Source organism: Plectropomus leopardus, chromosome 13, assembly GCF_026936395.1.
Source record: "Plectropomus leopardus strain MGB_pleo_1.0 chromosome 13, ASM2693639v1, whole genome shotgun sequence".
Lineage (NCBI taxonomy): Eukaryota > Metazoa > Chordata > Actinopteri > Perciformes > Serranidae > Plectropomus > Plectropomus leopardus.
In genome coordinates this window covers 26,932,699-27,036,584 of record NC_142188.1, presented here as the reverse complement: position 1 = coordinate 27,036,584, position 103,886 = coordinate 26,932,699, and the positions used below count along the sequence as shown (strand labels likewise).

Here is a 103,886-nt window from a genome sequence, read left to right as displayed (position 1 = left end):
TTTTGTGCCGTTTTTGACCGTCTATGCAGTTTTCGTCACCATGGCATGTTTCGGCACGCTATTTTAGGTGGATTCCAAGTGTTTTTAAGACATTTTAAATTTGGACATTTTTCAACAAAAGTGCAATACTATAGTATGGCTTTTTCAGCCATTTTTTCAACATGCAATTTTATGCATTTTTTGACCGTTTTTGCAACTTTCTTTGCCATGGCATGTGTTAACATGCTATTTTAGGTGGATTCCAAGTGTTTTGAAGACATTTTAAATTTGGACATTTTTCAACAAAAGTGCAATACTATAGTATGGCTTTTTCGGTCATTTTTTCAATATGCAATTTTACGCTATTTTTGACCGCCTATGCAGTTTTCTTTGCCATGGCATGTTTCGGCACGCTATTTTAGGTATATTCCAAATGTTTTTAAAACATTTGAAATTTGGACATTTTTCACCAAAAATGCAATACTATAGTATGGCTTTTTCGGCCATTTTTCAACATGCAATTTTGTGCTGTTTTTGACCATCTATGCAGTTTTCGTCACCATGGCATGTTTCAGCACGCTATTTTAGGTGGGTTCCAAGTGCTTTGAAGACATTTTAAATTTGGACATTTTTCAACAAAAGTGCAATACTATAGTATGGCTTTTTCGGCCACTTTTTCAACATGCAATTTTATGCTGTTTTTGACCGTCTATGCAGTTTTCGTCACCATGGCATGTTTCGGCACGCTATTTTAGGTGGATTCCAAGTGTTTTGAAGACATTTTAAATTTGGACATTTTTCACCAAAAATGCAATACTATAGTATGGCTTTTTCGGCCATTTTTTCAACATGCAATTTTGTGCTGTTTTTGACCATCTATGCAGTTTTCGTCACCATGGCATGTTTCAGCACGCTATTTTAGGTGGGTTCCAAGTGCTTTGAAGACATTTTAAATTTGGACATTTTTCAACAAAAGTGCAATACTATAGTATGGCTTTTTCGGCCATTTTTTCAATATGCAATTTTATGCTGTTTTTGACCGTTGTTGCAACTTTCTTTGCCATGGCATGTTTCGACACACTATTTAAAGTGGATTCCAAGTGTTTTGAAGACATTTTAAATTTGGACATTTTTCAACAAAAGTGCAATACTATAGTATGGCTTTTTCGGTCATTTTTTCAATATGCAATTTTATGCATTTTTTGACCGTTTTTGCAACTTTCTTTGCCATGGCATGTGTTAACATGCTATTTTAGGTGGATTCCAAGTGTTTTTAAGACATTTTAAATTTGGACATTTTTCAACAAAAGTGCAATACTATAGTATGGCTTTTTCGGTCATTTTTTCAATATGCAATTTTACGCTATTTTTGACCGTCTATGCAGTTTTCTTTGCCATGGCATGTTTCGGCACGCTATTTTAGGTATATTCCAAATGTTTTTAACACATTTGAAATTTGGACATTTTTCACCAAAAATGCAATACTATAGTATGGCTTTTTCGGCCATTTTTTCAACATGCAATTTTGTGCTGTTTTTGACCATCTATGCAGTTTTCTTCACCATGGCATGTTTCAGCACGCTATTTTAGGTGGGTTCCAAGTGCTTTGAAGACATTTTAAATTTGGACATTTTTCAACAAAAGTGCAATACTATAGTATGGCTTTTTCGGCCACTTTTTCAACATGCAATTTTATGCTGTTTTTGACCGTCTATGCAGTTTTCTTCACCATGGCATGTTTCGGCACGCTATTTTAGGTGGATTCCAAGTGTTTTGAAGACATTTTAAATTTGGACATTTTTCAACAAAAGTGCAATACTATAGTATGACTTTTCGGTCATTTTTTCAACATGCAATTTTATGCATTTTTTGACTAGTTTTTGCAACTTTCTTTGCCATGGCATGTGTTAACATGCTATTTTAGGTGGATTCCAATTGTTTTTAAGACATTTGAAATTTGGACATTTTTCAACAAAAGTGCAATACTATAGTATGACTTTTTCGGCCACTTTTTCAACATGCAATTTTATGCTGTTTTTGACCGTCTATGCAGTTTTCTTCACCATGGCATGTTTCGGCACGCTATTTAAAGTGGATTCCAAGTGTTTTGAAGACATTTTAAATTTGGACATTTTTCAACAAAAGTGCAATACTATAGTATGGCTTTTTCTGCCATTTTTTCAATATGCAATTTTATGCTGTTTTTGACCGTTGTTGCGACTTTCTTTGCCATGGCATGTTTCGACACACTATTTAAGGTGGATTCCAAGTGTTTTGAAGACATTTTAAATTTGGACATTTTTCAACAAAAGTGCAATACTATAGTATGGCTTTTTCGGTCATTTTTTCAATATGCAATTTTATGCATTTTTTGACCGTTTTTGCAACTTTCTTTGCCATGGCATGTGTTAACATGCTATTTTAGGTGGATTCCAAGTGTTTTTAAGACATTTTAAATTTGGACATTTTTCAACAAAAGTGCAATACTATAGTATGGCTTTTTCGGTCATTTTTTCAATATGCAATTTTACGCTATTTTTGACCGTCTATGCAGTTTTCTTCACCATGGCATGTTTCGGCACGCTATTTTAGGTGGATTCCAAGTGTTTTGAAGACATTTTAAATTTGGACATTTTTCACCAAAAATGCAATACTATAGTATGGCTTTTTCGGCCATTTTTTCAACATGCAATTTTGTGCTGTTTTTGACCATCTATGCAGTTTTCGTCACCATGGCATGTTTCAGCACGCTATTTTAGGTGGGTTCCAAGTGCTTTGAAGACATTTTAAATTTGGACATTTTTCAACAAAAGTGCAATACTATAGTATGGCTTTTTCGGTCATTTTTTCAATATGCAATTTTACGCTATTTTTGACCGTCTATGCAGTTTTCTTTGCCATGGCATGTTTCGGCACGCTATTTTAGGTATATTCCAAATGTTTTTAACACATTTGAAATTTGGACATTTTTCACCAAAAATGCAATACTATAGTATGGCTTTTTCTGCCATTTTTTCAATATGCAATTTTATGCTGTTTTTGACCGTTGTTGCAACTTTCTTTGCCATGGCATGTTTCGACACACTATTTAAAGTGGATTCCAAGTGTTTTGAAGACATTTTAAATTTGGACATTTTTCAACAAAAGTGCAATACTATAGTATGGCTTTTTCGGTCATTTTTTCAATATGCAATTTTACGCTATTTTTGACCGTCTATGCAGTTTTCTTTGCCATGGCATGTTTCGGCACGCTATTTTAGGTATATTCCAAGTGTTTTTAACACATTTGAAATTTGGACATTTTTCACGAAATATGCAATACTATAGTATGGCTTTTTCGGCCATTTTTTCAATATGCAATTTTACGCTATTTTTGACCGTCTATGCAGTTTTCTTTGCCATGGCATGTTTCGGCACGCTATTTTAGGTGTATTCCAAGTGTTTTGAAGACATTTTAAATTTGGACATTTTTCAACAAAAGTGCAATACTATAGTATGGCTTTTTCGGTCATTTTTTCAATATGCAATTTTATGCATTTTTTGACCGTTTTTGCAACTTTCTTTGCCATGGCATGTGTTAACATGCTATTTTAGGTGGATTCCAAGTGTTTTTAAGACATTTTAAATTTGGACATTTTTCAACAAAAGTGCAATACTATAGTATGGCTTTTTCGGCCATTTTTTCAACATGCAATTTTGTGCTGTTTTTGACCATCTATGCAGTTTTCGTCACCATGGCATGTTTCGGCACGCTATTTTAGGTGGGTTCCAAGTGTTTTGAAGACATTTTAAATTTGGACATTTTTCAACAAAAGTGCAATACTATAGTATGGCTTTTTCGGTCATTTTTTCAATATGCAATTTTACGCTATTTTTGACCGTCTATGCAGTTTTCTTTGCCATGGCATGTTTCGGCACGCTATTTTAGGTATATTCCAAATGTTTTTAACACATTTGAAATTTGGACATTTTTCACCAAAAATGCAATACTATAGTATGGCTTTTTCGGCCATTTTTTCAACATGCAATTTTGTGCTGTTTTTGACCATCTATGCAGTTTTCGTCACCATGGCATGTTTCAGCACGCTATTTTAGGTGGGTTCCAAGTGCTTTGAAGACATTTTAAATTTGGACATTTTTCAACAAAAGTGCAATACTATAGTATGGCTTTTTCGGCCATTTTTTCAACATGCAATTTTATGCTGTTTTTGACCGTCTATGCAGTTTTCTTCACCATGGCATGTTTCGGCACGCTATTTTAGGTGGATTCCAAGTGTTTTGAAGACATTTTAAATTTGGACATTTTTCAACAAAAGTGCAATACTATAGTATGGCTTTTTCTGCCATTTTTTCAATATGCAATTTTATGCTGTTTTTGACCGTTGTTGCAACTTTCTTTGCCATGGCATGTTTCGACACACTATTTAAAGTGGATTCCAAGTGTTTTGAAGACATTTTAAATTTGGACATTTTTCAACAAAAGTGCAATACTATAGTATGGCTTTTTCGGTCATTTTTTCAATATGCAATTTTACGCTATTTTTGACCGTCTATGCAGTTTTCTTTGCCATGGCATGTTTCGGCACGCTATTTTAGGTATATTCCAAGTGTTTTTAACACATTTGAAATTTGGACATTTTTCACGAAATATGCAATACTATAGTATGGCTTTTTCGGCCATTTTTTCAATATGCAATTTTACGCTATTTTTGACCGTCTATGCAGTTTTCTTTGCCATGGCATGTTTCGGCACGCTATTTTAGGTGTATTCCAAGTGTTTTGAAGACATTTGAAATTTGGACATTTTTCAACAAAAGTGCAATACTATAGTATGACTTTTTCGGCCATTTTTTCAATATGCAATTTTATGCTGTTTTTGACCGTTGTTGCAACTTTCTTTGCCATGACATGTTTTAACATGCTATTTTTGGTGGTTTCCAATTGTTTTTAAGACATTTTAAATTTGGACATTTTTCACCAAAAGTGCAATACTATAGTATGGCTTTTTTGGCCATTTTTTCAATATGCAATTTTATGCTGTTTTTGACCGTTGTTGCGACTGTCTTTGCCATGGCATGTTTCGACACACTATTTTAGGTGGATTCCAAGTGTTTTGAAGACATTTTAAATTTGGACATTTTTCAACAAAAGTGCAATACTATAGTATGGCTTTTTCGGTCATTTTTTCAATATGCAATTTTACGCTATTTTTGACCGTCTATGCAGTTTTCTTTGCCATGGCATGTTTCGGCACGCTATTTTAGGTGTATTCCAAGTGTTTTTAAGACATTTGAAATTTGGACATTTTTCAACAAAAGTGCAATACTATAGTATGACTTTTTCTGCCATTTTTTCAACATGCAATTTTATGCATTTTTTGACTAGTTTTTGCAACTTTCTTTGCCATGGCATGTGTTAACATGCTATTTTAGGTGGATTCCAATTGTTTTTAAGACATTTGAAATTTGGACATTTTTCAACAAAAGTGCAATACTATAGTATGGCTTTTTCTGCCATTTTTTCAATATGCAATTTTATGCTGTTTTTGACCGTTGTTGCAACTTTCTTTGCCATGGCATGTTTCGACACACTATTTAAAGTGGATTCCAAGTGTTTTGAAGACATTTTAAATTTGGACATTTTTCAACAAAAGTGCAATACTATAGTATGGCTTTTTCTGCCATTTTTTCAATATGCAATTTTATGCTGTTTTTGACCGTTGTTGCAACTTTCTTTGCCATGGCATGTTTCGACACACTATTTAAAGTGGATTCCAAGTGTTTTGAAGACATTTTAAATTTGGACATTTTTCAACAAAAGTGCAATACTATAGTATGGCTTTTTCGGTCATTTTTTCAATATGCAATTTTACGCTATTTTTGACCGTCTATGCAGTTTTCTTTGCCATGGCATGTTTCGGCACGCTATTTTAGGTATATTCCAAGTGTTTTGAAGACATTTTAAATTTGGACATTTTTCAACAAAAGTGCAATACTATAGTATGACTTTTTCGGCCATTTTTTCAATATGCAATTTTATGCTGTTTTTGACCGTTGTTGCAACTTTCTTTGCCATGGCATGTTTTAACATGCTATTTTTGGTGGATTCCAATTGTTTTTAAGACATTTGAAATTTGGACATTTTTCAACAAAAGTGCAATACTATAGTATGACTTTTTCGGCCACTTTTTCAACATGCAATTTTATGCTGTTTTTGACCGTCTATGCAGTTTTCATCACCATGGCATGTGTTAACATGCTATTTTAGGTGGATTCCAAGTGTTTTGAAGACATTTTAAATTTGGACATTTTTCAACAAAAGTGCAATACTATAGTATGGCTTTTTCGGTCATTTTTTCAATATGCAATTTTACGCTATTTTTGACCGCCTATGCAGTTTTCTTTGCCATGGCATGTTTCGGCACGCTATTTAAAGTGGATTCCAAGTGTTTTGAAGACATTTTAAATTTGGACATTTTTCAACAAAAGTGCAATACTATAGTATGGCTTTTTCGGTCATTTTTTCAATATGCAATTTTACGCTATTTTTGACCGCCTATGCAGTTTTCTTTGCCATGGCATGTTTCGGCACGCTATTTTAGGTATATTCCAAGTGTTTTTAACACATTTGAAATTTGGACATTTTTCAACAAAAGTGCAATACTATAGTATGGCTTTTTCGGCCATTTTTTCAATATGCAATTTTATGCTGTTTTTGACCGTTGTTGCAACTTTCTTTGCCATGGCATGTTTCGGCACGCTATTTAAAGTGGATTCCAAGTGTTTTGAAGACATTTTAAATTTGGACATTTTTCAACAAAAGTGCAATACTATAGTATGGCTTTTTCTGCCATTTTTTCAGTATGCAATTTTATGCTGTTTTTGACCGTCTATGCAGTTTCTTCACCATGGCATGTTTCGGCACGCTATTTAAAGTGGATTCCAAGTGTTTTGAAGACATTTTAAATTTGGACATTTTTCAACAAAAGTGCAATACTATAGTATGGCTTTTTCAGCCATTTTTTCAATATGCAATTTTATGCTGTTTTTGACCGTCTATGCAGTTTTCTTTGCCATGGCATGTTTCGACACACTATTTTAGGTGGATTCCAAGTGTTTTTACCACATTTGAAATTTGGACATTTTTCACGAAATATGCAATACTATAGTATGGCTTTTTCGGCCATTTTTTCAATATGCAATTTTGTGCTGTTTTTGACCATCTATGCAGTTTTCGTCACCATGGCATGTTTCAGCACGCTATTTTAGGTGGATTCCATGTGTTTTTAAGACATTTTAAATTTGGACATTTTTCAACAAAAGTGCAATACCATAGTATGGCTTTTTCGGCCACTTTTTCAACATGCAATTTTATGCTGTTTTTGACCATCTATGCAGTTTTCTTCACCATGGCATGTTTCGGCACGCTATTTTAGGTGGATTCCATGTGTTTTGAAGACATTTTAAATTTGGACATTTTTCACCAAAACTGCAATACTATAGTATGGCTTTTTCGGCCATTTTTTCAATATGCAATTTTATGCTGTTTTTGACCGTTGTTGCGACTTTCTTTGCCATGGCATGTTTCGACACACTATTTAAAGTGGATTCCAAGTGTTTTGAAGACATTTTAAATTTGGACATTTTTCAACAAAAGTGCAATACTATAGTATGGCTTTTTCGGCCATTTTTTCAATATGCAATTTTATGCTGTTTTTGACCGTTGTTGCGACTTTCTTTGCCATGGCATGTTTCGACACACTATTTAAGGAGGATTCCAAGTGTTTTGAAGACATTTTAAATTTGGACATTTTTCACGAAATATGCAATACTATAGTATGACTTTTTCGGCCATTTTTTCAATATGCAATTTTATGCTGTTTTTGACCGTCTATGCAGTTTTCTTTGCCATGGCATGTTTTAACATGCTATTTTAGGTGGATTCTAAGTGTTTTTAAGACATTTTAAATTTGGACATTTTTCACCAAACATGCAATACTATAGTATGACTTTTTCGGTCATTTTTTCAATATGCAATTTTATGCTGTTTTTGACTGTTTTTGAGACATTCTTTGCCATGGCATGTTTCGGCACACTATTTTAGGTGGATTCCAAGTGTTTTGAAGACATTTTAAATTTGGACATTTTTCAACAAAAGTGCAATACTATAGTATGACTTTTTCGGCCATTTTTTCAATATGCAATTTTATGCTATTTTTGGCCGTTTTTGCGACTTTCTTTGCCATGGCATGTTTCGGCACGCTATTTTAGGTAGATTACCAGTGTTTTTAAGACATTTAAAATTTGAAAATTTTTAAACAAAGATGCAATACCATACTATGGCTTTTTCAGTCATTTTTTCAATATGCAATTTTATGCTGTTTTTGACCGTTTTTTAGACTCTCGTTGCAATGGCATGTTTTGGCACACTGTTTTAGATGGATTCCAAGTGTTTTTATGACATTTAAAATTTGGACATTTTTCAAAAAAAATGCAATACTATAGTATGGCTTTTTTGGTCATTTTTTCAATATGTAATTTTATGCTGTTTATGACCGTTTTTGCGACTTTCTTTACCATTGCATGTTTTAACATGCTATTTTAGGTGGATTCCAAGTGTTTTTAAGACATTTGAAAGTTGGACATTTTTCAACAAAAATGCAATACTATAGTATGGCTTTTTTGGCCATTTTTTCAATATGCAATTTTATGCTATTTTTGGCCGTTTTTGCGACTTTCTTTGCCATGGCATGTTTCGGCACGCAATTTTAGGTGGATTCCAAGTGTTTTGAAGACATTTAAAATTTGGACATTTTTCACCAAACATGCAATACTGTAGTATGGCTTTTTCGGTCATTTTTTCAATATGCAATTTTATGCCTTTTTTTGGCCGTTTTTGAGACTTTCTTTACCATGACATGTTTTAACATGCTATTTTAGGTAGATTGCCAGTGTTTTTAAGACATTTAAAATTTGGACATTTTTCAACAAAAATGCAATACTATAGTATGGCTTTTTCTGTCATTTTTTCAATATGCAATTTTATGCTCTTTTTGGCCGTTTTTGAGACTTTGTTTACCATGGCATGTTTCGGCACGCTATTTTAGGTAGATTCCAAGTGTTCTGAAGACATTTAAAATTTGGACATTTTTCACCAAACATGCAATACTATAGTATGGCTTTTTCTGTCATTTTTTCAATAGGTAATTTCATGCTGTTTTTGACCGTTTTTGCGACATCCATGCCATGGCATGTTTCGGCACGCTATTTTAGGTGGATTCCAAGTGTTTTTAAGACGTTTAAAATTTGGACATTTTTCAACAAAAAAAATGCAATTTTATACTGTCTTTGGCCGTTTTTGCAAGTTTCTTTGTCGTGGCATGTTTCAAAACGCTATTTTGGGTGGATTCCACGTGTTTTCAAAACATTTAAAATTTGGACTTTTTTCGCCAAAAATGCAATACTATCGTATAGCTTTTTCTGTCATTTTTTCAGTCCGCAATTTTATGCTTTTTTTGGCCGTTTTTGAGACTTTCTTTGCCATGGCATGTTTCGGCGCACTATTTTAGGTGGATTCCAAATGTCTTTAAGACATTTAAAATTTGGACATTTTTCACCAAAAATGCAATACTATAGTATGGCTTTTTTGGTCATTTTTTCCGAACATGCAATTTGAAGGTGTTTTCGGCCATTTGTGCAACATTCTATGCTATGGCGTACCTCTCCATGCTATTTGAAGTGGTTTCTGCCGTTTTTGGACGGGTCAACTTTTCACGTTTTTTGCGATGTTTTCGTGTGGCTTTTTCTGTCATTTTTTCAACATTCTATGCTATGACGTTTCTGAACATGCCATTTTATTTTGTTTTGTGCTGTTTGTAGCCTTTTCTGGACATGTTAAATTTTGACATTTTTGACCATACTTTAATATGACTATGGTAATTTTTTCAACATGCTATTTCAAGGTGTTTTAGTCCGTTTTTGCAACTTTCTGTGCTATGGCGTGTCTCAGCATGCTGTTTTACATGGTTTTCAGCTGTTTTTAGCTATTGTTTTGATATGTCAAATTTTGACATTTTCGCCATACCATAGTATGGCTTTGTTGCTAATTTTTTCAACATGCTATGTCAAGGAGTTTGGGGCCGTTTTTGCAACATTTCATGCTATGATGTGTCTCGGCATGCTGTTTTATGTAGTTTTCAGCTGTTTTTAGCCTTTTTTTGGACATTGGTCAAAATTTTACATTTTTCACCATACTATAGTATGGTACTATTGCATTTTAAGAACAACAACATTTAAATGACATTTTTATAGAATCTGTCACCTCAATTATAATTTCTAGACCCTGTATTCCCTTTACTGGATAAGTTTAAATAGAAAAGAAAAACACCACAAGTTGACTAAAATGTTGTGAGTTTTCTTCCACTAAAATAGACTATGAAGGATAACAATGACTAAATTATGACTAAAACTCAAAAGCATTTTCGTCACAAGACTGAAACTAAAACTTAATCTAAAAAAGTAGCCAAAGTTACCAAAAAAAACAGCTGAAAACCACATAGAATAGTAGTCGAAACACATCTTAGCGACAAAACGTCCAAACACATCATAACATAGCATGTCGAAAAATCTAACCGAAAATGACATAGTATAGTATTTCGTTAAACGTGACCCAAAATGCTACAAAAACGTCAAAGTATAGTGTTGACATGTTATATATATATATATATACATATATATATATACATATATATATATATATACCACTATAATATTATTAGTACTTAAGTGATTTATTTATTTTTGAAATGTTTTATTATTTTTTGTAATTTTTGTAATGTAGCAGTACTTAAGAAAAAGATCTGAATTCTTGGTACAATGGTACAGCATCATTTTTATTCAGTGCTCAGAGTTACTGTACAAAAAGACATTTGGGTCGTTTGTTTTACAAATTAATTCCATCATAATCTGCTACTCTGTCATTTTGCCAAAGTCTTCGTGGATAAAACACTTGTGCTAAAAGAACACGTCGTACGGAGCTGATTCTTCTGACAGACACCATAGCTTGAGGGTTTGTTGTTTTATATTTGGGATGGTTAATTGTAGCAGCTTTAAAGGAGATAAAGGCCAATTTTTAATCAAACAAGCCGTTTCATAATAGACACTTTTTTCCGATTTGTCACATTTAAGGCATGTGTCTTTACTGGCTGTCCAGCAAAATTCACTTAACATCTAACTTGACTTTGATGTTCATCGCTGCAAGCTCGGCAACAAAGTAGCGAAAAACGTACGGAACGGACACAGAGTCAATCGAGTCACTTTTACCACACAGAGTGCAGACAGTCTTTCGGTGGCGCATGGCCGACCAGTGGGGTGGCGGTTTCTCCAACAGAGGAGAGAGCAGGCTGCCGCAGTCAACACACACTTGAGCCACAGATCGGTCCGAGCAGTTGAAGAGCCGATCATGAAGTAGGAATGAAGAGCCGTGGGCCAGCAGGGCGTCTCGCTCCATCTCCCCGAAACGGATACCTCCCTGGATGTTCCTCCCTCCCACCGGCTGATTGGTCACCTTGTCACGCGCTCCTGTGGTCCTCACCTGGAATTTGTCAGACACCATGTGACGTAGCCGCTGGTAGTAGACCACTCCAATGAATATGTCAGCCTCTAGCTCCTGACCGCTCACTCCACTGTAGAGCCGCTCTGTGCCGTAGTAATTGTATCCACCTGCCCGGAGCATTTCGCCAAAGTACTCAAGTGCAGAGTTCTTCTCTGAGAAGGTGAAGGGTGTGGCGTCGTGGCTCAGGCCGTGCAGGGCGCCAGACTTGCCGGCCATGCTTTCAATCAGCATCCCGATGGTCATGCGGGAGGGGAAGCCGTGAGGGTTGAACAAGATGTCGGGAGCCATGCCACTCTCTGTGAACGGCATGTCTTCAGCTGGCCACAGCCGGCTCAGGATGCCCTTCTGACCGTGGCGACTGGCAAATTTGTCACCAATGGTGGGGTTTCGTGGCACTCGCATTGTGATGCAGACACGTTTGAAACGGCCTAAGCCATTGTCATTACTGCAGATCTTTATATTGTCCACAACACAGGCCTCTTGGCTCCTTGGGGAGAAAAATCACAATATTTATTTAATTGAAAAAATGAATATACTGAAGAATAAAGGTAACATTGGTAATAAAGAATTTGTTTGTCTATGTAGATAATATTGTCGAAACACTTACTTGTAGAAGTTGACAAAGGTCTGGCCAGTGTTTAAGTTCATGTAGCTGTAGAAGGGGTCTCCATACTTAAGCGTTGATCCAATGAATGGTAGTCCATCAGAGTCCAATTTGGCATTTACTTTCGGGTCACCAGGTTTGGTTCCAAACACCACGCTGTCTTCTCCCTTCACTTTGTCTGCCAGGTCCACCAGCTCAGTCTTATAGATACTTCCGTGGGCAAAGCCTCTCTCCCATGACGACTTGTTCACAATCTAATAATTTTTTTCAAAGTTTCAGTCATGTTGCAGTTACAATTTAAATCCATGTCTAAACTCATGCAGCCATGGCTGGGCCTGTCACGATAACGGATTTTGTTGGACGATATATTTTCCCAGAAAATATCGCGATAAACAATGTTATCGTCAATGTCATTTTAAGACAACTTTATGTCACTGACATAATGATAATATGGCATACTAATGCAATGAACGTCTTTTCAAAGGGAACTTATAATCCTCGGGAATACTCAACCTTGGAAATGAAATCTGAAAAAATGTTATTTATCCAATAAAAATCAAATATACACAAAATAAACAACACACGACCAGAAAAGTAACTAAAACAGACTCTTAGCCTCAGTTAACAAAAAATTGCACTTAAATAAATATTGACTTTTTTTGCACAGGAGCCACTGTTCTCAAACAAAGTCAAAATACCGGCTCATTAACATTAATGGGCTCTCCTCATTCATTCCGCTTAAATCCAAAATATACCGACACCGGAGCTGTAGAGTTTGGCTTTGGGACTGCACTGCACTGCTGTGGTCAGGGCTGCAGCACAACATATTTTAACCATCCAAAAAATCAATACCATTTTAAGCTGACACTATATTTAAATAAGGATGGGTATCGTTGGGATTTTATTAATACTGATGCAGATGCCAATACTATTTATCGATTTATCTATGCTGATACTTATCAGTACTCTAATCGATACTATTCTATAATTTGGTGCAGAAAATAAAGACATGACATGTAATTCTCATGTGACACTGACTATTTAAATTTCCAGTGACAAACTATTTCCACACACTGACATGACTTGCAAGGTTTCTCCCCTGTCCTGTGTGACTTATCATGGAGCTTTTTTCTTTGACCTCCACTAATTGAGTGAACTGCAAGGTTTCTCTACAATCGAACCTCCCATGTCAAACTTCACAGTTTCCTTTTAGTAAAAAAGAAAAACATAACTACAATCCTTGTTAAGTGACATTTATTGTTATTAGGGCAGCTTATACTTTATTCTCAGCATACCTATCGGCAATTATCTATCTGTACCTAAACCATCTTCACTCCACTGAAGTGAAGGGCTGTCTTTCATGATGTCTGTGACATTCTGATGTTTTTTCCTGTGTCATCTCTCCTTGTTTTCTGATGATAAATGTGTTGGACTTGAGTGTCTGACTTCCATCTACTGAAAGCCATTGGTAGATGGGGTAAAATTATTGTTTTTTTCAATGATATAACAGCTTCAAATCCCCGTCAGTAAGGGCTGTCTTACAATGGGGTAAAGCTGTGAAAATATTCTAAATAAAGCATAGGCTACACTTAAACTGGTATTGATTTTTTCAGGTGGCATTAAACTAATCAATGAGGTTGAGTTTGCTTAGTGTCATGTGATTATGACATGTGTGCATGACGCAGCAGTTTTCCACCCCAAAGTAGTTGTAAATAAACAGTTATGATTGTGATTCTACATCATAGACTGTATAAATGATGTAGGTTTATAGCAACTCGCTGAAAGAGGCATATCTCCACCATCAGCGGCAGAGTAAGACATACTTCTATCAGTAAAGTGATTTTCCCACTGTGCCTGTATACTGGGACAGGGACAGTAGTCCAGTTAAATAATCGAGCTATAACCGTAAACTGTACATGGCAGCGTAGTGATTGTTGCATGCTGCCCACGCTGTGTGTGTATGAGTCTCGCCTCTCACAGAGAGCAGACTGACTCAGACCAGAGGGTCAGTAACAGCACGACCGGCTAAAACACTGGTCACATCCTTATGTAAACACGCAGGTAAACGGCAATATCAAGGTCAGAAAAGTTATCGAGTTCATTTTTATATATCGTGCAACAAGTCGATGTAGCGATTATCTCGACAGGCCTAGCCATGACAGACAGACAATTGACCTATGGCTAAGCCCCGCCCCTTGAGCTCACCTCAGAAAAACAATCAGCGCGCTGTCCAAACAAACTATAGCTGTCAATGTCGGACATTTCTAAAGATGCTACAGGGAAGTTTTGGGGACAGAAGCTTCTTATTTCACACAGAAGCCATCAAAAGACTCTTGACTTGATTGCTCGTGTTTTTACCCTTACGTGCAAAAGAGTTTTTGCATTTGTTTTTGTTTTTGCAATGAGCAGTATTGGTATCAACTCTTGAGAACTGTAACCAGACTTTGGGGTGTGTCATTGTGTGTGTGCGCAGGCTGCAGGTTTCGACACACACAGTTCTCCTCTGGATTGAAGAGCGAAAACGGACCACAGACAAAGTTTGAATCTTGTTGCTATTTCAAAATACAGTTAGTGAGATAAAAAACTGTAAAACAAAACATTGGGTAACCTAAATAAGCAAGAGATATGTTTTCTCAAAATCTCCTATATTGATAGCAGAATCCTTTACGTCAGAACTTATTGATCCTACGATCTTTAATAATACAGCAGCAGGGCCCGTTTACTACCAGTGTTAACAGCCAAAAATATACCCCTTGGCTAGACTATACCCGCGTATAGTCTGGCGAGGGGTTAATCTGGCCTGTTACACGCGGGTTTCAGTACCCATCCCTTTACGATGTTGCAGACATAATGTATGAGATTATATATACTTGTGACTTGCTTTACCTTAGAAAACATAGAAATCCTTTTTTAATCTTTTTTACATTGAGCTGACCGACTGGCTCAAATCAAACTTTGCTCTGTTCATGTGAGGTTTTGGGAACAGGATAAAACAGACATTCTCTAGCCTTTCAGGATACCCTGTATCCCCACACACATCATTTGATCTTTTTACATTACAACTGCATCAATTTAAATAAAACTGCAGGAAAATTTAAATTTCTGATGCTTTTCTATGGAGGTCTATGAGCAGCTAGTCTGAGCGCATTGTGTAGCTGCACAAAATGTGATTGGCTCGTGGCGTTCGAGGGCGGGGCTTAGCCATAGGTCAATTCTTCAAATATAGATGGATGCAAAGAAGCTGCACATACTAAAACATAGACGCTCCAAACGCATCTTCAAACCAGCAGCACAGAAGATCTACACAATCAGCATAGTTTCAAGACGGGCACCCAAAGTTAATGTCACCAATACAGTATCTGACCAAACGTCTCTGGTGTTCAGTAATGACAGAAAAGAGTTTTTGCAGAACATTATGATATGGCAGTGAAGTTGACCTTTGACCTTTTGGATATAAAATGTCACAACTTCCTCATTTTATCTCATTAGACAAGTGTGTAAAATTCTGCCATGACTACTGTATGAATTGTTGAGTAATGTCCCAAAAACATATTTTGCGAGGTCACAGTGACCTTTGACCACCAACGTCTAATCAGTTCATTGTTGGGTCCAAATGGATGTTTGTGCTAAATTTTAAAAAATTTCCTCAAGGCTTTTTTTCACGTTCACAAGAATGAGACCTTCCAGGTCGCACTGACCTTGAACTTTGACCTATGATCACCAAAATCTGATGAGTTCATCTTGGAGTCCAAGTGGACATTTATGCTAAATTTGAAGAAATTCCCATAAGATGTTCTTTATGAGGACTTAAACTGACAAAATCAAAAATAAATAAATAATGTGTCAATAAATAAATGAAAATGCCAAAAATGACAATATTTATTTAATTTTCCATTTTATTTATCAGTTTATTCATTTTCATATTTATCTGCTTATTTATTGGTGAATTATTAATATGTATGTATTACGTATAACACACAAATTAATACATAAATAGTTACACAAATAAAATAAATTTAAAAATCAATAAATAAATATGACAAATGGAAATTAAGATGGAAAATTTAAATAAATAGAGAAAATGTATACATAAAGCGGAAAATAATACAAAAATAAATAAGCAAATAAAAAATACTAAAATAAATAAATTGATAAATTCAATGGAAAATTAAATGGGAAATAAATAAATCTTGTCATTTTGTGAATTTTCATGTATTTATTGACACATTTATTTATTTATTTTTGATTTTGTCAGTTTCAGTCCTCCATAGTTCTTGAGATGTCCCGTTCATGAGAATAAGATGAATGGACAGACGACCAGAGAACATTATAATTCTGGCCATAGCTATCGCCGGCGCGGAGGCATTAAAAAAACTACAATAGCTATTGTGTTTTACTCACCATGGCATCTTCCATGTCGTAGCCCGTGTAGGATATGACCGCCACAATGGCGTTTGTGCCGCTGGGGTAGTTGTCCAGGTTGTAGTGGTCGTACATGTAGGGCCTGACCAGCGGGCTCTGTGGGGTCTGGAGCCGGTACAGCTTATTATCTGAGCGATCCATGAATGCGTGAAGGGGGAAACCCATCGTCTGCTTACCTGAGAAGAGAACACGGACACGATGCTTGATGACTCTACAAATCGATAAAAAAGGACTGAAACATTTGAATCGTATCCGGCTGCGCATCTGCGTGGGTCTGAGACTCACCCATCTGACACTGGTACATGTTCCTTGGACTCTGGTTGTGGTCTGAGTATGGGATGAAGCTGGCCACCACACTGAGCATACTGTGCGGGAAGAGCTCCTGGTGTGTGGTCACTCCGGGCTCGATCTCATCCTCCAAGATGCCCACATTAATGTAAAGCTGGAGCAAGACAGAAAAAAGATTCAATTAAAAAAAAGAAAAACTACTACATGATTGTTTACCGATAGGAGTTTACACATACTTGCTCAAAGGTGCCAATTAACTCTTGCTTGCCAAGGGCTAAGTTGCATACGGGCCGCATCATCCGGCAGGGTGTGGTGAAGAGGAACAGGCCCGGGTACAAGCTGGCCTTGCCTGTTTTTGGAACCAGAACTATTTCAGTCCAGGGAGGGATCCTCTTCTCTTTCAGCACCTGGAGGTATTAGTTTTAAACGTCAGTTTTCTGCACACACAGTGTGGGTGGTACAGATGGTTGACATTGTATACATGACACAGTTGATATACCTTGAACCTGCGTAGTGAGTCGACCACAACCGGGGCTAGTTCAGTCTCCACCCAGCCTACGACAGCCCCGTCCAGGACCACAGGGTAGCAGTCTGAAAAGGCCTGGCCAGGAGATCCATCCACTGGAGTAACACCTTAGGCACCAGAGACAGAAAAATATTTTTATTATGTGTTTCAGCCAACAGAAATGTACCTAAAAATTTGTGGGTTTCTTTTAAGCTGGGCTCAGACTACAGGAGCTTGAAAGTCCTAACTGATTTTGGATTCTGGCTGCATCATACACATGAGGAGAAATTTAACAGATGCTTTTTTCTCTCTTACCTCAAACATGCACACATTACAAGATTTGAAAATAATGGCGTATCACCCACTACAGGATATTATTAAGACTGTGCCAGAGGGAGCATGAACGCATCACCTTACATGAGCTCATGGGGAAGCAGATTGAAACTAAACGGAGACTGACCCGGAGTGACAACTTGCTGTAATGTAAATAATGCTCTGCAGTGAGAGAAAACAAGGCTCCATGAGTCTGGATGAGAAAGTGGCTGGGTCGACGTGGTCGACATGGCTCGTCCAACATTATTCTTTTAACCATCAGTTTTAATATCTGCAGGTATGTGTCTACAGGTATGAACAAGTTAAATTTAAGACTTTTTATGACCTTTTTAATACAGTTTTAAATGTAATTTAAGAACTATACACCAAATGTGAAAACATACTCTTTCTAAGTAGGGCTGGGCATTATAAAGATATTATATCATAATGAGGTATGAGACTATACATCGTCTTAGATATTGGATATTGTTATATTGTGATGAGGAATAAGTGTTTTTTTCCTGATTTTAAAGGTTGCACTGCAGTAAAGTGAAATGCCTTTCTCAACATATCAAAAAGTTCTCCTTGTTTTAATACTTGCCTTTCAGTCATAACGATTATTGACCAAAAATGGAATTGTGTTCATATTTTTTTTCACCACTAGTCATTCCTACATAATTGTCACATCAAAGAGGGAGTTTGGTAAAAAAAAAAAAAAAAATCTGTCTCCCAATTCTAGCATTAACCATGTGCTTTTAAGGAGATGTAAAAATATCAAGATATATATCATGTTTCAAGATGCAGCCTCAAAATATCGCAATATAATTTTCAGCCCATATTGTCCAGCCCTGTTTTCAAGTACTGATGATTGCTGTAATGAACTGTAAGATAAAATGACACTTAAGTATCATCAGTCCTATGATACTCTATGTGCTTCCACTGAAAAACTAAACTAATGAGCAGGCTGGCCTTAGTTTAACAATGCAGACTCATCACGTGATCAAAATGCATAGAGGGGATGAAAATAGGGGAACTGTGCATATACAGGTGCTGTAACAAAGTCTGTTTCCCTCCACATCTAATCACAATTCAAGACAATTTTATACATTTAAAGGGGTATAACTAGTAAATATGTATTCAAGACTTTTTAAGAACCGCCTGCAACAAGTGTGCTTGCTACCGTTAGCCTTGAGGTGTTGAATATTTACCACTGCTTGCAACACTGTCAGTAACTCCACGCTGACATAATGAGCAGGCTGTGCAGAAGTTTGAAGACTGGAGTTACACGGTTGACTGCTTTTTCACCATTTTCCTGTTTTAAGATTTTTTGGGCGGGGCCTAAAACCATAGCTCGATGATGCAGTGGAGCTATACTCAGCATAACCCCGCCCCTGACAATGCAGCAGTATAAAAGTGAGACGCATCATTAGCATAGCCACGTGAATGGGCGTGGCCTCCACTCCTCCAGCAGACACTCCCCCAGTTTCAGATCAGAGAATACTGTGCATTTTTTCATCATTTTGAGACCTTCTTTTACATTGCCATTTTTTTGATCGTTTAAATTCGGTCAGGTGTTTAATAACACATCTTTCTGTGATGTGACAAACTCAGAACACATTTTAATTATCACTTTACACGGACTTAAAGGACAGAATCACATCTGATCCATATGTTTTGCCACGTGGCTTCATTTCGGGGAATTGACTAAATTCACTCACCGAGGGAGCAGAGCAGAGCAGGCAGGGATATCGTGGGCAAAGTTGATGTCACAATCTCACAGATGGCCGTCATGTGGTTCATGAGCCCGCACGGCTCTCCGTCTGGAGTGTGGACGGGGCACAGGAAGCCCCAGGACTCCGGCAGAAGCTTACGAACAGAGGTGGTCCTCATCTTGGCGAAAGCTGCGCCTCTGTGCACGCAGCGGAAGTGGGACAGGTAGCGGATGAAGTTGAGCTTGTCGGCTACCACACACAGGCCCGTGTTCTGCAGCATACCGAGACCTGAGCGCAAGAAACAAACGTTTATTTCAGAAACTAACCATATTTTAATAACGTCATCTGTACTCAGAGTGAACTCATACCAGTCTTGGAGCTGAGGTTCCCAGTAGCGAGCAGATATTCGAAGGGTTTGGTCAGGTCCGTGGCCATGTTAAATATCTTCATCACGTTTTCAGGGTTCCAGCTTACACTCTGTCTGCTGCCTCTCTTTTCAAAGGACAGCTTCACGGACGTCAACCAGGCGGACATTCTCTCCTGTTGAAAACATTGTAGGGGTGAAAATCCAAAACTCAAGATATCAAAGAGAAAAAAAACATTTTTCTTTGGTTTAGTGTCATCGCTTGTTGCTCTTTCAAATGTCTTTGTGAGCTTACCTTCATAAACATGAGGTAGAGCTGACCGGGAGTGAGCACTTCCTGACACATGATGCTGTCGGGGTTTTCCTCCATGCACTCCTGCTTGGCGAACGTGAAGAGCTTCCTTGTCATTAGACACAGCAGGTAGAACTTCTCCAAGTCTGACTTCAGGTGGATGCAGATGCACTCGCTGGTCAGAAAAGTGAACACCACTAATTTTACTAAACATACAAAAAAAAATAAACTGTGTTGTTTCCGTCAGGCTGCTGCTTTAAAAACGTACTCTAGCAGGAAGTTGGCACACTGCTCGTTTGTGTACCACTCAGGGAGGTTCATCTTCACCCTGAAGCGCTCTCCGAGGTAATTCAGCACCTTGCTGCGGGTGATGCAGCCCTCCTCCATGACGATGCGCAGCATCTCGGACACGCAGCTCTTATAGAAGGAGTTGTCCTCACGGCCTTTGATCAGCTCCTGGTAGATCTGAAAGTCAGTGAAGTCCACCAGAGCCTGGAGGACGGCACGGAGCAGACGAGCTGCATCAGCATATCATACGGCACCCAAAGATTTTAGACCCTAAACTTAGTTGTGAGTCATTGCTTTGTGCTGCGTGCGTGGGTATTTTGTGCTATAATGTTATATGTTGTGCTATTGTTTTGTTCTGTTGTTTCTTGTTGTTTTTGTTCTGTCTTGAGAGTTCCTGTTTGTAGCAGCTGTTGCTGTCTTCATGGTGTCCTGCTGCTGTTGCTGTGTGAACTTTATCATTTTACAGGTTTCAAAACATATTGCCAAAGGTCTACAGCTGAAAATGAGCCCCCTCTGTAACACTGGCACATTTACAGAAATGTTGATGAATGTGTTGTCCTTATAAATTAAATAAATGAAACTGTACAGTGGACACAGCTTGTACTAATGTCGTTCACAGTGATCAACCACTTCTGTAGATCAAAAAGATTTGGACTTCTTATTCAAATGCAGTTTAAATAATTCATCAAGCCGTCTGTTTTACAGCTTCATTCTACGTTATTTTATGGTGGCATGGCAACATAAGGGAAAACTAAATTATGGAAATTCTACTTTTTCTTTGAGTGCATTAATAATGCCAGTAATGAAACCACCAAACTGTATTCTAAAACAGTCAAAACAATTCTTTATATTCATTTAATAAATATGTAAACGTCAATTATTTGCATAAGAAATAAAAGTGATCATTTTGATCTTGACGGACGTGATCGCGATGAGCAGTTTCCACTGTCATTTTCTAAAAGATTGTTATTGTTGTTTATTGTTATGTATTTCAAATCTCTCTTTTCACTTCAAGGAATACTTCCCCTTATTATTTAAAAATGAACTGAAAGAGACACTTATTTATGCTTTATGTTTCAACAAAAACACGTGCTTGGAAATATCTGAGACTGATAAATAAGGTTGAGATTATATTGCGTGAGTTGTGTGAGAGTTTGTAAACTAGTGTCTGGATATGGATATGGTCCCCAATCAATCAATAAATCAACATGTTTGACGTTTCCCTTGGAGGCATGGAAAAAAAAACACTTTTCTTTCAAATTAAAAGGAACACAGCATTACTTATTGATATACATTTTGTGGGTGCAGTATTCCTTTATTAATGAATGCAGCAGACTTGTTCATTTAAAAAAATAAATAAATAAAATGTTATTACTACCTTAAGTGCAAAGCCGAGTGGGAGGAAGAAGAGCTCCTTCTGGTAAATGAAGTTCAGCATCACCGTGCCGTTTTCCAGATAGTGCAGGTTCATGTTGACGGCTGTGTGCTCCTCCTTCACACAGCGCATGGTAATACCTGCGAGAAGGATTTTTTCCCATGAGATCTATTTTAAAACATATGCAGCTGTATTTGTTTTAAAATTATTAATACACTTCTACTTTGTATACTATTGGAAACGTATATTTACCATACTGAGTGTACCCCTGGCCTCTGCTCTTCCACTTTGGTCTTGACATGGCAATGGGATAATTCCTCCTCGGCATTATCAGCATGCGGATAACCTTTTCGTTTCCATTCACAATAAAATAACCTCCCATTTCCTGTTAACGTTAAAGAGGGGGGTGCACTTTAATGATAAATACGGATGCATGCAACACATTTTGGCTCATCTTGCAAAGATTTAAAAATGTTTGTCTCACCTCTGCTTCCTCGTGGTGCTCTACAAGCTCTTTGGGCGACATGCCGTGCAGGTTGCACAGCTTGGACTTCACCATGATTGGCACCTGACCCATGGACTGCTTGATGATGCCTTTGGGAACTCCGTTGATTGACCAGCTGACATCTGCCTAAGATGATAGAAACCAAATGAAAAAAATGACGAAAGTTCAATTTGGATCCATCACTGGACAATCCTTTCATTGGGCCCGTTCTTGTGTGCACACATATCCTCACACTTACCACCAGCTTTCCTTTATACGTTGATTTTCTTCCCCTGCACTCTGCTGGAAACACCTTCATTTCCTTGCAGATGCTCCCTTTGGGGACCACTGGGCTAAGCACTGTGGCTTCAGCAAACGAAAGGCTGATCCTGTCATTTTTGAATGTGAACTCCAGAGGGGGGATGGCCTGAGAAAGACACCAGGAGACAATTAGAAACTTCACAGGAAAGAATAAAGATAAAAGGTTACCCACACTGAGTGTGAGGACATCAAATCAGGTCATTGAAACAGACAACAAACAAGGAAACATTTGGGGGCAAAAAAAAAACTTATTGAGTATTGACGCTAATAACCTGGCAAACCAAATTACAGCTCACTCATTTTCATACGACATTAAAAGTCTATTTAAGATACAAAGTTTAGCATTTTGAGAATCACAGATAATAACCATTAGTTGTTATTATGTACAAGCACAAGTCATAAATACACAATTAGAGAACAACTCAAACTAAAGTTATCTTACACAGCTGAAAACGGTTCTTTCACATATTACATGCTATAAAAAGCTAAAATTTATTTGACTTAGGGACCGTTAGTTAATCATCAGATGGGGAGGGTTTTGTTAATCGTTATCAAACCTACAAATATTTTTCCTTGAGTCTACCTAAATGACTGGTGGAAAATGCATGAGCCTCTCTCTCTCCATAAAATGTAGTTTTTAAAAACGTAACCTTTTAGGTTTGAAAGTTAATAGTTAAAAGCTGAAGATTAAATCCTGGAGTTGACAAAAAGTCTTGGTTTTTCACTCTTGTCATGGGTGCTGCTTAGTAAGTGCAAACAGATTATTTTTTTTAATTTTATTTTTTTTAAGTGATATTGATGAAGCATCACTATTCTAAGCTGAGATCTGGATGTGTTTTTTTCTGACAGAAGCCTTTATCCCACAAAGTGTGTTCCAGGATCTTCACAATTTTGAAAATCCAATGATAATTTCTGCTTCTATTAGTTTGCGGGGCAGTTTTTCTTTACACATCATCTGTGACTAAATACAAAATACAGCTATATAAAGTTGTATGCACTTCACCTAATAAAAATGTTAATTTTAAAAAAAAACTTACATTTCACACACATTTTCATTGGCAAAAGTCAAAAACTTTTATATTACTTTTTAATTGTCCCTTTTTTTCCTTGCTCCATTTGCCTGGTGTCAGTTTCAAACTCTATTCAAACATAATTTCACCTTTCGGGTGTACATGAAGGGAGAACATAGGAAGAAATGTATATAAGGATATAGATAGATATATGTGATGGTAAAGCGGTGTCATGCACCGACACATTTAGAGCTGCACCTCTTCAGCTACAGAAAATAAACTTGACGTTATGTTACATTATGTGAAAGGTTATCCTTGGAAGATTACTGTAACTCTTTCATTACAAACAACACATGTCCATGACTTTTTAAAAACTTTCCATGAATTTCACTTAATCCATGACTTTTCCAGGCCCTGGAAAGTGTGACTGTGAAATTTCATTACTTTTCCAGGATTTCCATGAGCGTGGAAACTCCACCAAGTGCTTAAAAATCATTGGACATGTCTTTCAACTTCCCCTCTCCACTCTCATAGATAGCGAACAGTCCCTTAGCTGTGTGTCATTTCAGCTGGCGTTAACTTTAAAGACGAGCCGTGTACTAACACGTTTTCACCTGATACAAAAACCCGACTGACATTTGTTTATAGTATGTCTCAAAGTAGTAATACGTGGTTTATAACTTGGTTTCGAGGTTACCTGCACGACTCGGCAGAGTCCCTCAGTGATCGCCTGGTCAAAAGACTCGATGTGCGCTCTGGTCAGATCCTGAACAGCAGCATGCTGGGACTCCTTCAGGACGCCAAACCGTCCCTCTGTCAGGTTCTTCAGACTCGGAGCTTTGGGTAAATTATTCCACTTTTCTGAAGAGTCCATGCTTGCAATCACACGGATGCATATGCTTGTTTACCACATGTGCATGCCGACACAGGAAGTACATCCTCCAGGCACAGGAAGTCCTCTTCTTTTTCACCGATATTTTTTGTAGGTTTTATCTTTGTTGTAGGATTACCGCCGCCCTGTGGTGTAAAATATCTCCTTCAATGTCTTGCTCTACCGAAGGTTTTTAATTTAATCGTGTTTTATCTCTGCCACAAACTGTTCAAAATTTTTACCAAATTAATACCATTATTACCACGTTCTTCTTTTTTATGAACACCTTTGAAAACAGTACTTTTAGTGGTCAATACATAAAAATAAAAATGAAATAATGAGGCAGCAAGTTACAGGATAATAAAATAGAATAGAATAGAACAAAATAGAATAGAATAGACACAAATGAGCACGCAAATTTATAGTTTTTGCTAATTTTCTATTAAATATCTTTAAGATTGGTATTGTTTTAAGATATGTATCTAGAACCGATTTTTTTTGTGGAGTGGTATAGTGGTGTATTCTGTTATTTTATTTCATGAATATAAGTTTCAGCTAAAATATTGGGGAAATTAATTGGATGATGTTTATTGTTGGAGAATTTTTTATTAAAAATATATATATATATACATATTATTAACAAATCGGGTTTTTTGAGTGGAATGTTCTTGCCAAAATGTCATTAGGGATCCAACTGAAAATCAGGCGAAAAGATTGTCACGCGTACACACTGTTGGGAAAAAGTGCTCTAATGTTGTAAATTGTTTCTTTCCACCAAATCCAGTGACTTGTTGAAATTAAAACCTGTTGTCTGGCTGTGGCCTGTCTGTGCTGCTGCATGGACTCTGGTGTGATTGATGGTCGTTGCGCCTCTCCTCCAGGTGGAGGCGCTGCCGGACAAACAAACAGAGCTGCTTTCTGAGGGTTTCCAAAAGAATAAGGAAATAAAGAGTCAATGATTAAACTGCTGTAACACATAAAAACACTGCTGTTGATCGTATATGTTGTCTCAGCTGTGTGTTTAACAGTAGAAAGACAATAAAAAGACTGGGTCCCGCTGTCTTACTCAGGCTGAACTACAGCGTCTATTCACAGGCGCGATCCCACTACTGAGCGGCACGGGGGCTTTGACCTGCTCCGTTTCCGACCTGGGCCGGTGCACCCCTCCTTAGACGACCTGGCGATCCCGGGCTCCCCCAGGAGCACCATATCGATACCGAACTTAGTGCGGACACCCGATCGGCATAGTCCGCTGCAGCTCAGAGCTCCTGAGCTCAAACGGTCCGCCAGCCTCAGCCTCCCGGTGACTTGGATTACAGGCGCGCGCCACCGCACCCGGCGAGGAAACACTGCATTTACAGAGACTTTGGCCTTTAATAAACATGACGTCATTAAAATACACAGCGGCATCTGGCGGCATAAACAGCTGCAGGCCGACTGCTCAGTATTTTAACCACCTGATGAAGTTTATTCACTGAAAGACAAAATGATCTCAGTGGCTGCTTTACACAAACAAAAAGCTGCTTAAATTCAGGTCAAATGGGATATTGCGTAACGTTAGTCAGCTAAATTCCTGTTTGTTTATTCCCTGTTTTATTGAAATCTAGTTGACAGGACTTTTACTATAGGTTCAGCATGGATGTCACAAATATGACTGAGAATGTGGGACTTCACGCTTTGGGAAAAATGAGACCATCGTTTAACTCCCTCAGACGGGGAAAACATATATTCAGGGAGCCATTCAAGGTTTAAAAGTCTAATGCCAAAGGACAACAGACAGAGTATTTTGTAGTTGTTCATGGTGTAGGACATCAAATGTGGGAGACGTTAGTCAGCTAAAATATGATGAATATCCATGGCTGATGGTTAACTGAATAAAATGTGTTATAGACTATAATGGCACCACACTGTCAGGAAAAGAGAGGGTGAGACTGTGGAAGAAAGGGAAAATATGAGCCAATGTGGACTGTTTGCAAGCTTATAGTTTAAATCCGACTACTAGGTCTAATTTTAAAAAGGTTTTACAATAAAGAATGATATTGATTTAATTTATTATTAAAACTCTATTATGCACAAGCATTTTTTTAAAGACTATCTTAAGTGTCCCAGATTACAAAGTGATCTTTACCCGGATTATCAATTTCAGGCAAATTATTATTTTACTTTATTTTTTTTGTTGTTTATTAATTTATTTATCTTGCTCAAAGAACACTAATAGATATGTCACATCCGCTCTGCATATGATAATTTTTTGTTTTTTTCTTTTGGTGTGGTTTGAAAACATCTAACGGATTTCAAAAAGTTCTCATGCAGCTGGATACATATTGGAGTAGGTCACGAAAGTCAAAATTGCAAAAAAAAAGTCTAATTTTACAGCATGTAATATAATAGTTTGTGTTCGTATTAAAGTGAATTCTGTAGATCAGGGGTGGAAAGTAACTAAGCACATTTATTTAAGCACTATACTTGGGCAGCATTTCAGTACTTGTGCTTTACTTTAAAAATACTTCAAATTCTACTCAACAATCATTTAGAGAGGAATATTGTTGTCTTCACTTTAAACCTGGCCGATTAAAGCTGTAGCAACAATTAAGTCATAACAATGATGGGGTATAAAACTGTCCCGCAGCAACAGGTATGGCAAAATTAACAGAGGGGAGAAGAGGTCTCAATAGGAAACAAGTGAAGATGTGTGGGTGGACTATGATTGTGAAGTGCCTTTACATAAAATATAAGATGCAGATACTGCAAAGTAATTACTTACTTCAACCTTGCAGAATGTAGATAAGCTCGGTAAGGTGAGAAAACATATCAGTTGTCCTCGATCATTAACCAGATCTAATCTACTTTTTAATTAACATCTGTTTTTTGTGCATATTTTGTTCTTGTTTGCCATCTTCTTTATTGTTTACAGCCTTTGATCCAGTTTTTGCGTTATCTCACCTGATCTCATTCACTTACTTTTTTCTAATTAACATTTGAAGATGGTTAACGATAAGAGACTGAGTGACATTTTAAGTATGGAGCCAACCTTTAAATAATACACAAATAATACATGCAAGACAAACAATATGGGATGCTTCAATTTTATGGTCCCACCATGATGAACTTGACAGTGACACAAAAATACGGCTACAGCATCAAAGGTACTCCAGTATCAGGCATGATCACATCTCAGCAAACTTATAACAAAATAAAATTATTCATATAATCTCATATGCAACATTTTGATTTTTGTTTGACAAAGTATTTGTCACTTACAATGGACATATTTAAAGCTAACAATTTCCATTTTATGGAACGAGTTAAGTGACGGCGAGGCGAGGCTATAGTAACAGAAACTGACTCCACAAGTAACAGGGTCACAGCTGAACAAGGACAACAAGACAAAACACAAACATTTAAACATAATTGAGCTGCTGATACATTTATATTTCATAATTTCTAAACTTTTGAAGCAGACTGGATGGGGAGTCAGCCGCCCAACGGAAACGTCGATGGCAGTAATCACCTGCACAATGATGACAAAAGTCAGTTAGTTTTAAAGGATTTAGCCCCTGTGAAAACAATACATGCTCCTCTTAGGTACATAGGTTATAATGAAGGGCATAGAAACAGTTCAGACCCGCTGATGGAATACAGTAAGCATAACATTTTATAATGTAATACACACATGATCATTGTTTCATTTCCTACAGAAAAGATGTGTCATTTAACAGTAACAATACACATATGAAAAAGTATCTTGTTACAATAGACTTCAAATTTTGGACAATTTTCTACGAGTTCATAACTTATTTTGCATTAAAAAAGGGAGCTGGTTGGATACAGAGTTACTATGGAAATGCAGTATTTTATTGCTATTTGTGCACATGGTTTTTGATTGGTGTTTCCAGCAGGCAGGGGCTGGTTTTTTAGTGGGTACACCCAGGGTGCTTGGGGAGTGATGCTGAACACTAGATGAAATTCATAAAAAATGAACACTGTCCCACAAACCAAGCTGATAAAAGCTGTTCATACATTCCTGTTTTGTTTTTTTTGTTTTTTTTTGTCCAACTTTAAGACTGAAGTGCATTAATGTGGTTGCCTTGAAGGGCACAAAAAGGGGGTTGCAGCCCTGTTTAATGAGTACCAATGTTTATTTGTTTTTTAATATTCAATGGCCATTATTTCACATCAGAGAGGCAATTAAGTAGCCAAAAGTTTTCATTTTAAGTCACCCACAGTGCTCCTCTGAGTATCATCAGGGTATCTGCAGGCCCTTAAAAAGTCTAAAAATGTCTTCAATTAAATTTGGTAGTATTATGCCTTAAAACTGTCAAATTCTCTTAAATTTGAATTTCGGAGGTATTAATTGTCACAACATATTATCTAATTTCATCTTTTTATCTTTCAATTTCTTTTAATATCTTCCTGTCAAAATAAGTCAAGCTCTTTGACGTGAAAGTCCACATTTCAGATGCTACAAACCTGATTTGCCTGTCAAAATTTAGATTAACCTACTCACTCTAATAACCACATTTCCTTTCACGCAAGAAGAGCTTGACCTGAACCTAATGCTTGAACAAAAAAAAAAGATTTGTGCAAAAAATCTGTCTAAAATTGTGTTAAAAATCAACATTAAATTGTCTTTAAAAGCATCAAATTTAAGCACCTGATACCTGTAGACACCCTGATTATGTGCCTCTCTGGTGTAACTTTTAGGTCAAAACATAATGTAACTATGTGAATGGAAGAGGTACCAATTCTGAAAAGCCAGTGTGAACTGTTACCCATGCTACAAAAACAGAGATGCTAGAGGCACAGGTGAAAACCGCGATTTAACTGGCAACCGTGTTTGTTCTTTGGAGTTTTTTTGTTGTTGTTGAGATTTTATGTTTTGCACTTCAGATGCAACATGCAACAAAATAAATCGTGTTTCTATTTTGTACATTTTGTAATCCACTTACTTGAGGATGGCATGGCGTCACATGACGACATCCTCTGTGTTTCCTGCTCAGCGTGATGGTCCTCTGCTTGGGAAGTGACAGGAGTTTCTGCATTTGAGGCCTCCAGCATTGGCTCCTTCTTATTTCTCACAGCCCAGTGCATTGACTGCAAACAGACGACCAAACGTATCACCAGGCTTTCTCCGTTAAAGAGACTATTTTTTTTTTCATTTTATTTTTTTTTAATATAACAAAGTCGAGACATTACATACAGTTTTTACAGAGTCATTCAAGGCTTGCCAGTCATGAAATGGAATATTAACTCCACTTCTTTTCCAGTGGTCGTAGTTTTTTCTTTTGGTTTCATTGCATAAAACCTCTTTGGCTTCCTGCAGCTTTTGGAAATCTGCCACTGTCAGACAGAAAGAATATATCAGGGACTAAGAAATAATTATCCCCTTCTTTGCATATTTTTAAACAGCTCTACATTACCATAATTTGCTTTGAAGTCAAGACATCAGAGAGAGGCATTAAATGTTTGCAGAATAAGAAAGTAAGAAATCATTAAACAGGTGATAAAAATAAAAAAAAAAGTTACATATTTACCTGCTCTTGGATTATCTAGGTGTTTGTCAGGGTGACATGCCAAGGCTCGGATCTTGTATTCGTTAAGAATCTGCTCAGTCTGCCAAGAATCAAAACAAAAGGTTAAATAAATAAAGTATTTTCGCCAATCTCAACATTTCAGATTCGGTAATCAGTCACTTATTTTAGATCTACTCAATTTGTGTGGCCACAGGACAATTTAAATCTCATGAATATATGAAGGAAGTATACCAAGCGATTTTCTGAACTTGGTCTATTTTATGTCTTGTATGAAAATAATATTTATCAGTCTATTGTGAGGCCTCACTGCTCATGTCGTGTGTCACAAGTGTTGATCTTAGTTCTGCTACAGGCAATGAAGATTTTGACGTCCTCATTATGTTTTCATGCTATTAATTATCTAGTACAATTACTGTGACACAGACTACACAGACGCTGGATGACGCACGACTCGTTGCTCTGACATCTTTTGCTGAAGCATCAACAGGTCTCTGGTTCAGTCTAAACACTGGAGCATACGCAGAATAATTCATCTGTCTTTTGGTTGAACCACTTACAGGTGGGACAGATCGGCTGTCGTTAATCACGTATTCTACATTATCTTTCACTTCTGAACTCTTAAAGCAGCATGTTTTTGGTTTGTAGATCCACATAACCATTATTTCACCCAGCAAATAGGCTGATCCTTAAACCCAGTGGCTTGAACTCACCGATGACAATTCATCACATCCTAATAACCCGTAGTAATCCTCCAAGTCCTCTGGTTTGCAATTCAAAATAGCCTCCATACAGATCTGTTATGAAATGTGCGTGTGGTTTCTTCTCGTCACGGAGCTGCTGGACTGTCCGCTATCCTGGATCACAGATGTGCGGTTCAAAGGTTGCTTATGGGCTCCCCCTCGCTGCCGCTGTGGGTCACTCCCTGACAATAAAGTTTTTCTTTTATTTTGTCTGATCTCTGTCTTTGGCTAATTCATCGAAAAACAGCAACAACAAAAAAAATAGTTAAAACTGTCAAGGGGGATCTCTACTCACTCACTGGGAAATATACAGCGATCCCTTCTCTCCATATGACGTGTGATGCATTCAAGTGTCTAAAAGAAAATACCTCACTCAGCCCGCAAATTCCAGTATTAATGGTGGCATGGAATAAAGACCAAGACAGCCTTCAGTAATTAGAAAACAAATATATTAAATTCATGTTTAGATGACTAGGCGACATATCATGTGGTGGACAATACTGTGCAAAAGTCTTAGACCACCAAAGATTTTTTTTAACAAAGAAGTTGTAATGAGGACATATGTATATATGTATATATATGTATTCTTTGTTTTTTCTACAAAAAAGGATACTGAGAACATATGCAATGCATTTAAACCAAAAAGCCAGAACAAATGGGCTTCTTCACACTCAAGAGTCATTATTTAATGTGAAACATGGAATTGTATAATCATAACAAAAGGTAGCTCAAACAATCAAAGCTAAGCTTTGGGCATGTCTTAAATGCAACTTAGTGTTTTAAACTTGGTTTTAAAAAAAAGACCAACACATCTACCTTCTACCTTCTTCTTCTTCAATGAAGTTCAAGAAACGCTAAGTGGAGAGAGGGGTGACACTAAATACTTTAGCCTGTTGAAGTTGTTATAATCTGAAATATTTGCATTTTTAATCTTGTTGACGCATTTTTTTTGTAGGCTATGTTCTGGTTGTATTTTAGTCAAGAGACTACTGAGAATTAAATTTGTATGATCATTATAACGTTCCATAAATAACAAAGTTTAAGGTATCATAAATCTTGCACTGTGCTGTATGTGGCAAAATGAACAGGGTAATTTTGCAGGATGCATATAGACCTAATTAAGGTTTTAGTTAAAACGTCAACGTGTAATACAAACGCTCTTGCAGATTTGTATGGCTCATTTGCTATTTTTATGCGTTTGACGCCTGCGTTTTGGTTTTATACGGAACTTTGTGTGGACAGTAATGAGTTTTATCACTCGCTCAAATTCCTCTGACGGTGTTTGAAGGCAGCAATATTTTGTTATGGTTTTACGTCATCGACGTAAAAAGGGGACGTTCCAGCCGTGACTACTGGTGGAGAATGTGTCACGTGCGCTATGCAAATGAGACAGCTGTCCGCGAGGAAGGATCTGCTCAGCGGCTCTGCGGGCTGAAGATGGCGGACGAAGAGACTCGTCTCGGAACGGCCTTTTCAGGCGCCTCCGATATGGAAGAACCTGCCGCGAAAAAGTCGAAAATCAGTCCGGTGACTAACCACGGATTTAAAGTCGCTAAAGCAGACCAATTCTCACGCGCCTCCGGGGATACGGGGAGCTGGGAGGCGGCGATGGATTGTGCGCAGCCAGCGGAGAAGGAAGCGAAGCCGGTGATGGCGGTAGAGCAGGCCCCAGCAGCGCCAGGCGGAGACAACAATGGACTGAGACTGCTGGTTTCCGAGTCGCACAAACCAGTAGTGAAACCGGACGACAGCGCTGTATTAGGGACAACTGAGGAGGCTGCTGGTACGTAAAGAGACGGACATTTAACAGCGCTTTAGGTATTTAAGCGACTTAAGTTATGGTGGGCAGTGCTTGTTTTACCAACTTAACCGGCGTGTTAAGCTAACGTAAGTAATGTTACAGAAGTTAATGTTAGGAAACTTAAACTAGCTAACAATAAACTCAAATTTATGGATGTTAAGGTATGTGAAACATTACTTCCCGGCAACTTTAACTTTTTTTGGGTGAAAACTAAAAACGAAAGAGAAAACAGCCTGACGTCTGTGACTCAGTGTGTGGGGATTTAACTCGTTCCTTTACGGCACTAAACTTTCATAGCCGCTTAACATCAACATCAACATTTAACGCATTTGTTAGCCGGGGTTGTGCCGAAATACGTTTCCCCATTTAATAGTGTCTCCCACCTATTAATGTAAGCCTTTTTTCTCGGTGGTTAGGGTAAGGACCTGTTTGTTATCCATGAGATGGGAAAGGGTGGTGCAAAACGGGTAAAGCATTAAAAAAAGTATGGGCGAAGGACTTGTTTGTTTTTTTAGTTTGGCTTAGGGGAGGAACATACAACTTAAAATTGTTGAATTGTGTATTTATTTTTTGATTTTTTAAATGTTTTCTTTACAATTCTGCAAAATCACACCAGTTACCAAAGCCAGGAACTGAAAAAGCAGAAAATCAAACTTTCCAATGGTCCTTTAACAAATTATTTTTAAGGAGGATTTGCATTTTGTTTAAAAAACTAGTTGTTTGTTTTGGCAATAACTATTGCCTCCACTGTTTGCTTGTTGCATTGGATACAATACTGCCTAGGTTTGGTGTGAATATGAAAAAATTGGGGTTATTTATGGTTGAGGGAGGAAAATTAGGAAAATAATTTGTAAATTTGGGGAGGGTCAAGTAAAAAAAAAAAACAGTTACACCCCAGCCACCCCCTTCCTCTGAATAAAGTACAGTTCCTTAGAAGGGTTTTGGTCAGAATTAGGTGGGGGGAAATGCATATTTGTGGGAAACACTCTTTGACACAACACTAGTTTAGGTGTCTTTTCAACTAGCGCTCACATACGTTTACTTTATTACACTGAGGTTGTTGTCATAGACACTGATTGTAAATGATCCAAGTGGTTATTAGAGACAGACACCTCTGGTCTCTACTTTTATTTGTTAATTTTACAAACTTCTATGTCCTCAGATTTCCTTGGACATGGTGATCTCCCCTCCAACGGTATGGCTGTCACGCCGGAGCACATCAACGAGGACGATGACAGATCATCACATGCCAGCTCCAGCGACTGGGCACCTCGACCCCAAATAGGTAACTAGTTATGTGACTTTGTGTTGCATTCAGCAAAAACTTTGCCTGCAACAGCTTCAGTTAATTCTTCAGTTACTACCTTATAATTGCTGGCAGTGGAACAGCATAGACATTGAAGAATACAAGTCATGCTGAGATGTTGTGGTCTCGGTCAGGTTCCTACAGTTTCATCCAGCAACACATCAGAGAGACCGATCCGAGGACCATTCTGAGGGATTTGCTGCCTGAGACTGTCCTCCCACCAGATTTAGACGACATGACATTGTGGCAGATCATCATCAACATCTCAGAGCCTCCTAAAAGAAAGAAGCGGAAGGATATTAACACCTTAGAAGATGTGGTCAGATTACTCCATGAAAGTAAAAGGATCCTTGTGCTGACTGGTGCTGGGGTATGCATTTACATTAATATTATACAGTATTGCCACGTGTTTATTCACATTACCAACGTTCATTCCATTAAGTCAGAGTGAGTGTTTACTTTTTTTTGTAGGTGTCTGTTTCCTGTGGAATACCAGACTTTCGCTCCAGAGATGGAATTTATGCACGGCTTGCTGTAGATTTCCCTGATCTTCCGGACCCTCAAGCTATGTTTGACATTGAGTACTTCAGACGGGACCCAAGACCCTTTTTCAAGTTTGCTAAGGTTTGTTCAATGTGTCCACTTACTTTTGTGCAAATTTAAGTTGGTAATAATACATCTAAAAATTATTAAAAGATCAGTTTTGCACTGTGCAACATATCTTCTACACTGTAACCCTTAACTTCCAGTTTTGTGGTTCACACACATACTATCAATATGATGCAGCGTTAACCCTTGAGCACATAGATGACATACGTGTCCTTTACATGAAGGAGATATATGAACAAAAGCTTGTAATGTATTATATGGTGCACAAAACCCATGTGTGCAGAAACCTATATGTTTACATTGTGTTTTAAAAGAAGACTCAGAACTTGTGTAAGGTAAATCTAGCATAAGACTCTTAAATTTTCTACCTTGTCAATCGGCTAACGGGCTACATTTTTATTCAGTTGGCATATGAAAATCCAGATTGTATTACAAGACTAAGCCCACCCTTTAAGCAGTAACAAAGATTTTAAAAGATTGTTCCAGTTTTCCAGCCAATATATGGTGATATGCATGATTATAGGAAGCTTTGTATATTGTTTACAAGTGTTTATATATTGTCTGCAAGTGTTGATTGCATCCTCTTTGTTACAGGAGATCTACCCTGGTCAGTTTCAGCCTTCGCCCTGTCACAAATTCATATCTATGCTGGATAAGCAGGGGAAGCTGCTGCGCAATTACACACAAAACATTGACACGTTAGAACAAGTGGCTGGAGTACAGCGGATTATCCAGTGTCATGGTAAGTGATGCAGCTAAGAGATGGATCTTGGCTGTTTTATATATAAGTCTGTCCATGGTGATGGTGAGATTTATGAAGAACTTTTCTTTCAGGGTCGTTTGCAACTGCATCCTGTCTCGTCTGTAAATACAAAGTGGATTGTGAAGCTGTAAGGGAAGACATCTTTAACCAGGTAATTATTAATTACAAACTGATCCAAGACAGCACATGTTGGACACTATTGCAAACATTACGTGTTAGGCAACATCTGCAACTATATGCATGAAAATGCATAAACAGAGTTGTCCAAAAGTAACAGCATCCCGCGTTTCATGGTCATTGCATGAAAATACTCAACAAGCAACTTCTCTTGAACAGTTGTTCACGGTCCAAAGAAGCTGATGTGAGTACATTCACTTTCACGGAAAAGATCCTGTGAATCCCATACACAGGGTATGAGCACTGGTTCCAAAACTGTGATGGTACCATTCCAGGAGTGGGGCAGACATTGAGGAGCAATCGCAGTAAAACTAAATATGAATTGATCCTTTTCACCGTGTTGTCAAATACAAGCGTAAGAAATAACCGTCATAAATTGCTGTATTGCTTTGCATCATCTGTTTAAATGGAGCTATTAATGTTCAGAGTTCCATCTGTAATTTTCCTTGTCAGAGAAGTCAGTTGATGCCCATCAAGCAACTTATTGGTTTGCCTTTTAAGGAGTAACACAGTAGAAAACGTTTTGGAATCGCTCTAGTAGTGCTTTTTTTCTCACGTAACGACAACATATTGATTATCATCAGTATTGTCCAGACATGCAGCAGTTAACATATTGCTTCAATCAGTGTCGTTAACGCTACAATCAATTTTAAAGGAAATTTTAGTAATGGTGGTATTGTATTAATTACAGTGAACATATTGTAGGTTGCGTCATCAAAGTTAGAAATTAATAAAAAAGCTTTTTGAAATGTCATTCACCTCCCCTTAAATGGGATTGTAGCGTGTAAATTGAACAGTATTTACCATAATGCTAATAACATAAATTCATCCTCTAGGTTGTCCCTCGTTGTCGACGGTGTCCAGATATTCCCCTGGCAATCATGAAACCTGACATAGTCTTCTTTGGAGAGAATCTTCCAGAAATGTTCCACAGAGCCATGAAGCAGGATAAAGACGAAGTGGACCTCTTGATTGTCATCGGCTCCTCGCTTAAAGTCCGACCAGTTGCCCTCATCCCAAGTATGTTTTGTTTTGAAGAATGTATTTCTGTTTGCAGCACAATGTATGCAACTACCAATCTGTATCTGTTGTGCCTGCAATCAGCCCAAACATACAATCAGTAACTTGTCTTGATCCTGTCCAGACTCCATTCCTCATGAAGTGCCTCAGGTCCTGATCAACAGGGAGCAGCTGCCTCACCTCAACTTTGACGTGGAGCTACTTGGGGACTGTGATGTCATTGTCAACGAGCTCTGTCACCGGTTGGGTGGAGACTTTGAGCAGCTCTGCTACAACACTGTAAGACTCACTGAGATCACAGAGAAACCCCCTCGGTTACCAGAACAGCCACCAAGTGAGGCCTTGACTGCTTCCGGCGATGCAGCTCAGGAGGAGCAGAAGCAGCACAGTACAGACTCAGTAACTAAGCCTTCAGAGGAGACAGAACGTCCGAATGTCACAGACACAGCTGGTAATAATGTTACACCTCCAGAGCCTTGTCCAAATGCCCAGTGTCCTAGTGAGGGGACGGCTGAGCCTTCTGAGTTACCAGCAGAAGACGCACCAAAAGAGGAGACAGCTGAAGTAAAGAGCCAAACCTCCAATCTTGAATTTCGTAGACGATGCTGGATGAGTCGAATCAACAGGAGTCCAATCAGCAAACGACTTGAGAGTAAGCGTTAGACGATAGTAATACTGTTCCCTGTAATTAACAAGTGTACTAAATTTTTTTGTGTGAATATATTTTTAACCCATTCATCATATCAATCAAACCTTTCCTTTACAATATTTTTTCTTTCTGCAGCAGGAAAATTAATGTTAATCCACGTAATTATAAATGATTGGAAATCTTCTTCAGATATTAATTTCAGCACTTATTATTAATTATTTGTATTATTTCCCACAGCGGGCCAGTACCTCTTTCAAACACCAAATCACTATATCTTCCACGGCGCTGAAGTTTACTCTGACTCTGAAGACGAGATGTCAAGCTCCTGTGGGAGTGACAGCGACGAGTCTGAATGCAGCGCAGATGGGGTGGAAGAAGACAGCGAGCCCGAGGACGCCGACACACTTGCAGCAGATGGAGAGACATGCCTCAGAGACACAACACAACTCACTTTAGCCAACGAGGCCTCGTCGAGTGCGCAGACAAACAATACTAATGAAAAGACTCCGAGCACCACACACCTTTAAATGTAAAGAACTGGGTCGACAAAGCACTAACTGTCTTTTTATATATATATATGTATATATATATATATACATATATATATGTTTGGTATATTTTTGACTCATCAACCTTACTATTATTTTTTCATAAAGCTGAAATTGCGTGACAACTTTGTATGAATACACAGCAAGTTGTTTGTTTTTTCCTGTGCCCAGTTTGGTCACATGCATTGTGTCTGAAACTTCATACTGTATACTACTTACTAAATAGAATGCAGTAGATTTTTTTTCCATGTGCTCATCTCATTATCATTTATATTTTGAGAAATTATTCTTTTGAGACATCCACTGCAGTGTACAGTGAATGCAACACTAGCTTCAGCTTTAAATCTTAAATTGCATTCATTACGAGCAAAGACTTCAGATGTCTCAGTCCATAGTGTGAAGTCAGCTGTGGTCTAATGTGTTTTGGAGTTGGTTCATGTTACCACTGGGAAACGTGTAAATATGTAAGCCTACTGCCTGCTAAATAGTGGGTACTATGAGTTTCAGACACATAAATCTTTAGATGGTTTACTTGAACACATTGTCTATCTTGCAATATAAACGTTCAGCTCTGCCCTTTCACGAGGGGTAAAAGCTTGAGAAAAAGAACAGTACTCTTTAATTTTAGACCAAAGAACACTTTATCAACACGCTCCTATGTTGTCATAAGCTTTGTATGTTTAATCTGTCATTTGAATCTTGGGGGAAAAAAATATAACTATTGAAAAGGTGTTCCTTCTGACATGTGGCAGCTACTTTTTATGGTCAAGCCTCTTATTTTTATACTCTGATGTGAGACATACTCATCAAAGAGTAGGTGATAGTTTATATCTGTAAGAAGTTAAGTTGTAATATTAAGCCTTAGGAATATATTCAATGAGTTCACATTGAAAAATGGCACTTTTTTCCTTCTTACAAAAGCGGTTTTGTTGCCCATGTCACTTTTCATAGAGTTTAAAGTTGCATTCATTATCCAGACGAAGTCCGCTGCCTGTAAAGATTAAGTGTTGGTAGACATTTTTGAGCAAATGTGTTTGATAAAGGTCTCCACCAACAGAACATAACATTTACATGGTAATGATTTGTTTACAGTTTAAGATAATAAGATTTTTTTTACATGCTTATAGTTGTTATCTCTTCTGGGGTTCTCAGTAAAAAAAAGAAGAATGGAAACTTACAACTCACTTCTGTTATTTCACACAAATATGAATATCTGCATTGATGGTGCAGACCATAATCAAAACCATAAGGGTGCAGACGTGAATGCTGCGCCATCTAGTGCCTATGAGTAGTTTCACTTTATAAAGGTCTCAGAGAGTATGGGACTCGATTGAGAGGGTGTCAACGAGAGAACGACTTAGCTACATGTTAACACTGATATATTCCGAGACAGCAGTACAGCACAATATGTGAGGATTTAATATTAATAATTAGATGATAACTTTGCGGGAGGCCCTTTAACTAAACGTTCCCAGTTTGCGCATGCGCATTACAATAGTACGAGTTTTCGACCTTTAATTTAGCTGTAATGTCAAACTTGTCCGCCTCTTATCAGTGACTCATTAATATAAAGTCTTTGAACACGTGTACAGGGTCCATGTGAGTAACATTAAAGGTAAATCTGGTATAGGAACTTTATTTATTCAGCTCGAGTCTTTGGAACTACATTTCCCTGTTCTCTCCGCTGTCCCGTAATACGATGTGTCGTAAAGTCCTGTTAACAACAGAAAAACCGAGATGGACACCACTAGAGACGCCTGACAGTTTCTGTCTGTATTCTTAATTGTTATCTGAAATGTTTAAGTAGTGACCGCCAGGCTTCATCACACAGGACCAGTTGTAAAAATGGAGGCCATGGAAGATGACAGTTTGGACATGAAAGACGACCACAACCACAACTATTGTGCGAGCAGCGGCAGTAAAGTCCGCACGTATCTGAGTAGCCAACTGTCGGATGGAGCGGCGGTCCCGCAGCCTGCCTGCCCACCGGTGCCGGGAGGAGAACCAGGCAGTCGACGAGGGAAGCTGAGATCCGGCAGCACTGGGGGGTCAAAGTGCATGGACTCGGATTCAAGCAGCGAGAGCAGCGAAGTCAGCGAGACTGACTGCTCCGCTCCTCCAGCCGCCGCTGAGGGAAAATTCACCCTCGATTCTACTTCCAAGTTCCGTAAGTTGACTGTGACAGCAGGCCCTGATATCCTGCAGTCACTCAGCAGCTCGGCCTGCTGCAACACTGATGCTCCCACCGGTCTGTAGGCCTGATGGTTTTCACCATCATGTGCCTGATGTAACAGGTCATTTTAAACCTGACCAGTTTTTCTTTTTCCACTCAGTTCTGAATGCAATGGCTGTAGAAGACTACCGGAAAAACCACTGGCCAAACCTGGAGAAGGCCATAGACCGTCTGCTGATCCAGAATCCAACAGACCACATCTCTGTTTCTTATGCACAAATATACAGGTAAGACAATATGTAAATGCACACCTCAGCTGGAGCAGATTTCCATACAGTATGTGATATATGTTGCCATGAGGAGCCCCATAAGGCAGTGTTGTTGTTCAGACCACCTAAACTCAGACCAAGACAGGACCAAGGCCAGAGTGTCTTGAGACTGAGTCAAGACCAAGACCTATGGATGGATTACTGAACAGGCATACCAGGCACAGGCTCAGGGGCCGAAAGTCTCAGGGAGCCCCATGGCCTTCACTTGTAAAATATTACTCAAATGTACACAGACTGACCAGGGAGAAACTCAAAAAGACTACAGAGATGCAAAAGAACTGCAAAGAGACCGAAAACAACTACAAATTTGGGAAAACAACTACAAAGAGATACAAAACAACTACAAAGAAAAGCAAAATAACAAAAAGATAATAATTAACCTAAAAGGGGACATAAAATTACCTCACAGAAGCCCAAACAACTACAAAAAGCCACAAAACAACAAAAAAAAAAGCCTCAAAATGACCACAGTGAGATACAAAACCACAGAATGATGCAAAATCACCACAAAGTCTGAGGGTCTAACTCATATGTAGGGGAGGTGAGGTAGGGCCCTTTGCATATCTGTGCCGAGGGGCCCATTTTCTTATGATCCATCCATGCCAAGATCAAGGCTGGGAAAGACCGAGTCAAGACTAGACCAGTGCGTGTGTGTCATGCAGAGTCCCCACTGCACGACACACTTGAGATAAAATGTGGTACATGCAAACCATAGGGACTCCACAAATTTATCTAACAGATCCAAAAACACTCTCAGAAAACAAATAAACATTCCTCTTAACACATTTCTTTGCATGTATACAGGTTATATGTATGCATGTTTAAATGTACCATGTCAAATGTCTTGATAAAATAATCAAAAGGCATTGAAGAAATGAATTTTATATGTAGGAATTTCCCCTTGTTTTCCATTAGCAAACAAATACAAACAAATGTTAAGAAGTTGAAATGAAGTTATCCATCTGTATACAACACTTGTTTTTGCACAGGCAATTTAGTGTTATTCCCGCACTTGTGGCCTTGGCCTCTTTGTTCACAGGTGAGACAAGATGCAGCAACAGTGTGTTCAAGTCCAAGACAAGACCTTCATAAAGTGGTCTTGAGACCGGTCTCAGGACCAAGTCAGATCTTGGGTACTACATCACTGCCATAAAGAAGCCATGTGCATCTCATTAAACTGAAATTCTGTATTTCTGTGTTTCTCCTTTGCTTTTTTCCCCCCAGTTACGTCTATAAGTGTGTTTGTCAGCAGCACTCTGAGCTGCTCTACAATGATCTAACGTTAAAAATAACAAATCACCTGCAACAGGTCTCCACCCATCTACAAGTAAGCAAATCCAAATACAAGGAAATTATCATATACAGCCCATATAGAAACTATAATACTGACTAACACTTTTATTATTGTTGTTTTCCAGGCCAGCCCACCTGAGAACTTTATTGAGAACTTTAATGTTGCTCTGACGCAATACACAGCTTCTCTCCAATGCATAGTTCCTGTGTTTATGTACTTGGTAGGCATCTGTTTTGTTTTATATATATATATAATATTGGACGTAAAGACAGAACAGAGCTTGTGCTAAGGTGCGTCACTTGCACTCAGTTTCAAGTAGTCTTCTCTCTTTTTTTCATTTTCAATGTTTTTAGAATAAGTTCTACATCGAGTCAAAGCTGAACAGAGACCTGAGAGAGGATCTGATGAAGCTGTTCGCCGATCACGTCGCAGAAATACACGTGAACACACTGATGCGTGAGTGTATTGTAATATTTGACGCCCCAGTGGCTTATTTGAGATTTGATAAGTGTTCTGCTCGTATCTGGGAACCTGAAAAACTTCACTTCACATAAGACGTCACATAAAATTGTCTTCTGGAAAGCAGAGGATATTTAATACAGGACATGGGGACAGACAGAAGACTTTCATTCCTTGTTAACGCAAATAACGTGAAATATTTCTGTTTCTGATATCCTTGTTCAGCTCTTCTTATCAAAGCTCATTCCATGCCGTTTCAAGTGCAGCCTTCTACAATGGCCAGTGTGGTTAAAGGCCTCTACAGCCTCCGACCAGGTGAGCTGCGTTCATTATCACCCGCTCTGCTGTTAGAAAGCCTTCTCTGTCTTAAAATGATTTAAGTGCATCCCTACTGCAAGCTAATGTAATCTTTTTGCCTCCGCTAAAACACACAAAACAGACACAATGGTTTATTTCCTCCAGAATAAGCTGCACTGCACATGTTCTTCTGCTTCACAAATTTTTGATTTCCTCCTCTAGACTTGGAAACAACAGAGAAAGGTCCGCACACTTAGCCCCCCTTGCAGCTTTTATTGAGCCAGTAGCTCAATGTGCAGACCTTTTTTTGCTTGTACTTAGAAAGGTCCAGCACCTTTCTCATTGTTTTATGGATGTGCTCATTTTCTACCCTTTTTTCTTCTTCCAGACTGGGCCCAGTTAGCTCCGGATCTCTTCTCTGGGTTTATTCCCCAAATCAACCCTCCTGCTGTGGAGTCTCTACTGCCCGACTACGCTGCTCACGACCAGAAGTTACAGATGGAGCTCTCCTTAAACGGATTCCCACGGTCAGTTTTCTGAGGCTTTAAGCTCAGAGATTCATATAATATAGACACAGCTTTTGGTTTTAAGATTTGCTTTAAAGGAGCAGTGTGTAGTATTTAGTGGCATCTAGTGGTGAGGATCGCAGATTGCAACCAGCTGAAACATGTCCCATGTGCCAAATGTTAATTGCTGGCTGGAATTCCTTCAGTGTTCATTATTTCGGAGTCTTTCACCGGCAAATTATCCGCAGAGCTCTTTTCCTCTCCAAAACAAATATACCATGTGATTAAAAATGGTAAAAACACAGAATAAAGCAGTTTCAAGTTACAAATCGGTGTTTCAACTACGCTGTCGATAGGCCGCTAGCCCAGAGCCCGTTAATGTACAACCACCAGTTTTGTCAGATAACTTAAGATTCAGACGCTCAGGAGGTTTTTACCTGTCGCCAAATTATCCGCAGAGGTCTCTTCCTCTCCAAGACAAACGGACCCGCTGATTAAAACGGAGAGACTGCAAACTACAGTGGCTGACATGAAGACAGGAATGCCCTTATATTAGAGTTCAACCAATATTGGTTTTTCAGGGCCGATATTGATTATTAGTAGCTGGCCGTGCAACATGGTGAACTCTGTGAACAAGGACCCGCTCCTTGCGTAGATATAAGCAGCTGTAAGTTAACTGAAAAAAAGTATTCTTAGATGACTGTACACTAAGGACAAGAAATTTGCTGTTTATGCCATTTCTGCACATATATCCCCCTAAATCCTACACACTGGACCTTTAAGTCACTGATGGGATGTGTTTTTGTTTTCCAGAGGTGACCAGTCTCGCAAGCGGGCCAGCGATGACTCCTGATAGCAGAGCTGCCGCCACCACACTCGTTGCAGAACTATTACTGTGCCTCCTACATCTTTATCACACGTTGGCTCACTGCACTAGGTACAATGTTGACAATGTGTCAGTTTCATCATCGACTCAAAGTCCTAAAACACTGTGAACAACAAAGAGAGCTCGATGTTGGGTTGCTGAGCAGAAGCCTAATCTCACTGCTCTAAAAAACAAGCACACAGACTTCCATTATGGTGCTTTCCTCTGTGATTATGATGCATCCAGCTTCAGTATTAATGGGATGCTGTGTGCGCTGAGTTGGGTTTCTTCATGTTCTCCTCATTTGAAGAGTGCCTTCACGGTGCCTTCTGATCGGATATCCAAACGACGGATAGGCTGATGAGTTCATTCCTAACCTTTAACATGGAAGTGTCTTTTTGATAGACTGGGCTAATCAAGACTTTCTATTGCTGCTAACAATACTGTCCATGTGATAATTCTACAACTCCCTCAGCGTCACCCACTGTGTCTGTAACCCACTGGCTTTGCTCAGCTCAGACGAGTGCAGAAAGAAACGAGAACAAATGGGAACTAAGTCATCGACCTCAACTCTGATTCTCTTCTTCATGTTGCCTTTACTGCATTGGTAAACCGGATTGTATTTTCCCGTTACGCCAAAGAGGATTTGCATTTTTTTTTTTCCTTTTATATATATCGCATTGGATTCAAGCTGACATTGTTAATGTTGTATGTTGTCTGAGTCACTGAGCCATTTCATTTTTTTATACTAACATATTTTGAGCTTTGGTTGTTTGTTATGCTCAAGTCAAATTCTAACTTTAAATATTACTTGTTTTGCCTTGCATGTAGGATTGGCAGGGATTGCCATGTAGGACATTACATTATTTGTCAGAAGGCTTAAAAAAACCACAGAATAGTGTTAGACAATTTGACTTAAGTTTGTTTGGCGACTAAATTGTTCCTAAACTGTAAATATATCAAACCTGACACTTCATTAATCTGATGTAAAGAATTAGACTTGGGCGGTATCGATGTCTCACAACTTCCTAAGGTATACGGTATATACCGCTTTTCAGGGTTTTCCTACACATTAATGTGTTTGTGGCGCACTGCCACAACATCAGCAACTGCCGCCACATATAGATTTTGTAGTTTTGGAGCTGCCTCTCTCTCTCTTGCTGTCTCTTTCTCTCCCGCAGCAGAATGCACTCTAGGCATAGACGGAGCTGCACAATGCCAAGCTCAGTGAAAGTCAAACATAACCTTTCATTAGTTCATGTAGTTTTGTCCAACCCTCTTAGGATGAAACAGCTGCATTCCCATGGAAACTACACACACTGCAGCCCAGCGCTGGGTCTAACTGTGTATAAGCAGCAGAAGGAAGTTTGCTTTCACTCGCATCTGCAAAAGCTGTTCCTCTAATCTATCACTCATCTCATCACATCTGAGTGATCCAACCACAAACTGATCAAAAGGAAATGTTGATTGTGATAATCAAACAGTTCTTTTCTCAATAGTCCATCCCGTGGCTCAAAACTCCTCTAACTGCTTCAGAGGAAAAAAAATAAAAAGTTAAGAAAAGTTTGCTTATGCTGCGTTCATGGACCCACAAGAACCGCCAAATGTGGAATGATCACTGATACCCCTTTTCCACCAAAGACGCTCTGGTTCTTGAACTGGTTCCATTCAGGATTCTTGGAACCTGAACCTGAATGGTTCCAAGCATGCTTTCTAGGGAACCAGCGCTCATTTCCACCAGTTTTGAGTGGAACCATTGTCATCAAGGATGAGGCATCAATGGATCGTTTTGCACAATGCACACTGGAAATAAACAGTACAAGCAATATTGATTACATCAATTAGCAATGAACTTTTGTTCTGTTATTACAGATGCTTGTTTTTTTCTAGTTCCGAGCTCTGTCTTTCCGTTTTTTATTTTTGTTCAAAATACTCTAAACAGTTCAAAATTAGGCATGGGAACCAGAACAGAACTAGTTTAACGTTGGTGAAAAAGGGGTACAAATGACTACAAAACACACAAACAGAAAAAATAAAACTCACTAAAACTGTCTTGGTAATTCTCTCTGTTGTTCCAAAAATCACCAACTCTGGTTTGGTTGACATCATTCACAAAATTGGAGGAAAATATGCTTTTTCTTTATTCCGTTATTCCCTGCGGTCTCTGCTGTCAGTGGGGGGCTTTTTAATAGTACTGTAATGCCATTCCTACCATTGAGTCACCATATTTCTCAGCCCAGCTGCCTGTTCCACCAATAGATGCTGACCTCTGGTGGCACATGCTGTGCACTACAATACAATGCCTCAATACAGCATCTCCTTTTCAGTTTAATAGAAAGATGAGCATCTCTTTTTTGATAGTATTAAAAGTCATACCCTCTGGATTTCTAAGCAGCCTGCTGTACCGTAATGCCCTGATACCGCCTAAGCCAAAAAGAAAAAGATATGCAAATGTCGTTTGGCTTGAGTCTGGCGTACTTGTGCAAAAATGTTCCCAACATGCCTAACATGTATAGAGTATTAGTGATGTAAATAGTTTTTGGTCTTTGCATAGCGGTCGGTGTACACTAGCTTTTGTCACAGATGCATTTTTGTTAAATGATTCACTTGAATAGAAGTATTTGATACAAGGTCTTACACTGTTTTAAGTGTATAATAGATGCTCAGGCTTGCTTTTTTGTCTCCATCTGTGGGCCTTGGAAATGGTTCTCATCATCTTTCAAACTAATTTCATTATTCATGGGGCATGGAGGTGATTTTGTTTTTCACTGTTCAAGATTTTAAATCTGAATCTTGACAAATGTCAGTCTCTACAATTAGTAGGGATAATGATGAAGTCAGAGTCATTGCAGATGCCAAACACTGGATGTATGTTACTTGCTGAGTAACTTTTTAACATGCTGCAAAAAATCTCCATGTTAAAACAACTGTGAATAAACTTCCACTTGGCTTAAATGCTGTTTCAGAAATCTGTCGCAAAAAAAAAAAATCTGTTTTCCAAAACCAATAAAATTCTTGAATCCAATCAGGCACTCCTTTTTCTGTTTTTACTACCAGCACTTTTTTTAAACAGTGTACGTCACGCAACATAAGTGCTTTGAAAATTGATTATCACTGTTAATCTGCTGTGTTAACATTAGTGTCTGGGAGGCTCAACCAGGGGTTTCTAATTCTGTGGGATGGAGGGTCTCTGACGGACCACTGGAGGAGGAATCCCTTTACAGCATGCCCCCCCTGGCCAATGAGCTGGGACACCACCCAGACACATGGGCCAGGCCTCCCCAAAATAACCTGCGACTACTGCACTGACAAATGTTGCTACTTGTACTGGTGACAGGTTACCCTAGCTACACGGCTCCATATTTTTCCTGTAAACTCCAAGGTGAACTCTGTGCGATTAAAACCGGGAAGGCTGGGCAGCTGCCCTGTGTCCGAGATTTCCCCAGGTGGCGTCCACCGGAAGACCGGAATCTCCCTCTTTGAGCACAGGTGCACTCTGAGGATTTACCAGTCCTTCACAGGGGGCCAGCTGGGTTTATTCTGAAGGTAAAACACACCACCCCCTAATTTAATTGTTGTTCACAGCGTCCTGTTGACTGTCTTTTGGCATCAGCCTCATACACTAGGTATAGACTCAGAAAATCTCTGACACTGAGCCTCAGATGGGCTTGAGTCTATTTTGGTTTGAATGTTAAATTGAAATATCTAAACTTGCCTGGATGTGCGTGTGCTGCTGTGTTTAGCCAGGGGGCACTCAAATGTGTGTTCTCTCACTCAGCAGTGTCCCATTTATGATAATTATAGATCTGTTTGTGTTATTTGATTAATGATTGTTATGTCAGATCAAAATCATGATAACAAGGGCACACGGGATAAGGGGGACAGCTTTTTTTTGTTGATTTTCTTCATGTAAGCCGACCCCTTGCTATTATTAGATATGACTCGGTGGGGTTGGAGCCTGTTTGCAAAGGATTAATGTACACAACAGCTGCAGCTTCAGGTCCGTTGGAAGGGCATTGCTGCCTCTCTTAATTGCGCTGATTTGAGTGTCAGTAGCATATGTGTGCCCTATCTCATGTCTGGATTCAATAACTTGCTCATGCAAAGTGTCAAAAAGTTGTGCAAAGACTAAACGTCAGAGAAGTGTTGGTCTGAGGTGGATGCCTGCCTAGATCCCTTCAGATCTGGGCTCAGTGCATGAACCTGATACCCTGAAAAATAAAAATAAAAAGCCTATTTTTACCACTTGTCCCCTGCTTTTAACTTCAGTCTCAGTACTCGCGCTATCATTGCTCCAAATATTTCACAAGTTTGATATTAATGTCAGACATATCCAAGGTTCATATCTGTGTATGTTTTTGTTTGTCCAGATACAGCCGATAAATATGTGAAGGGATCAAGACAACTTTTACTTAATTGACTTCTTACAACTAATCATTCCTCCATTTAATCATTTAAAAGTCTGTGAATTAAAGGGCCAAGCATGGGGGTCATTTACACTGGAGACACTGGGAACATGTCCCTGACTCTTACTGAAATGGCTGATTTTGTCCCCATCACTTTTTAAAAGCATAATTTGTCGTTAAAGAGATATTCTGAAAAATAGCTTGCAACAAGAAATGTTCACTAAGACATGAGAATACTTTGAGATGGACTTATTTGCATAAAGGAAAACATACAATGCAATGTAAATATTTGAGAAACTAATGTGCATTGATGTTATGCCTTTGGGGCCATGTATGTTTCATCCTAAAAAAAAGTTGCAATTGGCAGTATAGTTGTGCAATTCAACTAATGACGTGCATCCATCACTTGATTTAAAGGGTGTATGTTTAATTTCAAAAATGGGGGGTTTGGGGGTCCTCTGCCAGAACATTTTAACATTCGCATTTTTTGCATCAATTTACGGTGTAAATGTCTTTAATATTGTCAAAATAAAAGTCCTCTGCACAAGTTCTAAATATTGAGGGTAGGGATTAAAAAGCTACGCCTATTGTTCACTTTTTTTGGTCAGGTTATTGTTGTAATGCAGTGATAATGGACTGCTGTGGAAAATCATTGAAAAATAGTCAGAAATTAAGTAAAAAATACTTTTCCACACAAATATTTGAGTCGTATGTAGAATGTAATTGAATATTTTGTGACTATGTCTGCAGCATGCAGGAGAACGACCAGCCACCCTCACTGTCTCAGCTCTTGAGAGAGAGCTACCTGGCAGAAGCCAGAGCCCAGCAGCGCCACAGTGAGATGAGCCGCTCGGACGCTTCCTCCTCACGCCTTCAAATCTACGGCTCACTCAAAGGCAAGTCTGAGGACTCTGTGGGCCACAATGATCCCCAATTACCAGACCTCTCAGCCTTCCTCAGCCAGGAGGAGCTGGATGAGAGTGTGAACCTGGCCCGCCAGGCCATTGGACATGAGCCTCGAGAGGAGAGGGCAGAGGTCAAGGCCTCTGTTGTGCCGTTAACCCACTCCAACATCTCCTCCGAAGCCCCATCTGTTCCCTTTGCTGCTCCTTTTGCTGCCCCCTCCACTGTGCCATTCATCCAGCCGGCCCCTGAACTCAAAGAACTGCCAGCAGCACACACAACATTCACATCAGACCGAAAGATGCACAAAGCGTCCACACGGCAGGACAACATGATCAGGGACACAAGGGACTCCAGTGAGGGGTTTAACGACTTCAACAGCTCGGCGAGGAATGCCCCGTACGGTCCGGAGACCCAGTCCAAGAAAGAGTTCCTCAACAAGGCAGCGGACTTTATTGAGGAGCTCTCCTCTCTCTTCAAAGCCAACAGCTCCAAACGGGTACGGCCAAGAGCGTGCAAAGCCCACAGAAGTAGGACCCAGAACAAGAGCCAGAACGATGGGACAGTTCACCCACTCTGCCCAGACAACAGGGAGCGCTCCGCCATGCCCGTGGAGGTGGAGAAGGAGAGATCCAGCCCCGCTGTCAGCCACCACCCAGAGGCCCGGCTGGACTCTGGGATTGGGCGTGTGGAGTTTCAGGACAGCAGGATAACTGAGGAGCAGCAGTATGACTCTGTTTCCCAGGAGGTGGAGGAGGAGGAGGCTGAAAGCTGTGCCCTGACAGAGACTCCATACCCCACAGAGCCTGCATGTGAGCCTCCTTGTTTCATCCAGAAACTGAAAAGCAGGGAAGTACCAGAGGGCAGCAAGGTCCAGCTGGACTGCATCGTAAGAGGACTCCCCGTACCTGAAGTCCGGTAAGGCAAACAAGTGCCGATTATAGTTTAGTATGCAGGATTTACACTAAGGCTGTCTGCTGCCATTTAATAAATGATTTACATTTATAGATTTAAATGCTCAATATAAAAAGTCTTCTAACTATAAAACTAACTTCATTAGTACAGAAAACACACATTAATGCATTATTAGTAATAAACTAATAAATTACAGTATGACACCCACACTGGGCCATTTTTAAACTATGAGAACTTTTAATTTTGATATTTTCAGTGTATTTTGCTAATAATATTTACATACTTTTACTCACTGAAATTGCCAATACAGGACTTACATTGGAGTACTTATTGCTACTTTTACAATTATTCTTTGCTGACATGGAAAATAAAAAAGTGGTGCCACGATATACTGGTACTGACAATAACTGTGATATTTAGAAATTAAATATTGACATTGATATGTTAAAAAAATACACATTATATAATAATACTATATTATAAATAGTCCAATGCCTCCTAATTAATTTCCATTTCTTTCCGTTCTGACATTGTTTCCTTCCCCCAACGCTATTATCATTAGTATTTCAAATTTTCTATATTATCTATTTCACGATAATCGTATAATCACGACATCTAGTTGACATTATATATATAGACCATTATTTTCCAAGCTATAAAAAATGAGACCTCTGTATCATCCATTTTAACTTATCACACATACACTGGTATTACCACCTATGTCTGCTAATATGAAAATGGACTTCGCACAGGGCTAAAAGTTGCCAGTGTAAACAAAAGAATTTTAGAATGTTGACATGATTTATGTGAAACAACTAACATGTAACCCAGGGCTATTAGAAACACACTGTGAATCATACAGCCCTCAGCCTTAGGCAAACCTGAGTTAACAATGCGCGTGTGAAAGTTCAGTTAGCCCAGGGTAAGAGAGTGCAGTGAGAAAAACCTATAAAATCAAGTATCAGTCAGACTCTAGTGTAAACACGATGTTAAAGATGGAGCCTTTTCTGTGCCTGGGCCTCAGACCATTACTGAATAATTACAAAGTGTTTTGAGAGGTGTTACTTGGGATGAATGATGTTTCTTTCTTGGGATATCCAGACAGAAGTGACATGTGATGATAGCCAACAGCTGATCCTGAATGGTGGGTGTGAGTGTTGTGTAGGTGTGTGTTGGTTGGTGGTCACTAAGGGTTATGTCTGGGACAAATGATTATCTCATTTGGCTTTCTGTCACTCTTTAGAAGATTTTAATGAGGGTGCCGTCCTAATTAATAAACACTTCAGAGTCAAAATGTGCGGAAATGGGAGAGGAATCTGAACTCCCTGGATAAGAAAGCCCTGACCAGAAGTGAAGCTGAAGCATCAGACTATAGGGGGCATGGGCTTGTTAGTCCTACTGAACAATGTTGAGCCACTAACATATACGTGTCCGGGGAGAATGTAGCTCTCGGCCATTTTTAGACTGGACTGGCACTGTGAACGGCAGTCGCGTCTGATAATGGAACCTACTGAGCTCTTGGCAGAAGCATGAAGAGTTTGGTAAGATGATTTCTACAGTTATTGCTTCACCATGTCTTTATACGGTTTGTTTTTGGTCTAAGTGTCTCCTATAAGTCTGAAGAGTTCTGTTTTAGTTGATTCCACTTAAGAAACTGTTGCTTTTTAGCGCTTATTTGACATATTTTGTTAAGATAAAACTCTTATCGTAGACTTTGGTATCATGTTTGTGTTTTTTGCCCCTGCAGCTACTTAAAGGAGTCAAAATAGAGTTGTCTGGTTTATATTTCTCGTCAGTTTGCAGTAGTGTACACTGTCTCTGGTGCGTAAAGGTATAACATTGTGTTTAGTCTATGTTTAGCGTTATGCGTATGTGATTGGGTCAGCCGGTCAGAGCTCCCAGGCTCCAGAGGGAATCTCCTCTCTGGTTCTGAAGTCCAGAGGGAAAATAGCCATGACAGGTGCAGCGAGCGCGGTCTTTGCCTCGCAGATCAGCCACCTCCTCTACTACTCATGCTTTCAATTTAGAGCCTTACTCATTAGAAATGACATAGCCTCGCCTCAGGCAGTACACTGACAGCACATTCCAGCATGTGTTATATCCAAGATCCTCAGTGTAGCCTCGTGTTTTATGGAAACTGCGCCAGGATTATTTGTTCAAATACCAAAGCTTAAATGAATTCCTCTCCATAGATAGTTGAGCGGCCATGGGGAATTTAGTTTGTGTTTTAAGGGGCAGATTGTTTGGTGTAAACTGCTTTTTTTCACTTTTTGTGTTGCTAGTACTACAATAGCCTGCATGTTTATTTTAAAAAGTGATTAATTTAGAATCCTGGTGACATCCCTGGACATGATTTATGATTGTATGATGACGTCCTGTCATAGAGTAACATGTAACCTTGTTCTTTTATGTTTACTGGCTGGATTCTATAAAGCTTCAAGACCTCATCTGCTCAAAATAGACTTGCTTTGACACTGAGGCAGCTGCATATGTTGCTGGTCAAGACAGGGAAAATTATACTTACTATTAAAGTTTTAAAATGAATATACAGACAGTTGTCAACTGCAACTCCAATGTACCAGATGCTGTAAATGATAGGTATGTAATGCAAGCTGGATTGGATGGTTTTCTTGTCATTTATCACGTTTTAATATGCGTTTTGCCCATTTATTCCTAATGTGATAGTGTAAAATTCTAGATTACAATACTGATTACTGACTATAGGACACTGACCTGATGTAATCTGATGTAATCTGGTTGTGTCATATGTGTCTTTAAGATCATTTGTTTTGTGCTCTTCATCTTCATAACGTCAACAGTGCATTGAAGTGGCCTCTAAACTGGAACACTTGCATTGCTTCTTGTCTTACAGGGAAAAGGATAGGGCTTGCTCATCAAAACATTTTTTTCTCGGCCTGCATAACTCTACCGCATGGCACCAAGCCAGAGGCACTATTAGGGTACTGGGAAAGACACGGCATGGTACCAGCCTCATAGAAATGGTGTCAGAAGGGTAGAAGGACATGGAGAACTGTGTAAATGGGGTTTTAAATAATAAAGCAAGGGTAGGAGAGTCTTTGAATATCCTACAGAGTTGAACCACATGACAGTCACAGACAAATAAAAGGAAAGGAGTTGTTGGGGCTTCAGTCACCACATCTCAACCAAAATCAACCCCAATAACTGAGGGAATATGTTTGGGAGAATTAAAGCTCCACGGAGGCTTAAAGGGACAGTATATCCAAAAATCCAAAATACATTTTTACCTGTAGTGCTTTTGATCAGTCTAGATTGTTTTGGTGCAAATTTCTGAGTTTTGGAGATATCTGCTGTAGAGATGTCTGCCTTCTCTCTAATATGTAATAATACTCTCTAATATTTACATCTCGCGCTGTTGCAAGCACAAGCCTCACGTCCATGAGCAGATGCACGCTTCCTTAAGTGCAGTGATACAGTTGGTTGGTGTAATTCGGTAAAAAGAAAATAGTTACTGCATGACACTGCTCATGAGTTCTGTGGATTAACTTGAGTAACCAGGTCATGATTTCTAGAGAGACACTGCTGTAGAATTTGCCATCTAGTTCCATTATCTCCCAACACTCGACAACTCACACCAAAACAATGTCGGCTGCTAAAAGATCGCTACAGGTAAGAGGACAGTTGTGATTAACTGTCCCTTTAATGTTGTTTTTCTTTAACTTATCCCCCATGATGTTTCCTGAATGTACCCATTTCACAGAAAAACACACTACCCACCAATACATGCCTCGTAATCATAATTATCCACCACTGACAAATATGTACAGAGTGATTCTAATATCTATTTAATGCAAGGCCTTTGAAATAAGTTCCTCACTTCTTCAGCAGGATTTTTTTTTTAATTTAAAAAATAAATAAATAATGCATTGTCTACGTCCATGTTAACCAGGCAGTTATTTTCTTCACTGACACCCGCATGCTCAAGCACATGCATGTGCATGCTAATACATGTACAATACAAACAAAAGAAAAACTCACTCAAAAAATACCACTATATAGCAGTACTAGGGCATTTTAAAGCTAATGGTAGGTACATAATTTACACAAAGGTGATTTCCTCCCACATATTTTCTTATCAAACATGCTTTTCATATTCACAGAACGCAGCTCTCGAAGATGCTGACAATGCTATGCTGGACTGAGCCGTTTTCTGTGTATGTTTAATTCCAGGTGGTTTTGTGAGGGCAAGGAGTTGGAGAACAGCCCTGACATTCAGATCATCACTGATGGTGAGCTGCACTCTCTGATCATCGCAGAGGCCTTCGAGGAAGACACCGGACGCTACTCTTGCTTTGCATCTAATTTTTATGGCACTGATTCCACGTCAGCTGAGATCTATGTCGAAGGTGATTCTCATGTTTCTTTCGTACTGACACTTTTACAGTTAAGTTATGGAGTGTTCGTGATGAGGTGTGTGTGTTTGTTTGTTCAAACCGACAGGCGCTTCCTCTTCGGATTCTGAGGGGGAACAGCACGTTGAACATGTAGCCCAGTGAGTTTTTACTGTAACTTTTTTTTTATTTTTGTAGACCTTGGGATAACTGATTGCAACACTACATGCAACGTTTCCTTTCTTTCTTCTGTGATTTTCAAAGGCTGCAGTCTTCACCTCCAAAGAGCCAAACTCTCCCTGCAGAAGAGGAACACTCTACATCATCCCAACCTGCAGCAGCTACTGAAGAGCCTTCAGAGCAGCTTTCCTCTCCTCCGACTAACCAAATAATCCCAGAACCTCTCCTACCAGTGCGGACATCAGCCATCATACTTCCTGTGCCAGAGCCCACTAAAACATCTGTAGCATCCACAGCACATCCTGCTCAGGAGGAAGCAACAGTGTCACCTGTACAGGTGTTTCCTACTTTGTCACCAGGTGATACAGAACTTTCAGAAGCACAAGAACTCTCAACACCTGTCACATCCACACCAGCTGCAGCCATAGCAACATCACTGCCTATGATCTCTGTGGTCTCCTCTGTGCTGCCTGTCCTGTCAGCTCCAACACAAACGCAACAGCCTGAGGTAGAAGAGTTCAAACACATCCCTCCTCTGTAGTCTCTGTTTAGTGATATGTTATATACATTTTAATCAACATTTCCCCTGTTTTTTTATCTCCAGAGTCAAACATCCAACCACAACTATCTACAAGGCTTGAACGGCCAACCTATCATGGCTGCCCCTGTATTCACAAAGGTAGAGTGTTTCTCTAAAGGATGCATACTGCTGCTGTCTATATTGTACATTTATTTATGTTACATGTTTGTCTCTCTTTCTGTCTTGTCCCACCAGAGCCTGCAGGACCTCCTTGCATCCGAAGGCCAGCTGGTGGTGCTAGAGTGCCGCGTGAAAGGGGTGCCGTCTCCTAGAGTGGACTGGTACAGAGATGGAAAGATCATCGAGGACTCTCCTGATTTTAGAATCCTACAGAAAAGTAAGATCTGCTGCCTTACTGCTGTTGTATAATTGAAAGTGCAAATAGGCTTTATGTTTTTTTGAGAGGTTTGTGCGATATGGATTTATGCTGCTGCCAGATTTTGCATGCCTTGTTTCATTAACATTATGAGGTTATTGGAAATGCAAGATTAAATGACTCAGTTGCATCTTATATAAGTAGCTTTAACTCAGTTGAATTCCATTATATAATCTATTGTAATCGCACAGTTTAGTGTTTCTTAAAAACCTTGGTGTGCAATTATAATTAAAAAAAAAAGATGCTACAATAAAAACAGTATTGTCTTTAAATTGCCTGATTTAGTACAAGAAATTACTTTCAGGGCAAAGAAATCCCAAAAGATGAAATTGAGATTTTTGAACTTTGCTTCAATAGGTTGTTAGTGCACTGTATGTCCACTGAGAATATCCTGATACAAAAAAAAAGACCTTCATATATTTTCTAAAAAAAAAAAAAGATGTCACAGTGAAGCTGGCCTTTTGGATAAAAAATGTTACTTCATTATTTTATTCTACATTAGACCTTTGTGTGTCATTTTGTCATAAGCAGCACAGTCATTGTCAAGTATAGCCAAAAAAAAACATGTTTTTTGAGGACACAGCGACCTTTAACCACCAAATTCCGATTAGTCCATCCAAGTTGCGTTTTTACCGTATTTGAAGAAATTCCCTCAAGGCATGCAAGATATTGTGCTACAATAGGTCACAATTTACTTGACCTTTGACCCATGAATGCCAAATTCCAATCACTTTAGTGCTGTGTCCAAAGGGACGTGTGTGCCAAATTTGAGGAAATTCCCTCAAGGCGTTCTTGAGATATTGCATTCACAAGAATGGGACGTACAGATGGACAATCCAAAAACCATAAATGCTTTCAGCTACAGCCATTGTTCTGTCCAATAAGGGGAATTTTAACGAACCTATGAGGCTGAAAAATGTTGATATTGCTGCAAAAGATTTTCAGCGGATAGATGTGTTTACATGCAAAAATCTATACAGTTTAAATTCTGTAAATTGTATCACTTCATACAATAGTGCTGAAATGTGGAAATCAGCACAATAAATATATTTATATATATTTCTTAGAGAAAATCTGAAGAATTACAAATTTAAAGTCAAAAGCAGCAATTAGCATGCAATCAGTGATAATACTGAGACTCAGAGAAGTGCAAACCATTCTTAAACCAAAACATTTACTGCAGTTTCATAACACTGTTGGTACTTGTTTCCGTTTCAGAGCCCCGATCTCCAGCTGAATCAGGTACATGTTAAACCCTAATCAGTCAAAAACACAAGTGTTGACTGCACCAGAGCAGCTGCCTGTCTGTATATGATGCTGCTGTGTGTACATATTAATCTGCTCAAGTGTTTATAGTCCTTGGCTAAGGCTTCTGCTCGTCTTCTGTACATAAGCCAGGGCTGCTTTTCCCTGACTCTGGACCATATAAGGTAGTCTCCCATCCTGTGTCAAGCCACCATGGCAGATCACTGCAACCTGCCTCAGCTGCAGATAGACTCTCAGCCCCAGTGACACAAAGAAACCTCACTGCTGGGCATCTCAAACAAAAGCCATGTATCTTTCCTCCTCTACGTGAGAAGTTTATGTGATGCAGTCATACCAAATCAACATGATCATGTGAGTATCATTTCTTTATCTCTAGAGGAAATATGCACTCTGGTGATTGCTGAGGTCTTTGCTGAAGATTCTGGGATGTTTACTTGTACAGCAAGCAACAAGTATGGAACTGTGTCCAGTTTTGCTGCACTAAGGGTCAAAGGTAACATTTCTATTTCACTTTCAGCTGTTTTGTCATGAAAGTCTATGGAAAATATTGGCATTTATCTTTCCGATTCTCATCAGGCAATGGCAGCAACAACCACCATGTGAGGCCTTTCAGCAGTTCAACAGTGGAGCCCAATCAAATCCATGATCCTTCATCAGCTCCCACCATGAACCCTCAACCAGAGGTTACTGTGACCAACAGCATCAAGCCCCACTCCAGCACCATTCGCCTCGACCCGCTCATCTCTAGCACTGTACGCCTTGACCCCTTGAGCACCAGCACCCTCCGTCTAGACCCCAACGGCTCCAGCATGTTGCGTCCAGACCCCCTTCGCACCAGCCTACCCAGCCTAGAACCCTCCAGCCTGAGCAGCAGCTCCTGCCTCAACTCTCGAAGCAGCAGCACCCCAAACTTAGATCCTCTTAATGTCCACCAGAACCCTTTTGGATCCAGCGGTGCGCGCCCAGAACCACAGAGTGGTGCACAGCTGCTCTCATACCCAAAACCCTACATTTCTCCATTCACTGTTGGTGTTTCAGCTGAACAGGAATTGTCCAAACCTTCAGTGAAATCGCCTGACACAAGCCCCACAGCTAAACGAACCCCAAACCATCAGAATGGGAGCCTCATCGTGGTGCCCCTCCCTGATCCACCTCCCAACTCCTGCCTAAAGACGGGCTCCCAGTCGAACCATAAAGACTCCAGAGTCGGCCTGCGTGTGCACTTTAAACTGCCAGAGGATGAGGAGGAAGAACAAAGTGACGCATCCAGTCAGTGTGATGATGACAACAACTTGTCAGCCAACAAAGAACCACCACCAGTGCTGGCTAAACCCAAACTGTGAGTAGTCAGTCGTCTCAAAAATGTCACAACTGTGCTGAAACTCTGAAACTAACACAAGGCTGTCAGATGGGTCTGCAGCAGAGCAGTAAGAGGAGAAGAGATTTAGTAGATTGTGTCCTCATCAAAGTGAGTTGGATGGGCTGTATTGAGAGGAGGGAGGTTCCTCCTCCTCTGGCTCAACTAGCAGCTGTAATCAGTTGCAATCCATAAATGAATACAGGCGGACTTCAAATGTGGACGTTCCGGCTTTCTAAAACCAAGGATGGCATTTTCTATTTGTAAGTCTATGCATTTATGTTCTAATATTTCAGATAATGCTGTAAATGAAATCCTGTTTGGTTTGATTAGCCTGTTTAGTGCTATTTTTGTCCATCAAAGACTTACAACACAAGGATAAATATGAAAACTTGTCTTTTTTTTTTGTTAAATCTAGCTAACTTTGCAATAATCTGATGATGAATAATAGAGAGTGTCCTGTTCAGACAGAAAGCTCAAAGTATCTACAACCTGGACTGTGCTTTGTTTCTTGGATACTTGTTGGTAGCCCATACAAGGGCAGAGTATTCTTCATGCTGACTTTGGCTCATTCCTGCTGGGGTTTACAGCGCTGACTTAATTTATGATAGTAGTGCACTGAGCCGCTCTCATTTTCACCATGTATAGTGTCATTTTTGGGAGTTTTTTTATCGTAGCTTTGCTTTGATCAACAGGGACCCAGCCCAGCTGCAGCTTCTGCACAACCAGGTCCTCATGGAGCAGCAGCAGGATACTGAACCTCCAAACCAAGCCCAAACCAAGCCTCAGCCCCAAACCCAAACCATGCCTCAGCCTCAAACCCAGACCAAGCCACAGCCTGCAACCCAAATACAGATCCAGATCCAGCCGGAGGTCCAAAGGTCCGATGAAGGTCTGCTGTGGTCACCAAGAATTCATCGTGAACCCCATGCACCTTCTTTCCATCCCTACCTTAACACAACGACACTAATGCAGCAGACGCCCCACTCTGCACCTCTGCTGACCACCACTCCCCCTGATCCCTCTCTGAGCTCTGCACCAACACACAGCACCACCTTTTCACCTCCTCTCAGCACTTCTCCTTTGACTTCCCCTCCCTCAATCCCTCACCTAAAGACTTCCTCCGTGGTGACCTTGCCTCCACCTGCCCCACAGCTGAGAACAGCTCCTCCTCCCAGTATAGCTCTTGTAACCCAGATGAACACCATCCATGCCTCTCACATCAACCTTTCCCCCGCAGCTCTTGCCAAAACTGCACCAACACCCCAATTTTTCTCTCCTCCTGCACCAAAGCTTAGCACGGCCCCTACAGATCCGACCCCGGACGCACAGCAGCTCACATCTCCTGCTGCTCTGCTGAGGAGCACCCACGCCTCCCTCATGAACCTCACCGCCACCTCACACACCTTCAACTATGCCCGGCCTAAAGAGTTCATTGCAGCTCAGACCTTCTCACCAGTCAGGAGTCCATCCCCAACAGAATCCCCAGTCCCTCTGCTCCAAGAGCTGGCCGCTGAGCTTAACTCCTCTGCAGCCAGCTCCCCTACTATCCCGCCATTCTCCCCGCCACCCAGGATTTTTCCCTTGAGGGTCCTCCAGTCTCCCACCAGCCCTCCGTCCCTCGTGACCTCACCCACGCCGTCATCTTTACTCAACAGTGTGTTTGCCTTACGAGCCCAGTCACCACCACAGGCCTCCTCTCCCACCTCCAGCAGCTCCACACCGAGCCCAATTCAAAACCCTGTGGCGTTCCTGAGCTCCGTCCTACCATCCCTGACTCCGAGTCAGCCCACCAACTCGATGGGCCTGCCCAAGGGAGCTCCTTTAGGGTATGTCTTTTCTGACAGGCAGCAAGGTTTTGAGATCAACAAACTGTCTCAAGCTCTAACCCTTTGAAATGTGAACAAATTAGCTTGATTTATTTCAAAAACAAGGTGAAGAGGTAATGAGCAACTTAAGAAGATATGACTACAAATTAGTCAAAAAAAGGTAAAACTAGTACAAGAAAATTACCTTAAATTTAGCACACAAAAATGGGCATAGTAAAACACAAAAACCAGCAAGAAATATACTTGAAAAAGTGCCCCAAAATAACAATTCTGCAACATAACTTTAAATATATAATTATGGTATTTATAAGTATAGTTTTCTGTGTGTTTTATCTAGCTTAAAAAAAAGTCTACATCTACTAATGTCTTGCATTTCGCAAAACATTTCTTGCCAAGTTGCTCATTGCCTTTTTTTCTATATCTTTGACTGAAATCCAACCATTTTGCTCAGGGTTTGAAGTTTAAATACAGTACAAAAAAGTAATGTCGATCCAGGTTTCAAAAGACTAATACATGTTTTCCTTCTGTCTCTTCAGGCTAAAAAAGACCACACCAAAGGTACACCGCACTTCAATTGAAGATATTCGGGAAAGCAAAGAACTTCTCCTCCTTGACATCGAGAAAAAGCTTCGATTTAGAGACGATATTCCACAGTTTGCATATCAACAGGTACTAAGTAGTCTCCAGCTCTTCAGCTTTGATTGACCTCTTTTTTTTTGACTATTTCAGTGGCAGCGGTGTAGTGGGAAATAAATACAATGATGAAAACTACTACTTATATAAACAATTTATTTTCACAAGCTCAGCCCAAAAGATGGGTCCACTGATTTTTTTTAAATATAAAGTGGATTTCAGCCTCCATTACATCACTGCACATGAAGGTCAATAAATAATCTATTTATTGACATGTAGCTATATGACCATAAAATTTTAACTAACCAACTGTTAACTAATGACTGTGCTGCATTCTCAATTGTCTCCTGGTTTCTACAGTATTTATGTATCCAACTTGAGATGAAAAGATCAAAAGTAGATATTTAAACAGATATCAAGATACTTAAGAAGTGTAAAATCAACCAGACTGTCTCAGAGACAATGAGGAACTCGCTTCAGCTCAGCAGAGCATCAGCCATCACACCCTCCCATGTCATTCATTGTTGTGCATCCATGCAGCGTAGCAACAAAAGCATGCTATTAACAATTAGATCGTGTGCTATTCCATACATTATTGTGTGTACAGTATGTGTGTCTGTGTTGGCATTCATCATCCATCCCTATCCTCTCATAGAAGCTGAGTAATGAGGGGAAAACAGCGAGCAGACCCCTTGGACCAAACATTCCTGCTACTGTCATTAACTATGATGAGGTACAAGGATCTTCCCGTCCCAAGCACTGCTTTGCTCGAGGCTGAATGGGTTATTAGAATTTTTCAGACCGAGATTAAAAAACGTTTTTATCTAAATACCATGGTTTATCGATATCTCTAATCAAGCATTTAAGCTTCTGTACTAATATAAAACCTGCACGAATAATCTGAAAAACCGAATTTAGGAATCAAATTTAACAATTCTACTGTTGTGTAGTGTTGTATTCTCCAGTTTCAATTCAGGCTGGGCATTTTTCAACCTGGACTCTATTTTCCCATGTTTTTATGTCTAAATGACTAATAGGAATAAGCTGGCAGTGGCGAAACTGGCTGCAATGCAATCCCCGCAGGCCCACCAGACTCCATTTAAATAAACAGCCATTTTATCATTGTAAAATACAATTAATTCGATGTTGACAGAAACTAGAATTACTGCCTCGCCTCTGCAAACTAGTCGAGTTGCTATTACAGTTTACATCCATGACTGTCCAGATTCGCATGTAGCCACAACAGCTAATAGTACTTCAAGTATTGATGTTGCTGCAAAGAAGCTACAAATTCTAAAATGTTGATGCCTCACACATATTTTTTAATACGGGAGCAGAGAGGATCTATACAATCAGCACAGTTTCAAAATGGGCACCCAAGATTGGTGTCACCAATTCACAATCTGACCAAATGTCTCCCCTTTCTATTCCTGAGTTATGGCATTGTAATGTAATGTAAAGTAATGGCCAGAGTATTTTTGCAGTGAGATTACCTTTGACCCTTTGAATATGAAATATCAATTGTTTTATCCTATTTTGGGTCTGTTTCTGGTTAAACAAAAAAGAAATTCTCTTTAACTCCAAGAATAGTAATCTTAACGCAAAACCAAGCACCGATCCTTGACATAAATTGACGGTGCCCAGTTACCTTATAAACATACGCTGCAGTCAGTTTTGCAGTGGTCTCACTCAATGCTGGACTAATATGAAAAACCGTTGTTCCCATTAGTCACAAAAACATGGAAAATAGGGTCCAGGTTAGAAAATACCCGTTACTCTTTAACTGATGATGTTCTCCCTAAAGCTTGCAGCCCATTTTCTTCTGTTTGCATCTCAGATTTTCCTAAAAGGCCAACATGACATAATCCCTCTACGCATCACTTTTCTGAAAAATAAAAAAAACTCAACTCACAAACATACATATTGTCCTGATAATTCATACACTTTAACCATGTCCTGCTAGTTTTGTCATTCAACTCTGCAATTCACCTTTACATTTCATCTTCCTCTGTTCTCTGTTTTACCTTTAGCCTTATTTTGTTTAGTTGGATGAGAAAAATGTAACCAACCAGGAATGATTCTGTCAGACAGATGCCACTGCATGATCCTCATCATCAAGTGGTTTAAAGTCACAATCTATACCTTACTGCCTGAAGATGTGAGTTATAGATTGTTATTTTAATGCCACGGTTGCTACATGATATCTAGATGCATGTTCTCTCCTGATTATTGTGTACCTCTTCAACAGCCATCGTTGCGTATCTCAGTGTGTTAAGCGTCCATGTCCAGGACAGATGTAATGTAAAGTTGACTGTGGCAATAACCATCATGTGGTGGTTTTCCTCATTCAGGAATACAAAGTGTCCAATTTTGAGCAAAGACTAATGAGTGAGATCGAATTCCGTTTGGAGCGGACGCCGGTGGAGGAGTCAGATGATGAGGTGCAGCACGATGACGTACCTACAGGAAAATGCATAGCGCCCATATTTGACAAGAAACTAAAGAACTTCAGAGCCATGGAGGGCGTGCCTGTCACTTTCTCATGTAAAGTTGTGGGAATCCCTATTCCAAAGGTGAGAGCTTAACAACTTTTCTGCACAAATAACAGCAACTTTCGTCACTTTTATCCTTCCCATTTATCCTCCACACATCTGTGTCTCTCGTAAGGTTTACTGGTTCAAGGACGGCAAGCAGATCTTGAGGAAGAACGTCCATTACAAGAAGATTCGAGAGGGAGATGGGACCTGTGCTCTACTTATAGAGAGTACGACCAATGACGACGATGGCAACTACACCATCATGGCAGCTAATCCACAGGTGATACTTCACACATCCTGTTCATGTTGTCAACACCTTCTCTTGAGCTGCAAAATCTGATATTTGATATTTAATGACCATCAGGGACGAATCAGCTGCTCAGGTCATTTGATAGTCCAAACGGGACCTCCCCGAAACCGAATGACACCAATTCACTCTCAGAGGTGAGCAGGACTGAGTGTGCAGTGTGATCTGCAGAGGTAAGAAGTCTTCTGCAGCTTGAGGAACCAGACAATTTTTTATTTTCCCCCCTAAAAATAATGATATGTTGGGATTATGTGTCTCTACTTGTACTAAAATCCTAAAAGATTGATGTCAAAGTTTGCATTTGTGCTTCATAACATAATCCACTCACTTTTTCACATTTTACAGGGTGCGAGCACGCATACAGGAAGTTGAAGGTGAGCAAACCCAAGAGCGTTTTTTTCGGCCTCATTTCCTCCAAGCTCCGGGGGACATGCTGGCTCATGAAGGAAGACTGTGCAGACTAGACTGTAAGGTAGGCAGCAGGTCTTAGCATGTAATACAAGCTGTAAAATATAACATTGTTGCCTCAACAAACTTTCAACCATGTTTTGTCTTCTAGGTGAGCGGCCTCCCCAACCCAGAGCTCATGTGGTTGGTCAATGGGAGGCCAATCTATCCAGACTTTTACCACAAGATGTTGGTGCGTGAGAATGGCATCCATTCCCTGGTCATTGATCCTCTGACGCAGAACGACGCAGGCACATACACGTGCATCGCAAGCAACAAGGCAGGGCAGAGCTCCTTCAGTCTCGAGCTCAAAGTTGTGGGTAAGGACTGGCTATAACCAGCAAGAAGGAATTAATTACTCATAAATCAGCTGAATACTTAAGTATTAATTATTGAAAGCTCCAGTAATCTAAGTCATGTCCACTTTAGAGAAAGAGATGAAGCACCCTCCTGAATTTGTGGAGAAGCTGCAGAACATGGGTATTCCTGAGGGGACGCCAGTCAGGCTGGAGTGTCGGGTGGTGGGGATGCCCCCTCCAGTCATCTTCTGGAAGAAAGACAATGACACCATTCCCAAAACTAAGGAAAGAGTCAGGTTGGTAGGACTTCTGAGCCTCTCCGTGTGACTGTTGTAGTAGTCAGAGTTTCCCAAACATTTATTTGTGGTGGGCAGCCATCCTCAAACATCTGTTGCCACAAGTTAATTTTAGATTTTTGGACCTGAACTGTTCATTAGGAGCACTATTGGAATATATATATACCATTCCAATATGTGTTGACCCACACTCTCGGAGCACAGATCATGCTCTGGGCAGAGACGGCGCAGCAGAACTCCAGACACAATGAAAGTGACACACGCTTTGACACAACCGACTGATCAATTATCCAACCCACGACTGCCGAGAAAAAAAGAATTCACGAAGATTTACGCTGGCTTTTTCCGCAAAAACCAAAAGAGAGGGCACAGAATGATTTAAAAAAGTCATGCATACAAGTTAAAAAAAACAAACAAAAAAAAAACGAGATTGCTGCAACTCCCCCTTCATCAGCTACCACCAAACATAGACTCTAATTCTGTGGGAAACACTGCATGTATTGCATGTATGTTATAAGTTTGTAAAATCTCTTTGAATCTGAATATATTGTCCATGATCTGTTTATTTCAGCATGTCCCAGGATGCAACAGGATATGTGTGTCTCCTCATCCAGCCAACGACAAAAGACGATGCTGGCTGGTACACTGTGTCAGCAAAAAACGAGGCTGGGATCATATCCTGCACCTGCAGGCTTGATATCTATGGTGAATATTCTGTACAGCTGCGTAACTATCAGTTTTATTAAGAAATATTGCCACATTTTTAGTCTGTCACTCTTAAGTAGTCATACTAGCTATCTGCTGTGCCCTCAGCACAATGGCATCAGAGCATCCCTGCACCCATGAAAAAGTCTCAGCGCACAGGCAGCCGCTATGCAGCTCTGACGGGCCAGGGGCTCGACATCAAGTCAGCTTTCCCCACGTCAGAGACAAACCCCATCCTGTTCTCCAGCTCCCCTCCTGAGGCACTGCTGGAGAGCGAGGAGCTGTGACGCTGCAACATGGTGACCCTCAGAGGCCTCCCAGCACACGCTGTGATCTCGCTGAGGTTGAAGCAGTAGAGGGCTATAAGCGTGATCTGAGCATTGTCATGTGATTCGTGTGATGCATTTGAAGTGATACACTCAGAGTAGAATGGCAAAGAATTACTGTGTTAAAGCTATCAGTGCTGATAGTGGGTTTGTCACCATTCCTATTTACTCAAGTCATATGAAGCGTGTTTCACACACAGAAAAAAAAACAGATTTGCAAAGTCTTAGCTCATGAGCCATCAGTGGAGTTGTGTTCTCTGACAGGTCTGAATGACTCAAGTTTGTTTTCTACATCATAGCGACAATAGTGAGTGAGGCTTAATGTTGGTGATAACATCTGTTCTTAATTGTTAGTCCTGTTCTCAATGTGGTACAAGCATTGCATATTTTTATTGCAAATTATACACCTGTACTGGTAGTAATAGTTTCTTTTAAAGTTTATATAAAAGTAGTTCTAATTTATTGTTTATTAATAATCAGAGATAGTTTACAGTATATTATTAGACATTTGAATGTGCCATTTAGATTGGTTTATTTAAGTGGCTCCAGCAAGGTGGGATTATTTCTACTTTTACCCTAAATAATTTCTTTGTTCACAGTTTTGCACCATGTTTTTTCATGTGCATGCATGCCAAAGGCTGATGAAGATGCAATACTATATAACTTAACACACACATTGTGGCTACTCACAGTCATATTAATAACATGTTGTTAGGTGCCTTGCATTCATGGTTAATAGCTGACACAAAAACTATTTTGAACTTTTGTTTTTTGCTTTCAGTTGATTTAATTCATTTTTGTATTGACAAAGATTATCTCGATCCTATCTACAGTTGGAGATGTATTGCCAAAGGAATGAGTCAGATGAGACTAAAGTCTCTTTGTTTTGTGGTAAAACTGTTGGCTTTACTTTAAAATGACACCAACAAGTCAAATGTATCCCACATAGGTTATTATTGAATTTTAAGATAAATTCAAATCGTTTTGAAAACATATTGAAGAAAAGCAAATACTCAACTGATGTAAAGTTGCACACTGTAAAATAGTTTTGTCCTTCTCAGAATAAAGTTATATTTATTCAAATGAGTGATATGTGTACTTTGCTGGAACAAGTGGTTATTATTCTGCATATATCATATAATATTTTCTGTTATGTTTACATGTGTGTTTGTTTACTAAAGAATACCACCAATACTTTAGCAAAAGAGATGCCAAAATAAACAGGAGGGTTTGCCCGACCATTATAAGACTTGAGCACGCCTAAAGCTGAATGATCATAAAATCAATACTATGTTGAGGCACACATTTTGCTTTCCTCCACATACATAACTTTTTGAGATTATAAATAATAACAATAATGATAACAGAATGATCATAATATCCTTTCTTGCAGTTATTTCTGGGACAATATATTGTCTATCAAAGGTAGTTGTCATGACAGGCCTATTTGGATTGACTTACTTCATTACTTGTTTTAGACATTTATGCAGAATGTATTTAAAATGTTCAAAGGGTAGTTTACTCCGACATTAATGTGGGTTAAAATCAAAATATCTGCTGAGAGCTTGTTTTCACTGTGCTGTAATCAGAGCCCTATTAGCTTAAACTGATGCCCGATCCAAAGCAAATGGGAGAGCTCAGAAGCCAATTAAGCATTGCTAATCAGTCCAATTAGAGGGGAAGAGAGTTCAAATAGGCATAAAATTACATTCACCTTACGTGACCTAATTATACTCGGAGCCTCATCTGACCAGCTGCCAGGCTTGTTACTTGGGAGCTGTATGTGTTGAGACGTAAATAGCTGTGGGCTATAAACGAGTTTTGTTTTTTTAAATGTTTTCGATTTTTTTCCTCTTTATTTCATTCATGAAACCGTAGCTCAGTTATACTAAATATTGCAGTGATGTTTAAAATTCTGTTATACATTTTCTAAGCGTTTAAATAGCGCTTCAGCACCGACACAATAATGACAGCGATGTTTTAAATATACTACAAAACCATCAATAAAAGCTGACACCTTGAGAAGCAAAAGTAAAGGCACACTTCAAATCCCATTACAATTAATCATGATCTGATTCCCACTGCTCCTTTAAATGAATCCTGTGATGATAATGAGATTTATCAAGTCAAACCACACATGCAGAGCGAATCCTTTCTTACACTTTCTCCTCTTCTCAAACATACGCTTTGTGCCCTAATCTCCATTTCTCCATAAGGAGAGCTGGATTTATGAGGGTGCATGTTTCTTACCGAGCAAACGGGTCACTCCTCGGTTGTGACATATGGCTTTTGACAGAGAGCAAGGCTCAGCCATCGGTGCTCAGACAAGCCAATCATGTGAGGGGTTGCGGAAGACACGGAAAGGGCCGGGCCACGTCTGAGACAAGGCCCTCAGACAAGACAAGCAGCAGCTGGCAAACTACATCAATCTGTAATCAATGAACCAACTGGTAGATGGGATTATATGCCTAATTGCACAGCTAACCAGTCCATCCCAAAATGACCAGACAGCATCAGCTTGTGTCCATGACCCAATACCAGAGACGGGCATTATTCTCGGCCTCCGACAGTGATTAATCATTCATAACCTGCCTCTACACCCAAGCTTTGAGTTTGTCAGGGCACAGGAGCTGACAAAGGACGACACCAGAAAATAAAGCAACACTCAGATCCTTTACTGAAGTAAAAGTACCATTACCATGATGTAAATGTACTACATTAGAAGTTAAAGTCACATTTATTTAAGTTAAAAGTACAGAGATAATACTCAAAGTTATATTGTATTTATTGTATTTAAGTATCAAAAGTACTCAGAATGGCTACTTTTTACTGTGTAAAACTGCACATATTATAATTATCATTGAGGCATTAATGTGTAAACAGTATCCCAATTTTGTAGCTGGTCTACATTGTATGGAAGCTTAGAACTGCTGGGCCAGAAAAAAACATCTGTATCAGATAATAAATATGAAAATTTCTTGTTATAACAAGATGTTTTCATGTCATAACAAGAAACTGTTATAACAATTTACTTATTTATCTTGTAACAAAGACAATAACAATTTCAAGTTCATGTTATAGCAGAAAACATTTCTATTATAACAATATATTATATACTACATATACTATCTTGTTATAATGTGAACATTTTAAAGTTATAACATGAAAGTGTTATAACATGAAAACATCTTGTTATAAGAAGAAGAAACTTTTCATATTTATCACCTGATACAGATGTTTTTTTCTGGCCCAGCAGTTCTACGCTTCGATGCAATCTAGACCAGCTACAAAATTGGGATACTGTTTGTTATTACCTGATAGTGATTTTTTTTTTTCTGGCAATTCTTTGCTTCCCTAAGATTGAAAAAAATTGAACAAAGATGTGAGTTCCTTATTACAATGTATCATATGTTACTGGCCCATTTTTTTCTCATATAAAGATATCTTAATCTGCAACACATAAGTAACTACAGCTAACAGATAAATGTATTGGGGGGGTACAATTATTTCTTTCCAAAAAGTACGGGTGAAGCAAAATTTGTACTCAAAGCACTGAAGTATTCTACTTTACAAGGAATTATTCATTTTTTTCTTTTTCTCATATAAGAACACAATCTGATGTGATTCAAAGCAAAACCTAGAGAATGTCATTAGAGTTTAGAGTGGAGATCGAGTAAAAGAAAAGTACAGTTAAAGTAGTCAATTTTTCTGTGGCTGTGTGTATTAACACTGAATGGTGTGTTTGCGTGTGTGTGTGTGTGTGTGTGTGTGTGTGTGTGTGTGTGTGTGAACAACGTAGGACCCTGCTCGGATCCATCCTCCTGAATTACAGAATTCAATGTCGGCAGATGGGAGGGACAGACAGACAAATTATTCTGTCTGTCTCATTTTTCTCGGACCACCACACAGATCAATTATTTATTTCACATGTGGTCCCGAGTAAATAGGGAACATTAATGCATCCCACATACTGTGAATCACTAAGACCAGACACAACACTGATAATCACCCCTTCAGACTCATGTGCTTCTGATAAATTAAGATTTCTGAAGTAGAATTTGGAATTTCACCTGTTCACAAACTGCTCCCCAAATCTCAGATGGTGCAGTAATCTGTACACCATCTTGGCCCATATTGTTTGAGAGCCATAATCCCCTGATGTGTGGCTCAAATCCCTCAGGTTACAGGCCACACTTCCACTTCTGTTGCCTCGGGCTAATCTCAGATTATAGTTATTATCACATGGAGAGCAGTTACATGAGAAGTGAAAGGGGCACTTCTTGAGGGTCTTATGTAATTTAACTTAATCTAATGGATTTACAGCCAAGTTGCTTCCAAAGATTTCATATCTAATTCATGAATAAATGAAATATTACATTGTGATGCCTTCAGGTTTAACTCTGATACACACAGCAGCTAAAAGGAACTAACTGAATCACCAATGTATTAAAATTTTTCATACAAAAAAAAAATACATTTTTGAAGCAGAAAACATTTTAACTTGCAATATATCCATTTACAGAATATAAAAATAGAAAATGTATTATACGAGAGGGTGAGATGTTGAATTAAAAATGTTAAAACCGTTAAATTTTAGAAGCAGAAAACATCTGAAGTTGCCAGATGTTCATTTAAAAAAAGGAAACTATTATACAAAGAAGGTGTGATACTGCATGTTCGCCTATATAATTAATCAAAATAAATTTGAGTAAAGTGCATTTTAAAGTACTTTATGGCCATTTTAGATATACTTTTGTAGTTATATTTATTTGCTAATATCTGACAGTAATTATACTTAATAATTTGTTGATATTCTGTTTAATCAAATCTTAAGAGTTCAATCTTCAAACATTAATGGTGAAGTTTTTAGTGATTCAGGAAATATCCAAAATCTTTACCCTTTAAAAGTTTGTTTGCACCATCAGCTGTGGTGAGTTGTGCTACCAGATGGTACACTTTTGGTGTTTGTGACACATGGCTCTGAGTGAAGCCACGGCCAGATAGCCCAGCCCAGGATAATTGGAATTTCATTAAGGTTTTGTTTGTGTGTGTGAGTGTGAGTGTGTGTGTGTGTGTGTGTGTGTGTGTGTGTGTGTGTGTGTGTACTTAGTGTGCATAAGCATGCCTGTGTGCGTATGTGTGTGTGTGTGAGCTGAGAGTGGGTGTGGGTGTTTATGAGTCATGGGTGTGTTTCTCTATATGCAATATTGAGGACGAGGGGGGCAGAGGGCAGGGACTCCACCTGCTGCCACCTGTTCATCTGCTCTGTCTTATAAAAGCTGCTCCCTCACTGTCTTAAGGATCACAGACACCTTGGACTCTCCAGGCTGTCCATTATCTGGACTTAAAAATCTCGGACACAAAGGACACACAGCTTGGACATCGGCCAGGCTTAACACCGGGAAACCCTCTGAGGAACCCTGAAGCTGAACTGGAAACGTCTCTGATAAAACCGTTGACTTGCAGCTGAGTCTTTCTAATCTGCGGACATTCACCAGTTTGAGTCAACAATCATGAAGTCTCGGCGACCCAGCTGCACCGACTCTGGATCAGAGTCCTCAGAACCAGACTCCAAGAGCCCGGAGAAGTATGAGACTGCCACGAGGCGACGGATGGCTGCCAACGCCAGAGAGAGGAAAAGGATGCAGGGCTTGAACACAGCTTTTGATCGCTTACGTAAAGTGGTCCCCCAGTGGGGCCAGGACAAAAAACTGTCCAAGTATGAAACTCTGCAGATGGCCCTCAGCTACATCATGGCCCTCAACCGGATCCTGACGGATGCCAGGAGACACACTGCTCCTCACAGGCAGTGGCTGGACATGCCATTTGACTGCATGCAGTCTGAGAGCTACCCGTGCCTCATGAGGTACGACTCCCCCGCTGAACAGGACTACATCCACTCGTCCTTCTCCTATCAGTTCGACGGCCATCAGGTCCTCGCATAAACTGCTGTCAGATAATAATCAGTCATATTGTTGGATGTGAGTGACAATGTGAATATCTCTCCTTCAAAACAGGAGACAGTAAATACATTTGTATTGCATTATTTTCTTTTGAGTTTTTGTGTGACAATCAGAGAGGCTTCTATTTTCATTTGAAGTTTTTTCTATATTGTTTTTGCTAGCAAACCCAGCAATGTTGAGCATCTTTTTGTTCAAATTATAGCAAAGAAATAAATGTAGAGTCATTTTAATGACCACTAGATTGTACTGAAGATACAGGCAATGTTTTTTTTTATCAGTTATTTTGATATGGCCCTAAAATGTTGTGCAATGTTGCTGAGAAAATCATTGTGGTCTAAAGTCAATATGAAATATTGTGTCAAAGTATATGTATGTGTTGAGTTCAAATATAGATGTTCATTTTCACATGCAGACCTCTATTTTGTTGAATTATAGTTTTTTAATAGAAAATAAAAACTATTTTCTACGAAAAAGTGTTTTTGTGCTTTTCTTCTATCTTAAGCTAACTTTGATGGGGTTTTTTTTTTTCAATTTTGCAATGGTATTTACTATATGTAATCACATTACATTCTACGGAGGGTAGTTCATACAACTTTCAAATAGACAGAGCTGAAATCTTACTAACATAATTTTCCTTTTGCATCTTCAAAAACATTTGTATTTGAAAAAAATAACCCTGAAAACACTAATAGTACATTCACAGGCATCACTGCATATGCATAATTTCCTCATTTTAATAAAAACTTGTGTTATTATTAGAAAGCTCTGGAATTTTAACCCTCATAATCTCAATTAGTCTCTTTTGTGTGTTAATAAAACAAGGGCTGTCAAGGAGATCAACTAATTTACAGCTCATCCTTTGTTTTGTGTGTGTCAAGTTCTCAGTAGGAGCAATGACAGGTCATGTCTGCGGCACGGCCTCGCTCAGCACCCCGGGGAATAAACCATCCTTTTGTCCCGAGCGCCTGTGCTCCAAGATAAGAGACTTTTACGTCAATGGGGAACAAAAATATAAACATTTAAAATAGACTCATGTTGGGAGGGGGTCAAATACAATAATTCAACCATTTTATTCTCAAATGTTCTCTCTAAAAATAACACATTTTGGAGTTTTTAAGTACTAATTCAAATCTGCTAAAGGACAGCCATGTGTGAGTAGGCATAAAGCAGGCTGCCATATGATCCACAACTGTCCATTGCAGGAGCCACTCAGCTACAGATTTAAATGGCAATCATCAGCCACTGAAAAGGCTTGTTGCAGATTTGAAAAAAACTGAATGGTGGCACAAGCCACAGCAGATTAAGGAAGCCTGTGTGCCAGATCCTGCCACGGCTTCAGAGGGGGAGCAGAAATTAAACTCTATTGTGTGGTAATGGCTGCGTGTAATCGCTCTGTTCACAGCCGCTGAAGCATGAACGGCCATCGCTGGACCCAAACTCTATCTTCATTAAGGACAAGACATCTACAGCAATGCAATAACTGTACTGTCTAACTGTTAATATGCATCATATTAGCCTGAAGCTGATTTAGGCAGACATATTTGTTCAAATAACACATTGCCTCAAGATTATCTCATATTCCAGATTATTTTAATGCCTTTAATAGCATAAAATAAATAAATCATGCAAATATAAACATGTAGATAGATATATCACATTGTAGAAAACAAAAATGAAATACAGCAACATTTTTTATCCCTAACTAATTCATATCAGCCCAAAATACTTAAATACAGGTGTGATAAGTGTTGCAGGGGGTTGTTGGGCTGTCAGGAGAGACTTGGCCGATAGATGAGGTGCCAAACACTGATACAGATGGTCATAATGATTCATATGCCACGTTGAATGTTTGCATACTTAATAAACGCTTTCTGACAGTTGGCGTGTTAAAAATGAATGGATGGCAGAGTCAAAAGTGCGTAATGGTAATGAGGCGGAGCCCATCAGTGACACTACAATTATGCTCCTCATTAATTCAGTCACAAGCCACAAAACAGTTGGCGGCAGAAACTATAATCAATGTGCAATTAATTGATTTCCTCAACAGGAGCACATTATTGGATGAGATGTTAATCAATAGTGACAACAATGTGCTCAGCATGGAAGTAATTGAGAGGGCAAAACAGATTAAATTGTCTTTTAGCTGCTGAATTATTCAGCCTCCCAACATGGCGGGGCGTTCTCTGTTAAAAGACATCTACAGCAAATTAATTGGTGGCGATGTGGTGCTGTAGAAGTTATTATAGAATAAAGTCCTTTAAATTAGACAATGTATTTTTTTAATTTCAGCTCACATTGAAAATAAACAGATTCATACCGGGATTTTTCTTTTTGTACTTTGTACAAATAAGGTGCCATGAGCATTATAAAGCATCAACATAGAGCTTGCACTGTGTAAAAAGATAACTGTGACTCCAGTCTGATTCAAGTGCAAGTTATGTGACCCAAGTCCACACCTCTTATGTATAGTGATAAATATTTCTAATGTTCCCATCCTAATGTATCCTAATAGAAACTGTCTGATAAGACTTGCTTTACCTTGGAATCGTAAACACGCAATTTTAAAAAAAAAAACAAAAAAAAACAATCACAAGTAACTTTTGAAATTCTGCAATTAATTGCAATTTTAAAAGGGTATCGTTTGACGGTCCTATTATTTATCCATGAACAAATTCAAGTCAAATGCAATGTGTTTTGGGTAAGCCTTGCTGAGATGTCCATGCAAAAGAGGACACAAGTACGTCAATGTTGTACAATAGCTGCCATTTCATTTCCTCAGTGTGTTTTAACTGGGTCTCAATCTCAAGACTACAAAAGCTCCAGGAGAGGACCAGCAGCTCCTCCCTCAGCAAAGCTTATGTCATCCTCTCTTTATAATCATCTCTCCCGCAGGTGTTCAAAAGCTCCCCGCACTGCTCTGCTTCACTTCCCTCTCTGATCTAAACACCAGCAGATCACACAGAGGCACACAGGTGTCCGACAGCATGAAGTGCCTGAACAACCGGGCTGACAGCCACCTGACGGGGCAGGTGGAGTTGGACAGCGTGGGCAACGGAGCCTGGGTGAACCACGGCTACTGCGGCTCCCCTCCGCCCCTGCCCCGAGCTGTCAGCACAATCTACAACCCCCAGCCACTCTTCCAGGGCTCCATGGACAGCATGTACAAACTGGACAGCCCCGGGCCGTTCCCAGAGGAGCCACCATCCACTGAGCAAAGCCTGGTGAAGAAGCAAAGAGGCTGCTGCTCTTTTATCAAAGGTAGGAACCCAGTCAGCTGAGTTTACAGGAGTATTTCTGCTGTAAGTGACATCGGTACAGATAGTTAAATGAGTATGGATGACACCTGGACAAGATCTATGTGGTTCTGGTTCAGTTTGGGCCTGTAAAATAAAAAGCTATGTATTTTTTGTATTTTTTTATGTAACTTTTGTGGACCTTCTTGTTGGCTAATTTATTTAGATCTTTAATAAAAAAGTGTTTTTTTTTCAACCCAGCATCAAAGTTGATACACTCATTGCATAAAATGTCTTTAAAACAGCTTTGACTGTATAAATAATTTAATAATTTAACATTGCAATAACAATAAAGCACTGTATTTTTTCTGTAGGCTTGTGGGGCACAACACTGACTGAAAACACCACAAACAACAGGGAACTGTTTGTCCGAACCACGCTACGAGAGTTACTGGTCTATCTGGTGTTCCTGGTGGATATATGCCTCTGTGAGTATTCTACTATTGCATTTATTCTGTTATCCAAATGTTGTATTTAGTCTACTCCTGCAATTGTAGTAGTCAAAAGTTATGTTTTGTACCCTGGTTAAACTGTATTTGCACTAATTTTTTTTTGCCTGTGAGTTTTGTATACCTTGAAAATTAAGTTACTTCCGGTAAAGAGTGAAACTTCACTTAAGTCTAATTTTACGTTATTTTCACAGATTGAATCTACATTATCAAATCTGTTAAATTGTTGTGCAAGAATGAAAATTATTTTTAAATTTCCATATTCAACATTCAAAAATTGATGGTGTTGTTGGTGTTCCTGTATTTATTTAGCTTATGTCTACTTTAATATTTATCTATCAACTATTGGTTTGTACAAATGCTGATAACTTAAAATGCTCACCCTTTGACAGGGTGTTACAGTATAAGGCACTTTGTGCTGTTGATTTACCATCAAAAGCTCCCCCTTGCATTAACGCTCACCACAAATGCCCTCCCCATCCCTCTGCCTAAAAGCCATTGTCCAGCTGAGCATTAGGAGTGAAAGGGACACTGGCGCTGCTCCCTTGCCTTTTAGAGATAAGAGCATTTGGCCTCATCCATTGTTACTTTGTCTGGGTTAGATTTACATTGTTTGATGAGGCTATTTGCGTCAAGCCAGCGTGTTCTCTCTTCAAACAAATGACGGCCTCTAATCTAGATCCATTTGACTGCAGCAACATAAACACTGCTCGTTGTTTACAGGTCTTCAGTGGGGCCTTGCGTGTCGGCCTCTGAGTTGTCTTATCTTGGGCAGTTGAATGGAGCAACATTTAGAGCTGAGCCTGAGCAAAGCCAGATAGGAATCAATGATTGGGGCACTAACAATGTGACTGCGTTACTTTTCAGTGACATATGGTATGACCAGCTCGAGCACCTACTACTACACTAAAGCCATGACGGACCTGTTTGTGAATTCAGCCGGTGAAGGTGGGGTTAGGTTTCAGTCCATTAGCACCATGGCCGACTTCTGGACTGTGAGTTTTCCTCCATATTCTTTTCCTCCATGTTTGCCACACTGACAAATCACTATGAAATGAGAAAATGAAATTGCTTCTTCTTTCTCTTTATGTAAACAGTATGCTCAGGGCCCATTGCTGGACGGCCTCTACTGGACTAAATGGTACAATAACCAGTCCCTGGAGAGCGGAAACCAGTCCTTCATCTACTATGAGAACATGCTGCTGGGAGTCCCCAGAATGAGGCAGATCAAGATCATGAACAACTCCTGCAAGGTCCACAAAGACTTCAAAGAGGAGATCATGGGATGTTTTGATGTTTACAACGATAAAAAGGAAGATGACCTTAGCTTCGGTCTCATCAACGGCACTGCGTAAGACGGTCATTTTTTTATTTACAAGCTTACTCTTGATATGAAGTTAGATCAGAGAACTACAGCACAACTGTCTTCTTTCTCTGCAGCTGGACCTACCACACAGAGAAAGAAGTCAAAGGTTCCTCTCACTGGGGCTTGCTGACCACCTACAGCGGAGCGGGATACTACCAAGACCTGAGTCGCACCAAAGAGGAGAGCGCCATCATCCTGAAGGAACTGGTGGACAATCTTTGGCTTGACCGAGGAACCAGAGCAGCCTTCATTGACTTCACCGCTTACAATGCAAACATCAACATGTTCTGTGTCATTAGGTAAACATGACGCAGAACGTGTATTCAACCAATACCTAGTACCAATCTAATAGCATCATGTTAAGCATAAATAACAGCTTCATACTACTAACCCATTTCTGTATTAAGAAGCTAAACAAAAAAAGAGGAAGCAGAGACCATTTAAATTAAGTTTTTCGGACCACAGCATTCCAGAGATCTTCTAAAAATAGTATAGAGAGTATTTTGATCTTATAGACCAACATTGCGGGGGTTTAATTAAAGTTTATCTACCAGTTACTTGGTATCGGATTAGTACATAGACTTTCAAATTTGCCAACTATCCAATACATCATTTTTCGGAAGTGTCAGAGGCATCTCCGATATTGGTATCATTATTGGCACAACTATCAATAGCAACTACTTAACCCAGTGGTTGACACCCATTCACTGTCTGACCAAAATTGTTTCTGCTCTTTCAGGTTGTTGGTTGAATTCCCAGCAACTGGTGGGGCAATCCCTTCCTACCAGATAAGAACAGTCAAACTGATCCGCTACATCACCTACTGGGATTTCTTCATTCTGGGATGCGAAATGGTCTTCTGTTTATTCATCCTCTATTATGTTGTGGAGGAGATTCTTGAGCTGCGAATACACAAGCTCTCCTATTTCAAAAGCATCTGGAACATACTGGATATTGTTGTAATAATGGTAAGAAAATGTCATTCTGATTCTATCAAACATGTAATTTTCTCTGATTTTGCTTTGCATCAAAGAAGTAATATCACTCTCCTTCTCAGCTCGCCATTGTTGCCATTGTATTCAATATTTTCCGAACTGTCAAAGTGGACAACTTGCTTGGCAAACTGCTGGAAAATCCCAGTATCTACGCTGATTTTGAGTTCCTGGCCTTCTGGCAAACACAGTACAACAACATGAACGCAGTGAACTTGTTCTTTGCGTGGATCAAGGTAAAGTATGGACATTTTTTACTCTCACACTTAGGAAAATTGCCACTCTGCATCACCCTGAAGATTGTGTCTTTTCTTTTCGTCCTTTAGGTTTTTAAGTACATCAGTTTTAACAAGACCATGACTCAGCTGTCCTCCACACTGGGTCGATGTGCCAAAGATATCTTAGGCTTTGCCATCATGTTTTTCATTGTATTCTTCGCCTATGCTCAACTTGGGTATTTGCTCTTTGGTATGGAGGTTGAATCTTTCAGCACCTTCGTCAAGTGCATGTAAGGGGTGTCCAAAACAGCCATTCAGCAGGGAATATTTAAATAGGATGATTGCGCATTAACAAATTAATCCTTTTATTTTTTTCTTTCTGCAGCTTCACACAGTTCAGGATTATTCTTGGAGACTTTGATTACGATGCTATCGACCGTGCTAACAGAGTTCTTGGGCCAATCTACTTTGTCACCTACGTGTTCTTTGTTTTCTTTGTTCTGCTGGTGAGTCATTCAGCTACACAAGCTGTTTGATTTAAAAAGGATAAAGGTGAGCTAATCTCTTTATGTTATTTTCCCTCAGAACATGTTTCTCGCCATCATAAATGACACATATTCTGAGGTTAAGGAGGAGCTCTCTTCCCAAAAAGATGAGCTACAGATTACTGACATCATCAAACAGGTAAAGGCAATCAGATTCATGTAAACATAAATACATCTATGGATTACGTTTGACAAGAGTTACACACAAAATTATGTTCTCTTGTTATTCAGAGCTATATGAAGACATTTACAAAGTTGAAACTTAAAAAGGAGAAAATCTCAGATGTTCAGAAAGCGCTACGGTCAGGATCTGGTGAAATCGAATTCAAGGACTTTAGAGAAACTCTAAAAGAGTAAGTGCAAATATCAAATGAAGAGCATATGCTAACATAGTATTAAACGTAACCCTCACCGCTCTGATGATCTTGTAGGATGGGACATGCGGATCATGAAATTTCTGCAGCCTTCTCACGGTTTGACCGTGATGGGAACCAAATTCTAGACGAAGACGAACAAGAGAGGATGAAAATCGAGCTGGAGGAAAAGAGGGTTTGTGCGATCATCTCTACAGTTTGACAAGCAATAAAAGACGCGTTTGTAAGGATTAAAGCAGACAACACTGTGTTTTAATGATGGTTTTTCCTTTTTTGTCAGGATGCTCTTTGCGCTGAACTCAACAATCTTGGAATGAATTATGAGAAAGAATTACAGGAGAAGCCTCCTGTAACATCTAATGAGCAGAGGAACCACTCCAGTAATACCTTTGTGGATCGAGAACAATTTTTAAGGTGGGAAGAGTTTTTAAGTTGACCTACGAAATGTCTTTAATTGTCTTGTCTTTAACAAGAGAAGTTAATTTCATTACAATGAGCATTAAGCAAAAACTAAATAACCTTTCTCTCACCATGATAGACTGTCCAGGCAGGTTCTCCACCTTGAAAGCTCTGTGGCAGGCATCACATCCAGGATTGAGTTGATTATGGAGAAACTGGGATTACAAGAGAAAGCCAAAGGGAACGAGACGGCAAGGAAACTGACTGTGACCACTGAAGACGTGAGTATAGAAATAGGTTACTAATGAAATGCTTTATTTTTTAATGGAAGACTAAACCGCTAGAACGCTTTGCTTGACAAACATTAAAGATATACTATGCAGGATTTTCCTAAGAACGATGATTAGACTCATACAGATGTAATGCCATGATATAATCACTTATCACTCACTAGAAATTTTTGGCAATTTATTTTTCTGCAGAGATTCTGCACTCTGCCTGTATTCTCCAATTTTCTGCGTTGGGGACTGTTATGGGCCTGTACTCTGACAGTGTCGGGTGAGGTCGAGGCTTTATAAGCAGCAAGCATCCAAGACACAGAGCGGCAAAAAAAAAAAAGAGCAAATATAGCGAGGCCAAACGCCAAACAAGAGTGAATTTGGGGTTGGCTTTTACTTTCACAGGAAAAACGATAACCAACGATCCTGCATACTAAACCTTTAAAGATGATCAGTTTGTGGTGTGTTCACTGAAAAGTATGTTGAAGCTACATATGAACTGTACTGTGGGTAATGCCAGAGGGGCTGTAATATAGTCAGAGAAAAATGTCTAATACTTGATACCTCAGAAAATTAACTTAACTGTCTTAGTTTCATTGTAACAAATACAAAAAGGTTTAATTTTGGATTACCCCTATCCAGACTGATGACACTGCTTCAGATGGGAGCGTCCTGCTTTGTGTGGACAGAGGGACGAAGGCTGAGATGTCATCAAGGAGGCCAGCAGTTCGCACCAACTCCACATACGACTGTCATATGTGATTAACCTCTGAGAAACAGAATCATGGGTTATCTAGAAGTCAGCCGAGACATGAGGATGAACAGGTCACACTTCAACAATTTTTTTGTGCTTTAAAATTTCCCAAAGTTTGTTCAATGAAGGAGTTCTTCAGGTTGAAAATCACAATTAAGCAGTCAGATCAAACTACTGACATTATGACAGCAATATTGAGCACTTTACTTTAGGTGCTCTTAAGGTACAGCCACTCATTTCATGGAAATATGTAAATAGTGTATAAACACATTTTTGAGGTTCTATGCTTACTACGCAACTGCACTAGAGCTAATAAAATAAACTTGTTCAAGATTAAGCTCAGATATCTAGAAGACCACAACGTATGTTGTAGATGAGACCTGAATGTAAATCCAAATATTAGTAGTATTGTGTAATATACTGTTATACTGTTGTGTAATATTTATTTTAACAGCAGGTTAGAAAAATAAAGGTATGCAATATAATCCAATCACATGTGCTTGCTTTGCTTTAGCTGTGCAGTGTTACTGAATGTTCAAGTTCTATTACAGTTGCTAAAAAGTGATCAGCCCTTTGACTAAAGAATAATTACCTGATTGTGTTAACATGGAAGAATTTTTTTCAACAATTATTCTTTACCATTTTCAACCTCCTGAGCCGCTACAGCTCCTCATTATAATGTATTTCCATTAAATATAAAATAATCTGATGTGTAATGCATTATTCCAGTTGTCAGGATGTTTTTCTTTTAACATTTGGTCATCTTAATTTAGGTTTCATATTTCCCAACATCACTGCAAAACAGTTTTGAGCAGATGTATGTACTCTCTACTGCATTTCACTTTCAAGTGGTACAAACTTGAGAACCCCTGTTTATTTTTTTAAAAATATGTTATTTACAGTGTCTGGTAGAATTACTGACATAATTTTCTGGTGAATTTCTGTCAGAACTTCTGTGTAAAGCACAATTTATTTGTGTCTAATAAATGTACTGAACAACTCGGTTCAAATCTTTCTTTATTTGAAGTCACTTATCGAGTTTTTCCTGTTTAAATGGAAAATTGATTTAATCCTTTATTATTAAACATCACTTTTTTGTTCAATGTATTTGTATTATTGTCATGAAAGCAAAATTGCCATTACATTCAATATCTGAAGCAACAAATGTATTACATGTCATAAACGTGCAGTCAACGCTGAAACATCACCTGCTTCCTGCTACGTTCTGAAAATGGCACACAAACTTAAAAATGGGAAAATCTACAATGGAAGAGAATTTATATTTGAAATGGAGCCTCTGTAAATAAAACAAATTCTGAATTTACTGACACATCAATTAAGGCTTATTCATAAATTATATTGCTGAGAATTAATGATGGCATTTCTACCTACAGTATGTACATTATTTCTAAAGTTTCATGAAGGTTTGTGATCAAGGTTTATATTTACACTCTCAGCCAACATGACCCTGTTTCGTTACACAAATATCCCCATCTCTAATAAACAAACAAAAGCATTATCAAGTTTGTCGGCTAGTACGACAGGAAAAGGGAGGGTGAGATTACAAGGAGTGTAATATACTGTACAGAATGGCACATATGCAAAGAAAACCCAAAAGGCAGGACATCTTTTAGAAATCCTTTTGTCACAATTTGCCAGTGATTTTTACAACTACTGAGAAAATAAGAATGCACTAAGGGGCAGAAGGTTGCCTGCTGCCCTGACAAATCCATGACATAATTAGGAAATGTTTCATCGAATAAAACCAGCCCAATTTATAGTAACTCAAGCCTCGAACATTGGAAAATTTGTCTTTAAACAAGTAAGTGACGTAGAACATAATGCAATATAATAAGGGGCTGGTTTTGGTGCTAATTTAAGTCAAAAGTTATTTGTAAAAACTTTTACAGTCATTAGAAAGAGATGACTATAAATTAATAGGTTATCAAGAGGATTAAAATATTTAAGATTCAATATAGTATTTCCAGGAAATCTCTCTCTTGATATAGTGAGCAAATGCTTCAGCCTTTATTTTGAGACACAGAATTATAAATTTGTCCAGTCTAGGCTACATTAAGGTGTAAACTAAAATCCATCAAAAGTCTGCAAAGAACACGCTGATCACTCCGATACAAAACATGAAAAAAACATTTTTTTTTTTTTTTTTTTTTTGCTTTTAGAGTTGTGTAGGTGAATTTTTTCTTTTTACACATATGAACCCAAAAGATACCACGTCCAGCTTAAATGTCCTTTAAAGCCACAGTTGTATATTTGTTGTTGTACAAATGGTTTCTTCACGTATACTGGAAAAGGTTAACTACCGTTCCAGGGCCTCTATTCACAAAGCATTTCTCATTAATATATATCAAAAAGTACTGAATTTCGAGCTATGAGCTGAAGCTAAGTCCAGACCAACTTTTAGCAGGTCAATTCATTCTTGTGGTTCAGTGAAGTTTGTAGCACAAATTCATGGTGAGCAAAAATGACAGCTGTCATCATTGATGACATCATCACCATTCTACAAACTAACCTTGAGCACAAAAATGAACTTGATCAATTCATTGAGACTCGAGCGGAGTTTGTATTTTGTTGTATAAAATAACAGAAAAATGCCCCAAAGTATGACAAGCTAATAAACTTTTTGTCAAGTTTGTAACAAACACAGAAACATTTAAAAAACACATTGGCAAACTGAGAGCGGATATTGCTTTAGTCTGATAATTCAATATTAATGTTACAAAACTTGAGGTTTCCAAGTATTTTAATCCTTGTAATGTTCCAGTGAGCAACTGGAGTAATGTGATGGCTTGTAGTAGGTGTGCTTTTAGCTCCACTAAAATAACGTGGCTTTTTCATGATTTTCAGATATATATCTGCTCAAATTTTGACAATGGGAGGGTAACAATTAATTTTGAAGGACTGTACTGACTTTTGATTGTTTGGCCCATTGGTCAACTTACTGAACGTTTGATAAAATGCATCTAATGGTCTCTGTCTCGTCATCCCAACACTGAATATCCTCTTTGTCACACACTGGGTAATGCTTTTATCTAGTCAATCATTTACTTAGACAAAGACAGTTGGTTTGGCTTTACTTCAAAAGCCCAAGAGCCGTTTTTCATAACAGAACTATGGAATTATCATCAAATTAACTTTTAAAAAGTTCTGAGTGAATTGTACACAAATTGTCATTTAAATACATAATTTGTTTTTTTTAGGAGCAACTATCAGCTACAAAGGCTTTGTGAATATGGCCCCTGTCCCTCCTCTACCACAGCAGCTGTCCAGATTTAAGAGTGCTGTGTGGTCTAAAAGGGTTTTTTAAAAAATCCCCTTGGTATTACACTTAGGTTAGGGCCAGCTCACTGTGTTTGGTAGCCAGCCATGCTGAAGTTGGCCAGGTTGGACATGACTGAACCAGGTGGGGCTGCGGCCTGGGCTGACTGAGATCCAAAGCCTCCAACCCAGGCTGGGGACTGGGACTGCCTGCAAAGATACCACAAATATCCTGTGAGTATGACTTTGGTCACTGCATTCAAAGATCAACCGTGTTGTAAAAATAATAATTAAAAGAGAGAGAGAAAAAGATCAACTTTATAATGTTAGAGAAAATGTTTTAAAGGTTTAATGAAGAAAGCTGTCAAATCACCACCAATCATGATTTAGAGGCGTTTAATGAGTCTCCTGGCCTGAGACAATATAGACATACAATGAGTTTATGAATGAATTGACTTAATGAATTAACTGAATACATACGATTGAGTAAAACTTACTCTACTCCAAATCCTTGCTGGTTCCATGTCTGGCCGTACATGCTGTAGGAGGGAACTTGCCAACCATTGGTCACATATTGCCCATACTGCTGCTGCTGCTGCTGCTGCTGCTGCTGCTGTTGCTGTTGCTGCTGCTGTGGATTCCCATAAACCTGGTTCCACTGCCCCCATTGACTGTACTCAACCTGAGTGACACCAACACAGAGGAAAACGTGAAGAAATTTCTTTAATATGCCATTATATATAGCATCTGTTCAATCAGGAATAAAGAATATTACATAAACTGTAAGCAAAATGGCCACGATAAAAATTAAATGTAATTTACCCTTTTGAAAAGTAAACTTTAGCCTGCAGCTCTAGTTTTTCACACTGCAAGTGCATTTTGTCATCTGAAATAAGGTCTCTTTTTACATATCATAGTTTCATAGTACAAAGCAAGACTTTAACTGCATTCATTCAAGATTTGAAACACCATCAAAAAATCTCTTTAGTGTTAGTGTGCCCCTGTGGTTTAAGGATTAAGATACAGGCTATTGACTGCTATATCCCTAATACCAGTCTGACCAGAGTGACCTTTGGTGCATGTCATTAATCTCTGTATTAAGCTCATTACCCTCAAATGTCACCAGTGATGTTTCCCTACCTGTTGTGTATTTTTTGCCATGTCAGGAGATTCTTTGCCCCAGAAGCACTTCACTAAGTGTCCTTCGATGGCTGTACCATTGACTGAAACAATGGCATGGGCAGCACTGTCGTGTGTGGAAAACCTTAAAAGGAAAACAGCAGTTAAGCAGTCAAATTCAGCAAACATAATATCTATCGGGCAATTCAGAAAATGAACAGTTTTAAAACTCTGAGGTAGCTGATTTGAGATGAAGACAAACAACACAGAAAAAATATTGACAATGAGTGGGAACTGACTGGCCTGTCATGGAGTTATGCAGTGTACTTATGCTGACATCCAGTGGCCAAATGCTGCAATGGACTGAGACTGTACCTGATAAAAGAGTATCCTTTCTCTGGGAAAACTCTGACTTCCATTATTTGACCAAAAGGAGAGAAGGTCTGTCGCATTAGGTGCTCTAAAAGAATCAAACAGAAGATTAATGTGGTTTGTTCTTCTGTTTCAGGATAGCTTATAGTGAGTAGAAAGACTACTACTACTATTGCAGTGTGCCTAAGAGCTGAAAAAATGCCTCTTCAGAGAGAAAGACACTTGCCTGATAGTCCTGTCTGGATCCCTCCACAGTACACGGTACAGTTCTGTGGACTGGACTGAGTCATGACATCGTCAAACCTCAGCTGCTTTGAGCCATCTGAAACATAAACAAACAACATCGATGAAGGGAGGTGTAATGTGTCCTGCCCTGGCAGATGAAACTAAACTAGCAACAGAGCTGGGAGGATGCCTGCACACTCCCACACAACTCTGAGGTTGTCATCAGACAGAAATCTTCCTGGCAAAATTCACTGCTAAGTGAAATCCACTGCGTGGGTGTATAGTGGGTGAGAAGGGTCTATGACACTTACTATCCTGGACACTCTTTGGAGCCGGTGGTTTACGTGTCGCCCAGTTGGTCCTGATTTGACGTCCTCCAAGCCACTGTCCCCCCATGTTAACAATGGCATTCTCTGCATCCTATAAATCCAAATCAAAGAGTTACCGCTCTGGATTTGATTCATCCGTAAAGTTTATTGGTGACTATAATCAGTTCTCAAAATATATATAACTGTATTTAATCTAAGTAATATTGAGAATGGTGATGCTAAATAAGAAACTATGTAATGTTAGATGATTTAAGCTGTTGTGACTATGGTTTCAACTAAGATTAATTGATTTTTAATTACTGTAAATGCATTAAAGTAGGATAATAAACAGAAAATAGAAATAACCTTCAGTCTGTGTTCTTGCACTGGAGCCTTACCAGTTTGTTGTAGAAGGACACAAATCCATACCCCTTTGATTTGCCTGTCGTCATGTCCTTCACAACACGGGCATCCCTGGAGGGAAACGGGAAAACAACTTCAATGCTTTTTTCACTTTAAATGCTTCAAACTAAAAGGAACCACGCAAAACACACAACTGTGAATCCTCTACTCTGTCCTACATTAATGTACATTAGCTATCATGACCTTGTGCTGAGCACTGAATTTTAATATAACTTCTTAGCAACACTTGAGACAAAAAAACAAGTACAAAAACATGCAGCCTACAGTAATGTTTTAAAATAATTTCAGATGTACTAATGGATCCTTGCCACTAGAGCACCACCTCTTGTTCAATCTTGTCAACAGTAGGCTACTGATTTAAATTCACAAAGGAACAGATTATATGGATTACCATGCATTCTTAAAATCTGCTGTTGGTGCTCTTCCTACAAATAGAAATATATAGAAAATATCAAAAGAGAAAAAAGGAATTAAACGGCATACATGGCCTGTTAACAGATTTCTTTATTTTTCCTGGTCAATTCTTTACCACCAATATGGAGTATGGAGTTTGGGGAGCTGCAAATTTTGAGAAATTGACATTTTCAGAAATTTTGGAAGAGGATCATTGCACTACAAACAACACTATGCAAATCAAAAATGAGACAATTTAAACATAGATTTAGAGGAAGACATTGAGTATTGGAATTTGTTAATCTAAACTAGGTCATGTTAAAACATAGCATCTACAAATAAAGACATATGGAAAGAATGGAATAAATAGAGAAAAAAAACTACATCTGAGTCTCCAGAGTGCACAGTTCCTTGCTGTTAGCCTTCAAGCTCCTGTCCAATCCTATGAGCATTTCTGTAAAATAACCAAAGTGCTATTACTTCACTGAGACCCACAACTAAAGGCTGTTCAGGTTCATACACACAGCTTACATACTGCTGGCATACAGTTTACTTACCACAACCTAAATATGCAAAGAAAAGCAAGAGTAGGCTAGAAACTGACATCCATTCATAGAAACAGACACAATACATAGACTACAAGTAACTGAAATAAAGCTGTTACGAACTTACAGCAATTGTGTAGATAGTTAATAACTTAAATAAAGCTGATCAAATCTGTTAAGAGTGTTTTGAAAGATAAAGCATGATATATACTTTCATTTAATACTAAAATTACGTTGGTCCATCACCAACCATGTTTACATGCATGGATGTGGAGTCTTTTACACCATATTGACTAAAGAAATACATCAAGATGATGCAAAATATTGGTTCTCCTGAACATTAATCATCTATGTCAACTTCTAAACATTGAGTCTCACAAGAGGTCACTGGGTTTTTACTTTTGTGTTTATCTTTTCTTTGTACTCATTCAGGGTAAAAATATAAACTTCCTTAAAACTGCCCATCTATCAGTCTGTCTATCTTACAATTCATTATCTCAAATATGTGTGCACATGGTGATAATTTACAGAGTTAGACAATCAATAATATAAGCATCAGTGGTGTAGCCCTTGTTGTGTAATGCAAGTTTTTGTTTCCTCTTCACAGTTTGTTTCTCATTCCTCATTGTTATGTTCTTTGATGTTTTACTTTAATTTAAACATTCACTTTATGTGAGGCCTCTAATGCCTTTATTGGATAGCCATCAGTAAAGAGATAGAGGGTAATGAGAGAGAGCAAGAGAGGGAATGACATGCAAGAAAGCAAGGACGTTACAGTTCATGGCCCCTTAACCCCAACATGTTTCATATATTGATTTTATCCAAAAACAAAATAGCTGATCTGAGATCAGACATAGCTTGTAAACTTTTGAGAGGGAACAAAAACCTTCAGCATGTCAACCCTTGAGGGCCAGTGTTTAAAATCACAATATATATTAACTTCTTAAAGTTTGTAATACCCATCCATGTTGTATCCATGTAAACATGGTCATAGATGGCCGATTCAGAACATTAGTTTGTAAGATTATTATGAAGTACCTTAATAATACCCAGTTTAAGAGAAATCAGTATGCTTGCATTGTAGCTTTCTTATTTTGTACTGCACATAACAAGAAATACCCTTTAAAGTGAAAACTTACGAGATTTTCCCAAAAGGTGCAAATGCAGATTTGACATCCTCAGTGGTGATCTCAGGGCTCAAATCTCCCACAAAAACATGGAAGTGATCTGGATCGCAACAAAAGACAAACAAACAAGGGAAAGAAACCATTTACTAGTCACTGGAAACTTCACTTTGAGCAGATAAGGAAATCAACAAGATGGACTACTTACTGGATGTGTCTTTTTTCTGGCTACTTGGAGTGGTGGCCCAGTTTACCTTGACCTCCTAAAAGCAGAGAGTTCACAGAGAGATTTTAAAACTATAATAGAGAACCTGAGAAACAGACATTTTCCAAAAAAAGGAACAAGGATCACAGGAAAATTCAGAAACAGCAGCTGAACTGCCTAAACCTTTGATTTTGGACTAGAAAAACTGTCCTACCTTTCCTAATATCTTCCTCCCATTCATGGCTGCAAGGGCTCCAGCAGCGTCTCTGTGTTCAAAGAACTCCACAAAGCAATAGGGGTCATTGCTCGTGTGCTGCAAGGGAAGGGTTAAACACAAAAGTTAAAGAGGTTGCTTCAACTATTTTGTAGACAACTCTGATCTCTCTCTTTTTCTCTCTTACCAAGCACCTCTTCTCTAAAACAGTCTTCTACCCAAATTTAAGAGGCTATCTCAGTCAACTCACTTAAAAGCAAACTAAAAACACACCTATTCATATTAACCCTCAACCTCACAGAATGCATTTTGTTTTCTAATAGTGGGTGACCACAACTGAAATAGTTGTTTTGGTTTAAGCTAAAGGTGTTCATAACCAGTAACTCAGGTAAAATGTTGGAAATGGTCACCCTCCTGATGTGAATGACAGGGCAGGGGACATTAAGAGACAAGTAACTGATGTACAGGCAGTAGTGTAATGTAACAAAATACAAAATACTTTGTTTCAGTACTTTAATATTTTTTGAAAGTATCTGTACTTTTCTTGAGTTTTTAGGATTCCGTCAACTTTTACGCCACTACATTTTCTAATAAAATGCTCTTTTACTCCACTGAATTTCCCCTAAGAATTTTAGTCACCTATTACAAAATAGGTAAGAAAGGAAGAAACGGATGGATGAATGTAGGCATGAGAGGGAAGGAAAAACAGGATTTTATTCTTTCCTTAAATCCTTTAAGTCCTTCTTGTTTTTCTCCAAGTATAATGTAGACCCCATTTTTGAAGTGGTGCATATTAAAAAGAAATAAACATTACATTTCTCAAAATTCTGACTGCTTGCTATTTTTTGAAAAGAATTAAGTTGTACTTTTAATACCTAAGTACTTTTAATATCATAAAATTAATTTTGATACTTAAGCACAGTAAATATCAGATACTTTAAAACTTTTACTCGTTATATTACATACATATATATATATATATATATATATATGTGTGTGTGTGTGTGTGTGTGTGTGTGTGTATATATATATATATATATATATATATATATATATATATATAGTTATATTCGAAAGGGTGACTTCAATTTCTACCTAAGTCATTTCAGGAGATATCTGTACTTTTAGTCAAGTACGGCTTTTGTACTTCATCCACCACTGCAAACAGGAAGATAAAACCACACAATGTGGGATGCTTACCTCCGTGATCATCTTACAACTTTTGCAAGGACCAATCTGGGTGAAGAGCTGCAGTATTAAAATTTCCGTGACATCCCTGGAGAGGTTTCCCACATACCTGCAGGGGGGAAGAGGGTTCATTTACTGACAGCTTTTATTTGATCCAGTTCACTACGAGTAACGATAAGGTGGTGCGGCTTGTGATACTTATTCTGTTAGAAATGACGCCCGCACAGTTAAGCTCACATATTAACGTTACCTAGCAGTTAGTTGATAGCTAACTAATATGACGTTGTTTATATTAGCTTGACTGACTTTTAATCTGGCCTAACATTAGTAACAGCTAACGGCAACGTGCCGTTAACGCTTACAGATAACACTCACGAAAGAAATGCCTGTTATTTCTTTTTTACTTAACCATAGCTGTGTCAACTAAGCTGACGTTAGTGACGCATTAGCTAAATGTTTGAGCTGCCTCTTCACCAGGTTTGCGTTGTTTGTCGGACAGCGGTTAGCTAGGCTAGCCACCGGTTCCCGACGCTAACGATAGCAAACCGTTAAACACCTAAAATTACTTACAGGGTTCTGGGGTGGCTTTCGTCATCCATGATCGAAACCGACAGCTAACGTTAACTGTCTCCGGTGTACGCCGTTAACGAAATAGTTACAGCAACTAGCTAACTAGCTTGAAGCTAGCTAACCGGGCGCCAGGGTATACGTCACGTTGGGTATCTCGAGTGCGAGCGAGCGAGCGAGCGTGCGTGCGTGGGTCTAGCGTGCGTGCTTCTTCTTCTTGCCTTTTCAATGGCGGGTGGCAACAAACGTTTAAGGCGCATTACCGCCACCCACTATGCTGGAGTGTGAGCCAAAGTTTGCTTTTTCCTCAGGAATGGAAAACAGGATAAAGGTATATACACACAAATAAATAAATTCTCTTCATCAACCCCGTTTCTTGTAAAATCTCAAACAACGTCTTATTTGTCTTTTCCTCTTCTATACTAAATACATTCAGTACTCCCATCTCACAGTTATTGAGTCTCCCCCTTAGCTTCCTTCTGTTAGTGTGACAGATAACATGTTCACCTGTTTCCTCTCCCCAAGCCACATTTATACAATCATAATAATCATAATAATGGATGTTTCCCCCTTAGGATCAGTGTTTTAAACCTGTGTGTCTTAGTCTTAGTCTGAATAGAATGGTTTTTTCCTGTTGTTTTCATTCCTTCCACTTTTTGTTTAATTTTATACAATTCCTTTATTTTCTTTATCCCAGTGCTTTTGACAAGCAGCCATGATGTTCCTCCTCATCACTGCTTTAGCTTCAGCTTTACTGAAAGCCTTGCCCATAAGTCTATCTTGTTTAATGGCTTGTTAAGTTAAAGAGTCAGCCACTTCAGTCCCTCAATGGCCCAATGAGCTGGGATCCACACAAACCTCACCAGTCTCTACATGATGTAGCCTTTAAAGTGATTCATAAATGTAATGAATTACATCTGATCTATTTGGAGATGACATGGATTGCAATGATAACATTGCTGATAGAGTCTGAGCACAATATGACCTTTATTTTAGCTTATTTTGCTCAACTGCAAAGCCATTACAATAGCTCGGATCTCAACTATATACACACTTAGGTGATCTGGTGTTCTTTTCTTAACATTCACATTTAACTCTGGAACAACAAAAACAAACCCAGTACTCCCACAGGCTCCTTCGATCAATCTGTATGTATTGGAATAAATGTCTTATGTACTTTGCGTAAGAGACTTTTATTTTGAAATGGGACGCAAGGGAGCGCTTGTCTTAATCACCTGTGTTGCACGGTCCATGGGAGTTTCTAGAACTACGAAGACCTTTCTGTAGTTGTGGAGAAGGTATATTCAGTTACTTAACGTGAGTAAAAATATTAAAACCACACGGTGGACATACTCTATTAAAAGTACAATTTTCTGCATTTTAAATGTTTCTGAAGAAAAAGTAATTTAGAATAATCAAGAGAATCTATTTAAAGTATGAAAAGTAAAAGTACCCAATTCAGAGAAATCCGACAGAAACGACAAATCATGTCAGCTGTATTTGTAAACTTATGGCTAGTTTAATTTATAACAAACATCATATTGTATGCTCTCCTCTAATGGTTTTTATGCAAAAATCTTAATTTATAAAGTAACCAGTGGGCAAACAAAAGTGTTAAGGTAAATGTGTACAAAGTACAATATTTTCCTCTGAAATGTATTGGAGTGGGACGAAAACAAAAGATTCAAGTACAAGTACTTGAAATTTGCACAGTACAGTACTTAAGTAAATGTACTTAGTTACATTCCATCATTGCCTTTCTGGATTTGATCTCAGGAGTCAGTGTGAAAATACAGGCCTGAACTCTCTTTTCCTATGACAATTATGATCATCAATACAGAATAACAGGAATAAGAATAGCCAGATATGTGCGTGGTCCTATAGAAAAGCTTATGTGGAGAAAATGTCAATGAATCATTGGACTGGCATTACTGTCTGCCACATTGTCTTTTTTAATATTATCACTGGGGGGCGTCAAAGACAGAAACTCTCACTATTTGCCTTGATGTTTTTATTCTAAAGTATTTTTTAAAGGAGCAACAAGTACGATTTCTCCTGGTTATTAAGTTATTGAATGTCGATCAAAATAGAGTTTCCCTGCAGTCACTCTTCCCATCCAGACTTTACCAGTGGTTCCAATTTGTGTCCAGCAACACTGAGGTCTTTTACTCCATTAGAAGCCACTTCTTAACCACCACCTAACCCACAGAGATGGGTTAAGGCAGGACAGGCAAAAGGTGGTTACAAGGCGGGTACATATTCATTCAGTGCTGGTTAATTGGTCTGCAAAAGTCAGACATGCCCGTTGGGCTTAGCTTGCAAATATTCTGTAAACATGTCATGAGATATTCTTGAAACATCATCACTGAATGAATAATCTGACGGTCATTTGTCAATGTGATTTTTCACTGTATTAATGAGTCCACTGACTAAAGGCATCAATTATTGTGGCACATACAAATGAACAATAAAGGGCTGGCTGGAAAATTTTTTCTGAAGCACAATAATCACAATAACAAATGTGTCACACATACACTGGGATTCAAGAAAGGGGCTACAGTATGTGTAATCTGGCTACTTTATGATTTCTGTGAATCTCCTACATTGTGTCACCACAATATAATAACACATAGAAGTCCCTTTAATATTACAATTAAAAAGTGTTTATGTAGCTGATTTATCAACAAATGCCTGTATGAGGGAATTGTGAAAGATAACATCTATGCTGATTACAAAACACTCATTTATTTGCAGGAATTGGATCTACAGGCTGTAATGCAGGTTTTGTTATTGTCAGTGTGTTTACTGTTTTCAGGTGTCCAAAAACAGAAATCAACTGTCCCCACTTGAAATCTCTGTATCTCTCTCTAAAAAAAAAAAAATACATGTGACGATTTCAGTCTCCATCCAAGTGAGGAAGAGTTCTTGACATTTATTAGTGTCTCCTTAGTATGAAGCTGAATTGGAGTAGTCCTGTGATTAAGGACGATCTGTCAATAGAGGTGTCACTGTGCCCACACGGTATCACACCAACACTGTTACGTAATTGTGTACCAAATTCGAGCAAAGCCAGACTGAGGCTTCTTGGACAAGATTTATTATGTGGGAGTCTCAGTGCATCTATTTGGGGAGACTTTTGTTATGAAAAAGCTTGGGATTCCCTGGTCTAAAACATAGGAAGTTGTTATGGAAGAAACACATAGGGCTCAGTAAGGGACTGTTCGTTATTCATGAGAGGGGAGGGGGGGGGGTGCAAAAAGGGGAATACATGTCAAATACATTTTAAAGCACTGATGAGGGAATTATGTTTATCATTTCAACTTAGAGGAGGGGCATACATCTTTAAATGGCTGTATTGTGTATTTATTTTTAAGTTTTTAAAGAATGCATGTCTTTTTCTTTACTTGTTTTATTTTTATTTTTACATATTTTTCTCCGGTAAACATTGTAATGCTTTGCGTCTCCATTTTTTGGGTTTTTTTTTTTTAAACTCCAGTATAAAAAGGGGCGTAGGTCACTCTGTCAGGTACAATTATCTATCAGAATGGAAGACAACTGGTATAAATAGGAGCGTAGGTCATTCTGACAAGTAAAATATCTACCAGAATGGACTACTACCATAAATAGGGGCTTGGGTTATTCTGACAGCTAAAAATATCAATGAAAATGGACATTTATACCCTTATTTTCAATTGCCAATACATTTTGGAGATTGTAAACAAAAGCCCCCAGGTCAGAGGCCAATCACCATGCATTACCATGAGGATCACTATCTCTGAACTGTTTAGTGACTCAATACAGAGCTCTGCAAGATATCAAGCAGGTTTAATAACCATGATCGCTGTCAAGGTAACATTTCATAGAGTTAATCTTTTTCAGAGGGCCATAACCAAGTAACTGGTATCATTATGCTTATTAGGTTTGTGACTGACAAAGCTGACACAAAGGCTGGTTTAAAGCACAATCAAACGTTTGCCGATTAACACAAAGCATGCTGTCTGTAATGTCAAAACACAACAAATACGTCTACGTTTATGATGTTATTCCTAATTTGTACCGTCATTGGCGTTTGCTAAAGTTAGCTAACGTCAGCTGGATAACGGTAATTGCGAGGTTACTGAATCCTAGTTGAAACAGCTGAATTTACGCCAACCTAGCTAATGCTATTTGTTGACCAGGCAATGTTAACATTACAAACCGACTTTTCTAAAAGGAGGAACTGCTCTGGTAACGTTATAAGTTAACCGGTACTGGTAAGTGAATTTTACGTGGTATTATTTAAGGATACGTTAGCTAACAGCGAAGCTTCACTTAGCTCAGCATGTACCAACAGGCAATGTTAGCTCGTGTGCAACATTAGCTAACTAACTATACACATATAGTTATAGTTTTTGCTAGTATGTGTCTCAAATGGATGAAAAAGTGTATACAAAACCATTTCTTGGTCAAGGAGCCCAAATGAAAAGACTTCAGGGGACAAAGGGCAACTGGACAGACAGGCAGGCAGCGGAATTTGGAGGACTGAGGTTCACGGTGTTTTAACCGCCACCTAACCTTATAACCCAGCAGCTTACAAAAACTACCCAACTCCCTGCAAAATAACCCAGAAAAATGACCCAACAGGCTCAACCCAGCGTTTGGGTAGATAAAATAACCCAGCACTTTTTAGGATATACCTCTGTAAAATTCAATAAAAACTTAATTGCAAAATAATAATAATAATAATAATAATAATAATATAGAAAGCATGCCATCCAAACCCATTGGAAGGCATTTCTTCTTAAACCACATTTAAGACAAATAAATCTACCTTGTACCTTTCTTTAAAAATCAGCTGTAAAATAAAAATACAAAATTTGAGTTAATATTAACGCAAAATACAGCTATTTGAATATTGATTTAGAAATTCTAAAGAAAAAAATCCTTTTGAAATAAAATTACACTGTTTATCACAGCCAGACACAGTAAAAACTAAAATTATTGTTGGATTTTCAAATTTCTGACCCTTTTACACATTATATGGGAGAAATGCTTCCCTCATTAAACAAAAAAACCCACACACAAAATCAAATAAGATTTAAATAGTGATATTTAATCAAAATCACATGATTCTACATGTCTCATTAATAATTTTGCCATAAATAAACTGTTTGCATTAACTAATTGGCACGCTTTCTTCAGCCCCAGGATTTTGTCTTAAACTTTTCAGTTTTAACCCTCTGAAACCTAGGCAAACTGACCTAGCAATTAACAACAAACAAGTGCAAAATACAAGAAAAGGACCAGGAAAAAAAATTATTGCAAATTGAAGGACATTTCTTGCCTAGTTGGTTGGGGCCTTTTCCCATGTTTTGGGAAGAAATCAAACCAATTTGCTCAAGGTTCAGTGGTTTAAATACCTGAAGCACAAGAAAAGTGATGTGTATCCAGGATTCAAAGGGTTCATTTTCAAACATCAAAGGGGTAGTTTTAATCTAATAACTAATTTATGGCAGAGGGAGGGTCATGCATTTTCCCCAACTCACTCAGGGAGGCTCAAGAAAAAAAATCTGTAGTTTTGGGGGAGACAAAAAAAAAAAAAAGGAAATCACACCCTGGCGCCCCTTTACTGGAAAATACAGAACAGTCCCTAAAGGGGCTCTAGGATGTCCTGGGAATAATTTCTGGTGAATATTCAGCAGGAGAGAAAATGCCCGTTATGATGGGGGCAGTCACTTTCTCCACAGCTGCAGCGAAAATCCTCCTCAGTGCGGCTCGCTGGGAAAAATGTGATGCAGATCAGAGGTTTACTCTGAGTCTATGTTGGGGGTCTGCGACACGGCGGGTTTGGGAACCCATGCCACAGTATCCAGCGCTGCTGTCCGCCCCCAGCATTAACCCGGCTATTTCGAGAAACTTCCAGCCCACTTTTCCACGTCACTTCAAGGAATCTTTAAAGCGTCCGTCGCCTGTATAAAATGTTTCAGTACTCGACAGCCAGCAACATGAACGGCATGAAGACGCAGTCGCCGATAATGACAATGGCCAACAATGACAACGACCCTCTCCCCCTCGGCTGGGAAGTCAAAATTGACCCTCAGACTGGATGGCCTTTCTTTGTGGACCACAATAACCGCACGACAACCTGGAATGACCCGCGACACGACACGAAAAAGGTACGTAACGGAGCGGCGGCATAAAGTTGGGTTGGTAACGTTATCGGCTAACGACGGAGAAACTCTTGGACGGCTATTTTATTTGTGTGTCGAACAGCGTCGGTTAAAGTGCGCGTTTCTTCTCCTGTAAAGAAAAGCGTTATGGCTACACCACTGTAATATTAATCTTGTTGACTGTAGGCCTTGTTTGGCACCGTCACCTCCCCCTCACAGACAGCTCATAAGCCTATTATAACGGGTGATCAACCCCGTTATGTTCCCGTGTCATGATCTAACACTATTATTACTCGATGACTCACCATGCTGCATGTAAAGGCTACCTATGACGAGCTTCCAGTATTTTAATAACGTGTCTTTCATGGTGGCAAACACTGCGACGTCCAGCTCATATTAAACTTTTTCCCTTACAAGGATTGGTCCGGTTTACTTTGGCCTGTGCGGAGTATAACTGGCTGCTACTGCATGTCGCGTTCAGCTGTATTTAATACATGTTGTGAAAACATGCAGGTCTGCAGAGAAACCCCCCGTGGGCTGGAGTTAACCTCGCAGGCTGCCAGTTGGTAATCTTTCGCCTCAGAGACAGACACTGTTGTCCAAAGTTAGCGTCCCGAAGAATCTACTAGAAAGACACAGCTGTCAGGGGATCAAATTGGTGCAATGGTGCTGGCAGTGTGCAGTGTCCCATACTGAAATGGCAGAGGGCAAAGGGTCGTTCACAGCTACTTCATAACTTTTGTCTCACAGGGAAAATGCCACGGGCTGACATATAAATGCACTTTTTTTTTTTGCTCCAGAGGTAGTTGTTTTTAGTGATTAGAGGTCGAGCTTTGACTACTTTTCAGATATATCATTGTCAGAGTGCTGAACTGTCAGCAGACCTGTTGCTTGTAGCTGTCACATAACAGGTGTCTAGTCACTAATATGAGAACAATACAGATTTCTACTTTGGCTTCTGGAAATTTGTGCAGATGAGTCTAACTGACAAACATCCAGGAGTGTGTTGATAGTGTCAGTGTTATACTTAGTGAGATTATTGTGCTATTTTTATTTCTTGTGGGGTTTTTTTTGTTTTGCAATAGCCAGTCCCCAGTAAGGACTTGCTTTTAGTTTTTTAGCGAAAACAAATGTATTCTAGGATAGAGTAGCAGTGCTATACTGGTTTCAAGGAATATAGTGGTATGGATATTGATGGTTGTCATGCCATGTACGTCTACTTATCTTATGGGTTGAAGAAGAACACAGTTGGACGCAGAATCTAAGCTCTAATTTTATTTTCAAAAGAAAGAGAGCTTTTTTAAAAAAAAAAAATTTAAAAAAATCTATTAAATAAACTGGTTTCAAGTTTTTAATAGTTTTATACCTTACCTTGAAACCATGATATTTTCCGAAGCGGCTGTCATATTATGAAAATCTAATAGCAATTTAGCCCTATTCAGGGATTATTTCTGTTTTTTGTTTGTTTGTTTTTTTGACACAGGAACTGGACTGGAAAAGGTGCGGTCAAATAAGATTGACACAAGGAAAAAATACAGCAATTAACTGTAATTCATATGAATGCAAAAATAATACAAATATTGACTCTTTCTTCTTCATGAGGTCAAGTAAGACAGACAAAAGGAAGAAGTACAGCAATTAAGTGCAATTCATTTGAATGCAAAAATAATACAAATATTGACTCTTTTTTGTCTGGGGGAAGTTTGTTGAAGGGCACAGAGAAAGCATCTCGATCTCTATGTATGACACAATTATGATTAGCTTATAAAATGTTAGTTTAGAGGGCGTGCCAAACTATTGTGAGTGACTTAATTTAGTCACGTGAATGATGTCAGTGTGACTGTGGAGCAAAATATCACACACAACAAAGCAACTGTCTGACTGGAAATGAGTTGAGGTCCATGTTAATCCAGAGTTCATTTCATTCATCAAATAGTCAAAGAGGTGACACATTTGGCATCTCTCTGTGGTTATGTGACTTTTTAACCTATGAACTTTGCAGTAATCTCAGTACAGGGAGAACTTTCCTATTAAAAATAACTCCAGGTTTTGAAAAAAAACCCAGCCTTTCTATGTTTTAATGTGTCTGTTGGAAGTGTTTGCTGATAACATATTTAGCTGCACATATTCTGATAAGAATCTTGGATTTATGAAGGTTTACTTTTAAAGAGGTTTAGATGTCATGCATTTAAATGTAAATGTCCTAGTGGAGGAGCAAGTGCCTATGCAATTTTCCAGATCCAAAGTGATGTTACTTCTTTTACTCAACAGTAAATAAGAGGAACATGGTTAAAAATCCTCAAAATATTTAATAATATTTCATAATAATGAACAATTACCTAAGGTTCAGGAATCATAATGTCAACACTTAACACTTGTAGAGTTTACTGGAAATGGATATACTTACTAATGATGTGTAAACCTTTTTTGGGTTTTTTGTGGCTAAATTTTTAAAATAATTATAATAAATAAAGGAACCCGAATAATCATCGCCTAAAAAGCTAATTAAATGGTATTCTAAGTGCTTACAGTAGATTCATTAGTTGCTGTCCTCTGCTGGATCTTGTAGTAGAAATAAATGACAAGATTATTCATCGTCATTGCTTTAAAGATATCTTTCATCACCTGGGATTTAATATTTGAAAGGTCCTATATTGTAAGAAGTCAGATTTCTATGCCTTTAAATTATAAAGCAGGTAGAGTATCAAAACGCTCCATCCACAGAGAAATGCATACAGTCCGTATTCACAAATTATGCCTTTAAACAAGGCATCTGGATTTCTGTGAAGTTATGATGTCACAAGTATACTATAAAAAGGTAGATACTGCTACTACAATGTCGTTACATTCATTCTGCGGTTGCAATGATGGTGTAGAGAAGCCAAGAGCGCAGATGTTAAAAACCTGGAAACACGGACCAATCAGAGTAGACTGGGCTTTTTGGGGAGGGGGCTTAAAGAGACAGATGCAAAAATGGAGCATTTTAGACAGAGGGTGAATACAGTGGTTCCAGCACAGATTACATGAGAAAAAAATTGTTTTTTTGAACATTAAAGCATGTAAACATGTTCTACTAGAACTACAAGAATGAACCAGAAAACAGGAGTAATATGGGACCTTTGCATTTTATCTACTCTAATGGCTGTCTTTCAGGTAAGAGAAGTGTCCGCAAATGGACCCAACATACCACCAGAACCGAGTCCTCAGGAGACACAGAAAACCTTTGTGAGGGAGATGAAGCACCCCATCCTGCGTCCAGGTTATGTTCCCATTCCCGTCTTCCATGAGGGCGCCGAACTGAGGCAGCAACAGCATCCATGTTACTCCTACATCCAGCCAACCACTGCACAGAATATCCGGTCAGATGGGCGGACGCCTTCCCCAACGCCAGGACTGCACTGCAGGCCTAGATCACCTTTACACGGACCTTCAGATAGCTGCTCCGCTGAGCCTGGAAAGGCCAGTTCACCTGTTTCACAAACAGCAGAGGTTGGATTTGAGTGCATGCTGCAATATTCTATCATTTGTATGCAGAATAAATTACCAAATACTGAGTTTTTACTGTATATTTTTAAGGTTTACACAGCCCCGCATCACCAACCCCAACGGCCCAGCAGCACAGGTCTCCAAGCAGGTTACATCCCCATCCCGGTGATCCATGAGGGTGGAGGAGGCCAAACGCAAACACAGCCTCAGTTAAATCCCTCTGTCTACTCTCAGCGCAACCCCTACTCAGAGCACCAGCAGCCCTTCCATCGCCATCAGGCCGATGAATGGCCTGGATACTCTGCAGCAATGCAGCCTCCCCGGGAAAGAGCTTCTCCCATACTGATTCCCCAGCACCGCGATGCCACTTCTATTCACCTCCAACCTCATATTAGAAGCCAGTCACCTATTGTAACACAGGTGCTGGGAGAAAGGCCGCAGGTAATTTTATTTTTGTGTGTTTTCACTTGAATTTTCTTGATTCATAAAGGATTGATTTTCATGTCAGCATGTGTTGGCCTGTATTGTGATGTTTTTTTGTTTTCTAAGGCTCAGCAGCATGTCCTCACAAGAGACCCGCCCCAGAAAATGGAGCAGGAACAACAGAGCGCTCAGCAGAAACCCGAGAACACACAGCTCCCGCAGCCAATGCATACAGAACCTGATGTCCAAAGGCCTCCACAACCTCAACCTTTCCAACAGCCCCCACCTCAGCAGCCTCAACCCTTCCAGCAGCCCCCACCTCAGCAGCCTCAACCCTTCCAGCAGCCTCCACCTCCGCAGCCTCAACCCTTCCAGCAGCCCCCACCTCCGCAGCCTCAACCCTTCCAGCAGCCCCCACCTCCGCAGCCTCAACCCTTCCAGCAGCCCCCACCTCAGCAACCTCAGCATTTTCAGCAGCCTCAGCATTTTCAGCAACCTCAGCAGTTTCAGCAGCCTCAACAGTTTCAGCAGCCTCAACAGTTTCAGCAGCCTCAGCAGTTTCAGCAGCCTCAGCAGTTTCAGCAGGCACCACCTCAGACATCTCCACAGCCTCAGCATCCCGAACAGTTACTGCATTTGCACCAACAGTTCCAGCAGAGCCAGAAACCAGAGCAACCACAACAACATACTGCAGATATCACTGTTCAAATACCTCCAAAACCTGAGGTCCAGGACATGGCAGCTGTACCCCCAGAGGTCCCACCTGCAAAGGTCGAGGCTGAACAGGCTGCTCAGTGCCCAGTGCACCCAGGCTTGGCTAAGGTGCAGCAGATAGTTGAACGGGTCGCTAAACTGGAGCAGGAGGTGAAATGTTTTAATGGAAAGAAAAATGATAAGAAGTACTTGTTACTGGAGGAGCTGCTGACCAAAGAGCTCTTAGCACTGGACTCGGTTGACCCAGAGGGTCGTGTAGACGTACGGCAGGCAAGGCGGGATGGAGTCCGTCGTGTTCAGACCATACTGGAAGAACTGGAGCAACTGGAGGAGCAGCCAGCCAAGCCCGCCACCGAGCCTGCAGTGGAAGGAGACAACCTGACGCAGAAAGGAGAGCCCAGGATGATCACTAAGGAGAATGCTGAGCTGGCAAAAGAGATATCATAATGACTTTACACTTCATAATTGAGAGGGGAGCAGGATAACCTGCTGTAAATTTGATAGTGAACAAGTCTGCTCTGGCTAACTCCTCCTCCTTTATCTACAGCATTTGTGGAAGTTGCATGCATTGATTAACAGTGTTGGTATTTCCTGCCATTCAGCACATAATTGATGGTATCTCAGTGCAATCATGTTTTTCAAGCCAATGTTGTTGCCTTCTGTGTTGTGCCAATGTCTTCATAATAAGACAGCTGTCATGATCAAGGTGTAGACAACAATTTCTAGTCAAATTTGAATAAGAGGCCTTTATCAATAAATGGAAGAAAAGTAGAAGTATTTTCTTAAGAAATATGTGTGGTTGCCTTTTGTCTTGATCAAATATTGTACGAAGCTTTTCTTAATCCAGCCAGCAAATCAGTTAGTACACGAGCGCAAACATCGGGGCTTTAAAGCAGAACTCACTGCAGAACTCAGTCAACAGAAAAGCATTTTCCCCTTTATAGCCACATGGCCGTGTTGGCGCTGCTTTGTCACAGAACACAGTGAATATGTTTATTAGATGCTGCTTTTTGGTGCATTACTGATTTTGCCGTCTTTGCACTTTGCCATCATTGAAATGTATCATGCTGAGCAATCAGCAGCACTTCATTTGAAATATATAAGTTACACGAGTTTTGATTGACGTGTTTGTATGTGCATTGGTTTACTTGTTATTTCAAAACACTATATCAGTATTTATAACATCATATAGTATTTTGGTACATTTATGAATGTGTAATGACAAATGGAGGAGAGACGAGTATCTTACTCGAGATGTCAGACAATCAGCACTTGGTGCTAATGAGGAATCACAGTTGTCAGAATGTATAACTACCACAGCCACAATCTGTAATAACACTAACCCCCCCCAAAAAAATGGCCTAAAAGCCTTACAGGTGCCAGTGATGAGAAAGTACCCATGGATTCAAAGAGAAATTATAATATTCCTTTAGAAATGTCCAGAGTTACTTTCAAGATTACTCTTTTGTTTGTGTAGTAATTTGTCACTATTATACGATCATTAACCATCTGTAAGGTCGAGCCACTGCCCAGCACACCTTAACAAATTATGGATTGTGGCTTATTGTTGATCACTGTTTATGAGTAGCAGGTTGATGCATTGTTGAAAATAAGTCACGTTGGTATGTTTGAAAATAAAAATGTATTTGGCAAGGACTTTGACTAATATTTGAGTTCCCACATATTCTGTTTTTCATTTTTTATTTAGGACCATGTCAGGGACTGTTCTTTACTTATCAGAGTAGGGAGGGGGCTGGGGTGCAACTTCATTTTTTTTATATCATGACCCGAGTGACTGAGGGTAAATGCATGACCCTCCCACCACTATTAATAACCATTTTTCACAGTTTCTGGCAATGATAGATGGTGTGATTTTGGAGATCTTAAAAAAAACACAAAACATGTCTTTCAATCAAACTCACTTGTGGGTTTTAGGGTTCTGAAGATAATTAATATAAATACAAAACATAAGCATTTAAAGTTGAACGTCTTTCCCCTAAGCCAAATCAAAAAACATAACTCCCTATGCAGTGCTTAAAAAAAAGGGAGTCCACACAAGAGATTTAGTAAAAACAGTTATGATTTATTAAACTTAAACAAACAAAAACAAGCAAACCAAACCAATCAAACAAAAATCAGCCATACAGAGTGGATGTCTGCTGGAGGAAGTGAGCCAACACCTGGGCCAGCTTTTATAGTTGCGAAGGCCCAGGTGAGCCTAATCATGCAAACAACCCTCCCACGTCAGCAAGATGCCTGATGAGGCTGGCCATGTCAGCCTCCCAAGACAGTGGGAGGGGTGCAGCACCTGTTTTACACTAGCTCCTCCCCTCATAAGTAAGGAACAGTCCTTTAGTAGTTGTTTTTTGAGTATTAGGTATAGTACTTTCTTTGCAGTATGCCTAATACTGAATTGAAGCTCCACCATGTTTACTCCCTGCAAAAAGCATCCACATTTTAATAATTTATTAGCATGCTCCACATTTGGATTTGGAGATGTGTGCTGTAAGGCTTGGTTTTCCACTGAAGGGTTTTCGATGGTAAGATTAATGTCTCTGTATGAGGTCAGCTGCTCCCTGCCTTTTCCCTCAGAGCCCCACTGAGTCATAACTGAGAACATTTTTGCCGCCTTATTCCTAGGAGGGTGGAGACATTTCAAATGTGTGTAAATGGCATGTTTTGTCCTTTTTATACCCAAATGGCCCTGAACTGTAACATCAGAAAAGGGATTTGGTTACTGTTGTTTGTTTTATACATAATCCCTCATTTCTCCAGATCAAGTGGCAAGTCTGGGTGTCACTAAACAAAGGACGCTGAGGCTGTCATGTTTTCCTGACATAAGGCATAAAATGCTTCATCATTGTAGATGTACAATGAAATTTTCTTTGGTAGTCTCAGGCTGACAGCTGTACACACAAAATTCAAACATTAAGAAAACGCATAACACAAGGTAAAACCACATAGACAAGATAAAACAGTAAGTAAAAGGCAGCAGCTTTAAAATGTTTTGTAAGTGAAGTTATTACACAATACAAAGTGCATGTTTAAATCAGTGATCAGCAGCTATAATAAATGCCTAAAAAATGAGGCAACAATGTCCAGATTATTATTATTGAGTAGATTATTAATTATATATTTAACATTTATTACATACTTTTACTTTTTTGCAGTTTTTAGATCATGTCCTTGTTTATTTTTGTTTTTACTTTTTTTTCCAGTTTTATTTTCCTGAGCTTTTTATTTTTATTTTCTAATTTCTTGCAAATTGTTGGGTAATTTCTG

At 39.1% G+C, this 103,886-nt stretch overlaps 9 protein-coding genes, 1 long non-coding RNA gene and 1 other non-coding gene across 14 annotated transcripts; 6 read left to right on the top strand and 5 right to left on the bottom strand.

Moving 5' to 3' along the window:
• Window positions 1–10,842: 10,842 nt before the first annotated feature.
• Window positions 10,843–24,684, bottom strand: polr1b (RNA polymerase I subunit B). Its single transcript, XM_042502514.2, has 15 exons — window positions 24,267–24,684; window positions 22,498–22,665; window positions 22,239–22,385; window positions 22,007–22,139; window positions 21,758–21,894; window positions 20,360–20,583; window positions 20,095–20,266; window positions 19,804–19,975; window positions 19,442–19,723; window positions 17,406–17,539; window positions 17,143–17,313; window positions 16,904–17,060; window positions 16,598–16,794; window positions 12,200–12,450; window positions 10,843–12,079 (listed from the first exon to the last, which is right to left on the bottom strand). The coding sequence occupies exons 1-15, from the start codon at window positions 24,441–24,443 to the stop codon at window positions 11,197–11,199; spliced, it is 3,405 nt and encodes a 1,134-aa protein (XP_042358448.1). The 5' UTR covers window positions 24,444–24,684; the 3' UTR covers window positions 10,843–11,196.
• A 797-nt stretch (window positions 24,685–25,481) lies between these two features.
• On the bottom strand, window positions 25,482–25,780 carry LOC148187736 (signal recognition particle RNA). Its single transcript, XR_015778581.1, has one exon.
• Window positions 25,781–27,512: 1,732 nt separating this feature from the next.
• dnajc12 (DnaJ (Hsp40) homolog, subfamily C, member 12) lies at window positions 27,513–31,059 on the bottom strand. Its single transcript, XM_088086282.1, has 5 exons — window positions 30,685–31,059; window positions 29,975–30,053; window positions 29,641–29,780; window positions 29,390–29,534; window positions 27,513–27,951 (listed from the first exon to the last, which is right to left on the bottom strand). The coding sequence occupies exons 1-5, from the start codon at window positions 30,760–30,762 to the stop codon at window positions 27,869–27,871; spliced, it is 525 nt and encodes a 174-aa protein (XP_087942408.1). The 5' UTR covers window positions 30,763–31,059; the 3' UTR covers window positions 27,513–27,868.
• A 1,051-nt stretch (window positions 31,060–32,110) lies between these two features.
• Window positions 32,111–38,319, top strand: sirt1 (sirtuin 1). Its single transcript, XM_042502730.2, has 9 exons — window positions 32,111–32,497; window positions 33,678–33,800; window positions 33,956–34,191; window positions 34,293–34,445; window positions 35,025–35,172; window positions 35,265–35,344; window positions 36,207–36,390; window positions 36,515–37,042; window positions 37,277–38,319. The coding sequence occupies exons 1-9, from the start codon at window positions 32,152–32,154 to the stop codon at window positions 37,564–37,566; spliced, it is 2,088 nt and encodes a 695-aa protein (XP_042358664.2). The 5' UTR covers window positions 32,111–32,151; the 3' UTR covers window positions 37,567–38,319.
• A 688-nt stretch (window positions 38,320–39,007) lies between these two features.
• On the top strand, window positions 39,008–46,538 carry cacul1 (CDK2 associated cullin domain 1). Its single transcript, XM_042502777.2, has 8 exons — window positions 39,008–39,754; window positions 39,921–40,047; window positions 41,314–41,416; window positions 41,508–41,603; window positions 41,737–41,839; window positions 42,068–42,157; window positions 42,528–42,666; window positions 43,459–46,538. The coding sequence occupies exons 1-8, from the start codon at window positions 39,433–39,435 to the stop codon at window positions 43,496–43,498; spliced, it is 1,020 nt and encodes a 339-aa protein (XP_042358711.1). The 5' UTR covers window positions 39,008–39,432; the 3' UTR covers window positions 43,499–46,538.
• Window positions 46,539–46,824: 286 nt separating this feature from the next.
• Window positions 46,825–66,328, top strand: mypn (myopalladin). 4 transcript variants are annotated; one of them, XM_042502661.2, is made up of 21 exons: window positions 46,826–47,056; window positions 48,667–49,737; window positions 53,944–54,119; window positions 54,214–54,265; window positions 54,369–54,792; window positions 54,889–54,963; window positions 55,060–55,201; window positions 56,459–56,482; window positions 56,883–56,999; window positions 57,083–57,845; window positions 58,559–59,692; window positions 60,229–60,361; window positions 60,981–61,058; window positions 62,677–62,898; window positions 62,993–63,142; window positions 63,227–63,306; window positions 63,515–63,641; window positions 63,729–63,936; window positions 64,046–64,211; window positions 64,783–64,916; window positions 65,025–66,328. In XM_042502661.2, the coding sequence occupies exons 2-21, from the start codon at window positions 48,668–48,670 to the stop codon at window positions 65,201–65,203; spliced, it is 5,454 nt and encodes a 1,817-aa protein (XP_042358595.2). In that variant the 5' UTR covers window positions 46,826–47,056; window position 48,667; the 3' UTR covers window positions 65,204–66,328. The 4 variants fall into 4 exon arrangements, with proteins under 4 accessions (XP_042358598.2, XP_042358599.2, XP_042358595.2 ...); XM_042502664.2 differs by lacking the exon at window positions 60,981–61,058 and having other exon boundaries at window positions 46,825–47,056; XM_042502663.2 differs by lacking the exon at window positions 56,459–56,482.
• A 4,243-nt stretch (window positions 66,329–70,571) lies between these two features.
• atoh7 (atonal bHLH transcription factor 7) lies at window positions 70,572–71,672 on the top strand. Its single transcript, XM_042501632.2, has one exon. The coding sequence runs from the start codon at window positions 70,756–70,758 to the stop codon at window positions 71,185–71,187; it is 432 nt and encodes a 143-aa protein (XP_042357566.2). The 5' UTR covers window positions 70,572–70,755; the 3' UTR covers window positions 71,188–71,672.
• Window positions 71,673–74,118: 2,446 nt separating this feature from the next.
• Window positions 74,119–80,877, top strand: pkd2l1 (polycystic kidney disease 2-like 1). Its single transcript, XM_042502690.2, has 15 exons — window positions 74,119–74,463; window positions 74,813–74,926; window positions 75,815–75,942; window positions 76,045–76,298; window positions 76,388–76,612; window positions 77,053–77,281; window positions 77,371–77,541; window positions 77,632–77,813; window positions 77,909–78,029; window positions 78,109–78,207; window positions 78,300–78,421; window positions 78,500–78,617; window positions 78,723–78,856; window positions 78,981–79,122; window positions 79,762–80,877. The coding sequence occupies exons 1-15, from the start codon at window positions 74,190–74,192 to the stop codon at window positions 79,879–79,881; spliced, it is 2,433 nt and encodes an 810-aa protein (XP_042358624.2). The 5' UTR covers window positions 74,119–74,189; the 3' UTR covers window positions 79,882–80,877.
• LOC148187735 (uncharacterized) lies at window positions 78,428–79,882 on the bottom strand. Its single transcript, XR_015778394.1, has 3 exons — window positions 79,752–79,882; window positions 78,973–79,056; window positions 78,428–78,566 (listed from the first exon to the last, which is right to left on the bottom strand). It is a non-coding gene; the product is annotated as an uncharacterized LOC148187735 (long non-coding RNA).
• tial1 (TIA1 cytotoxic granule-associated RNA binding protein-like 1) lies at window positions 80,874–90,020 on the bottom strand. The gene is made up of 12 exons (XM_042501878.2): window positions 89,836–90,020; window positions 89,278–89,374; window positions 88,078–88,176; window positions 87,867–87,921; window positions 87,674–87,761; window positions 85,572–85,647; window positions 85,177–85,285; window positions 84,867–84,962; window positions 84,644–84,728; window positions 84,290–84,413; window positions 83,647–83,831; window positions 80,874–83,359 (listed from the first exon to the last, which is right to left on the bottom strand). Exons 1-12 carry the CDS (start codon window positions 89,862–89,864, stop codon window positions 83,236–83,238), a joined length of 1,167 nt encoding a protein of 388 aa, XP_042357812.2. The 5' UTR covers window positions 89,865–90,020; the 3' UTR covers window positions 80,874–83,235.
• Window positions 90,021–95,608: 5,588 nt separating this feature from the next.
• bag3 (BAG cochaperone 3) lies at window positions 95,609–102,260 on the top strand. Its single transcript, XM_042502513.2, has 4 exons — window positions 95,609–95,987; window positions 99,135–99,470; window positions 99,558–99,908; window positions 100,017–102,260. The coding sequence occupies exons 1-4, from the start codon at window positions 95,790–95,792 to the stop codon at window positions 101,049–101,051; spliced, it is 1,920 nt and encodes a 639-aa protein (XP_042358447.2). The 5' UTR covers window positions 95,609–95,789; the 3' UTR covers window positions 101,052–102,260.
• Window positions 102,261–103,886: the final 1,626 nt, after the last annotated feature.

Coding starts and splice junctions, on each gene's coding strand:
- polr1b (XM_042502514.2), bottom strand. CDS start 24,443: ATGGACTCTTCAGAAAAGTGGAATAATTTACCCAAAGCTCCGAGTCTG. Junction 21,895..22,006: donor CCAGGGGTACACTCAGTATG/GTAAATATACGT, acceptor TCCTTCTCGCAG/GTATTACCATGCGCTGTGTG. Junction 12,451..16,597: donor ACGACATGGAAGATGCCATG/GTGAGTAAAACA, acceptor AAAAATTATTAG/ATTGTGAACAAGTCGTCATG.
- mypn (XM_042502661.2), top strand. CDS start 48,668: ATGCAGGAGAACGACCAGCCACCCTCACTGTCTCAGCTCTTGAGAGAG. Junction 54,120..54,213: donor AGCTGAGATCTATGTCGAAG/GTGATTCTCATG, acceptor TCAAACCGACAG/GCGCTTCCTCTTCGGATTCT. Junction 62,899..62,992: donor TGGGAATCCCTATTCCAAAG/GTGAGAGCTTAA, acceptor GTCTCTCGTAAG/GTTTACTGGTTCAAGGACGG.
- cacul1 (XM_042502777.2), top strand. CDS start 39,433: ATGGAGGCCATGGAAGATGACAGTTTGGACATGAAAGACGACCACAAC. Junction 39,755..39,920: donor CGATTCTACTTCCAAGTTCC/GTAAGTTGACTG, acceptor TTTTCCACTCAG/TTCTGAATGCAATGGCTGTA. Junction 41,840..42,067: donor ACACGTGAACACACTGATGC/GTGAGTGTATTG, acceptor ATCCTTGTTCAG/CTCTTCTTATCAAAGCTCAT.
- sirt1 (XM_042502730.2), top strand. CDS start 32,152: ATGGCGGACGAAGAGACTCGTCTCGGAACGGCCTTTTCAGGCGCCTCC. Junction 35,173..35,264: donor GCGGATTATCCAGTGTCATG/GTAAGTGATGCA, acceptor CTTTTCTTTCAG/GGTCGTTTGCAACTGCATCC. Junction 37,043..37,276: donor AATCAGCAAACGACTTGAGA/GTAAGCGTTAGA, acceptor TATTTCCCACAG/CGGGCCAGTACCTCTTTCAA.
- bag3 (XM_042502513.2), top strand. CDS start 95,790: ATGTTTCAGTACTCGACAGCCAGCAACATGAACGGCATGAAGACGCAG. Junction 99,471..99,557: donor CTGTTTCACAAACAGCAGAG/GTTGGATTTGAG, acceptor TATATTTTTAAG/GTTTACACAGCCCCGCATCA. Junction 99,909..100,016: donor TGCTGGGAGAAAGGCCGCAG/GTAATTTTATTT, acceptor TTGTTTTCTAAG/GCTCAGCAGCATGTCCTCAC.
- dnajc12 (XM_088086282.1), bottom strand. CDS start 30,762: ATGGAGGCTATTTTGAATTGCAAACCAGAGGACTTGGAGGATTACTAC. Junction 30,054..30,684: donor GATGTGATGAATTGTCATCG/GTGAGTTCAAGC, acceptor GATTCTTGGCAG/ACTGAGCAGATTCTTAACGA. Junction 27,952..29,389: donor TGACGCCATGCCATCCTCAA/GTAAGTGGATTA, acceptor ATCATTGTGCAG/GTGATTACTGCCATCGACGT.
- tial1 (XM_042501878.2), bottom strand. CDS start 89,864: ATGGATGACGAAAGCCACCCCAGAACCCT. Junction 84,414..84,643: donor AAAGGATACTCTTTTATCAG/GTACAGTCTCAG, acceptor TTTCCTTTTAAG/GTTTTCCACACACGACAGTG. Junction 83,360..83,646: donor CAGCAAGGATTTGGAGTAGA/GTAAGTTTTACT, acceptor GTATCTTTGCAG/GCAGTCCCAGTCCCCAGCCT.
- atoh7 (XM_042501632.2), top strand. CDS start 70,756: ATGAAGTCTCGGCGACCCAGCTGCACCGACTCTGGATCAGAGTCCTCA.
- pkd2l1 (XM_042502690.2), top strand. CDS start 74,190: ATGAAGTGCCTGAACAACCGGGCTGACAGCCACCTGACGGGGCAGGTG. Junction 76,299..76,387: donor GGTCTCATCAACGGCACTGC/GTAAGACGGTCA, acceptor CTTTCTCTGCAG/CTGGACCTACCACACAGAGA. Junction 78,208..78,299: donor TTACTGACATCATCAAACAG/GTAAAGGCAATC, acceptor CTTGTTATTCAG/AGCTATATGAAGACATTTAC.